Below are 144,179 nucleotides of genomic sequence, written 5' to 3' on the forward strand. Positions count from 1 at the left end.
TCACCGCACTTGCAGTAGGCCTTGCCAACTCCAGTGGAGACAACACTCCTAGCACAAGTGCAAGGGTTGCAACCACAGTGCTGACCGCACGAGCACTTAATATGGTCATCTCCACTACTCCCACTACTTACTTTCTCTCCTGGTGTACACCTGTTTTCACAAAGATATAATTATTATTATATATATATATGTTAGTTTGGTTTCTTACTTTTTGTTGTTCAAATAGTTCTACTTTCCCATATAAATTGTTAAAATAAAAGGAGACTTGAACTGACCTGCAAGCCAGGCCACCGGGGCATGGCACGGTACAGCCACACTTGTCGTTGCAGACTTTCATATTTCCCGCTGTGTCACTCATTTTCAGGCCTCCTTGAAGAAACTTCTGGGATGATTCTAGCTTGGTATTTCATGTATATATATATGATGATGATGATGAAGATAATACTGACTTGAATTGTTGATATAAATACTTCAGAGGTGGCAATTTTTTTTCCATGCAATTGTTTTGGTATCACCACGTAAGGAGTGTTTGAGCAAAGTCCAGAATGTGTTAGTTGCATAAGCCAAAATCTTATTTGGTCAAAATTCAAACTTCCACCGACTAATACTTTTTATCTATAAATCAAATGGATATATTTAGTTCAGCTAAGAATGAAGACTTTTGAGAATTTTTTTACATTTTGGGGTAGCATTTAGTGCTGGGGCTGGAGTTTTTGACACGGTATGAAACCCGCACGAGCTCGAGAGGTACGAGTATGATTCAACATAAAAAAAAATATGAGTTTAGACACGACACTACATGATAAATTCAAAAATACGGCAACTAAACATGAATAAATTAATAACAATGATAAATATTTATTTATATAGTAATATTCAAATTATGATAATTATAATTATTTATTATATAATTGAGTGTAACTATTATTAAAAAAAGTAACTAAAATTATAAAATATAAATATATTTTAATACTTAAGTCATTAATTGTAATAAAAATATAAAAATATAGAACATGAATTTAAGCTTTTATAAAAAAAAATAAGTTAGTCTATTTAAGAAAGACAGATTATCCTAATTAAAGTACTATACGAATCCGAGCACAGTACAAAATTATCGAACTTGCAGACTATATCAGACCTATTCTATAAAATGTTTGCACGATATGTTACAATTTAATTTTTTGTTATAGCCCAATGTAACATAATCCCTATTTTAAAAGGAAAATTTCATTAATTGACCCTAATAAAATACCCCATTTCAAAATTTATACCCTCCACTAATTTATACAAATTAATTCCATTATTTTCCAAAACTACCCAAAATACCCTTTTATTTTAATTTTTCCTCCTTAACTCTTACTCTTCTCATTCTCTCTCTTCGTCCTTCTCTCTTCTTCCTCTCTGTCAACCGACCCACCCCCCACACCACACTAATATCTCAACTGACCCACCCCCACGACTAAACCCAGACGTCGACGACGACGACCCACCCACAGACGCGACCCCACGACGACGACTAAACCCACCCCACGACTAAACCCACAGACGCAACTGAGGACGATGACTCACCCCCACGACGCGACCAAACCACCCACGACGACCCACACAGTTCCACATTGATCCACGACGATCCACGACCAAAAAACAATGTTATCGATGAGATATCGATAGGATATCGACAAAATGACCTTTAGAAATTTCTGTGTGTTAAAGTGTATCGATAGGATGTCGATAGTGTGTCGATAGAATGTCGACAGATGTTGAGTGAAATTTTTTTGAACTGGATTTAGTGTTTAAATTCATTTTGTCGACCATATGTCGATTGTATGTCGATATGTTGTCGACACAATGTAAATTTATTGTTTTAATTTATTGTCGACAACATGTCGATTGTATGTCGATATGTTATCGACACTTTATGCTGTTAATTTCTATGTGATATATCGACTCCATGTCGACACAATGTCGATAATATTGTGTGATGTTGTGTTGGGTTGATTTTATTGGAATGTCGACAGCATATCGATGGTATGTCGATATGCTGTCGAACAAATTATGTTCTTGCTTACTGTTTGATAATGTCGACAGAATATCGACAGGATGTCGATATTTTGTCGACCATTTTTTTAAATTTTTTGACATTAACATTTTTTTAGTTTTTAGTTTTTCAGATGGCTCCCAGACTCATAATTCCAGCATCGGAGCATTTTACTGGCCGCGTGACATACAGAGGCACTGGAACTTTTGCGAAAATCAAGTCTCGGTTTGAGGAGTACAACTTGAATAACACGACGAAGGAAAGCCGTTTTGGCAACTTTTAGAATTATGAGTCTAGGAGCCATCTGAAAAAATAAATAACAAATCAATATTACTGCCAAAAAATTAACAAATCGTCGACATAATATCGACATCATGTCGATATTATGTCGACATCATCAAACAGCCAATATAAATTAAAACATGTCGACAACATATCGACAATTTCAAGAGGACAACAATTTCACAACATGTCGACATAATATCGACATCCTGACGATATGCACTCGATAATACACTTAAAAGCAACATCCTAATCTTGTCGACAACACATCGACATACTGTCGACAAGCTGTCGACAATTAAGGGAAAAAAAATAAGCTAAACCCTTAATCGACATCCTATCGACATACACACGATATTCTATCGACATACAATAACAGCAATACAATGCAAACAGACACAAATTCTATCGACATCCTATCGATATGCTATCGACATCCTAACGACATACAATAATTGCAATGCAATGTAAACAAACACCAATTCTATCGACATCCTATCGATATTCTATCGACATGTCATCGATAACTCTGTAACAATCACAGATACCATTGAAACACCAACATCTAAAACCTAAAGAGCACAAAATCTATAAAAAATCCACTAATCTCAACAACATGCAATAATTGGCATCCAAAACTATGAAAAATATATATTTTTTTTCAAAAAAAAACCTTACCTTTGAATGCAATTCGTGGTGGTGGCAACGGGTCCTGCTCGTGGTGGTGGTGATGGCCTCTGTTCGGTGTCGACGACCACGGGTAGTGGTGGCGACGACGGTTCGTGGTGGTTGGTGGTGGTTCGTGGTGGTTTCGACAGGCACGGGTCGATTTCGCTACCCACCAAGAGAGAGAGAGAAAGAGAAAAAGAGGGATGGGTCGGGGTCGTGGGTGGATGGCTGGAGTGGGGTCGTGGTCGTGGTGGTGCGACGGGTGGTCGTTGGGTCGTCGTCGAAGAGGGAACGACAAAGAGAGAGGGGGAACGATAGAGAGAGAGAGGGAAAGAGAGGGAAAGACGGAAAGAGAGAGAGAATAGGAAAATTAAATTTGAGGGGTATTTTGGGTAGAAATGAGTAATAGTGGAATTGTTTTGTACAAATTAGTGGAAGGTATAAATTTTGATATGAGGTGTTTTATTAAGATCAAATAGTGAAATTTCCCTTTTAAAAAGCACGAAAAATATGGACTAGATTAACACAACACACTTATTTACATCTATTAGCATCTATCTATTGGATGTGTACACTTGAATCTCTAAGGAGGCGTTTGGTTGGGAGGAATTAAAATATTGGAATAGGAATAGGAATAGAATAGAATAAAATTTAAAATGCATAAAAAAAATTGATAAAAAAATAATTAAATTTTTTTTCTTGTTACATTAGAATGGTCATTCCTTTCTTTTTAAAATGGAATAGCCATTCCAATACTTTAAAATGCAATCAAACAAAGGAATGGAATAAAAATTGTTTCTGTTCCATTCCATTCCATTTCATTACCTCCAACCAAACTCTACCTAATTTCTATTTGTTAATCATCCGAAAAGAGAAAAGTTGTAAGTTTAAAGCAATAACAAACACCAACGCAAGCTTCCAAGAGTAACACTCCAAATCCAAATTGGAAACTCAACTTTCTACACATGTCATTCTTATCATTATTTTCTCAACTAAATTGTATATATAAAAAATGATATGTCATCTTGTATGTTGAATTAAAAAGAAAAATATCCAATTTAGAAAATTATCCAACCATTACACCAACAATAAAAATATGAGACACACTTGTGCTGTTGTGCATTTAATATAAGGAGAATGATGTTTAAGATTGAAGATAACAAACCCAAAATCAAGGCAGCAAAGGGGGTTGTAAATAGCTTATAAAACAACCTTGCACTCAAAATAATACCAAAAATATTATTTTAGGTATTGTATTTTGTAAATATTATTAATTGAATTTTTTATTTTATTAAATAATAATTTAGATTTTATATTTTTTTAAATAGTACAAAATGAATCTTAAATTTAATTAAGTATTATGACAAGAATAATTATATTTTTTTTATATATATGTTAGTATTAAATATTAGTTGTATTAAATAAAAATAATGAAAAATAAGTTTAGAATTAATTTTATACTATTTTAAAAAATATTTATAAAGTCTAATCTATAACTTTTACCTAATATAAAATTCAAAATAATATTAATTAAGAACATTAACCTAGCACACAAATAATTATAGACCTTTGTTTCCTTTTCTTAAACATATATATGAAGAAAATTAAATGGGTAATAAACAAGTAATGTATCTCTCAATCTCGTTTGTGTTTCTCATTTATGTCTCTATTTTTGCCCAGATGGGTTCGGGATAGGGAAATCCCCATTAGGTATGAGGATCCATTAAGTAGCTATTATAATAAAAATATAATAATAAGAAGAAAATAATGTAATGTAATTTAAATTAAAATAAAAAAATAAGATATTAATTTTAAAATAAAGAAACATTCAACTTATTAAGAAACATTTATTATAAGATTAATAGTCAAACTTTGTAAGTATAATTAATAACTTTAATACGTAATAATTAAAAGAAAACTATATAGAAAATTTGAAAATTATATATGTGACTAGAATTTAAAGTGGGAAGTATCACAACAATCTTACTCGGAACTCGATTCAAGTATATAAAAATGAGTAATCCCCATCCCATTTGGAACCTGTGGGTCAGAAAGAGGGAGAGTTAGATGGATGGATATAAGCAAGGGAGAGGAGAGTAATGATCCTTTTATATTAGGGTCTTTTTTATTTTTACACTTCAAAATAATTTTTTTTTTGTATTTTTACGAAATTTTACATAGAAACTTCTATTGCAACTAGCGTTGTAACCTAAATTGCAACAAAAAATCGTATAGAAACTCTTATTGCAACTAGCGCTACAACCACTTCAGAAAACAAACCATAAATTTGAAAAAAAAATTAAAAAACAGTATATGAGGTAATTCCCCTTTATATGGAGCGATTGAATGATAGATAATTATTAATTTACAAAATTACTATTTTATCTCTGTAATTATTTTTTAATAATAATATTTATTAAGGGCATTTATGTAATTTACAATAATTAAAGATGGAAAGTTCCAATCCTTCCATTATTAGAAAGATTACAAATTAGAGATTTGAGTGGATTTACTATCCTCTCATCTCTTCTTTCTCTCCTTCACTCCTTCTTGTCAGGATTGAAACTGAGGGAAAAAAAATAATGTTCTTTATGAGAATTGAATCATTGATCTTTATTTTATATGTAATCTAGTTTAATTATTACACCACAACTAAAATTATGTCTATGACTAGATTGTTCTTTATTAAAATATATGTCGTAACTAACTAAATTGCATATACATTTTTTTTTACGGGACAACTAATTGCCCCACTTCGCCTACATATTGTAACGTCCCCGCTTCAAGCCTCCATTGGGTCCTTACACCCACGGACTAATGGCTCTTATACACGAGTTCGTCACTCTGGCTGCTTCATGGATTGATGACTCACCCTACAGACCAACACGAGTGTTTCCAGCGTGCTTTGTCCTCACTCACACGCATCCTGGGAAAACTTCCCAGGAGGTCACCCATCCTTGAAATTGCTCCAAGCCAAGCACGCTTAACTGTGGAGTTCTTTCGAGATGGGCTACCGAAAAACAAGATGCACCTTGTTGACATAGGTAGTACCAATCAATCCATTTAAGCTCTCTTCAACTGTGTAATCCCATACCTACACAGTCTCAGAATCATCCCACTTGACCTTCCCCAGGCGGTGTGGGATTGCATAACTTACCCGGTGTTTCCCCTTACGGATCACGGGACTACTGATTGTCACAATCACCCCCCCTTACGGGGTCCGACGTCCTCGTCGACCACACTTCCGGCTGGGTCAAGGCTCTGATACCATTTGTAACGTCCCCGCTTCAAGCCTCCATTGGGTCCTTACACCCACGGACTAATGGCTCTTATACACGAGTTCCTCACTCTGGCTGCTTCATGGATTGATGACTCACCCTGCACCAACACGAGTGTTTCCAGGGCGTGCTTTGTCCTCACTCACACGCATCTGGGAAAACTTCCCGGGAGGTCACCCATCCTTGAAATTGCTCCAAGCCAAGCACGCTTAATCCGTGGAGTTCTTTCGAGATGGGCTACCGAAAAACAAGATGCACCTTGTTGACATAGGTAGTACCAATCAATCCATTTAAGCTCTCTTCAACTGTGTAATCCCATACCTACACAGTCTCAGAATCATCCCACTTGACCTTCCCCAGGCGGTGTGGGATTGCATAACTTACCCGGTGTTTCCCCTTACGGATCACGGGACTACTGATTGTCACAATATCTCGAAAGAACTCCACAGTTAAGCGTGCTTGGCTTGGAGCAATTTCAAGGATAGGTGACCTCCTGGGAAGTTTTCCCAGGATGCGTGTGAGTGAGGACAAAACACGCTGGAAACACTCGTGTTGGTCTGTAGGGTGAGTCATCAATCCATGAAGCAGCCAGAGTGACGAACTCGTGTATAAGAGCCATTAGTCCGTGGGTGTAAGGACCCAATAGAGGCTTGAAGCGGGGACGTTACACATATGGGTACGCCCTTGCTCTCCTCTCTATCCCTCCACTTCCCCCTCCTACCAAACATAGTGTAAAGTTTTGCTTGGATGAAGTGTGACTTTATTTATTTATATTTAAAAAAATCAATAGAATAAGGGAGGAAGTTCTAGAAGAAGAAAAAAAGAAAGTTCTTTCATTTTCATGGATTTTTTTTGGTTTAGTTTTTGTGTGTGTGGTAATACTAAAGATATAAACAAAGACTTTTGTCCACTCAATCTTCTTCCTTACCAAAAATGGCGACTTCTTCCCTTAACGACGTTCCTATCATCGCCGAAGTAGACATGGGTGGCGGCAACGACTCCTCTGCTCCCACACTTCGCGCCACCATCGTCCAGGCCTCCACCATCTTCTACGACACTCCCGCCACTCTAGGTTTTTCTTCCTTTTCTTATTCAGCATTTTTCTTTGTTTTTCTATTGATTGAGATATTATTGTGGATTGTGAACTCTGTTGGTGTCAGATAAGGCGGAGAGATTGTTGGCCGAAGCGGCTGGGTATGGGTCTCAGCTCGTTGTGTTTCCTGAGGCCTTCGTTGGTGGATACCCTCGTGGTTCTAATTTTGGTGTTACTATTGGGAGTCGAACGCCCAAAGGCAAAGAGGAGTTTCGCAAGTACCATTCCTCCGCCATTGATGTTCCTGGTGAGTTCTTTCTTTGTGCAAAGTATTTTCTGCTTAATTTCAAGTTGTTTGAAAATGTATGTACTCGAAATGTCTCTTTTGATATTTAATTGTAAATTTGGGAAAGAAAGCTTTACTCTCGTTTGTATTGTAAGTCTTCAATCATAGAACATGTTTTCAATGAGCATATGACTGCAGAAACATAGTGATTAGCACCATGGCACCCCATAAATAAATGGTTAGCGGTTTTCTAATAATTATTAAAGTAAAATAAGTAAGACTCGATATTAAATTTCAAATGATATGGCATCTCATATCTTATAAGGGTGCTACTGCTAGGCACTATAGGTGCCCTTTAGCATTTCTCGAGTAAGTAATGGTAGACTTGAGGGTCACCTTGTTAGGACCAACCGACCAAGGTGCTTTTTACTTATGCTAGGAGAGGTAAGGGTGCTACGGGCCAAGGGTAATATGGTCTTTTACTCTGTTGGTGGTACTTTGGTAATTGTTGGGTGAGTTGCAAGCTTTTAAGTGCAGTGAGAGGGTTTATGGGGTTTATGCATGTATTAAGATTCAAGAATATCTCTTTACACACCAGGGGTCCTATAGGGCTCTAAGCTTGTAACCATTTTCCTTTTAATTCAATAACACTCAACAGAGATATTTACTCATTTCTTCACTGTTCTATTGTTCTTTAATTTTCTTGCTATTGAATTGAAGTAATAGGGTACATCACACCTCCAATAAGCAAAGATCTTAACTGCATAATCTGTATACTTGCCCATATTTTCATGTTTTTCCAACATGTTAAACATTTCCCTTAACCTCTTGTGAGCGACTTGGCCTACTTATGGATTTTAATTGCTCTTAATGTCGCCAGATAAGCCAAGATTTTAATTTTCTGCTCTGCATTTGACAGTATTAAATTTAAGCTAGAGTTGATCTTTATGTGTTAGTTGGTGTCATTCTTGATAATGTTTGAGAACTAAATTTTTCACTAGTCACTTGGTGTTGGTATGTAGATTTTTCCTTAATTTTTTTGGGTATATTGCAGGCCCTGAAGTTGACCGATTGGCTGCAATGGCTGGGAAGTACAAGGTATATTTGGTCATGGGTGTGATAGAAAGAGATGGGTATACACTCTATTGTACTGTACTATTTTTTGATGCTCAAGGTCATTACCTGGGAAAGCACCGGAAACTCATGCCAACAGCTTTGGAGAGAATCATATGGGGCTTCGGAGATGGATCAACAATTCCTGTTTTCGATACACCAATTGGAAAAATTGGTGCTGCTATTTGTTGGGAAAACAAGATGCCGCTTCTAAGGACAGCAATGTATGCCAAAGGTTAGAAACACTGGTGTTCAATAATTTTAACCCAATGTATTCTTGTAAATTCTCTTTCTGTTTGTGAGATTAAGGTGGAACAATTGGTTGGGTGTGTGTTTTGTGTGAGAGGTTTACAGCTCAAACCAAGCTGGGCTAAGTTAACAAATGGGTTACTAATAGTCAAATATCCTCACAGGGCCTGGCCATTAATTATTGAGGATGAACTAGCATAAAGAGTGTTATCTTTACTGTAAAAGTTGATAATTAAGTTCTCCGTAGCTTACAACATCTCTGTATTGTTTCGCTAAGCATGTTTACGTCCTTGTTCATGTGTTTCGATGCTTGGTGTTATGCTCTGCAGCAATAATTTTATTTATTATCTGGTATGATTTGAATTGAAGGTGTCTGATTTTTCGCAGATAATTGTCTACTATTAGCAAAATAAAGTTTACTAACATGTAGAGTTTCAGACTAAGCTACAAATAATAAAGTTCGAACTTATGAGAACTTTATTGGTTGTAGGGATCGAGATATATTGTGCACCAACAGCTGATTCGAGGGATGTGTGGCAAGCATCAATGACACACATTGCAGTTGAAGGTGGCTGTTTTGTGCTATCAGCCAATCAATTCTGTCGGAGGAAGGACTACCCCCCACCTCCAGAGTATGTATTTTCAGGCACAGAAGAGGACCTTAACCCAGAGTCAGTTGTATGCTCTGGAGGAAGTGTCATTATTTCTCCATCAGGAACTGTTCTGGGAGGGCCTAATTATGATGGAGAGGCACTAATCTCAGCAGATCTAGGTATGTTACTTTTATCTTCTGTTAATAATTCTCACTTACATAATTTTGAGTTCCTGAACACCCGGGAAGGATGCAAAGTACCAACAAATTGTTAATGCATTTTTTTTTTTGAAATATAAAAGTGGAACTGGTTTTAAATGTGGACAAAAAACTGTGGTTTTTCTCCTAATATGATACCATTGCTCACATAGTTGTACATTGTGTAAAAATGGAAGTGTTGTCATCGACCTTCATTTTTCATGGCAAACTCAGTACTTAGCTGGATTCGTTTTTCGTTGCACTAGGAAATATACTGCCTCCCGAATCCTGATTCACAGTGCACTAACTATTATTATGTTGTGTGATCATTGGATGTTTTTTAATACTTGAAACATCTACAGTAACTGTTTAATCTCAGCCTTGCATGTATATTCAGTTTCAAGCACATTTATTATTAGTACATATTTATAAAAACCCGCTTCTGAGTTCTGACTTGAGTAAATGGTCAAAATGAGTTACAGATCTCGGAGAAATAGCAAGAGCCAAATTCGATTTTGACGTGGTTGGACACTATGCAAGACCTGAAGTGCTGAGCTTGATTGTGAGAGACCATCCAACAGACCCAGTTACGTTCACATCATCATCACCATCATCTTCCACAAAAACAGAGATTTCTCAGAAGTTGTAGTTGGTTTTTCACTGATTTGAGTTCCTAAAAATTAGGCCTCTTTAATAATAACAGGACAGGTTGTTGGTTCATTGTGTTGTATTTTATCTTGTATAAACATTCAAAAAACCAAAATTGTTATATAGAAAAAACAAAAGGAATGGATGTACAAAATATGAACTTGAGTGTGGATGTGAATGTGAATTAATTGACTCCAGATTTTGTCTAGGAAATTTTCTTGCTATTTTCTACTCAATTCCACCACCACACAACCAATCCAACCTTCAAATTTATGACATTTAGGATAGCATCTATTAGATGATTTTTAACCTCTATTTATAAACTAGCACAAGCTTCCAAGAGTAGGAATCCAAATCCAAATTGGAAACTCCACTTTGTACTCATGTCTTTCTTATCATAATTTTGTTAAGATGATCTTGGTGTCTTGTAAATAGTTAAGGACACTTTATAATAATTATTAAATTAAATTAAATTGTTTAAAACTCGACATTTAATTAGGCTATGATAAGTAAAGCTTTTATAGATAAACAAAACAGCATTATCCCTTGTTCTCATTTCTGATGAATGAACTTATGTCAATTTTCATTAGAACACAAACAAAAATGATCCATTAAAATCGACAACGGCATACTATTAATATTTATTTAATTTAAATTACTTCCTACAACCAACCAATTAAGTACAATAAGGATAATAATAATAAATAACCAGCACCAACTATGTATAGTTGGCCATTTTAATTACTATACGTACTTTTTCTTTATTTATTTATATTAATTTCAAATACATAATATATCTATATATATATAGTGGTAGAGTGTGTGGTGAAGATTGGATGATGATCAAGAGGCACAAGTGAGGCAAGTGCAACGAGGCTTGACAAGCCCAGCTGCAGCACCAGCTCTAGCACTGGAGCCACTGCATGTGCATGGGTTGCAGCTACAGTGCTCTCCACATGAGCACTTCCTATGCTCATTTCCACCTCCACTACTTGTCTCGCTTCTCCATTTGCTGCACCTATGTTACATCATTTTACATTTCAAATTTCGGTATCTTAAGGTGTCGAACATGTTAAAAAACACGTATGGTGTGTTTAACAATATCATCAGGTGTCATATTATTATTAGTATAATTTAATATTGAATCGCATAAGCAGAAATCTATTAGGTGTTATGATATTTAATAACAAATCTCAACTTATTGTGATGGTGAATAATATCACACATTGAATAGTTATGAATACAACACATTTATAGGTTTCTTGGAAGAGTGGTATGTGTATATATATTGAATAAATTATGTAATTTTATTAATATTAATTAAGTAAAATAATAACATATAATTTAATCCGAACATCTTTTTGTTGGAGAAACATTTAGGATTAGAGTTAAAAAAAAATAAATTAAATAATCAGTTGTCTAATTTCTAGATTGTTAATTTGATAAAAAAACTAAAGTAAAATTAGATGAAAAAAATTGTAACATCACAGTTAACCTTAAGAACACATATTCAGTTTCATCCACCGTTTTTAGAAGACACAACAGTAGGAACTCATATTGCAACAAATTCATTCAACCTCGTAGCTTGAGCACTCAATTATTGTGCAAGGTATGCAACCTTATTATTCATACTACTAAAAACGATTTGACAGTGAGTCATTGAAGAACAAAAAAGAACTAACAATGAAACAAAATCATATCACACAAACAAGACTAAAACACTATAACCATGCCATATAAACAAGATTAAAAAACTTAAAAATCATAATGTAGAGGCAAGACTAAAAATAATAACAAAAATCGAATCGCAATAGCAAAACACAACTCCAACTAAATCCCAACTAAGCCAAGGGAATGCCAACAGGCCTAGTCGAAAAATAAAGACAACCTCCAATAACTATAAATTTAAGAGGAAGAAACCCTAATCTTTCCCGCTAATATATATTAATGTATATTACATAAAATACCTACAGGCGGAGCCACCAGGGCAGGGTGTAGGGCAGCCACAATTGTTGTTAGAGGCCGTAACACCACTTCCTTTTGTATCCATATTCATTAAATAATTATTAACTCAATGTGGCTTATTGATTTACACATACATATATATATATATATGGAAGAGGTTTCAATGGTTACATTTTTATTGTAACCATCATGGTTACATTTTTTTAAGCCATTGGATTACTATTAAATGGTTGTGATTAATTTGGAAATTAAATAAAAATAAATAATAAATAACTTGTAACCTGAAACTAACCTAATCATTTATTTCCTTATAAAACTTTAATTAAGATTAATTATATTTTAAAATTAAATTAATTATAATTATTAATTAATTTTTTGCAATTTATTACTATATAAGGATCTTTTAGCAATTTATTTTTTTATACTTAAATTATTTAAAATTTTATAGCAAAACTTTTTATAATTTAAAATTATACACATATAATTTCATAATTTAAATTTTATTATACTTGTAATCTTAATTTTAAATTATTACACTTAATTATTTAATTTAAATATTTAAAAAGTAAAAAATGAAATAAGTTGAAGGATTTTTTAGAAAAAAAATGGCTGTACTTGTTATCGATTGATTAGCTTGAGGTCTCATACTTAGTTCATATAATTGTAACAAAATAATTAAATATCATATAAAAATAATTAATTATTTGAAAATTTATTATAAGAAGAGAATTTTAATTTGTGTCAAAAGAAGTTTAATTTTTGTAAAAAAAAAAATAAATTTTATTGTAAATATTATAATTAAATGGCTTAATTATTAAAATAATTCAAGTAAGGATTTAAATATAAATATTAATTGCTAAAAGAGGTCTTGTCAAATATTTAATTAATTAATTTAAGAAAATAGTTAATTATAATTAAATAATTCTAAAAAAGGAATGTCTATTTAATTAATTATTTTAAGAAAATAGTTAATTATAATTAATTAAATCTAAAAAAGGAAAGTCTACCTATAGGTAACCTGCTATTACAGGTTAAAGAAAAATGTAACTATATGGTTACAATAAAAATGTAACCATTGAATAGTCACCCATATATATATATATATACACACATATATAGTGGTTAAAAAAACTTGAAAGAGCAAAGTTTGGTGCCAAATGGCTCTACAAGTTAACAAGGGTGTCAATGTGTTTTCATGCAATCTTTTTGGTCACACCACGTCTAGCTAGACATATATCAATTTAATTGGTTGCGATTTAGGTTGCTTCTAAGAGTGAAGATCGGTCAGTTATGGTCGATTTTTTACAACTTTATAATTGACCGGTCAGTTACGGTTTTTATTTTACAAAAACCGCAACGGACTGTTTAGAAATTATAATCTTATAAAATTGACGGTACAATTTTTGGCAGTTTTCCCGTTTGGCGGTTTTAGACGATTTTTGGCAGTTTTAGGTGGTTTTGGGCAGTTTGGGTGGTTTTTAGCGATTTTAGTTGTTTTTTGGTTTAATTTTTTTTTTTTTAATTGTGAAAACCGAAATTGATTGCCATATCAGAAAAACCGTAACCGAAACTGATCGCTAAATTCGGTGATGACGTGAAACCGAAAATTTGATTACAGTTTGGTCGGTTTAATGGTCAGTTTCGGTTTTTCGGTTTTTATGAACATCCCTTCATTAATTATAGTTGCAATGTGAATTTTCATAAAAATATAAGAAAAACTGTTTTGAAGTGTAAAAATAAAAGAATTCTTACTATTTTTTTGAGAAAGTATTCCATATACTATTTTTTTTTCTTTTTTCATTTTTACAGTTTTGGCTTGTTTCGATAATTTTTATATAGGTTGCTATATAAATTTGAATTTCGATTTAAATTGCTCCGTTATATAAGTTGCTACGTGAATTTTCGTAAAAATAAAATTAAAAAAAAAACTAATTTAAAGTGTAAAATTAAAAAAAAAAACCAACACTTTTTGATATATCGACCACAAAACAATGTATACTGAATTTTGCAGAATTATTATTTTATTTGTTTGCAATAATTAATAATATGAGCTCGTTTGGAACATCGTATTCGTATTAAGTCGTATTGTATTATATTAAATTGAATTATACATTATATTTTTATATAATACTATGTTAAACTTTAATTTATACTAAAATATTATGTATTTAGGTGTCCATAAAAATTAATACTACATGTAATTTACATAAAAAAATATTACATAAAATATAATTCAATATAATAATATACAATATAATACGATGTAACAACGGAATCCTATCATTTTTATTCCGCACGTGCCATTTAAGTACAAATACAAGTAGGACACACTTTGTTTTGTTGTGGTTGCTTAGTAAAATGGATTTATTTTTTTTCATTTAAATAATTAAGTAAATAATTGATCATGACTATACAATACAACATTTCTTAAAAATTCTGAACAAAAGACAGCTTTTTGAGGTATTAGGCATCCTTTGACATTCTTCTTCTTCATCATCCTTTTCTTTTTTTCTTTTTTTTTTTTTTTTTGAGAAATACTTGACATTCTAATCTATTTAACTACTTTTACTTGAAAAGTTGGAAAATCACTTTGTACCTTAACATTTGTTTGGGAAATAATTATGTGTGGTTTCATATGAATTAAACACCAAATTAACAAAGTGAACCATAATCTTTTAGATTTTTTCATGTGATGTTGTCCATATATTTGGAGTAGGACACGTGTAACTATCTCAGTCAGAGAGAGGCTCACTTGGAGTGACCTATGTGGCATACTACGCAGAATACACTGATACTGATAGTAAACACAATTTGAGAGGATCGGTTTGTTCAAACTCAACTAAGGAACAAAGATCCTAATTCCAAAAGAACCTTGCTATTCATTCCGAGGATCCCGACTACTCCAATCCACGTGGTAAATGCAGGTTAGTCGGCAGGTCTATAGTCAGATTTGTCGACCAACATACATCTGCCACATGGATCGGCTGGTCGGAATCCTTGGGATGAACGACTTTATTGAATCTCAAAAGGGCCTCTTTAAAATACTAAAATAACTTTCAAGCATTCAAATTTAATCAAGAATTAAATTAAGAAACTTATTATTTATACAGTGAGAATTGTTAAAAGTATTATTGGTGTCTAGCATTTTTTTCGGTGTTCTACTACTATTGGTGTAATTAATTATCGAGTGTCATATAACTTAAGAATATAAATTTAAAGTTGCTCTTATGCAACCACACATCACTATGAATTTATGACTGTCCACATATTCTCATGTACGTAGCATCATTTTAGAAAGAAAATTATTAAAAGATATTATTAGTACTTAATATTTTCTTATGTGTCATATTGTTTATTGATGTAATTAAGTATCGACTATCGAGTCCTATATAACTTAATAAAATAACTTTTAAAAAATATCGCTAACTAATTATAAAACGCTACTTATAAAAGGTGCTGAATACTATTAGGAGGCGTTTGGTTGGGAGGAATGAAAATATAGGAATAGGAATGGGAATAGGAATGGAATAAAATTTGAAATGGATAAAAAAAATTGATAAAAAATAATTAAATTTTTTTTCTTGTTACATTGGAATGGTCATTCCTTCCTTTTTAAAATAGAATAGCCATTCCACCAAAATGGTGGAAAGAGCATTCCATTGGAATGCCATTCCAATATTTTAAAATGCAACCAAACAAAGGAATGGAATGAAAATTATTTTCTTTCCATTCCATTCCATTTCATTACCTCCAACCAAACGTCACCTTAGTGTCCAATATCAATACTCTTTTCAAAAAGTTAACTCCCAAAAAGTAATGTAGTGTGATAATTAATTAATTAATTTCTTTTTGTAATAAGGAATTAAATAAAAGAAATTTTTAAAAATATTTTTTTTATGTTTTAGTTACAATTTTACAACCTAAAGTATTTTATTTACAAAAATATACTTTTAAAATTTTTAAATTATAAAAATATACTTTGCACGACAAAAAATAAAAAAACAACTAAAAAACATAAGAAATCAACATCACCAGTTCACGATAACTATATGAATTAACTATAAAACAACTAAAATATAACAAACTATAAAAAATTATTGTGAGGGGATTTTACAAAAATACTGGATTTTTGACAAAAATTTACAATTTTAATGCCACACAATTTTGTTTACAAAAATACTCTCTTTTTGTAAAATAACCTAAAACAACAAAACAAAACAATATAAAATAACAGTTTAACAACTAAAAAATAACAGTGAAAACTTAACACAGTACACAGTATGAAACTTACACAATATTTATGAAAAAAATTCCGCCCCACATTAAAAAAATAAAAAATGTTAAAAATTTAGTATGTGGTGTAAAAATTCCTAAATTATTTCAGTGTTGAAATTTTTTTCCAAATTATTGGTGTATTTTGTAAATTTTTCACTAAAAGATAATTAATTAATTACCCTTTGAAAAAACGATATTAAGTTTCTCTTTGCTATATATTGTATGTGTGTGTGTCATTTCAGCTACTCCAACTTGTGCATTTATTATGGATAATAATTAAGAGATATATAATAGTGAAGGGTATAGTAATAGTAATAGTATAGTATTATGATGTAGACTTAACCATAGATGTCTATATATAGTTTAAGCCCATAATGATATAATGTTTTTATTAAGTCATTTAATTTGTTTTTAATGTGCCAGCATATATACATATATATATATATATATATATAAGTGATATGTCACTTTTCCTTTGGCTTTGAATATATATAAACATATGGAATAGGTTTCAATGGTTACATTTTTATTGTAACCATCATGGTTACATTTTTTTAAGCCATTGGATTACTATTAAATGATTGTGATTAATTTGGAAATTAAATAAAAATAAATAATAAATAACTTGTAACCTGAAAGTAACCTAATAATTTATTTCCTTATAAAACTGTAATTAAGATTAATTATATTTTAAAATTAAATTAATTATAATTATTAATTAATTTTTTACAAATTATTACTATATAAGGATCTTTTAGCAATTTTTTTTTTTGCACTTAAATTATTTAAAATTTTATAGCAAAACTTTTTATAATTTAAAATTATACAGATATAATTTCATAATTTAAATTTTATTATACTTGTAATTTTAATTTTAAATTATTATACTTAATTATTCAATTTTTTTATTTAAATATTTAAAAATTAAAAAGTGAAATAAGTTGAAGGATTTTTTAGAAAAAAAATAGCTACACTTGTTATCGCTTGACTAGCTTGAGACCTCATACTTAGTTCATCTAATTGTAACTAAATAATTAAATATCATCTAAAAATAATTAATTATTTAAAAATTTATTATAAGAAGAGAATTTTAATTTGTGTAAAAAGAAGTTTAATTTTTGTAAAAAAATAAATTTTATTGTAAATATTATAATTAAATGGCTTAATTATTAAAATAATTAGAGTAAAGGATTTAAATATAAATATTAATTACTAAAAGAGGTCTTGTCAAATATTTAATTAATTATTTTAGGAAAATAGTTAATTATAATTAATTAATTCTAAAAAAGGAATGTCTACCTATTAGTAACCTGCTATTACAGGTCAAAGAAAAATATAACCATATGGTTACAATAAAAATGTAACTATTGAATAGTCATCCATAAACATATATATAATCTACACAATTTGGCTTATAGCATATAGCATGCAATGGTTGGCCATAGGTTTTTTTTTAGTGTTTGAATCTTATCCATATAAATTGTCTAAAATATCAGCAATAATTTATGATAGTTTTTTAATGCAATGTATAGATATTTACCATCTTTTAATAATTATGATCATCATTCATGCACCACATGGTAAAAGTCAAAAGATCAATTGTGAAATGACAAATTTTACTATTCGAGCAAAAAAGGGGAAAAATAAGAGATTCATCAAAATATATGTCAAATCTTAACTACTTCAATCATTGAAAAACTATCTATTTATTATATAGATATAATAAGCAAAATAAATGTATATATAGAATGATTTACTTTTCCTAATTATTGTTATGTTATGTACATCTAATAATAATGATAATAAATAGGATTTTTGGGTAGTGTTTTAAGGTCTTACCTATTAATTTGAGTGCTCAGTTTAAAATTATAAGTGAAATTGATGAATACACAATAATCATAGTTAATTAAATAATTAAATAGATATATATATATACATACCATATTTATATGTTTCGGACCACTAATAATAATATTAAATGAAGAAATTAATTAGAAACATGTACATTATTTAGAATGAAAACTTAAAATTTATTAACCACAACTCCGTTCACTACTGTAAAAATAATATTTAACAACACTTATTCAACAACACTTAGGTTGTGTTTGGTTCACTTGAATGGACAATGGAATGGACTTGTCATTCCTTAAGAGGGCTCAATCAAGTGTTTAGTTTCTTTATTAAAGCTTGAAAGCCCATTCCAATGGAATTACAAATCACCTAAACTAGGGACTTACTTTTCCATTATAAAATCACTAGAAAGCTAATTCCTTACCAATAAAAATGTGCATATTCTCATCACCTGATAAATATATTTGTTTGCTAAAAATATTATTTATTTTTTCAATTTATAAAATAATGGTAATTTAATAAAACAAATATTATTTTTGAAGAGTAAAGGGTAATTTGGTCAAAATAATAAATGTTCTATTACTTTCCATACAATACCAAACATAATAATTCTTATTCCGTTGTTGATTCCATAGTCTTTACCAAACAAAAGAATAGAAATTCTATTCCATTATATTCCCATTCCCATTCCTATTCCCATTCCCATTCCATTTTCACTTAGTAACCAAACACCACCTTAATAAAAAAAGTGTTGCTAAATTATTTGTTTTTGTAATTAGTCACACTTAAATTTAAAGTGTTGCTAAAGAACTAATATTCTTAGATATCTTTAATTTTAAATAAATAATAATGACTGAAGTACTTTCAAAAAAGTGTATTATTGATGATGAAAAAAAATTTAAGACAACACTTTCTACATAAATGTTACCACATAATCTAGATTTAAACTGATATTTAATTAGTGGAGTGTAACTTCCTTTATAGATGAGCTACCAAGAATGAAAAAACTATCATTTTCTCAGTCTAAACCACCATTAATATTAAGAATTTTTCCAAGAAAATTCTACAGTCTCTTAACTTAATACAACATATTGGGTATTAATTAATTTACAAATCTTAGTTTTTTAAATATTTACATTCCATTACAAAAGCTTTAAGTACATTAATTATTATATTTCAATGATTTTTTTTAGGCATGCTTCAGCATCGAAATTCTTACAGAATTATACTTTCAGCTCTAATATTTGGTAATTTTTTAATTTTCTTTGTGTCATGAAACTAGCTACTTGGAATTCCCATAAGAATTTTTTTTTTATTGTATTTGATTTTATTTTATTTCATCAATTATCTTTCTCTAATTAATATGTGTAGTATATTCTTTATTTTTCAATCTGTGTGTTTGTATTGGAACACACAATCAATAAAATGATTATACAGTAGAACATCTATTTAAGAATACTCTATTCAAGAATAACCTCTAATTTGTTATAATAAAAAAATAAAGTCCCAATTTGGGCTAGTTATAAATAAGAATAACCTCTATATTGTAATTAGTTATACATTTTTTAAGTCCCGTATTAATAAAATATACCTCTATATAAGAATAATTACATCTTAAAAAAAATATATACATATATTTTATAAATTTATTTATGTAAAATTAATAATTTTATTTCAAATTATAGTATATGTATAAATATTATATGTTCGAAAATAATTCTAATATAATATAGTATTAAGAATTGTTTATTGGTAATTTTGTTACATTAATATTTTTTGATATTTTTTTTTTTTTTTATAACTAATTTTTATATATGTCTATATTATTAATTGTATTTATTAAATTACAATGTGTTTTTTTAAAAGTGGTACACTGATGTACTTCTATTTGTTTCAAAATTTGAGACTTTTTTTTATAGTAGCGTTACATTATACTTATTTAAGAAATCCTGTAAAATTTTTAAAAAAATTGAATAAATTTAACATGCCGAAAATAAGGTTCAAACTGTCTATTACACGGGTAATTTTTTTTTATATATATATATATAATATATTATATTTAATATATTTATATTATTAATTGAATTTATGAAATTATAATGTATTTTTTAAAAAGTAGTATATTGATGTACTTTTACTTGTTTTCGCATTTGACAGATTTTTTAGTTTTTTTTTTATTAAAAAATTAATATAATAATAAGGAATATTTTTTTAGTGTAATTTTTGGTGTTGTGGTTGGAGTGAAGATAGTTTTTAACATCAAATTTGGTGATAGTGTGACACCAAATTTGATGAGCTCCTTGGAGATGCTCTAAGATTTTGCCAACAATTACTTCAAAATAAATGTGGAATAAAACCCACTAATTTTTCATCCACAAAACAAAATAGTTGACTAAGTCAACTTTTTCAACCCAAATTACTTTGTAGGTCATTATATTTCATACGTGATATATAGCCATGCATATTCACACAATCGTCATCATCAGTCGTTCTTTCACTCCTTTTCTTTGATAAATATATTATTATTATTATTATTATTATTACTATTATTATTATATATTTTATACAGTACTATCTCATATACCATCTTTAATATTTTTTTTCAAAAAAAATTATAGTTTAGGTTGTTCCAATAATTTGTAAGTGTAGATTACTTTGTAAATTTTAATTGCGATTTAAATTGTTCGGTTAGTTATTATATATGGGTTGCTATATAAATTTCGAGAAAATATCAAAAAACTCTTTTGAAGTGTAAAAAATAATTTTTTTTTAATTAAGTAGCTAAATTAAATATATAAACTTAAATTTTCTTTTTATTATTGTATCAAAATTTAATTGTATAATATTTCTAAAATTAATATTTATAGTTATTTATTTAGTAGCCTCATTATATATATAAGTATATAAATATATATATAATATTCCTAATAATTTTAATAAAAGAAAATTGTCCATTATATATGATGATCATTTAAACATCAGAAAAAATCAAATATTTTGTCAGCATATATAATAAATTCATGAGAAATGCTTAACACCCTTTTATATCAATATTATTATATTGGTGTAGTTAAGTAGAAAAATGTTAATGACACTCTTAGAAACAATTGTTATTGGTGCAATTTAATATCGAGTGTTACTTATTTTAATTAAATAAATATTATAGAGAACCGCTAACGAATTATAAGATATCATGTCATAGCTAGAAGTACTAGATACTTTAGTGTCTCATAGGAATGCTTAATTAACTAGTATTTAATTTCTTATATAATTTAATGTAATAATTTTTACGAGACATCACCAACCAATCATAAAGTAACACATGTAGAAATTAATAAACATTACTAGTGCCCAATACCCTAACTTAACTTAATAATATGGTTCGAAAAAGCATATTATTTTTTCATTTGGGATTAGCTATATGTATATATCAAAATAAAACTTATTATTACAACCTTAAATTAATATGCACACTTTCATATTTCATGGCCCATAATGGCCTATAATATAGCTCTCTTTGAATAATAATAAAAGAAATCGATGGGGACAGTGATGGTAATTGCTTCCACCAGATATAGCCACCTAATTATGATTTGGATTAGAGATTCATAGCAAACCACACATAATGTATATAAAGAAAAAAAAAATGTGGATTAATAAATAAGATATATCTATATAAAGAAAAAAAGGTAAATATATATATGGTTTTATAATGCTATTATAAAAAAAATACATAAGATAAATTTGATGATGTTTTGTAAATTCCACATGATTATTGTGTCGAGTTTCATCAAGAAAAAAATTATTGAAAAATATCATTGTGTTCAACTCTTCTTAATGTTTTTTTTTTTCTTTATATATCAAATAAGTGAGATTTTTTACCTTTTTTAAAAAAAAAATAGTGAGATTTTTTATATATTTTTTTTTTAAAAAAAATGTTTTTTATCATGAGATGAGAAATAATGAAAACTATTATGTGAACCCTTAGTTTATGAGATTTTCTATGAATGCTAAAATATAATTAATTTATCAAAAACGTTCCTCTAGATAATAGTTAGAATAATATGTGCATATTTTTGCACACATTAATATTATATTTTTCAACATAAAAACAGGGGTCTATTAATAATATAACTATTGTTTGGAAAAAAAAAAATATATAATATTGTATAAGTGGATAACATTTAAATAATGTAGAATGTTTTCCTTAAATAATGTCCAATGTGTAAATGCAAAGTTCTTTACTTTTATTTTTTATTTATAATATTATTTGATTTTCCTATATGAACATATTGCCCTACACAAAAGTGTATCAAGTATATATGTTTCATTTCTAAGATCAAATATATTTATATATACAAGTAATTTAAGTTATGCATTGTGTAACGATGTTAGTGCTATGTGGATTGGGGTTACACCCCCTTGTGCTCGACATGCCGCGAGGCATGACTTGCCATTTCCTTGTAATGTTGTTTGATGAATGAAGGCTTTATGTTCAAAAAAAAAAAAAAGTAATTTAAGTTATAAATATTTCATTTTAATTTTTAGTAGTAATAATATTTAAATTATAGTGTAATTAAATTGTAAGGTGACAATCCAAATTTATGACTTAGGAGTGTGCATAAATCGATCCAATCCAACAATAACCGATCGATCTAATTACAACCGATCGACTGCTAAATATTAGATATCCAATTGTGATTGGATCGAATTGAATGTTATTTTTGAATATCCAATTGGATTGGATCGGATTTTTAATGAGGTATCCAAAAATCCAATACATCTAACATCTAATCGAACTAATTAGTATTTTCATTTAGTTTAGATGAATAATTAGATTTTATATTATTATACGTAAAATATATATGTATATATAAAAATTAATATTAAAATTTAACTCTTTTATTGAATTGGATGGATCAAATCCAATACATAGTGGACCTAAAATATTGGATAGATCCAATCTCATCCAAAAAAATACTAAGTCTAAAATATTTTATAAATTTATAAATTAAACCAATAAATATATGCGAAATACATTTCAATCCAACATTCAATGGATATTGGATCAATTGAACTGAAATTAATTAGATCGAATCAAACGATAAAATTTAAAATCTAATATATAATTGAATCGGATCTGAATAGACAATAAATACTCCACATATTAACAAGAAGGTCAAATAAAAATAGGCAATATCTCTAGAGCTCAACAAATCGAAACAGACCAATAATTATATGAACTAATATAAATGGACCAAAAGTAATAGTAGGTTGGTGGAAAAATATATTCAATTAATAAATAATAATAATAATAATAATAATGTCCCCTTTCAATGAAAAATAATAAAGCTGTTGTGTTGGTCACTCACTTAAGTGGTCCATGTGATATTTTAACAAAAATCTAGCTACATAGTCCTTTGTATTTTAAAAATAACTATGCCAACTTACTAAAACAGTACAAGTACTTTTTTGCTTGAATTGAGACAATATATTTATTAACCAAAATATCTTATAGATGTTGAAGTTATAAGCAATCCCTCAAGAGATAATAATAATAACAATAAACATTTCAAGAATCTACTTTTTTAACTAATTAAATTAGGGTAGATCCCATGAAACCCTATCCACCCCCTAAGTTTAATATTTTTGTTTTTGTTTAGTTTTTGAGTAAGAGCATTTCTTATATTAGTGCTTGGAGAAAGTGCTTCCTGTTGTGGCAGAATACTTTGACGATTAGTTAGTTTATTAGTACTTTAGTTATTTCAGTTAAGAGTTTGTTGTGAATTCGGTTAGGACATTTAGCTCGTTAATATTCTGTAAATTTATTTTTCAATTAACGAGATAAGAAATACTTTTCTCTCTCACACACAAACACATAGATATGGTATCAGAAGAAACCTTGCCTACTGCTTCCATGGTGAGACTTTCCACACGCTCTCAAGATGGTGTTTCTCCATTTGCACCTGAGCATACTCAGTCAAAACCTACTCCAGATGTTACTTCTGCTCCAATTCTTCTATCATCAATAGCTCCAAGACGACTTCATACTTCCAAGCCACGATCTTAGATCGAATACGATACTTCTGATTCACCTGCAAATGTCGATCTCACCACAGAGCCCTCACGTAGATCTCAATCCTCTCTAGATCGTCTTGCTCACAAAGATGTGTCTAGTCCTTTCTTCCTCAACTTTGATGATCACTCTCCCCTCATTCTGGTGACTACGTTCCTCAACGATGCAAATTACCAATCTTGAAAGTGCGCATGGCCTTGGCTCCAAAAAAACAAGACTGCGTTCACTCTTCCTCGACTAATACTTTAAAATGCAATCAAATAAAAAATAATATTTTCTTTCTATTTCATTACCGGTCTAAAGCTACCTAATATTATGTAGTGTGGTAGCCTAATTGTATTTATTTCGACATTTTGGATAACATTAATAATTAGTAACTTATATCTTTGATCTTTTTCTCGAACTATTCGTTATGAAGGTAAAGTTCTTTAAGTTTCTTTTTATTTATTTATTTTTTCTTCTTAAAAGGTGGAGTAGTACAATTAAGCTAAAGAAATAATAATTTAATATTTAAAAGAGAAATGTTAAAAAAAATATTATTGGTGTTTAGTATCATTTTTAGTGTCTGTTGTGGTATTTTAACACACAAGTATACATATCGTTTTAACAAGTATTACTCTTCTATTTGATTGAATAAAATTTTAGATAAAATTAAACTAGAAAACAATAAGAACCATAAAAATCAGGAAGCAATAGTAAATTAATAATGGATAAAAGTTAGAGTTCTCGATTTCAATTGTATCTATTGATTATGGGCTAAATGATTATCTCCTATTACCAATTTCTATGCCATAGCAGGTTTACTAAGGTAATTTGTAGTCTTCTTAGATATATAAACCTTAACTACATGCAAATTTTCTACTCTCGTGATAAATTAAACATGTAGCAGACATTAAACACAGAAACCCTATAAGCTATCTAAACCATATAGGTACTCTCGTCCTATATCGAAATTCAGTTCTATTTCACTATAGCATAATTGACACTCACTTCTCAGATCTCGCATCAAAATCATAAAGCAATTAATTGATGGCCAGGCAATTAAAAGTAATTAAGTACGAATGAAATAAAATATATAAAAATTGAGGGAACATTGAATCATATTAAAATCATAAATTAATATCAAACAATCTCCATCTAGACCCTAATGAACTATTTAGCTACTCATGTTCATTGTAGCAAATTTACACATATTAATTTTAGAATAGAGAAGAAAAGAATGTTGAAAACTCTATTGAGAAAGCCTTCAATATTGATTTTGCTCTCTAAAATTCGTACTCCTTGATTGCTTTTGATTTTCTACTGAACTGCTCCCTTGAAAACTATTGAAGTCCACTTATTTTATAGCCAAAAAATGATAAAAAAAAAAATTAAAAAACGCTGAAAATACCTATTCTACTTAGGATTAGAAGGGGCAGTGAGTTTTCTACTGCGTCGACTGATAATATTTTGATCATAACTCTCTCGATATTGCTCGAAATTAGACGATTCAAGATGTTCCGAAAAAATAAAAGAGAAATCTAGAACTTTTATGTTTTGACTTTCTCCAAGATAAAAGATTCTCTAGTTCTTTCTCTCCTATGTCCTAACCAATCCTTCACTTCTACGTTATATTCTTCTCTGCAAATGTAAGGTGGTGTCTTTGTTGTAGTTGCAATTGGTGTGCATGATTATAGATTATGGAATGAAGAATTTTTATGTGGTTACTTGTTTCACTTTGATGTTTGCAAATATTCTTAAAATTATCAGTACTAGAAATTTTTTATTTTTAAATAAACAGGTCCCCATTATTATTTCTATTACTGACGGGAATTCTTCACCCTATTACCCGTCGGGAATAGTCGGGGACGGGAACGGCATTCCCCGCACCGCCCCATTCCATGTGCATCCCTAGGTGACACTTATAGAATGTGCTAAATAGCACTAATATTCAATATCAATACTCTATTTAAAATTATAATAAGGGTAATTAATGGAAGGATTAAGAACCAATTAGAGAGTAGAGAGTAAAAAGCAAAAGTTAAATAAATTAATAAACTAAACTAAACTAAGAAAGAAAGAAACAAAGATTAAGTAAATGTGGGTGGTGAAAATAAGAGAGAAAACAGTAAAATGTATTAAATCGATGAGAAAATATAACATTAGTTTATCACCGCCATCACATGTTGCTCTTCACTTGTTTTGTAATTTGCAACTTTTAGAAAGTACCAAAGCAACAAACTGTATTAACCTCTTGCCCACCAACCAACAAAGCAAACTAATGTACTATATTATTAGAATTGTTTAGTTCAAAATTTTTGGGGAATTATTCCATATATTAATTTTTTATGGTAAATATTATTTTAGATCTTGTGTTTTGTAAAAGTTACAAATTGAACCCTTTATTTTGTTAAATGATAAAATGGATTCTGTATTTTCCAAAATAGTACAAATAGGATCCTGAGCTTAATTTTTGACAACTTTTTTTTTAATATTAACTTGAAAATACGAACAGATCAGAAAATATAAAACAGTTTTGTCATAACACATTTAGATCGGATTATTATTAAATTTTATTTTGACAAAAAAATAATTAAGGGTCTTATTCTTACCATTTTGAAAAATACATAGTTCATTTTGTCATATAAAAAAACAGAAGGTCCAATCGGTAACTTTTACAAAATACAGGGTCCAAAATGGTATTTACCTAATTTTTTAACCTTTTTGTTTTCAAATTTACGGTTTGGGTTTCTAAAGTGGTTTCTCCGGTGATTTTTATGTGGGTTGATATACGATTTTTAGTTGCGATTTAGGTTGCTCCGCTAGTTGCAAAAGGGCTTCCATGTAGAATTTCGTAAAAATACAAAAAAAAAATGTTATGAAGTGTAAAAATGAAAAAGCCCCAAATTTTTATAGTAGTTACATTATAATTATTTATTTGAGATATTTTGTAAAATTTTGAAAAATTCAAATAATTTACAATATAAAAATTAATATTCAAACCATCTATTTTATACGCGTATAAAATAAAAGTCACGCGTGCAACATACTCCTTAAACCCTATTTTCGACGTGTTAAATTTTTTAAATTTCTCGAAATTTTATCAAATGTGTCTTAAATAACTACAATGTATACGACCATAAAAAAATTTAGACTAAATGTCTTTTTAGATACCAAAACAGATAAATTTCAAGAAGGTGTATTATAAAAAATTTCTATATATACTTAAGGTTGTTTTTTCAAAAAATAATATTATTTCTACGTTACAATAATATTATATTATATTTTCGCACTATGAGATAAGTCTTAGAAGTTGTTCAAAATTTTTACAATAATTATCATATAACACATTAATTAAATTATGTTAGATATCATAAGTAACCTTTAACATTTCTCTTAATCACTACCTTAAAAGTAAAAAAGAGCTAAAGTCAATCCATTTTTAATGAGATAAAAATCTTCAATTTTTCATAGACTAGGTGAGGTTAGCACGTGCAATGCACGTGTCAAACTCTTTTTGTTCCATTTTAATTTTATTTTTATTTACCTAAATTTTATTTTATAAATAATTGTAACAAAAATATAAAATCTAATTTTGACATCTTAATTGTTGTACAAATTACAAATTAAAATACATATATTAATATTATACAAGAGTAAGAACAAATTTTTAAATTGAGTATTTTAGTTATATATAAGTATAGTCATATATAAAATGGTTATTATTTTGATATATTTTACACATTATTTATATAATTTGTACATAATTTTTATAGTGGCTTATAAAAAGAATCAAAAAAATCATAAAATTGTAGACTTATTGATTTTTATATAGTAAGCATTCTTATTAGAAAAAATAAGAAAGTTAAATTAATATAATTTTCAATTAAAAGAGATTTAATTAAATTTATTGAGGTGAGTAGTAATAATAATAATAAAAAAAATAAGAAAGTTATTTTTTTTATTATATTTAAGTGCAAAACAAAATATTAAACTTTGCTTCTCTACTATTATATTCACATCTTAGAATTATCAAAAATATTATATGAGATTTGACTATATATATCACATTATATACTTTACCTTTTATTAATATAAATGTAATTATATATTTTTGTGAGGAGCAAAAGTGATATGGTAATATTATTACCACACTTTTATAATAGTAATATATATTTTACATATATGGGGATATGATTTTGTCTCGTGATTGTACTTTCACGGAATGCATTCCGTGATGTACGGTAGCCGTCAGATGAGAGACTTATTTGATTTGACGGTTGAGATTGATCTAGGGGTAATTAGGGTTAAAAAGTAAAAACGTACCCACTCATTTAATGTACCTCGAGACCCATCTAATGTACTACGAAATACATTCCGTGAAAGTGCACTACGGGACAAAATCGTGTCCCTACATATATGATATGGATCTAATGATAGAATTATTAGAGGGATATATATTCGAGGAAGAATGAAGATTGCTGTAGTTGAAGTAAATTTAATCACACCATATAAAACAAAATAAAAATGATGTAAAAGTAGTGATGACATTAATTGGCATCTATCTTATCGTAAGACTGCGTTAGAAAGAAAGAAAGAGAGTTGGGCGGAATTACAGAGATAGACCGAAAGGTGGAGATTGGAGAGTTATAGTTATTGATCAGTCAAAGGGTAAAATTATTAATACTTACTTTCTTGAAGGACAAAATTGTCTTCAAACTATCACCTCATTACCACACTTTTATAAAAAAAATAAGAAAGTTATTTTTTTTATTATATTTAAGTGCAAAACAAAATATTAAACTTTGCTTCTCTACTATTATATTCACATCTTAGAATTATCAAAAATATTATATGAGATTTGACTATATATATCACATTATATACTTTACCTTTTATTAATATAAATGTAATTATATATTTTTGTGAGGAGCAAAAGTGATATGGTAATATTATTACCACACTTTTATAATAGTAATATATATTTTACATATATGGGGATATGATTTTGTCTCGTGATTGTACTTTCACGGAATGCATTCCGTGATGTACGGTAGCCGTCAGATGAGAGACTTATTTGATTTGACGGTTGAGATTGATCTAGGGGTAATTAGGGTTAAAAAGTAAAAACGTACCCACTCATTTAATGTACCTCGAGACCCATCTAATGTACTACGAAATACATTCCGTGAAAGTGCACTACGGGACAAAATCGTGTCCCTACATATATGATATGGATCTAATGATAGAATTATTAGAGGGATATATATTCGAGGAAGAATGAAGATTGCTGTAGTTGAAGTAAATTTAATCACACCATATAAAACAAAATAAAAATGATGTAAAAGTAGTGATGACATTAATTGGCATCTATCTTATCGTAAGACTGCGTTAGAAAGAAAGAAAGAGAGTTGGGCGGAATTACAGAGATAGACCGAAAGGTGGAGATTGGAGAGTTATAGTTATTGATCAGTCAAAGGGTAAAATTATTAATACTTACTTTCTTGAAGGACAAAATTGTCTTCAAACTATCACCTCATTACCACACTTTTATAAAAAAAATAAGAAAGTTATTTTTTTTATTATATTTAAGTGCAAAACAAAATATTAAACTTTGCTTCTCTACTATTATATTCACATCTTAGAATTATCAAAAATATTATATGAGATTTGACTATATATATCACATTATATACTTTACCTTTTATTAATATAAATGTAATTATATATTTTTGTGAGGAGCAAAAGTGATATGGTAATATTATTACCACACTTTTATAATAGTAATATATATTTTACATATATGGGGATATGATTTTGTCTCGTGATTGTACTTTCACGGAATGCATTCTGTGATGTACGGTAGCCGTCAGATGAGAGACTTATTTGATTTGACGGTTGAGATTGATCTAGGGGTAATTAGGGTTAAAAAGTAAAAACGTACCCACTCATTTAATGTACCTCGAGACCCATCTAATGTACTACGAAATACATTCCGTGAAAGTGCACTACGGGACAAAATCGTGTCCCTACATATATGATATGGATCTAATGATAGAATTATTAGAGGGATATATATTCGAGGAAGAATGAAGATTGCTGTAGTTGAAGTAAATTTAATCACACCATATAAAACAAAATAAAAATGATGTAAAAGTAGTGATGACATTAATTGGCATCTATCTTATCGTAAGACTGCGTTAGAAAGAAAGAAAGAGAGTTGGGCGGAATTACAGAGATAGGCAGAAAGGTGGAGATTGGAGAGTTATAGTTATTGATCGACCAAAGGGTAAAATTATTAATACTTACTTTCTTGAAGGACAAAATTGTCTTCAAACTATCACCTCATTACCACACTTTTATAAAAAAAATAAGAAAGTTATTTTTTTTATTATATTTAAGTGCAAAACAAAATATTAAACTTTGCTTCTCTACTATTATATTCACATCTTAGAATTATCAAAAATATTATATGAGATTTGACTATATATATCACATTATATACTTTACCTTTTATTAATATAAATGTAATTATATATTTTTGTGAGGAGCAAAAGTGATATGGTAATATTATTACCACACTTTTATAATAGTAATATATATTTTACATATATGGGGATATGATTTTGTCTCGTGATTGTACTTTCACGGAATGCATTCCGTGATGTACTCGTAGCCGTCAGATGAGAGACTTATTTGATTTGACGGTTGAGATTGATCTAGGGGTAATTAGGGTTAAAAAGTAAAAACGTACCCACTCATTTAATGTACCTCGAGACCCATCTAATGTACTACGAAATACATTCCGTGAAAGTGCACTACGGGACAAAATCGTGTCCCTACATATATGATATGGATCTAATGATAGAATTATTAGAGGGATATATATTCGAGGAAGAATGAAGATTGCTGTAGTTGAAGTAAATTTAATCACACCATATAAAACAAAATAAAAATGATGTAAAAGTAGTGATGACATTAATTGGCATCTATCTTATCGTAAGACTGCGTTAGAAAGAAAGAAAGAGAGTTGGGCGGAATTACAGAGATAGACCGAAAGGTGGAGATTGGAGAGTTATAGTTATTGATCAGTCAAAGGGTAAAATTATTAATACTTACTTTCTTGAAGGACAAAATTGTCTTCAAACTATCACCTCATTACCACACTTTTATAAAAAAAATAAGAAAGTTATTTTTTTTATTATATTTAAGTGCAAAACAAAATATTAAACTTTGCTTCTCTACTATTATATTCACATCTTAGAATTATCAAAAATATTATATGAGATTTGACTATATATATCACATTATATACTTTACCTTTTATTAATATAAATGTAATTATATATTTTTGTGAGGAGCAAAAGTGATATGGTAATATTATTACCACACTTTTATAATAGTAATATATATTTTACATATATGGGGATATGATTTTGTCTCGTGATTGTACTTTCACGGAATGCATTCCGTGATGTACGGTAGCCGTCAGATGAGAGACTTATTTGATTTGACGGTTGAGATTGATCTAGGGGTAATTAGGGTTAAAAAGTAAAAACGTACCCACTCATTTAATGTACCTCGAGACCCATCTAATGTACTACGAAATACATTCCGTGAAAGTGCACTACGGGACAAAATCGTGTCCCTACATATATGATATGGATCTAATGATAGAATTATTAGAGGGATATATATTCGAGGAAGAATGAAGATTGCTGTAGTTGAAGTAAATTTAATCACACCATATAAAACAAAATAAAAATGATGTAAAAGTAGTGATGACATTAATTGGCATCTATCTTATCGTAAGACTGCGTTAGAAAGAAAGAAAGAGAGTTGGGCGGAATTACAGAGATAGACCGAAAGGTGGAGATTGGAGAGTTATAGTTATTGATCAGTCAAAGGGTAAAATTATTAATACTTACTTTCTTGAAGGACAAAATTGTCTTCAAACTATCACCTCATTACCACACTTTTATAATAGTAAGAAATATCAATAATCCAACACTAAGATATGAATCTTATCTGGTATAACTTACACATAGTCCTCAAAATATTTTAAGATCAAAACACTATATCGAAAAAACAAAGCAAAAAACAAGTCTAGGGTCACCCATTTCTGAGTCCTGACTTAGCCATCGAGTGTGGGGTTCAAGCTAAATCCCAAAGAATTGGTTGGACCAGGGCTTGCTTGGGGCTCACTACTCACTACTGGGTCCAGTCCTAATATCAAACAATATAACATAATGTTGCATAAAATTATAACATAACATAAACAAAAAATCTACAATAAGCATAAAATATTTATTCAGAAAAAAAAAAAATAGAATAAAATATTTTTTTTAATTTTTGATTTTTTTTTTTTTTAACTTTAATGGGTCCCAACCCAACCTTAGCTGTTGATCACAAATGGGACAGTTAAAGTTGCCACCATCCTTGTTTATGAATCATGACTTATGGTAGTAGAAGTAGTATAGTACTAGTATTAGTACTACTACTATTACTATACTAACCCACTTATTGTCTTATCTTTTCCTTCCAAATATTTTGTTTTTGTTTTAAATTAAAATCAAAATTACCCATTAAAAAGAATGTTTTTCAAAATAATACAAAATGGGTCATAAGTTTCATTTTCGTCAAATTAAAACTTAATAATAACCTAATATGAATGTGTTATAACAAGACTAGTTATATTTTTTTAGGATTTTACAAAAATATTAAACTTTGAGTAAAAATTTACAATGTTACTTGTCACACAGAATTTTTTTAAAAATTATTATCTTTTTATAAAATAACTGTAAACAACAAAACATAATAATTAAAATAATAGTGGGATAACTAAAAAATAATCGTAGAACAACAGTGAAAACTTAACACAATATATAGTATAAAAAATATATAGTATTTTTGAAAAAAAAAATCGCCCCACAGTAAAAAAAAGTAAAAATTTCAGAATGTAGTGTAAAAAACTCTTTTATTTTTTCTATTTGTTCGTATTAAAAACTGGCTTAAGGTTGATTATGTTAAAAAAAATTGACCAAAATTATATTCAAGGTTTATTTGATTTATCATAAAAAAAAAACACAATATCTAAATTATTATTTAATAAAATAGAAGGTACAACTAATGTAACGTCCCCGCTTCAAGCCTCCATTGGGTCCTTACACCCACGGACTAATGGCTCTTATACACGGGTACGCCACTCTGGATGCTTCTTGGATTGATGACTGACCCTACAGACCAACACGAGTGTTTTCAGCGTGCTTTGTCCTCACTCACACGCATCCTGGGAAAACTTCCCAAGAGGTCACCCATCCTTGAAATTGCTCCATGCCAAGTACGCTTAACTGTGGAGTTCTTTCGAGATGGGCTACCGAAAAACAAGATGCACCTTGTTGATATAGGTAGTACCAATCAATCCATTTAAGCTATCTTTAACTGTGTAGTCCCATACCTACACAGTCTCAGAATCATCCCCCTTGACCTTCCCCAGGCGGTGTGGGATTGCACAGCTTACCCGGTGTTTCCCCTTACGGATCACGGGACTACCGATCGTCACTGATCACCCACTTACGGGGTCCGACGTCCTCGTCGACCACACTTCCTGCTGGGTCAAGGCTCTGATACCATTTGTAACATCCCCGCTTCAAGCCTCTATTGGGTCCTTACACCCACGGAAATAATGGCTCTTACACACGAGTATGTCACTCTGGCTGCATCATGGGCTGATGACTGACCCTACAGACCAACACAAGTGTTTCCAACGTGCTTTGTCCTCACTCGCACGCTTCCTGGGAAAACTTCCTAGGAGGTCACCCATCCTGAAATTGCTCCAGGCCAAGCACGCTTAACTGTGGAGTTCTTTCGTGATCGGCTACCGAAAAACAAGATGCACCTTGTTGATATAGGTAGTACCAATCAATCCATTTAAGTTCTCTTTAACTGTGTAGTCTCATACCTACACAGTCTCAGAATCATCCCACTTGACCTTCCCCAGGCGGTGTGGGATTGCACAGCTTACCCGGTGTTTCCCCTTACGGATCACGGGACTACTGACTGTCACAACTAATAACTTTTACAGAATACAAAACTTACACTTTAAAATATAAGAGAAAGGTGTAATTAATTGGTGGTAATAATAAGGTAGTTATTTCATACAAAACCCTTTAGTGAGTATTGAGTGAATTGTTATTGGATTTATATATATAATTAAACAATTTAGTAGGAAGAGCATGGACTAATGTTTTCAAATGTTTGAAAGTTTAGTGAAAGTTTTTGGACTTATGTGAAATAAGTAGACAATTTTCATTTGGTCATATCTTTAATAATAATGATGCTAAATAAATTGTTTAATAAAAGTTTTTCATTATTGAGACAATTTAGTCCCCACTTTGAGTAGCGACAGTAACACCCAAAAGCACCATACTTTGTGTGGAGAGATGAAGCCATGAAGAGAATGAGGACCTTCATGATATTTATTATATTCATTTATGTTATTTCATCTCATATAAACATTATGTTATATTGTATTATTATTATTATTATTATTATTATTATTATTATTATTATTATTATTATTATATATATGTGTACTTTTTTTCAACATTAATATAATATAAAAGCTTACAAAAAATAAAAATATCTTTGTAAAGAAGTGTGGGAAGAAAATCTAATGTAAACAAGCACTACTTTTCATGGCTTCCAAATCTTGTGAAACTATTCTATACATGCATATGGGGTCTTCCCATAATGGAATAAAGAAAATTAGCATAAAGGGTACTATGGGTGCTTTAAGACTTTTATTAAGTGTAATATTAATGTAATTTAATATGGAGTCTTATTTATTTTAATTTAATAAAAATTTATAAAAAATTACTAACTAATTATAAAACATCACATGTTTACGAGAAAAATATTAAAAGATACGAGTAATATCTAACACTCTCTTAAATATTATATCGCTATTAGTACAATAAATAATCAATACTCATATAATTTAATTTAATAACTCGATCAAATTAGATATTTACTAACACCCTCTTAAATATCATATTGCTATTACTATTATTAAAAATCGAGTTAAATATCATATTACTATTAGAATAATTAAATATGGAGTCTCATCTCTCCATGTGCCCTATATCAATCCTCATTTTACCATAATGTATTTTTCTTTTCCTTTTTCTCTTCTGCACATCAAAACTCATCTAGACTAAAACATGTGTGTGGCTGATAACTGGAATCATCTTTTTTCTTTTTCAAATTTTTGAACAAGTTCTCACCTTTCTTTTTCACAACATTTCAGATAAAAATTCGAACTATGCCAAAAAAAAACAATATTATTATAAAAATATGCTATAAAAATCTGAAAACTCTATATATAATTTTAAAAGAGAAATCTCCTCCCTTATTTACATCTAAAATTACCCACTTCAAGAAAAAAAAAATTATAACTATCAAAACAAAAAAAATAAAAATAAAAAATTACAACAAAGCTCAAGTAAAGCTTTTAACTTTTTCCCACCTCTTTAACCAATTTCAAAACCACTCATTTCCCCCACGCGCCGCCGTCCTCCGATCAAAATTACCTCTTCTCTTCTTCTTCTTCTTCTTCTTCTTCTTTAGCTTGGTTTCATCAATCCATGGCGTTAGGACCAGCACAAGCTTTCAAAACAGGGCTCCATATCCACTGCAACAAGAATCTTCTTCCTTTTCTCCCATTCACATTGAAACTTCTTCCTCCTCTGTCTCTCATCACTTGCCCAATATACCCACCACCGCCACCGGTACCATAAAGACCCTCACACAAATCTCCAATCTCAGTCGGCGCCGTTGGGTCTTCTCCGGCATACCAAGCGTTCACTAATGGGTTCGAAGCTAGCTCAGCTAACTCATGTCCAATCACACTGATCATTCCATCTACACCCACGTCTCTATTCGGCGGCGATAAAGCCACCGGACCACCTCCGGTCATATAACCAGGTATGGCAAAAGGGTAAGCACAAACCTCCGGACATTGCTTGCCGGAATTTCCAACCCAAGCGTATGGGAGCGTGTAACCCACTTGCGATGGAAATGTGAAGTAATGAAACCCACAAACTGCTCGACAAAAATCCTGAACGGTAACGTCTTCCGCCGTTAAAATAAGGTAAATCCCTTGTTTATGATCAACAGGTAACGGCGCAGATCTAACGGCGTTAGCTATAACTTGTTGTACAGAGAGGCGCGTGAGCGCGTTACCGTGAGAGTAACGTAGATCAGAGTATTCACCAGCAACGACAACAGATCTTGAAACGTTCGCACCAGTCTGATCGGTGTAAAGAGAGACCGTTCGCCACCATTCGGCGACGGAAGGAGACGGCGCGGCTCGACGGTCGGTGGTTGAGATTGAGAGAAGAAAATCTTTGATCAGAAGTTTTTGGGATACACCCCATTTTCCGTACCATATGAGGTAAATGTTGATCGGAGCTGATGAAAGAACCGGTCCCATGTGGTACCGGAGGTTAACCAGGTCCGATGAGCCCTCGTATCTCTTGGAAGAGGAAATGGTTCTGGGCGGGAGCTTTGGGTTGAAAAATTCGGTGTTTGTGTTGAGGGTTTGAACGGTGGTGGGTTTAGTTGAAGCTACATTTGTTAGATGGTTAAGGAAGATGAGCATGAAGGGTATTGATAGTAAATGGGCAATCGCCATTTTTGAATAAAGATTGAAGCTTTGGAGAGAGAAAGAGAGTGAGAAGGGATGAAGAGAGTAGAATGGTAGAGAAGAGATTTATAAAGAGAAAGAGAGATGGGAGGGAATTGAAATGGGCTGGAGACAGCTGCAACGTGTGGGCACTCTTTTCTTTGAGTCACTCTTTTTTGTGAGCTTCTTTCAATTTGAATTACATCTTTTTTTTTATTATTTTTTTTTTCTTTTCATTTACCTAAGATTAAAAAAAAAAATGAGGAATATATTTGCTATTTTCATACTAGAGTTAATTATAATTTTTTCAGTTGATTTTTATGTTTGAAAGTATATGTTGGAATATTTTTTTATAAAAAAAATTTCAGTAATATCGACTATGTAAAATTTTGAAAAATTTCTAATAATTTAGTGTACCGAAAATAGAGTTATTTATCACACGTGTTTAAAAAATTTTAAATTTATTTTTGGCACTGTAAATTATTTGAAATTTTTTTAAATATTTACAGGAATGATGTTATAACTATAACGAACACTCCCATAAAAAAAATTGAAAAAAAAAATATTTTGTCATGTATTATTAAGCCCAAAAGTTATAATAAAAGGTTGACGGTAGCATTTTTCTTTTCTTTATTACAATAAATAACGTGCTTTACACTTATTTAACTAAAAAATAAATTATGGTTTTTCGTTCCTAAATTTAGAGCTATAGGAGGTTGTATTTTTTCTCCAGATAAGCTCGCCAGCCTTCCCTGGTTATAGGTGTGACTTGGTCGGGATAGTGTTTTACTATTGCGATTCTATTTTTGCTACTGTGACCATTCTTATTTTTGTGACATAGTCTTAAGTGTTTTAGCCTTGTCTCTGTGACATGGTCTTAAGTGTTTTAGCCTTGTCTCTGTGACATGATTTTGAGTGTTTTAATCTTGTTTGTGTGACATTATTTTATTTGTTTTATTTCATTGTTGGTTCTTATTTGTTCTTCGATGGGTCGCTAGCTATCAAATCACTGTTAGTACTTGTTGGGAATAACAAATTCTCTTCGACTGAAGGGGTTGTTATTAGTGCATCTACTTACTTTACACAATAGTTGAGTGGTCAAGCTACTAGGTTGAATGAACCTGTTGCGATAGTTTCTATTGTTGTGTCTTTTGAGCGATAACTAAATATATGTGTTCTTAAAATTAATTGTGATGTTGCAATCTTTTTTATCTGATTTTATTTTAGTTCTTTTGTCAAATGATTTGAAAATTAGGCGACTGACTATTTGACTCGTTTTTCTAATTCTAATCTTGGTCGTGTTTTCAACATGAAAAATGTCTTCATTGGGTTGCAGACTATTATTTTAGCTAACTGCTATTAATAAAATTCCATAATTTATTAAAAAAAGATTAAAAATTGAAGAGTAGTGTTAATTACAACCGTCTACACTTGAAATTATATGTTAAAATATTTTTTTCATTGCAATATTCGTTATAGTTATAATATTATTCTAGTAAATTTTTTTAAAAAAATTGAATAATTTATAATACCGAAAACAGAGTTTATGATATTCTAGTTTACCACGAGTGTTTAAAAAACTTCAAACTTATTTTTCGGTACTCTAAACTATTCGAAAATTTTATAAGAATAATATTGTAACTATAATGAACACCGCCATAAAAAAATATTTCAGCATGTGTTTTTAAGTACAAAAATTAACTAAGAAATTGTAATAAGAGGTTAATAGTAGCACTCTTTAAAAATGAGAATAATCACACTATATGCTATTTTAGAGTGTTTTTATTTTAGAGCATTATATGTTTACATGTAGGTGCCTTTTAATATTTCTTGCCAATTTTGAGCATGTGAGTATTTTTAATACTTTTAAACTTATTTATTTAATTTTTGTAAAAATTTATTATTCATGTTCTATATTTATAAAATATAATTTATTATTTTAAACATATTTTATTAATTGTTTTAGATTAATTATGTTAGAATTTTATGATATATTTTTCAAAAAATTAATATATAGTGTAATAATTTTTTTTTTGATAAAATAAAAAAATATATATTGTTGATATATTTTGAAAAAAAAAATAGAGAAGTCAAATTAGAGTATTCTAATATTATAGTCTAGTGTGCCACAATTTATCTCGCAAAGAGAATATCTTAAATTCGAATCTTCTATAATTTTAAAAATATATACTAAATACTGATTTGGTACATGTATTTTATTGAAATACTAATTTTGTGTATTATAGTATACTTATTTTGATAATTTATAATTTAAAATTATATATATAATGTATATTATCTTAAAATATATTTTTTTTATTTTCTCTCTTATCTACTAAGTAAGATTTATCATCTTCTATTAAAAAAAAATATTTTAATTATTGACAACTTTAAAAATTATTCACCATCATCATATATCACATTAAATTAATGACTTTTAAGTAAAAAAATAACTTTGTTCTAATAAAAAAATTAAAAAAAATTCATATGACCATTATTTATATTGAGAACACTTCACATAAAATTAGTCTTGAAAATTAGACTACATCGGATATGTGGCAAGACTACTTTAATAGATAACTCCGGTTAGAGATGCTCTAAAGGACACCTATGGTACCCAATACTTTTATGATATTATCATTATTAGTACAATTCAATATCAAATCTCATATATATTACTTTAATAAAATTTATAAAAAACAACTAATTATAAAACGTAACTTCATAGTAATACTATATAGTATACACTTGGTGCTACATAATTGTGCTCGGAATTTTATCCAGTTACTTAAATGTAACACTTATTTTCACTGTAAAAACTAAAAGTAAATATCCCAACTTAAAAAGTTACCATTTAATTCTCTTTTTGCATTTTTTTATTGCTTTTATAATTTCTAGTAAAAGTAGCTCTAACTTCTTTTATCGTTTTCTTCGCATTTGTCCCCCTCTTTAGTTGTAACATGGTACGGATGTTTGGGTCCAAGTTGTTTAATAATGACCCCTAGTTAAAAAGTAATACTACAATTAATTTTTCTCTTAAATAAAAACAACCACAATTATTGGGTAAATACCATTTTGGACCCTCTGTTTTACAAAAGTTACCAATTGGACTCTGTGTTTTGTTAAATGACAAAATGGATCCTGTGTTTTCTAAAATAGTACAAATAGGACCCTGAATTGATTTTTTGTCAAAATAAAGTTTAATTATAATACGATCTAAAAGTTCTATGACAAAACCGTTTACATTTTTTGTATCTGTTCGTATTAAGCATTGTCTTCAAGTTGGTTGCATTAAAAAAAAAAGTTATCGAAAATTAAGCTCAGGGTCCTATTTTTACTATTTTAGAAAATACAGGGTCCATTTTGTCATTTAACAAAACACAGGGTCCAATCTGTAATTTTTACAAAACACAGGGTCCAAAATGGTATTTACCCACAATTATTAATATAAATATATAGATGTGGAAATAGTAGAGGGGTATTAGTGACATAATAGCAAAAATTAATTGCTATGTTTTTTCCCTTTCTAATAAAACAACTCTTATATATGTTTGTTAAGTTATACCATTTGTAATGAAAGATTTAAAATTTAGAGCTTGATACAAAAAATAAATTCATCTTATTTTGGATAAATAATTAAAATAATATAGATTATCAATTATTAAAATTAAATCTAAAAACATTAATCATAGTTAGAGTACATTAACATTTAATTTAAGTACACACAAAAGTGGCAAAATCCATTATAAGGTCAAAACTAACCAATTGTAATATGGGGAAATCACCTTAAATCAAATATCTTAAATTCATTTGAGAAAAAAGGACATATGTATATATATATATATGAAGCTTTTACAATGCATCCATTAAAATAAATCTACTTATATATTTTTATTTATTTTAGCATTTGAAAGAATTTTTTAGTTTAATTTTTTTAACGATTATTTATGTTGTAATTATTTAAAACATTTTGCAAAATTTAACATGCCAAACACAGGTTTCAAACAGTCTGTTGCACGTGAGACTCTTTTATTTTATACGAGTGTGAAATAGATTATTTAAATCCTATTTTTAGGTCTCGTTTGGAATGTCGTATTAGGTCGTATTGTATTGTATTGTATTATATTGAATTGTATTTTATGCAATATTTTTATGTAAAACTATATGTGGTAATAACTTTTATAGACACCTAAATATATAATATTTTAGTATAAATTAAAGTTTAACATAGTATTATATAAAAATGTGATATATAATCCAATTCAATATAATACAATACAATACAATACGACCTAATACGGCGTTCCAAACAAGCCCTTAATGTATTAAATTTTTTTGAATTTTTTAAAATTTTGTATAGTATTCTATATAATTATAACGTAAATAATTATAAAAAACTTAAAAAACTCTCATAGACCAAAACAAATAAGAAATGCATAGTACATTATAGAAATTGTATATCTTAATCTAGAAACGGCTCCTCAATGGGATAACAATTTGACCTAACAATGAGTTATTAAAGTGCACAAATTGTAGCTTTTAGCCAGTGATAAACAACAGTGGAGATATTTATGGGTGTAAATAATTGGCTCTAAGCAGCAACTGTTGAATTTATTGCCTCAGTCCAAAACAAAGTTGAAATTTACACTTTTTAAGTCAATAATTTAAAGAGAACTGATATTGAGCATTATTGGTACCCAACATCTTCTATAAGTATGTCTTACAATTAGTTAGTGATATTTTATAAAAGTTATTTTTTTTTTAATTTTGTACGTGACTCAATATTTAATTACATCAATAATAATATAATTCCGAAAAACATATTGAGCATTAATAATAATTTTTAACAATTCTCCAATTTAAATTCATCTTATAAATCATGCCAATTTTCATTGAATTCGAGGTGAGGTAGATATAATACCTTTGACTTTTTCTTTCTTATTTTATTTCATTTTTAACAAATTTTGGAAAAGAGATGATGATAATATGTTCTTTATAAAAATTAAAGGCCTTTACAACTGGCCTCTTCAAGAAGATGTTGACCAATGTCTACTTTAATCACTAAAACACAAACAAAATAGTGATCTTTTTCTATAGTTGTTATATTGATTACAAAGGTGGATGGATGATATCATGATATTGTGTTATGTATATTTTTGTTAGATTTTTACAGCTATCCTATTTCTGTCCAAATATGCTACATTTTCTCATTGAATATATCATTCTTCTTTACATGCCATTTTAATTAAATTTCAATGTCATATTAGTATTGATATTAGGGATAATTTTATAATACACAAAAATTATAAAAATACGATTGTACGAAATTTTAAATATTTTTGATGATTTTTATAATTTTATTTACAGAAATACAGTATTTTGATATATTTTTTATATTAGTTGTTTTGATGTTATTTTTATGTAATTTTATAAAATATCATAAAAATATATAAAAAGAAACTTTAAAAATAAAAATGTAAAAATTTTACTAAAAATAACAATTTATATAATTTTCCCTATTATTACACAATTTTGAGCCTAATCAAACAAAACACTGAGTGGAACTAATTAGTTCTTGGACTTGCACAATTTGGCATTGGGATCTGTCTAGTACATTTTTCAAAGCTTAAAATTAGGAAATTTCAAAGGCACTTTTATTAAATCTAAGTGTAATAAATTACATTTTTATTTATTACAAATTTATGGTTGCAAATTTATTTATTTTTATTTATTAAAAATCATGTCTTATTTACTTCCCAATTGGCAATAAATACATGGATAAGAAATATGACATAAGTTTTTATTTTTTTTGGTATTTATTTTGGACAGTTTGGTGTTTTACACATATTGTAGTCCCATCACTTATTAAATTATAAAATCATTTCACATGGTCATTCATCCCATTCTTAAGATCTCACCCACTTGCCTCTATAGCTTTCATTACTATTCTCTTTAATTTCATACTTACTTATTATGTAAAAATAAAATACTATTTTTATATAATAATTAGTTTTAAAATTTTGATAATTGAAAAACAATATTAAAAAATATTTCGATATACTAGGAGAGTCACCTATATAACACATTTGAAATTATGTTGGTATTCATTAGACACAATATATAAATATATATATATTTTCAAATGATCATATTTAGTTCAATGTACACAATGAGAAATGCATTTATTTTTATTATTTTTTTAAGTATTTTCATTGAGATTTATACATACACTTACATTTTTCTAGCTCATAAAATAATAATAAACAAATAAATAAACTCTATAACTTGTTTGTTGACATTGTCTATTGGTGATGAATCTATCAAGATTTAGGATAAATATATAGAAAACAAAACCTTAAAATTTCCACTTTAAAAAAATAGATTTCAAAAAATTAAATCATTTTAAAGTTTATATTATTATTACTAATTTTACATTATTAAACAAATAGTTCAAAAGCATAATTTTTTTATATGACAATTCAAAATATTTGAAAATGTGTACTAATTAAACATTAACAAGGCAATATTATGACATATAATATTAAAAATATGTATTTTTTTTCCTCAATATATATACACACTTTAATTAACTATATAAGTATATATTACAAATGAGGTAACTATGCATATATTAATAAAAATTATTAATATATGAGAGATAGCACCACCACTTTTAAAGACTATCTATGCATATACTAATAAAAATTATTGGTTTAATGATTTTTTTTTTCTCTATTCTATAGTCACAAAATTATGGAGTCATCCCTAATTCCCTATGCCAATACGTAGTGGTTATTATTTTTTTTCTTTCTCTATTATTTAAACAAGTATATTTCACAACATATTGCCTATATATACTTTGCCTATATACGTAGTGGACCAATGTCACCTTGGAAACCGACTGTCTCTCGGTTGTTCAAGCTATGCGAAGCTCTATGTCCGTGGTTTCGATGTTTGGTAAAGTGATTAGTGAATGTAAAACTTTATTTCATGCTTTGCGTAATGTTTTCTTTTATTTTGTAAAGCGATCAGCAAATATAGTTGCTCACTCTTTTGTTAGAGCGGTTGTATCCCACCTTGATCGTCGTTTTAACTTGGACAATATTCTTATTGAGTTGCTACCTTGTTTAGTAACTGAGTTAATCGTTTTAATAAAATGATGATTTTATTTTTTAAAAGAAAAATCATTAATATAGTAGTAAGGTAAGTGTATATATATCTTAATCAAAATAATCAAATCAACATATTGTCTATATATACAACAATATTTTAGCTGTATAAATATATATGTTATAGCTAAAGAGAAGAATGATCAAGTGTGCAGTGGTGAACCCCACCCTTACCCATAATAAATCATAATCATAGTGTATGTTTTCTCATTACATTCCTCGTGACTGGCAAGGCCCCATTACCATAACTCTCACAACAATCAATACAATGTCATCAAATTCAGAATTTTTGTACTGTTTTGCTTATGTGGCGCTGATGTGTTATTTTTATTTTTATATTTTTTTCTTTAAAATAAAATTACAATCTGAATAAAAATAAGAGTCACGAACAATACAATAAGCAATCTTATTATAATAGATTGATAAAGGTAAAGAAGCTAACAAAAATTTGCATTCATGAACTATTTAACCAAAAGGAGAAAACATATTCAAGGAACTAAAAGTAGCTTGAACCGCTACTAAAGAATCTGTTTAAACTTTCACTCTTGCCCACCCTTTTGTCTTAATCTAACTAAGAGCTTCTTTGATTCCCACTGTACTCGCCAAAGCTGGATCCACTTGACTGGTCTACACAACGAGGCATCCTTCACCAATTGACCCACACTGTCTCGAGCTAGTATTTCAACACTGAACTTCCTTTCCCACGTGAAAATCACTCTATCAATATCCACCTTAATCATATCAATATTCGATTTAGTCTATAGCTCAAATTCCTCATCCAAACCTGTAGATAAAAATAATTAAGATTTTTATCTATTGAACTTTGACAAGTACCAAATTATGCTTCTTGAATTTTTTTTAACCGTTAAAAATTCTCCTGAATTATTAAGATTGTTAGATTTAAGAATTTTTTTTTTTCACTAATTCTGTAATTGTTCATGTACTAAATTTTGATATCTACCAAATCACCCCTTTAAATTTTGATATATACCAAATTATATCTCCTTAACTTTCATCTATGTTAGACTTTTCTTATTAAAATTAGACAAATTTTTTTAAATCTAACAATCTTAATAATTTAAAATAAAAAAAATTAACAGCCTTAAATATTAAAAAAAATATATATATATAATTTGATATATGTAAAAGTTGAATGGATAAAAGTCTTGAAAGAAAATTGAAACTGGTGTGTTGTGTGTGTGAGCTGTGTGGGTATAATATTAACCTTGTCATGTAGTGAGGTGGGACCCGCGAAAATATCTATGCCGTTGAAAGCGCCAAGGCCGAGTTGAATGAGAAATATCAAAGAAGAAGATATCGTTGTGCTGTGAATTGTTGGCTTGGCTCTTCTTGTGGGTATGGACTATGGACTATGGTCTATGGAGATTTCCAATCTTGATTTGTTATTTTGGGCCCCTTCTGTTGGGCCTTTTGGACTTGAGACACTGGCTTTAATTCATTAAAAAAAGAAAAATTTACAAAAATACTAAAAATACTGTCACACAGAAAAGTTTTCAAAAATACTATATTTTTATAAAACACTAGTAGAACACAAAACAGAATAACTCAAAACAAAACAACAGTAGAACAACTAAAAAACACCAGTAAAACTTAACACAGTATACTGCAGTATGAAACTTATAGAAAAACACAGTATAAAAGTAAAAAATACCGTCTGACAGTATTTTTGTAAAAAAAATAGTAAAAATCAGTATACCATGTAAATTTCCCTTAAAAAAATTGGGAGAAATTGAAAAATATCTTTTTTTTATATATATATTAACTAAATTTATTTTTAAATAAAATAATAAACTTAATGATAAATGATAAATACACTTTTTAATGTTTAGATGGTCTAGAGTCTAATGTTGCTTGACTCACATATGGATAAGAAACAACGCACCACCTACATAAAACGATGATGTAATTTTTTTTTTAACCTCCTATTTATTGAGAAACAATCTTTGTACTTTCATCAACAACAAAAATAAAAAAATTAACATTACAATCTGTTATTGATGTTTTTGGGTGAAGCGACATGTGGCATTTTGAAGATGTAATCGGTCCATGTAATACCCGACCCAAGCCTTCTAGCATGCGAAGGCCAAGTCTAAACTGGAGGTGGGCCCCAGCCCATCACATCTCTAGGAGCCTCACTTCCAAAGTAAGATCCTCTTACTCTTGGAAGCCCATTCAGCCAACCAGATAATGGAGTGAACGACGTCCTCCAAATGATTAATGAAGTGTACCCAGATGGGAAGCTTAAGAGGTACATCCAGAAGCCCTTATTGGATGACGTGACTGCTCTCAAACGCCTAGCCTACCAAATTAGATCACGTCCCTATGTCAAGGCTTGGTAGTGAATGTACCACAAAGAGAGACGGATTCCCTTTGTCCAACGACATCCCTTTGGCCTTCTTGTCTAATGTAGTTGCACACATGTGTAACACTTGTCCAAATTGCATGGGTCCTCCACTGTATGAACGCTTCTGCCCCACAACCCATAATTCTATCGTGGGCCTCAAGGTCGTGTATTTACCCTAACAATTGGCCCATTTTGCACAAAAACCCTAGCGTGTCGCGGGTATAACCTATATATAATACATTCAAAGCTTTTAAAGGCTAATACACTAACTCGTGGACTAAGGATCATTGACGCCTGATCCACGTAAATTTTTTTTTATCTTACTTTACTTAAATAATCATTTAATTTCTTAGCTCTTACTTAATTTGGTTTTTGAAAATATCGATAAATATTTTGGTGGTTTCATTAAGAGTTGTAGAAAGAATCAAAGCTACCTACCATCGAAAACAATGATGGCTACCAGAAAAAATATCGTGGAAAAACCTCCTCGGCTAGATCCTGACATCGTCACGGACAATCTTAACCCACTCCCTCCAGGGCACCCTCAGTTGAGTTAAGCGGGAGATGGGGAAACATCAGAAACTGACGACCGGAAAGATGAGCTTGCCCAACGTCGGGAACAACTTGTTAATAAGTGCCCTGATGATGAAGAAGAAGATGAAAAAGATGCTGGAGAAATTAAAGATGGCTACTACAAGGATGGATACTACTATGAACAGGATCCTAACCTGATTCGAGTACCCGACGATTTAGGTGAAACCCAACAATAGTTGGCACGTCAAGAAGAGTTTTCTCCTTGAATGGAAAAAATAATGGCTCTCCTCCAAGCAAAACTAGGTGACATAGATGAAGATTTGAAGAAGATGTTTCAGAGGAACTTATCAGCTGAGAAAATAGAGCAAACTCTATCGACATTGGAACCTCAACTCTTGTAAAGGACAAGGAGAAGGCGAAGGTAGGCGAGCCTCAAACTAAAACTATCACATCGCCCCAAGAAAAACTTGAACACGACAAATGAGCCCTTACAAATGCAGAAGGCCACCAACGCCTCTAGGCTTGGATGCTTTTCTACTCCACAAGGCAAGATTGCGTCAAACACAAGGCCTAGTATGAATGTGCCAAAGCCTAGGGGAAGGAAAAATTGCCCGATTGATTCAATTAACTAGGGCTATGGGGTGGAATAAGTTTTTTCTGAAGACAGGTGGTCTACTGTAGACCTTTAGAGACGTCTTGACGCCAAATATGAAAGAACCAAAGGAGAGAAAACGAGTCTCCGAGGGAACGACCTCCAGAATCATCTGAATGATAAGGTTCACGTATGCGAAGTTCTAAATAATGACACCGAAAAGCTAGAAGAACAAATTGTCGCTTTGACGAAGTTGGTCCAAAAGCAGAGCGGAGCTCTCTTGGACTCAAAAGACTAAAACCCAGAGCCATGGGTCAAACAAATCATCGAGGCCCCACTACCAAAGAATTTCAAAATGCGTTAGAATGAATATCGTGTGGTAATTGTTAACTTTTATATACTTAGTCCCTGTTTTTTTTTTTTTGTAATACCTCTTAATTTCATATTTATTTGTAAATTTAAAACGTCAATTAAATTTTACAATAAAATGTCAACTGAGATTACTACTTTACACTTCCAAATCAATGAAAACATATCACTTATACACATGTGTACACAATTATAATCCAATTCATATCTAACGGTGTAGCCTTAAATTTACAAACAAAAGTGATGATCATGATAAGTGTAGAAAATTAAACTATAAGGAGATTTTGCATCAATTTTGACAATTTGGGTAAAAATCCCAATAATTATCAATACACATCAATTAAGTTAGTTTTCATAATGTTTCAAAAAAAAAAAAAAAAGTTAGTTTTCATAATAATTTGTCAAAGGTTGAAGTCTGTTTTTTATTAATCACACGATATTCGTTCTAACTTGTGATTGGTCGGTAGCAGCTAATGGGCCGGGCTGGGCTGGGCCCGGGCCAGAATAATAGTGTCTTTTTTGAAATATTACAATGAAAAAGTGAGTAATTTTGTCCTAAAAAATAAAAAATAAAAAATAAAAAACACAAATTAAAATAATTTGTCGTTCATTGTTGTTCCATCACTACAGTTGTATTCATTTCTTTCTTTTCCTCTTAATCGGAGAAGAAGAAGAAGAAGAAGAAGAAGAAGGTTCTGAATCTTTCCACTCCTCTTCTCCATCTAGGGCTTTGAATTTTGCTCCGGTTGTCTAGGTTGGGTGATTTCATGTTCTGATCTGTGAATCACATTCCAATCATGACTTCGCCGCAGAACCAACCGGTGAATGTGGATCTATTCGATGCGTATTTCCGGCGAGCTGATTTAGACCGCGATGGCCGGATTAGTGGCCAAGAAGCTGTCCCTTTCTTCCAGGGCTCTGGTTTGCCCAAACAGGTCCTTGCTCAGGTAATATTATTGTTAAATTTTGTATGCGTATTTGTGTATCTTAGTATGTTTATATGTGTTTCTGTATGTATTCTTGTGTTATTAGAGTCGGATATTGTAGAATTGAATTGAGATGGAGTTTTGTTGTAGTGATATAGATCGGAGTGTCTGAATTATTAGTCTATTTATGGTTTTAAGTGATGAGATTATCTTGATTTGGTACTCTGGTCTAGGCTGAATATGATTCAATTATTTAGTGGTTTGTATTCAAGTAAATTATAGCTCGATTTTGTGCTTATCTGATCCTATTTTTATGCTGTAATTAATCTCCTACAATGTATAACACTGGGGTTGGACAATAATCATTATAAGTTCATTTAATTTGTTTTTGGATTTGGTGAGATTTATTGTAAGAAAGATATGCTATAGTTCAACTCTAGTATTTATAGTTTTCGTTTTTGCCAGATATGGGCATATGCTGACCAGAGACAGGCCGGTTTCCTTGGTCGTGCTGAGTTCTATAATGCCCTTAAACTGATTACTGTGGCACAAAAACGTGAACTAACCCCAGAGATTGTGAAAGCTGCATTGTATGGTCCAGCTGCAGCAAAAATACCGCCACCGCAAATAAATTTTGCGGCCACACCTCAACCGCTGCCTGGTTCTGCTCCACCAGCATCTACCACTCAGGCTCAGAGTAGTGCTGTCACTCCGACATTATCACCAAATACTGGATTAGGAGGGCCACAAGTTAATGTAGGCGTGAACCAGCATATTTCTCACGAAAGTAAATTAATGAAGCCTCCACTACCCACATCTGCTTCATCTTCTCAACTGACTGTGGCCAGCCAAGGATTTCCTAGGGGAGGTGCTGTGGCTGGGCCTCGTCCTCTAAGCTCAAGTTTGCCAAGTGATTGGGCCAGTGGAGGTACTGTTGGAACTCCTACCGTAACATCACAAGTCCAAAGTACAGGGATTAATCCCTCCACAAGTTTGGATGGATTTGGGATTGCAACATTAGGGCCAACAACTTCCCTACCACCTAGGCCACAAATAACTTCTGGGATGAAGCCACAAGGTCCTACAGCTACTAAAGAAGTGAATGGGTTTGCTTCTGACTCATCTTTTGGAGGTGATATGTTTTCTGCAACCCCATCACAACCAAAGCCAGATGCTTCCATTGCATTTACTGCACGCAATTTACCTGCCTCACAGGCCCTTGTTCCAAACTCTGTTGGGTCTCAGCCCGTAGTTAGACCACCCGCCCATGTTTCAGCACAGAGTATACCAACACGTCCAACAGCTGGTGTTCAGTTTCAGCCAGCTCAGTCACTTGCCAGACCAAACAGGGAGGTCTCAGCTCAGACTACTTCTATATCTTTACCTGGAGTCTCACCTACAACTGGCAACTCTGCAACTAGTCAGCCCCAATTGTCATGGCCTAAGATGACTCAGACTAATGTTCAGAAGTATACAAAAGTATTTGTTGAAGTAGACACAGACAGAGATGGGAAAATTACTGGTGAACAAGCACGCAATCTATTTCTTAGTTGGAGATTGCCTAGAGGTAGGATTTCCCTTAATTGTATACATAAATTCGGGACTTTTATTTCTAAATCTGGATAATTTTATCATTTTATAACCAAAGACTTTTGCTGCATACATTTCTGTTTTATATTTCTATGACGGAACACATTGAAATATTGTTATCACTTTGAAGAATTTTTTGAGTTTATCTTTAGATCTAGATTGCATGACCTTTTGCAAAAATATTAGAAATCAAAGGAGCTTAGCTCTCGCACATGACTCGGTCTTGATTCCTTTGATATATAATCACAATGTCATTTCTTAGTTTTTGTTTGTTTGTTTATGTCTTTGGTTGTCGGTTTACATATGCTATCTTAGGTATATTCTTCTGTGAATATATGTGTATAGCAGTTTAATTTAATTTGACATGTGAAACCATTTGAGTATCCTTTGTTTGGACCATATCTTTGTGTATTCCACATGTCAAATCAGATTGATGCTACCCGCTTCTCACTTCCCAAGGGTCACTCATCATTCTTACCTTCCCTCTCTCTGCCTATGCTTGCATATAATAGGCTGTTAATTATAAGCTGATAATGTTTGATTTACTTCTGGCAGTGGTTGATGTTCATGTGTGCATGTTATTTGGATTAGAAAATGGGCTTCTCACTCTGAAAGTGGGGTTTATATAATCTTTAACATTATGTTTGGTTGAAAGAAAGAAAAACAAGGAGGGATAGAAAATTAAGGTGATAGGAAGGAAAGTACATTTCTCTTTTGTTATTTGGTAAGAAGGGAGGAAAGGAATAAGTGTAAAAGTAAAATTACAATTTAACAATTTTATATTAATTATATTGAATTTAAAAACAAAGATAATAAGTTTTCCAATTTGAGAGGGAAGAATATTGGTGGACCAACTCTTTTATTTTTTTCTCTCCAATTTTCTCTTCCATCCTATTTTCATACCAATCAACCAAACAAACAATTTTTTATTCACTCCACTTTTGTCTCTCAACTTTTCTTTCCTCCCATTTTTCTCTTCAACCAAACACAGGGTAAGTTTTTAGTACACATGCCATGCTCTTATTGTTCCATTCCGTTGAAAGCTGTGAACCCAGAATTCTAATACTGTTCGATCTTGTCTTGTGTGTCTAAATTACATATTATGCGTTTGCATTGAAAGGTTCTTATGAAAGGTTTTTTAATTGTTTGTATCTACCAGAGGTTTTAAAGCAAGTATGGGATTTATCGGACCAGGATAATGATAGCATGCTATCACTTAGGGAGTTCTGTATTGCTTTGTACTTAATGGAGAGGTTTAGGGAAGGGCATCCTCTTCCAGCAGCTCTTCCAAGTAACGTGATATTTGATGTTTCTAGTAGTGTTCAACCTACTAGTAATTACAGCAATGCTGGCAATGCAGCTTGGAGACCATCTGGTATCACTCTAAAAGGATAATTTCTTGTGAATATAGAATTCTACTTTTGTGAAAATTCATTTTCTTGATTTAACCCTTTTATTCTTCTATCCATTAAGGTTTTCAGCAACCAAATGTTGTGCCTGGCCCTGGTGCTCAGCACATGATGCCTCCAGTTGGACCAAGACCACCAGTACCAGTTGCTCTTCCCAAGGCTGATGAGGAGCCACCAGTCCCTCAGCCAAAATCAAGAGTTCCGGAGTTGGATAAACACTTCGTGGATCAACTCAGTACAGAGGAGCAGAATTCACTCAATTCAAAGTTTAAAGAAGCGACAGAAGCAGATAAAAAGGTACTTCTGCAGTTGCCTTCCCACAAACTTTTCATGAATGCTTATGTCAGTTTTTGGACTCTTTTTACGAAAAGAGTTTATTATGCATAAAGTTGTCTTCGATTAGCATTTGGTTGCACCGCTAGTTATATATGTATCTCTCAGAATTTCCTTATTGAGTAGAGGTTGATATATATTGCTATTTTTAGTAGGAAATTCTACATTTCTTTAGGGATAGAATTCTATTGACTCAGCTGTCTTATTGTTATGGAAGGTGGAGGAACTGGAGAAAGAGATTTTGGAATCAAGAGAGAAAATTGAGTTTTACCGTACAAAAATGCAAGAACTTGTAAGTCCTAATTATTATTATTATTATTATTATTATTATTATTTTTTCCTGCCTAAGGAAGTCGGGCCCTTGTATACAATTGGCTGAGGAAGAGTGTTTTTTTCACCAGTTACTAGTCAAATGTTTTATCTTGGCAGTTTTGGCTCACAATTAATAATTTGCAAAAATCTGTTACATTATTTTCTCATTGGAAATAGTAGGATGTTTTCTGACTTTCTAGATGAGACTCTCCTTCATAGCCTGACAAGTACCTTAAATAAATAATTGATTAGCGTCTTTCAGTAGGACAATGTTTATTCTCATATTAATTTATATATGCGCCATTAATGTCTACTCTTTCCACGTCTCTTTTTTGCTCCACAACGAGATTCTAATATTGATGTCAAGAAATGCAGAACACGTAGAACCCCTGCTGTTGTTAATCTCGCTATACACACTGATGCTTCTGATTAGTACTTATCCTGTATATATATAAATATATTTTTTAATTGCCGTATATTTTAATGTCAAATCTTAATATAACTGTGAGATGAAACATTTGCAAGAAATTTGACTTGTACACTTAAAAATATTGAATCTTTCTAAGATGTTACCTAAATTGCATTTCTCCAATCAAGGTTCTCTACAAGAGTAGGTGTGACAATCGTGTTAATGAGATTATGGAGAGGTCATCAGCTGACAAAAAAGAGGTATACTGTTGAAGGATTGACTTGCATACATTTTCTCATTGATTAAGTTTATTTTGTGTTTGATGTTGAGACTGCATATTTTGCAGGTTGAGTCCCTGGCGAAGAAATATGAAGAGAAATATAAACAAAGTGGAGATGTAGCCTCCAAGCTCACTATTGAAGAAGCTACATTTCGCGATATCCAGGTATCAGGCTTTGTTATGGTGTTTGGTGCAAATTGATAGCCTTAGTGGTTCTCTTTTGCCAGTTATTCAATTATGTGTTTGTTTTTTTTTCCCTTTCTAACTGTCAAATTATTAATGTTTTAAATTGATCCAATATCTGAAGAGAGAGTTACATTAGTAAGTACAACTAAACGATCAGCATTGGGTTCATTATCTGTACTTATCATTCACAATGATCATTTTTTGCATTCCTCTCCATGGTCTCACATTTACTTTGGTTACATTAAATTGATCCAATATCTGAAGAGAGTCACACTAGTAAGTACAACTAAATGATCAGCATTGGGTCGGTATCTGTACTTACCATTCACAATGATCATTTTTTGCATTCCTCTCCATGTTCTTACATTTAGGTTTCATACTTTTACTTGTACAATCTATTTTCCCGTGTTTCATTGTATTTCCTCTTAAATTATTTCATTCATGTGCAAATTTATGTGCATGAAACTTTCATTATATAACCCAAACTTCATGTATACATGTAGGAGAAAAAAATGGAGCTGTACCAGGCTATTGTTAAGATGGAACAGGATGGCAGCGCTGATGGAGTCCTTCAGGTAAATTTGAAGGTGGTTCTGACCAATGAATATCTTTTCAGACTTTGTCTAAGTTGTGGAGTGAAACTTTCAGGCTCGTGTTGATCGTATTCAATCAGATCTTGATGAACTTGTGAAATCCCTCAATGAGCGTTGCAAGAAATACGGACTACGTGGAAAACCCATAACTTTGACTGAGCTTCCTTTCGGTATGGTATTTATTTTTAAGTTGGTTCTGTTGTAGGTTCCAGAATCTGATTAATGTACCACCATCGAGGATCATTTGAAAATACGTGGAAAGTTATTGCTATGCTGGATCATTTGTGTATGCTGATCTAGGGGCAATTTTCGTCGTCTGAATGATTTAATTTTTCAGATATCATTGGTTGGTATTTGAAATAGGATAGTATTTCCAGTGCAAGTATTGTTGCCCAAGTTCTTGGCAACTGTGGGATGATCAATGCTTTACACGCGCGTGCACACACACACACTCGCATATGTTCATTTATGCACATGTTTCTTTGCTGCATTTTATAGGATCCTCATATATGTTATGTTTCTAAACTTCTAAGTTATGCTTGGATTCTTACTTCTTATAGATAGATATAAAGTGTTTTCACCTAAGTCAATAGTTTATTGTCTCCTATCTCTTACTTGCTGTATCACGCACTCTTTTTTGTAAAACAAACAGGCTGGCAGCATGGGATCCAAGAAGGAGCTGCTGACTGGGATGAAGATTGGGACAAGTTTGAAGATGAAGGTATATTATAACGGTTTACAAATTTTTTTAGGCAATTTGTGTTAAGATAATGCCACTATTATTTTACATCATGTCCATGATGTAGAGAACTGTCATGTCATAGTGTCAACTTATCACTGTACCACTTAGTTGACCTGAACTGATCAATCACCTGCATTTGTTTTAATCTCGTATTTTCATGATGTGACGCTTTGGTGTTGGGACTTAATTCTTGTAAAGGAGAGGTTCATAATGATGCTAAACTTTGTTTTTTCAGGATTCACTTTTGTCAAGGAGCTCACCCTTGATGTGCAGAATACCATAGCACCTCCAAAACAAAAATCCACACTGTCTCAGATTAAAGAATCCTCAGTAGTTGAGAGTCCAAAAGCTGCTACTTCACCCGACTTGGATGTCAAATCTGATAAGCCGGAGAGTGTGGATGAACGGGTTGTTGAAAATGGTTCTGCTTCTGCACATGATAAAATTGATGACTTGGCCAAAAGCACTCCAAACAGTCCAATTGGAAGCAGTGTTGCTGGAAGTCCATCTGGAGAATTTTCAGATTTTGGAAAGACATTTGGTTCAGAGACCTCACCTCGTGATAAGGAAACTCATAGGTATTTTGTAAAAACCAGGACTTTATCTTTCTACACAGTAAATATCTCCATTACTGATAACTCCATAGTGAAGTTTCTAAGTTTGAAATATTTAGTCAACCTACTGTGGAATCTTATATTTAAGATTTTAAACTATCAAGACATCTTTGACATAGAGCCTATCATCAGATTTTGATTTGATTTGGATAGAATTACCCCACACTCATTTGCAGGGTGATATTTTATCATTGTGTTTTTAACTCTGGTTTAAAGTTAATTTATTTGATAGTGCAATAATATTTATTCTCTTATTTACTGGTTAGCTCTTTTTGTCTAAATTTTGAATTTTGAAAAATTAACTAGTGCATATCAATTTATGCAGTGATCTTGGTGGTGCTGGGTCTCTATTTTCTGGTGATAAGAGTTTCGACGAACCAGCATGGGGTACATTTGACAATAATGATGACTTGGACTCAGTGTGGGGTTTTAACTCAGTTAGTACCACGAAGGTAAGTTGACAATTTATTTCAAAGGCAGTTGTTATCAGAAGGTTGAATAGCACTGATTCTGATATATATTTATATAAACAATATAGCATTGACCCTAGACAATTTTTTCTACCTATCTATCCTTTTACTAACTTTTAGTCAGAATCATATTTCAAAATTCAGCTCAAATGGATTCCCTTCCATCATTGGTAAGGATGGCTGTGCATATTATGGAATTAGCTAAACTTAACACCAATTTTTCACCCATATTCATCCCCCATTTCCCAACATTCAAACCTGGAATCTGTATAAAAACATCTAATATTTAAAAACGGTGTCATCTGCAAATTGTGAATGAGAAATTTAACACACTACCTCACGAGAAACCTTCAAACAGACTTCTAGCTTTTTTGTCTTATCCAATCACCTTCCCAACGATAACAGACCCTGATCTCAGCCATTTCAAACTTTCAATTATGCTGCCAGGACTTTTATTGATCATCACCAAGTATGGAAGTCACGAAAGACACCTCATTACCCTAGACCTGTATTTTATTTAAAGTTTCTTCTCCTGAACAAAAGCTAGAATTGGCCATTCCACATTGTCAATGTTTTTTCAAAATTTTGTTTTTTTTCAAAGTCAATTTTGAAAACCACTCCCTTCTTGCCAGTGCTCGGTACTAGCTGACATTTCTAGAATATATCTTCTTGTTATAAAGGCGTTATTTGATTCTGAAATAGTATTCCCAGAACTCCTCATAGTTTTTAGGGGAGAACTTTGACCAAATCAGTGGTGTAAACTAGTGAATAAGCTGATTGGCCTGAATTTATATAATGTATTTGTTTTTAGTTACTTTATTGTGCTCTAGTTAACATCTTTGCTTCATATCTTAATTTCGCACTAAAACAGGATAACAAGGATCATGAAAGAAATGGTGACAACTTCTTTTTTGGGGATGGTGATTTTGGCCTCAATCCTATTAGAACTGGGTCCTCCCCAAAAGCCAATGCTTTCTCACAGAACAGCCGGCCTTTCAGTTTTGACGATTCTGTTCCGAGCACACCCCTCTACAATCTAGGCAATTCACCACCAGGATTCAAGGAGAGTTCAGAACCATCTTTTGACAGCTTCTCAAGGTTCGACTCTTTCAGGAGCACCAATGACAGTGGATTCTTTCCTCCACCAAGTGACACATTCTCAAGATTTGATTCAATGCGCGGCAGTAGAGACTTCGACCAAAGTCATGGATTCCCATCTTTCGATGAGCCAGATCCTTTTGGATCATCCGGGCCGTTTAGGACTTCACTGGATAGTCAAACTCCAAGATCAGACCCTTTTGGTTCTTCAGGACCGTTTAGGACATCACTGGATAGTCAAACTCCAAGATCAGACCCTTTTGGTTCTTCAGCGCCGTTTAGGACATCACTGGATAGTCAAACACCGAAAAAAGGCACCGACAGTTGGAGTGCATTTTAGCCGGGTAGTAGTTCTTGCTCTTCTTTGTGTTTGCTTCTTATTATTCAAAGCGACTTACTATTAGCACCGTATATAGATGATATGCCGTCGTGTGGGATTGTTTTTCCCTCGCGTGAATACCATATTATATAGTATGCCGCCACTGATTGTGATGTAATTTTGTATTCACCTCGTGTAATCTTCTCCCCCCCTTTTTTTTCAATTCTTTTTTATTTGTTGAGATGGAAATTCTCCTTTGATTTTTGAGCATTACTTCGGTACATTAATGAGTATATTTTCCTATTGAGTTGTGCCATTTTTATCCCCAATAAAAACTCTTATGATTTTGTCCTACTTAAGAGATGTGTTTATCTTGTTCATTTTCTTGTATGGATATAAATGAAAGATGGTCAAGAATCAAGTAGGCAAATCCTCTTTTTATATCTGTATATTTTGACTTGAAATTTTCCTTAAGGCACTTCTCTTCTATAAATCAACTGTAAAATCTTAAGAAGCTAAAAAAGGTTTCACCTCAACTGTGTATTTCGGTGGATAATATGTAGTTAACCTTCGCAATTAGATTGTCATCTAGCTAAACTACCTTAAAACTATGTTTAGTGAGAGAGGGAAGGATAATAGTGAGAGTTTAGAAAAAGATAGAGAGAATAACAAGACTCGAGCTATATTGTAGCTCATAGGGTCCCCCAAATTTTTCTTTTACAATTTTCTTTAGTGATAATTTTCTAAATTTTACTTATTTTTATTTTGTTTTTGCATGGTGCCCCTCATAAATCAAGTTGTATATTTAAAGAAATGGAAATTTTTCTTTCAAATTTGTTTAATGGCTCCCTCCAAGATTTTGTTTTTGCATCTTAATGCCCCCCTCAACTTTTTATGAAAATTGTTATTTATTAAAATTACAGGCTCCTTCAGAGAAATTGAATTTTTACAAAGCTCGTAATTCAATCTACACTCTCTTTCTGCCAAAAAGTAAAAAATTACACTAGAGTAACAAATAAATTATATCAAAAACAAAGATTATGTTTCCTCTTAAATGAAGAAAGCTTAAAACTAGAGAAGAAAAATTGAACTAAGAATTGAGGAGGGGCCGCGCGAACGCAGGCCCCCACTACCACAAATTATGACGTTGGCTCTCCTACTTGAGGAGACCATAAGCTGGCACCCCTCCTAAGTGCAATGGAGGTCACCAGCCTAGGCCATGGGCCTTCTTGATCACCCATTGACCCCGTCCAGGTAAGTATGTTACTCTATCCTTCTTCCTTCTTTTTTATACTCTCTTTCTCTCTATCCTCTTCTCTTACTTTCCATGTGGGACTTTTTCTATTCTCACCCAACCCAACTACACCACTTTGGAACCTCATCTCTCTCTCTCTCTCTCTACCTTGTACAACTAATCAAACATAGTTGTTACTACGTGTTTCTGTATATTACTTACTTAGTTGTTGCCACTTAATTTGCAATTACAGATAACCACCCATTTGTATCAAGAAAAAATAGGAAGAGAATTGTTCATTAGATTGAAATTCATACTTAACAACTCAAACAATTCAAAATTTACAAATGATAATAGGAAGAGAACATCAATACATTGGTATAAGCTTTTATAGTTCAAACCGGTTACAGATTGATTATATATCTACACTTTAGCAGCAAACATTTCTTGCAAAGCATACCAAGTTCCGGAAACTCCAAGACCAATGCCCAAAACGAAAATAGTCACATCAGACCACCATGCAGTTCGATTCATGTCATCCTTGAATACCAGGAAATGAAACAAAGAAGGCAAAACAAACCCCAATGCACAGCAAATCCCACTGCCTACCAAAGACAAGAAATCAGCAAAGTTTGGGACCAACAAAGCCACCAAAGTCACAACAAAAACCGAAAGCCATCTTAACCACAGGCAGTACCTCCCACCCCAAAACCTCCTCTCAATGATCTCATAAACCGGGTTCATCATTATAGGTAAGGTAAAAAATAGATTCACACAAAGTCCAAGCTTGATCAAGATGCTAATCAATCCTGCACCCAAGTTAGCAGTGATCATATCTTGTGTTTCATCCCCATAAGCAAAGTAACCCAAAGCTCCAAAACTCCCATACATTATTGATATGAACCCCATTGTAAAGGCTAATACTTTACCATATTTGTTCTTCTCTTTCATCTCAGATTCCAATGGTAAACACATTCCAATCCCTTCAAAGGAGTAAACAATCACACCTAAACCATACAAAAACTCAGAAAACCCTGAAAAAGCCCTCACCACAGGCCTATTACTCAACAAAACAATAACTTCTTCAATCATCACAACACCCATTGCTCCAAGATCAACCACATCAGCCAAAATGCTCAAAGGGGCAAGATGGGTCAATGTTGGAATTGAATTCAACCCTAATTGGAAAGGGAAACAACCCCATATGTAAAAACTCTTGGGATTCAACCCCAATATCTTGGAACTCAAAAGGGTCATAGTAGTTTTCAAAGATGTAGTTGGTGAAGTTAAGAGATTAGCCATAGTATTACCTATGAAGATTAGATAACCAACACAAAACCCAGCTTGAGCTAAGATTATAAGAACATCAACCAATATTCTCCCAAATGAGCCACAAACAATGAAACCCAAATCCCCAAAAGATGATATCTTTGTGAACCCATCAAAGGATTCGAGTCTCCGGCGGGTGTAGACCAACAACATCATGCATCGGTGAGTAAGAGCGGCCACGCCGAACATCGTAAGGAGACTCAATACCCAACCTGTTCTCATGAAGGTGTACGGTAAGCCCAGTACACCAGCACCAACTATGGCAATAAACACATTAGCAAATGTCTTGCCTTGAGATGATAATGATTTTTGGCTACCGAGTAAGGGCGTGTCCTCCCTCGGCGGTGGTGGAGCTTTTAGGGCTTGGGATGAAGATCCTGCTTCTTTATCAAACACCATTTTTGACGTATAAATCGAAAGAAGATTCGAAATTCTCTATTGAGAAACTGAATATAGTTTGATTGAGGTTAAAAGATTCAAACTTTATGAGTCATCAGGGGAATTGTAGAGATTTAACAAAAGAAGATCTCAGAATATACCAAGTAGAATCGTTATTGATAGGAGTGGATTCTTGGATATTGAACCATGAAAATGGTTTTGATATTTTTATGAATGAACATTGAAAATTGAAAATATTTAAAGTTAAAGAAACAAAAAAAGACAAATTCAGACTTGTCAGAGTCAATTACAGCAATGGGTAATATTTTATTTGTAATCAAAGACACGAGGGCCACATGAATTAGGAAGATAATTACATGATTTAACATTTTTATACCTAGGACGATGTAAATTACCAGCTTCTAATTTTTTATTTAAATAGAAAATGAAATAAGAATTAGGAGGCGTTTGGTTGGGAGGAATGAAAATATACGAATGGGAATGGGAATGGGAATAGTAATAGAATGGAATAAAATTTAAAATGCATAAAAAAAAATTGATAAAAAAATCATTAAATTTTTTTTCTTGTTACATTGGAATAATCATTCCTTTCTTTTTAAAATGGAATAGTCATTCCACCAAAATGGTATTCCAATACTTTAAAATGCAACCAAACAAAGGAATGGAATAAAAATTATTTCATTTCCATTCCATTCCATTTCATTACCTCCAACCAAACGCCACCTAAGATTATTTTTTGTTTCCGAATGTTAAACGGGTGGAGATAGGGATTAATCTCTATGCAAGAACTCGTTTAGTGTTTTATTTTATATTTTTAAAAATATTTTGTAATTTATTTTTACAATATATTAATATCATTTTTATAATTTTTAAGTTATGTTTTAGTAATAAATAGTTTATTGAATAATAATAATTGTGTAATATTTTAATTTTTATGTAGTTTAATACTTTTAGGGTAAATACTATTTTAGAATTTGTATTTTGTAGAAATTATTGATTGGACCTTCTATTTTGTTAAATGATAAAATAGATCCCATATTTTGTAAAATGATTAAAATAAGACTTTGAGCTCAATTAATACATTAAATCTAAACCCTAAATTATAAAAGTGACGTCTTATAGTTAGCAATATTTTATAAAAATTAATACATTAAATTATATAGAACTTAATACTTTAATGTACTAATAGTGATATAACACATTAGAGGGTGTTAAGAACCGTTTTGTAACATTTATCTAAATTATAGTATGTTCGGTGTCAGGTCGGCTCAAGAATGGGGCAGCATGAGCCCAAGACCCTCACCTAAGTCCAAAAAATCCTTTTATAAAAAGTCTCAAGATGTATTTTCAAAAATACTATATTTTTATTTTTGTATACTTAACTTATTTTTAAAGATGCTACATTGGATATTTTATTAAGAAAAAAGGTTTATTATATTTTTAAAATACTATATTTTATATTTTTTATCACTATATACAAAATATCATATTTCTTATAAAAAAATTCCAATTTGATTTTTTAGCCAAAACTCCTAATTAGCTTTAGACAGACATGTTTGTTGCACAATTGTATAATACTACATTGTATTGATATTTTTTTAATTTTTTTTTAAGAAAATATACATTTTATTATATCATATATAATACTAACCTTGACCCCACCCCTTGATCTCGACTCTTGATCTTTACCCTTCGAACTCTGGCCCTTGACCTCGACTCTTGATCATTACCCTTCAAACTCTGGCCCTTGCCCTCGACTCTTGATCTTTACCCTTCAGACTTTGGCCTTGACCAGAAACCCAATATTTGGCCCCTAGACCCCAAACTCTGGACCTGACCTTGGCCTCAACCTCGACTTGGACATCAAATTGGGACACTAACCCGACCCTAGCTCCGACCGCAACCTCGACACTGGCCCCAACCCTTAACCTCAAACCTAACCCTGTCTTTGGACCTAAGTTCGGACCCAGCCCTAGACCACGGCCTTAGACCCAAGTCACCCAACCCCAACTTCAAACTTTACCACAATAAAACCTAATTTTTAACTATTACAATATATATTTATATATTTTTTTTATGCATTACTAAAGAAGGAGTATCAAACAAATCTTTTTAATATATAAGAAAAAATACAATAACTTTTAAATTATTTTTTTTTTGATATTTTATATAGATTATACACAAAGGTACATCTATAGCCCTTGGAAGTATTGGATAACTTCCCAATGATATAATATCTTGAATGAGATATTTCTTTGTATTTATATAAAATTCATATTAATTTCTCATTTATTGTTTGGAGAAAATCATAGATAATATTGTTTATGATGGCAACAACTCTTTGTTTAATCAAAACTAGAAAAAAAAATCATAAACACCCACCCTTCTTCCATTTTAAGAAAATAAAAAATGAAACATCATACACAATAAATTAAAAATATTATTATATTAGTAAATAACTAATCAAAATATTATACTAACAGATAACCCCCTTACTTGAATTCTTATAATATAAAGTTGTTTTTCATTTAAAGAAAAATGATGATATGTGACAATCTATTAGAATGGTATATTACTTTAAAATTATAGAAAATAATGCACAACTTTTTACACTATTTGATATAAATAAATTTTAAATGTAATTTTGAGTAACTACATAATTATTTTTTTGTACATAACATAAACCAATCAACCAATAAATTTTTCTCAAAAAAATAAAAATATAAATCAACTAATAAATTTTCTCAAAAAAAAAAAAAAATCTACTGAATTCCAAATATGAACTTGAGTCTTGAGTTGTTACCTAAAATATTGTTGTTTTAAAGAAATATAATTAGAGATGGAAATTTATACTGCGGGGATGGGTAATCGCGGGGACCCGTCCCTAATGGAGTTGGGATTCCCCGTTTTGGTGGTTAATGGGGCGGTGGTGAGGGACAATTTCAATACCCAAAGCGGGGATGGGGCGGGAGCGGGAATAATACTATCTGCACCATATCCGACCCTGATATAGATATATATAATTTCATTTTTATTCTTAACATATATATAGTATATATATGATTGATAATCAAAATTATTTTGATTATCATCCATAATCAAAATTATATACTATATGTTTAAATTATGAAGATCTAATCATGACGATAGTTAACTAATGATCATTGTGGATTATATGTGTAAAGATATTTTTTTCTCGATTCTTAATTTCATCTTTGTTTACTTTTTTAATTTGTTGGGAGGCTCGAGAGGTATGAGACTATGATCCTATACTTGAGTTATGATTTTTTTGTTTTTTTTGTTTTTTTTCCAAACTTTGAGACATATTTAGTTTTTATTTTTTACTAGGTTATGCTTTTTTTAGGTAGGTTTATCTTTTATATTTTATGAATTATGAATGCATAATAAATATTTGTGAGAATATTGGTTTAATTTATTTTTTCAATTATTTTAAATTATTTTCTTTTTCATTTTATCTTAATGGATACTCGATGGGTTCTCCATAACCGATGAGTATTCCCTTATCCCAAATTCGTTAGTTATTAGACGGGGATGGGGCGGGGATGAGGGTATAAATAGGTAGCGGGAATGGGGACGGGGATTGCATTCCCCGTACATTAACCGCCCAATTTCTATCTCTAAATATAACTAATGAGAATTTGATAAGTGACTAAATAATTTTAGTTGCTTTGATTTAAATGAAAGCGAGAAAATATATGTTTAATAAATTTTAAAATAACTATTTTGAAAAGCTAATTAGTAATTACGATATTACTTATTCTTAAGTCTAAACAATGATGATAATATGTTTTAAAAATAGAAAAGAAGAGAGAGAAATTATGTTTGAAAAATAAAAATGGAAGAAAGAGAGATGTTATGTAATTAAAAGGTATTTGTATAAATCAGATTTGAAAAAACATTTAAAAAAAGTTTATTTGTAAGGGAAAAAAGAATAGGGAAATTTACACCCTATACTAATTTTTTCCATTTTATTTCTTTTGTACTGTTACACGGTAATTATAATTTTTGTACTGTGTAATTGTTTTTTTTTTTTTTTAATTTTAAGTCTAATTAATTTAACTTAATAATATATATATGTGTTTATATATAAAAAAGAGGTTTGTAAAAATTAATTGATGTCTTTTACATCATTTTTATGTTAAATTTTTTATTTTATTTTGTTACTTAAATCTGAAATGTAAGTCCAATCACTCACATGATTTCATTTTTAAAAATTTATATATTTATTTATATATATATATAAATATTTATATGTGTTTAGTTGATTGATGGGACAACTTTATTTTTATTTAAATTAGAAATTGAAGACAACACACCCACGTGATCCCCATTCCCAAGCTTATGTATGTATTTTGTTTCTCTCTCTATCTCTTTTTGTGGGTTGATGTCTATAGAAAAATTTTTGAGATTGGTGTCAAGATAAAGACCATCAACCAAGAACTTTACATAAAACCCTTCTCTCCATTCTTCAATGTTTCAAAAACTTACAAAGCTTATTCCTTTCATTTATTTTCTTACTTGAGTTTTGAGAGAGAAAAGTAAGATATATATAGAGAGAAATTTTTTGCTGGTGTGCTGAGAGAAAAAACTTGAAACGATGATGAAGGAGTATGGAAGCTCTTGATGAAGAAAGCATATCTCAATGAGAATATCTTCAAGAAGAACAATACAAAGGAAGAAGAAGAACAGCAGACAACTCAAACTTTCTAAGTAAAAAAAATCTCTTTTTTCTTTATTTATTTTTTCTAGAACGACATAAATTTTACTGGGTTTTTGTTGTTTTTACTAATTATGTTTTTTTTTTTTTCTTTTGTAGGGTTATAGTTAGCTCTGGTTTTGTGAGTGGTGATATTGTATCTTTTGCTGGCTCTTATGGGTTATTTTGTTATTGTTTTGTTATGCTTATTTTTAATATTCTTTAATTTTTTTTGTGTTGTTTTAGTAGTGTTTTCTTATATTTTTTATAGGATTGGGAATCCAAGTACACCCGATCGGAATACTACCATTCCAGAGTTTTTTTATGCTTGTTTTTATGTTCTTTATTTATTTTTATTTTTTTTTGTTGTTGTTTTAGTAGTGTTTTCTTATGTTTTTTATAGGATTGAAAATCCAAGTACACCCGATCGGAATACTACCATTCCAGAGTTGTAAACTCTAGTTATTACTCTGTTATTGAAGATATTAAAAAACTTCTTACTGAAACCCAATTAAATATGTTTTCAAAAACTGTATTGGAAGTTGTTTTTGATTGCGTAGTAGCTGTAAACTTTCTTCAGTGTTTCCTTGTCTTTGTATGCCTGAGCTTTTTCAACTTCTGGTTGGTGTTTGTTTGTTATTAGCTTCGCGTTTTTTATGTCGATTTTTGGATCTAGTTTTTTACTGTTGTTTTCAAGTTTTTCTACCATTTTTTTAGCAACCAGCTTCGCATAGTCAACTATGTCAAATTTATCGTTTTCAAATTCTCTTGTTTTTTACTCTCCTCCTTCTTCTAATTCACAATATTTCATTTACATGGCATTTTTTTCATATTAAAACAACAGTAAAATAACACTACAAAACAGTAATTTGTTGTTGATTTAGTAATTTTTTATATTTTCCAGATTTTATGGTTTTTTCCTAATGTTTCTATGATTTTAGTGTTGATTTGTCCGTCCCCAACCACGAAGGAGAGGTGCCATTTGTGTTTTGTTACTATTTACAGTATAAAAGTAAATATATTGGGCCTGGACAGTATAAAAGAAATAAAAATGAGTTTGGGCAGTAAAAATGTAAAGTTTGCCGTGTCCCAGTATTTTTGAAAACATTTGCTAAAAAAACAGTATTTTTGTAAGTTTCCCAAAAAACAAAGGTAGCTTTCCTCACAAATGGTTTTCTTGGGCTTTTACTATCTCCTCCAAAAAAAAAAAATTATATATCTTCACAAATACTTGAAAAATTAGAAAAAAATAAAAAAATATATATAATTGTGCGAAATTTTAAATATTTTGTACAATTTATAAGTTTTTTTTTTTTTTTTACAAAAAATAATGACTACTTTTTTTCTTCTTAATTTTTTTTATCAAATCTGGGGCATACCCCTTAAAAACAACATCATTGTTACAAATTCTAAAATCAATTTTTCCATTTTATACAGTTTGAAAACCTTAACAAATAATACTCTAGTCTTAATGCTCTATTTGACAAGAGGATCAATATTGATGAGCCAAACATTTATCTTCAAACATACATAGGTTCCTATTTCACCATATACCGCGTGTAGCCAGTGACGGACCCAGAAATTTTACTTTGTGGGGGCTTATTTATCATTCAAAAATATTTATACCTATATTATAATTATTCTTACTAAATTTATTTAATTTTATGGGGTTTTTTTTTACGATTTTGATCTATAATTATCAAATTTAAAAAATTACATTCAATTTTTTAAAAGGCAATATTTTTACTATAGCCCCCAAACTAATACACTTGGGTCCGTCCCTGCGTGTAGCACCTGATATTGTTGTATAAAGTACATTGTGCAATAAGTTCTTCGACATCTTACAATTCAACTACTCAATCCAATCCTAGACATTTGGCCACTAATTGCTTCCTAGCCTTTGTCCAAAGGCGCATAACTCTCCATAAGAATGAGCATGAGAAGAAGAGATGAGAATAACTCTCAAGTTCTAACTCACAAACAAGGCAAAGAGGGGAATCAGTTCTCAGTTGTCTCCTAATGAGCTTGTCTTTCCTCAAAAGGTAACCATTTAAAGCTTGCCAAATAATGAATTGATGCTTTGGGCGGAATGAGAGCACCACACGACACCCACATAAGCAACACGATCATCATTTTGTAAGAAGTGTTTATGCATTTTACACACTTTGGATTTGTTCCCAACACAAGTGGCTTGGATCTCATTCATTCTAGGAGAAAGTCTTCCTAAGACTCATGAGCTTTTTTCAATACCAACTCACATCTTGCTTAAGCTCATGAATCTACACATTTTGATCCTTCAAGTATATGCAATGTACCTATTTTTTTTTTATTTAAGCGTTTATATATTACAATTATGTTTTACCTGGAACTCGAACCCAGGACCTCCAAGACACACACCACCTATGGTCACTTGAGCTAACCTTAAGTGGTTTGCAATGTACCCATTTGAACCATAAACAATATTGCTTTAAAACTACTGTTCAAAGATATTTTGCAATAACCGCTTTATTACATTAAGATCCATCACGAAAGCCAATAGCCCTAAACAATTTCGTCTTACACACAGTCCCACGAAGTCAAATACATCTTATGCAAATATAATTAATCTCTTTATATATTTTTTGCGGAAGCATGAATACACTCATCCAATAACTCCTTATACCAATCAAGATAGAATTAATTAAGAAAGTTCAAAATGCAAAAGAGATGTGCCGTTCAAGTATGTAGCTTAGCTCGACTTGTTTAAAATTAAATTTAAATATACTAATAAAAAAATAATAAGTAGATAATAGCTAAACATTTATTACTAAGTAAGTTCTAAAATTATAATTTAAGTATTATTATTATCAAAAATTAAATATTTATTTATAATTAATATTAAATATTTATACCAATTCTATAAAAATACTTTCATGTTAATTTTTTTTTGGTCTAAATTTTCTCAAAGGAAAAAAAGGCGCAAGTTAGCAACTGAGAAGAGTTCAACATAGAGAGAAGCTGTCAGTAGTAAACGCGGGAGGAAGACGAAGACGAAGACGAAGACGACGGCCTATGACCTAAAACCATACGTAAATCCCATTTCTGAGACATTGTCGTATATGAATATATAATCCATACCCCTCCTTCTTAGTTTCCTAAGATCCAAATCTCTCAAATGGCTAAATTTTTCTGTGATTTTCGGTTCCTCCTCTTAATTGCCGCGGGCGCCTTTATCTACATCCAGGTATTTATGAATTTCTAAAATTAGATCAGCTTTCATTTCAATTATTGATGGAATTCATAATTCACTTGATACTAAGTTCAAATTTTCTGTTTGGTTTCTCAAGATGCGGCTCTTCGCGACTCAATCTGAATACTCTGATCGCCTTGCTGTTGCGGTATGTCCAACACTCTATATTTTACAATTTCTTCTTCATTTTTGTATACTCTGATCGACTCATTGGCAGTGTGAATCTCTGATCATTTGTTTTTGTTTTAAATGCTAATGTGCTAAAATACTAATAAGATTGAGAATTTTTTTGTTGGTGGGTTTTCTTTGAATGATCTTGTTAATTTTCCTTGCATTAATCATTTGCTGATACACTGTTTAAATTGTTCTGAATTCTGTGTTATCTAATCTTCTCATAATTTGCTTAACCCATCTTCATGCTTAGAGGGAATTTTCTTCTAATAGTTCGATACTTAATTCTTTATAATCACCACTATTGCTGCCTAGGATTTTTACTTCTTATAACTTCTTTGGTAGTTGTTTATTAGGCTATTTTTATGCTGTACCATGATCAAATTCAAATTCCCCATGTTTTGATTCTATCAGGTTGAATCTGAGAACCACTGTACAAATCAATTGCGGTTACTAATTGATCAAATAAGTATGCAACAAGAACGTATTGTTTCTTTAGAAGGTATGGTGTTTTTCTTATACACTTTTATCTAATGGGAAAACGGATTGTAATACCCTTCACACTTCATCAACACTTAGGAAGTTTTAGACTTCAAGAGAATTAAAGAGTTAAAGAAAAGAAAAGAAAATTCCAATTTCTCCTTTTTCTCAATGGCAATATTTTCTGATAGGATGCTGCACCATCCGTACATCATATCTTTACCTCATGTTTTTAACTTGTCTTAATGGGAAAGAGAAGAACTTCACAACTTTTTCTTTTAGCACCTTTCTTCTCCATTGTGTAAGCCAGAGCGCAGAAGATATTTATTAGCTGATCTTTTACTATCTATTGCATATGCAGATGAAAGGAATCGCCGAGAACAAGAATGTGGGCAGTTGAAGGCTCTTGTTCAGGATCTTGAAAGTATGTCCTCATTAATATATTTTTCTTCTCCTACTTTCCATATTACTAAAATGTGGAGAATTTTGGATTGTTTTCTACCTTTTTTCCTTTTGTTAGTTAGTGGCTACTTTTGCCAAATAACTATTTGACTTTTGCTTATTGAAACTAGGGGGAAGTAGTCATATTTCCAATGGTATATTTCATAGAGGCTTGCACCATATTAGACATGTGAATTAAATTAAATTTAGATCATGGACATTTGCTATTAGAATTGTGTTTGTACGGACGAAATTTGTTCTTATTAGCAACTCAATTATGTCATTTTTTCAGGGAAAGGTGTACAGAGATTGATTGACAAAGTACAGGTCAGGATGAAAGCAGAGTTTTCTTCTCAAGTTCTCTTTTTATTTTTAAAATAATAATTGCTTCTAACTGTAATTGCCTTTGTTTTTTCCATGTTGAATTCATTAGGCACCAGTGGCAGCAGTTGTGGTCATGGCATGTAATCGTGCTGATTATTTAGAGAGGACCATTAAGTCTATTCTAAAGTAAGCTTCATATTTATAACGTATATTTAGTCTAATTCATGACAATCATTTTAGTTTATGGCTGACCTACTGCCATAATTTTCTATTGTTAGATATCAGACATCGGTTGCTTCAAAATATCCCTTATTTGTCTCCCAGGTAATTTTTTTGGCTTCAGTTTGTGATGAAAATAAAATGAAAAAAAATAGAGTTATGCCATTGTTTTCCCCTTCTTCCATTTGAAAATCTATGGGTTTAGATGAAAGAGATGTTCAAACAAGATTTATTTGTTTTTTTCTCAGGATGGACCTGATCCAAATGTCAAAAGGAAGGCTTTGAGCTATGATCAAGTCTCATACATGCAGGTAGATGATAAATTTGTGTGAATGTGAACATGTGTAGAGTCTTGTATGTTGAGCAAAAGGTTCAGTACATTTGTCTTCCCTATCAGTTGTTTGTTTGCAAAGTGCCTTATTGGTTAACTGTAGTATACAGTAGTTTTCTTTCATCACCTTTTTGAAGCTTTTCATCATTAAGCGATCAACTGGTGATATGGAGATTTAAGTATCTTAAGCTTCTTAAAAGTTATGGAAATAAAGGGGCAAATAAAGAACAAGCAACTCCTTTCTAGTTTTTTTTTGGGTTAAATTACTGTTACATTTTATACCATCTTGTTCCCTTAAAAAACATTCTGAAAGCAGGATTTTTTCTTTATCTCTGCCTCCATCTGTTTCAAGGCCACAGGACCATATTTTTATAATGAGGGTAGTGTATTTTCAATGTAATTATTCTTGTCTTTTGGATGTGTGTTGTTATGAACAACTTTCTAGATCTAATCCAGGCTGCCTTAAACCCTTGGATTTAATTAATTGCAGCATTTGGATTATGAACGAGTGGAGACTGAAAGGCCTGGAGAGTTGATAGCATATTACAAGATTGCACGTAAGATTTGCTTATTATAAGCCTTTTAATTTAGTTATGGTATTAATATTATAAGCATTTTCTTATTATTTTTAGGTCATTACAAATGGGCATTGGACGAATTGTTCTACAAGCATAATTTCAGCCGAGTAATCATACTCGAAGGTGAAAAGAATCTTCCTTTATATTCTGTTTCCACTACGAATGTTTTCTTCTCTCCTGATAGTCGGTCAATATATAGAAGAAATGTGTGGTAATTTGATTTGTACTGAACGCAGATGACATGGAAATCGCTCCTGATTTTTTTAGTTACTTTGAGGCTGCTGCAGATCTCCTCGATAAAGATAGGTATGCGTTATAATAAAATCAGATTCTTACTTTTGTCTTGTTGAAATAAATTAGTTCATTTCCTGCTGATGCCTGTGGTACAAAACTGTTGCAGGTCCATCATGGCTGTTTCCTCATGGAATGATAATGGACAAAAGCAGTTTGTGCATGATACTTGTGAGTGCCCTTTAAACTTTACCCTGTCTGACTAAATATTACAGGATAAAATTAAAGCTGAATATTGCTTCAATTAAAATTAATTCATGCACTAATCTCGTGAGTGTGGAAAACAAAACTTGTAGTAGACTCAGAGACTGTTAGCACCAGCATTTTTTTTGCATCAGATTATTCGGTGGTATCTTTGAGCTCTCTTAAAGAGTTTGAATTTATTCTTTAGGCACGAATTAGTTTATCTTAGCATCACTAGTTTCTGTTATCACACTCAGTAAACAGCTTCCGCATTACAACATTCTCTGAACTAATATTTGCTTCTCTATCTGCTATTTTGTTTTGGCCATGCTGTAATACAAATGAATTACCAATAATCGCATTATTCATATTCTATATTGGAGAAAAATAATCATTTCATTTTTCATCTGCTACCTTATATAATCTGTAGATGCACTTTATCGCTCGGATTTCTTTCCTGGGCTTGGATGGATGCTTGCTAGAAATACATGGGATGAGCTGTCACCGAAGTGGCCAAAGGCATATCCTTATTATTAGAGTCTAAATTACTGTCTAATTATCGTCATTTACATTTCTGTGCATTTTAATTTTGTTATTTATCTACTGAAAAGTTTTCTTTGACAACACTTCACTTACTGGGATGACTGGTTGAGGTTAAAAGAGAATCACAAAGGTCGACAATTTATTCGCCCCGAAGTGTGTAGAACCTATAACTTTGGAGAGCATGTACGTGTATCCGTATATATTTGTTCATTATTAGAAATGCTTCAAATTTGCAAATGCAGCCCTCCGCTGAATTATATGTATCTGTGACTAATGGACATAGTGGCCTTATCCCATAATCCTATTTCGAATGTTTGCTTTACTGTTTTCTTTTTTGCCTGCTCCACCACTAAACATCTATCTTAGTCCTTATAAATCCTTCTGCTGTTACCTTTTCCTACTTAACCAACTATGATAGAGTGACTTGTATTTCGATGTTTAATTTAACCAGGAAGCTTGACCACCAAATAAATTTAAATTGTAATGGTTTTAGATGCTTGTATTCCTCCTATAAATGCAAACACGCTAATAAAAGTTTTTTTCGAGATACAGGGATCTAGTATGGGACAATTTTTCAAGCAGTATCTTGAGCCAATTAAGCTTAATGATGTCCTGGTAAGTTAAAAAAGCTGTTCTGTAATTTACATTAACATGTTTTGTGCTGACAAGGTTTTCTCTTTTGGAAGGTTGACTGGAAATCAAGGGACTTGAGCTACTTGATGGAGGTACTGTGTGTATTATCCCACTCGACATGTGCCTTAATTATATTACCGCTCTCTGAACTTTTATTTCTTTTCTTAGGAAAATTATGTGAAGTACTTCGCTGACATAGTTAAGAAAGCTAAACCTCTCCATGGAAGAGATTTGGTTTTGAAAGCTTCCAATATTGGTGGGGATGTGCGTGTAAAGTATGAAGATCAACGAGATTTTGAGCGTATTGCAAGCGAGTTTGGTATTTTTGAGGAGTGGAAGGTGATTCCTTTCTTTCTTTCATTTCAGCCAATTGTGTGATAAAAGAGTTTTGCCTGCAAAATTGTATTGTCAGCAATATATCAAATTTTCTTTTGATGTATGTGATTGTGAATTGTCTTATTTGAATGTTTGGTTATCTTTTGTTTCTTCAATTTCCCAGGATGGAGTACCAAGAACAGCTTTTAAAGGAGTAGTTGTTTTCCGCTACCAAAAATCAAGACGAATATTCCTTGTTGGTCCAAATTCCCTCGAACAACTCGGGATAGAAGATTCTTGATTCAATTCAAAGGTTAGTGGCAAAAAGTAGCAACTTGTGATGACAATGTTCTTGGCTCTTTGTTTCTTACTATGCCCGTGTCAAATATTACTGATTATAATATTTTCTTTAATCATGTTTGGTATGCAGAACTCATGAGGCTATAAAGCATGTTTTACATAGGAAATGACAGCAAGATTCGGGGTGGGAAATAATCGAACTTGAAGCGAGAGTAGATTTCAAAGAGAAAAATCTGGTTCTATGGGTATAATAAGTTTCTTGACTAACTGATTTTTTGTGGTTCTGACTCTGAGGACTTTATAGCCAAACTCGACAAGTGATAATCAGCAAAGATTGGAAAGCAAAGTACATTCAGAGTGATGTTGTTGTTGTATGCTGAACATTTAAATTTGGGGCCTTTTAAAATAGTTAAAAAAAAAGGACTGGTTTCAGTTAGGGCTTTAGAATTTTTTTGATATTTAATTCTACTGTATTCTTCACTCCTGAATGTGTAACCTATTATTTTATCCCCACAAGAAATATGTAAATTACATCTTTGTTTTATTTATTATTATTTTTTATATATATATAAATACCGGGCAAGCTGTGCAATCCCACACCGCCTGGGAAAGGTCAAGTGGGATGATTGTGAGACTGTGTAGGTATGGGACTACACAGTTGAAGATGGCTTAAATGGATTGATTGATACTATCTATATCAACAAGGTGCATCTTGTTTTTCGGTAGCCCATCTCGAAAGAATTCTACAGTTAAGCGTGCTTGACCTGGGGTAATTTTAGGATGGGTGACCTCCTGAAAAGTTTTTTCAAGAAGCGTGCGAGTGAGGACAAAACACGCTGGAAACACTCGTATTGGTCTGTAGGGTCAGTCATCAGTCCATGAAGCAGCCAGAGTGACATACTCGTGTATAAAAGTCATTCATTCCATGGGTGTAAGGACCTAATGGAGGCTTGAAATGAGGACGTTACAAATGGTATCAGAGCCTTGACCCAGCCGGAAGTGTGGTCGACGAGGACGTCGGACCTTGTAAAGGGGGTGATTGTGACAGTCAGTAGTCTCGTGATCTGTAAGGGGAAATACCGGGCAAGCTGTGCAATCCCACACCGCCTGGGGAAGGTCAAGTGGGATGATTGTGAGACTGTGTAGGTATGGGACTACACAGTTGAAGAGGGCTTAAATGGATTGATTGGTACTACATATATATCAACAATGTGCATCTTGTTTTTCGGTAGCCCATCTCGAAAGAATTCCACAGTTAAGCGTGCTTGACCTGGGGCAATTTCAGGATGGGTGACCTCCTGGGAAGTTTTCTCAAGAAGCGTGCGAGTGAGGACAAAGCACGCTGGAAACACTCGTGTTGGTCTGTAGGGTCAGTCATCAGTCCATGAAGCAGCCAGAGTGACGTACTCGTGTATAAGAACTATTCATTCCGTAGGTGTAAGGACCCAATGGAGACTTGAAATGGGGACGTTACATATAGTCACTTAAAAAAAATAGAGCAAGAGAAGAGATGAAATCTGAGAATTTGGACTTGTACGTAGTTTTACTGAATTGGCTTATATACTATGGTTGATTATATTCAAACTGGAAATAAAAGACCTTGGTTTTGTTCAAATTACTTTATTTGTTTATTTTATTTTAGTTTAGAGCACTATTATTATTTAAAAAAAAAAAACAACCAAATTCTACAATTATGTATTTTAATTGGATGGTACGGACATAATTATACATGACTGATAGTTTCTGAAACATGAATTAATTATTTTTGTAATGATTAATTTATAAATAAGGGTACATAAATTAAATAATAAATCTTTTTTTTTCATGACTATAGGATCGTATGTTTAGCGAGAATAATGTTCCCGCTGATTTTTTTTTTATTGTAATGGTTGAATCTTCTTATTAATAAAGTTACCATTTTTCCTCAAAAAAAAAAAAAAAAGAAATTATAGGAATCAATGCAACAATTGTATTTTATTTATTTTTTCAAAGTTGGTGTGATTAGTGCATTTAATATGGGTCAAACTTTTTGACACGGCACGAAATTGGCATGAGTCCGAGAGGCATGACTCATGAGCACGACTCAATACGAAAAAATACATACTTAGGCACGACACGACATAACACGAAAAAAATATAGTCTTAGACATAACACGACACGATAAATCTGAAAGCACGACACGTAAGCACAAATAAATTAGTTTGAAAGCATAACACATTAAAATATCCAATAATTTACTAAGACATATATTTGTAATAAAAAATAATATTTATAAATATCATTAATGTAATGTAATATTATGCACAAATATTATAGATGTTAAGAATTCATATCTCACTAAAAGCATTTTTGTTTATTTTTACCTCTCTTAAGAATAAAAATTATACCCTTTCACTTTAAATGTTGACAAATCTGTAATAATTTCGATATTTTTTTCTTAAAAAAATAAGTTTGATAATTGATTACCCAAAAAAAAAAAAGGTAAAAAAAGTAAAAAGAGACAAAAGTTGAGGAAAAAATAAAAATCATATTTATTAAGAAAAAAAAAAATTGGAGAAAAAAGAATAAAAACGACACGTCGTTTAGAATTAAACGACATGATGTGTATACTAATAAAAACTTTTCAGTATTGTATCAAAAAACCTAACTATATTCTCTAAACCATTCCCGCCGAGCTTGACCAGAGCTGAGAAATCAACAATGGCTTCCGTTGTCTCCAAAAAGCGAAAGAAGAACACCACTTCCCTTTCACACCTCAAAACCCTAGGCCACGACCTCCTCACCTCCAGAGCTCACATCAACAATCTCCCCACACTCCTCTCCTTCGTCTCTTCCTCTTCGCCTCCTCAGTATGTACTCGAAGCTCTCCTCTCACTCCAAGCTTTCTTCACTTCTGTTCTCCCCGACCTCCCTTCATCTTCCAAAAAGCCTTCCTCTCGCGCCGTTTCACAGGACGACCCAGAGTTTATTTACAGAACGTGGCTCAAAGCTAAATTCGATGAATTCGTTAAATCTCTCATCGACGTCTTGGTTTCGCCCCAATCCGAAGAAACTATCAAGGTTTCTTTTTGTTTTAAGTTTATTTGATTGTAATTTTATGAATGTTTGTCGATTTATTGGGATGATTTTTATGTATAGGAATTGGTATTGGATACATTAATGGAGTTTGTGAAGCTGGGAAATGGTGGAAGGTTTAATTCTGCTATATACCACAAGCTTGTACATAGCATTGTAAGTACTTACACTATTTTCCTGTGTTTTGGGTTAAATGTGTGTCTAAATTAGTATAATTTGTTGTTATTTTCTTTAATAATCAGGTTCACTCTGCCACCCCTGTCACTTTCTTGTTGGACTTGCTTGTTTCGAAATATTTCAAGTACATTGATATCAGGTATGCACACTTAATCACATTCTCATCCAACTTCAACCACTTGTTTGTCTTGCCTGTATGTTCATCGGTTTTAAATGTTATTTTGAAATAGACATAGTTCCTACAATTAATTTATTTGCTATAGGTACTTTACATACATTATCGTGGAAAAGATTTGTAGAACTTTGGAGGAGAAAAGCGTGTCAGGTACCATAGGCATTCTTGTGTTTTGTGTTTATGGATTCATATAATCTTCTTAATGACATATAGTTTCCCTGCTGTGTACAGATGGCGACAATGAGAGTCAATCTAAAGAAAGGTTTGTCACTTACCATGTGATTTTTTTTTGTTAGTGACTAGCTCTTAAAATAGTTGAGCCTAAAATATGTTTAGATCTCGATATGTATATATATACTTTGGTTTGTTTCTGGGGCTTCTCTTCATCATGTGATGTATATAGTGCTTTGATCTACTTGCAGTACAGAGAACCTAATTCACAATGTACATTACATTTTATCTCACATACCCGCACTAGAAGGCTCAGCTGACAAAGCTGACTATGAGATGTGGAGTGGATCAGGTGATTGCTTCTTGTAAATAGTTAATTATTTCTTGCTTTTCTAGTGTTTGGAATGAGTCTTTTTATTCTTTTAGTAGGCTCAATGTAAAGAGTGATTGATATGTAGAAAAGATGATGATTAAGCAATCATTGCAGGGTGTTTTCCTTTTTCTACTGTCTTTTCTGTCTATGGAAATTAAGTCCAGATCGATTGTTCAACTGAGTTTTGTTATAATAATAAATCTTTTATCATAGCGCTGGCTACAAAAGCACATAAAGTGTGTCAGTGGCATCTGAAACAGTGGATTTCTTCTCTTTGATTGTTTCATATCTTTTTAAGTGAATATTGTAAGATAGTAATTATTTCTGGATGCTTTACATTATAATACTTTCTTCCTACATCCTTTGCTTTCGGTGTGATGAAGCTTAATTAAAGATTGATGAAAATCAGTAATATTCATTTCCAGCCCTCTATTATTGTTCTGAGAAAATCCATTGATGGAGATTTATTGGACCTCTTTCCCTTTCGCTTCTCTCTCTTTCTGATGCACACTATATTTTGATTATTTGTCTAAACAGGTGAACCTGAAAATGTCTCTGGGAAGCTAAAAGGGGAAGATAAAAAGAAGAAGAGCGACCAGAATAATTCCAAGGTAAAATATAAGCTGGATTGTTTAATGTGTCATTGCTGAAAGTTCCTGTCAAATTGTTGATACGTGGACCTTTTCCTTGCATGTTCATTCTGTTTCTCGTTTTACTGAGATCAAACTTCAGTACTAGCTATGTTGTTTTCTTAAATATGTGCAGATATTGACAGCATCCAATAGTGCCAAGAAGATGAAGCCAAAATTTACTAAAGCATGGCTTTCATTTCTTAGGTTGCCACTTCCACTTGATGTATACAAAGAAGTAAGATTATACTAGAATTTCCCTAATGTTTGTCTCCTTAAACATAAGTTTATCATCTTTGTAATTGAAATTTGTAAAATTCTGCCGGTGATTTATTTAAAGTTATGTTCATAAATGTTTTTCTTATAGTAGTAATAGGATATATTTTGTGGTTGGTTTGGATGGTTAACCTTTAATTTAAGGCTACAGCTTTGTTCTTTTATAAAGGAATGGGGCTTTATATTTACAAAAACATGACTATTTTGTACGTGGTGTTTTTGGTTTGAAGCAGAAGAATAGTTTCTAAAGCTGTTTGATATTTTTGTTTTTGATGAAACTGCCTTGTTGGTGTTCAGGTTCTGGCCAGTCTCCACACGGCAGTTATTCCTTACCTATCCAATCCTGTTATCTTATGGTAACTCTTGTTTATTTTCATTTAATTATGCAAATGCCTTTCCAATTACTAGGGTAAATTTTCACAGTTGGGATTGTGTTTTAACATTTTATATTACTTCATTAGTTTGATCTTACTTATTGGCTGACTTTATGCATGCAGTGACTTTTTGACGACATCATATGACATTGGAGGTGTTATTAGTGTAATGGCTCTCAGTAGTCTCTTCATCCTTATGACACAGCATGGTTTAGAATATCCCAACTTCTACGAAAAACTATATGCCCTACTGGTGCCTTCAATCTTCATGGCCAAACATAGATCAAAATTTTTCCAGGTAATGCTAATTATAATTAGTTCAGCACTTATGCCACTTGAGGGTTGAGGCCAGCTCAAGTAATTGGGTGGGTGAATGTGTTAGTGACTGAGTTTCAAATTTCTTAATGTATCTTATATCATAAAAGGGGAGGAGAAAACGAGAGTTCAGCACTATTACTCATGTCAAGGTTTACTGTCTATGTGTTAATATTTATACTTGGTGTATCTCAATGTATTCTAATTTCATCTGCAGCTTCTTGATTCTTGCTTAAAGTCGCCACTTCTTCCTGCATATTTAGCTGCTGCTTTTGCTAAGAAACTGAGTCGACTGTCGATTTCTGTGCCTCCTTCAGGAGCATTGGTTATTATAGCACTAATCCATAATCTTCTGCGAAGACACCCTTCAATAAACTGTTTGGTTCACCGGGTACCTATCAAATCCTACCTTTTTACTTTTCTATTTTGGCACTTCAATTCTGTTCAAGATTAAGAATGCAAATGAGTTTGGTTGACTAAATTGGTACATAGATGTGTTTCTGTATGTGTGACAAGCACACTATTTAACTTATTTGATAGGATCACTCGTTAGTTTTCTCCTCTGAATGTGGTTTAGTTTAGTGCATTGCAACACAAGATTTTCATGTTAGGAAGTTTATTGCATGATTTGATAATTAATTATATTTTTAAGCATTCAAATTCTTAGTCGTAATGTAAAGGTTACAAGTTTAGTTAGGAATATTTCATGTTTGGGCAAGTGGTTGAGTGGGTGTGTGAGTGGTGGGGCCCAAGTCTCTTTAATTGATCTGGATATCCCATGTTTAATATTTAGTTACTTAAGAAAGTTCAGCTAAAGTGGAATTTTTAACGAGCAGAACTAATAGATTTATTTGCCCAACAATTGTATATGAATTAAGTGGTAATTAGGGGATCTTTGCGGCGAAATTCTCTTAACATTTACAATTGTTACACATATGATCCTAATTAAAAAAAATGGTGGCAAAAGTACTTTATCTTACGATTTTGTTGCAGTTGTGCCCTTTTTTGGCTGTTAAGTGCCAATTAAGTCCGTTAAGTGCCAGAAACACATGGTGACATATTTCTTTAGCTTATTTAATATGTGGTTTAATTATATGGCGCCACGTGTTTCTGAGTTGACACTTAACGGCTAAAAAGGGTACGACTGTAACAAAATCGTAAAATAAGGTACTTTTGTCGTTACTTTTTTTGATTAGGGTCATATGTGTAACAATTGTAAATATTAAGAGGATTTCGCCTCAAATATCCCTGGTAACTACTTGCAGCAAATTTGTTGTAGTTATTCAATATGAATACTTAATGTTGACTCTCTTAACTTTGATAAATATCATTATTTACCGTCCTTTTCTGTTTCCCTGTGGGGGCGTGGAGTGTTGAGCATCTTGATGTATGAGTTGCTTTACTTTTGCCCCTCTTTATATTCTACTGCATCTTGTAACAATTTAATATCTAATACTTTTTAGGTTGATGAAGAGGCTAGTAAAGGAGATTCAGAAGCAGATAAAAAGGTTTCTGAAAATTCTGAGGACCCCATAAACAGTGCAGACGTGTCGAATAAAAAACTCTGCATTGATCATTTTAAAAATGAAGAAAGTGATCCCAAAAAGTCAAAAGCCATGAGTGAGTGGCTGAACTTTGTGTATTATTGTGTTGGTCATTCAACGTCATGTGAAAATATAATTATGCGCATCTGTATATGAAGTGTCTAAATTAGTGGGTCAATTACTTACAAAAGTTCTGTATATGATGATGACTTATGGAACAGGAAGTTCACTTTGGGAAATTGATACTCTTCGCCACCATTACTGTCCCGCTGTTTCAAGGTACTTGCTTCAGTAATAATAACCAGGCTCTTTCGTGCTTAACCCTTAATTATTATTATTATTATATATCCGTTATGTTTCTAACCCTTTATTGTCCTCTTTCTTTAGATTTGTTTTGTCACTTGAGAATGATCTGACGGTCAGAGCCAAAACAACTGAACTTTCTATCGAAGATTTTAGCTCAGGTTCATATGCAACAATTTTTGCGGACGAGGTAGTTCTAACATCAGTCTCTCTTTCTCTGTCTTTTGAATATGTTATCATCACTTGCTTACTTTTACTCCCAAAACAACTTCTGTTCGGGTCCCTTCTGGGTACCTCCATAGCAATTGCTATAGTTTTCTGGTCCCCAAATATTATAGGGTTAGGCGGAGATCTTAGTTCCAAAAGAAACTGTTCAGGTTTTTCACTATTAACTAATTTGATGACTTATAGACCTTCTTCCCATGTAGAACAAGTTTATATTTGTTTGTTTCACCAACTTTTGTCAAAAGAGGATTAGAACTTTCATAATCCCCTCTGGTAAATAGGTTTTTGTCAGAATTTCTGATCTGATTTAAAATTATATTACAGATTAGACGAAGGGTAAAACAAGTTCCACTGGCATTCTACAAAGCACCTCCCACCTCTTTGTTCTCAGACACTGACTTTGCTGGCTGGACTTTCAAACACGAAGAGGATAATACTTCACCGAAACGGCCTCGATTATGAATCTACACAATTACACTCTCAAGTAAAAACATGCTCTTTAGTTGAGCAATTTCGAGTTTGAGCTTTTGCATTTTTGCTCTTACCTCCTTTTGGAGATGTCATTTTATATTTATTGGCCTCTGCAACAAATTTTGACCTTTCTTCTTTGTCTTCCTCCATAGCTTTAGGCATTGCAAACTGTACCTCATATAGTATGACAATGACTTCATAGTAAAGATTAGTTAAAAAGTTAAATTTAAAGTTTTTGGCATTTTAAAGTTCTATAGTACAAATTAGATGAATTCAAGCCTCAAATTGAATAGTAGTTTCAAAATAATATAAACGTATGACCCAATCTATTTATGTACATGAGAGAGATAATAATAACAAAATGCTACCGTACTACAAAAGTAAAATTTCCCAAGAAATAAAGACATGATCTTATAAATGAAACTGATTTCCCTTAAAAAAGAAAGAAAAAAGAAAGAAAAAATGGAACTGATTTAGTGATTGTTCATTGCCATTCAGAGATTATAAGTCATAAGCTCTGTTTATACACCACTATCTAAGGCCTCCTGAAGAAGGTTCAAACCTTCTGCTGATATGCTCCTACTGAACTTGAATTTCGGGAATTCAAGCCGAGGTGGCGGGTCGGGAGAGAAACAAATAATGACGACAGTCAGATTGTCGCAAGAGTTTCGCTTCAAGGCCTCCCTGACCAACTCTCTTGAACATCTTTCGGGATCATTGTGAAGCATCAACTCTTTCCTTGCCATTGTAACTGCACACTGGCTACTCATCACATCCCACAAGCCATCACAGCCTATAATTAAAAACTCATCTTCCTCACTTAGAATTGTCTCCTGAAGTTCCGGTTCTGCACTTAAGGGACACGACGAGCCTTTGGTACCTTTCATGTGCCAGTCCCCAAGAGCCCTTGCTACAGATAGTTGGCCATTAAGGTAGCCATCATAAACAACCCCACCTAGCTTTTCAATTCTTGATCTTTCAGAGATGCTATTGGGTTTATGATCATTTGACAACTCGACCGCCCTTCCTCGTTTCCCCAACACAGCTCGACAATCTCCAGCATTGGCAATCAACAATGTCCTGGTAGAAGAAATTTCCATGAGTTAACTCATTTGTAAGACATGATAAATCTTTTCAACTAGAAGCAAAAAATAACATTCACTTTCAAAGTTCAGACCTTCCAAATATAAGGGCAGTCAGAGCGGTAGTACCCGAGGATCGATCAAGAGAGCCATCATCAGCAAAAGCGTGGTCAGCATTGAGGAAAGCGCTCTTAATAGCCTTCTCCACACAGAACGGAAAATCAATGTCCTCGATTATAAACCTTAGAATGTTCTCTCTGATGAATGAAGCTGCATCTGTACCACCATGGCCATCAAATACCTGTAACAGGAAAAACCAATGTTCAGTTTACAAAAGGCTTCTGTATGATTTGAACATGTTTATATTTGGGATAGAAGAAATCAAATCACAAACCCCATAGAAAGCTCCAGGAGAAGGGAAGTTTTCTGTTGCACCTAGATGTTCAAGAAGATTGTCAATACATATGTGTTCATCCTCCATATATGGTTTTGATCCAATCTCTGAACAGCTTCCAGAACGAAAAATCGGTACAAATGTTGAGTTAGAATCTGATGGCAGCCTAGAGCTAACAATCCCACCATCACATTCCTAAAGAAAGCACACCAATCAGTAATAAATCAAGCATATCAATGAACAATTCATATAACAATATTATTGTTGAAAGTAGAGACTTTGACTCACCACTTCAGTAGCATGAGCCAACTGAGCAGAGCTTACAGAATGCCGAATTGACGACACATGGCGAGGTGGTTTTCCAATATTTGGAGATTCTTTTAAGAACTCCTGAATTTCAGACTTGTCATCTCTCATCACAGTAACATTCACCTTTCTATAACTTCTATCAACTAAAGAAAGTGGAGTTGGGCAATCAGTCCCTGCGGACATATTAGTTTCCAAAACATGAACCCTCAAATTGACTAAAATTGGCCAACATCCAAACCAATCTTCTTCAATTTCTCCTTGATTATCAGCTTAAAACTTTAAGATCTTGGGAAAGAGACACTCCAGATACAACCCCAAAATACTTCTAATATTAGTACTTGTTGTTCACTGTCTTTTTCAGGAAACTAATATTGTGAGTCCTGCATAAACATATTGAACCAAATCTCAAGTCATTTATGGCTTACATGCTGGTCCTAAAATCATGACAAACATGTTGAGCAAAAAGATCAAGCAATCTAATAAACCACTTTATCCCTAAATTGCCCCTACAAAGATCATATCATCTCCACTAATAACACCAAGAAAACATGAACAAAAAAAACTACCCACTTTAAGATTCAAACAACCCACATCACAAAACTGAAAATTTCTCCCAAAACCCAAATCAAGTTAGCAAATTTACACCAAATTTTACTTAAAGGGAACCTCTACACAATCAAAGCTAGCAAATATACATGAATCAAAACCAAACAAATTGTAAACTACGCATACAAATCATAGAACAACAACCCCAAAAAAATATAAACATAAATAGTAACAATTCCCACCCCACTTAATCTAAAAAGCATCTACCTCAAACAAAATCCACAAAAAAAAAAAAAAACCCAACTGGGTAATAATTAATATACTTGCCGTACAATTATGGTAAGTCTCTTGTGAGATAAATTGAAAAGGAGAGGAGCAAAACCCAGAAGCCCACAAAGCTTTCGGACAAGAAAAAAAGAGCTTTTTTTTTTGGTGATAAATGCTCAACTATTGTTTTATTGAACAAAGTCCCATCTGAGTTTTTGTTGACAAAGGATCTGTCATAGTGGTTTTTTTTTTTTTTTGTCAACCGGTAATTTCAGGTAATCCGGTTACATTATGGTTCTGTCTATAGTAAATTACCGACACGTGGCAAATTTGGAGTGGACAGTTCTTGCTTCTAACCTGATAAGGAAGGTTGTCGTGTTTCAACAATTGCGGCTGCGTTAATCCTGGCCGTTGGATTATAACAAAAACCATTAAGAGAGGGAAAAGGAAAATAATGGAAGGAATCGTTGACGATCGTTGACTGTGCCGATGACGGTGACGAGTTCAACGACGAGATGGAGCGCGTGAGGCTACGTGTTACCTCTTGGTACAATCATCCATAACTCACCAACTTCTTTCACTCTTTCTTCTCCACACGGTGCCTTAAAATGTCAGTTACCGGTTACCGGTGACTTGGGCTTTGGACCTGAATCTATTCTCTGGGCCCAATTCATTTGGGCTTTCTAATGGGCCCCCGTCTATCAGAATATATTTTGTGATAGTTCCTAAAGGTACTCTAACATTTTCACTAATATTATACTGTTGTTGATATAATTAAGTATCCGTTTCATATAACTTATTATAAGATACCACTTATAAAATATATTAGATACTACTGGTGCCTAATGATAATACTCTAATACCTGTAATTGGTATGACTAGTCCTGCTCCAGTTCATAATCGGTCTTTTTTGTAGCGCTTTCGACCGGAAGAAAGCTTTCAATGAAGAAAGGGGAAAAGGGATTGTCTTTCTATTACAGTTGTTTCTTTTTTCTTTGCCCTAGTTCTTTAATAGGCGATTATGATTCCTCCATACATCATTATCAGAGGGCAAAGTGACTAGCGGGCCTACGAGTAGACCTACTCAAAAACTATACACGGACCTACTCGCTCTCTTAGAAGCTGTCTTTGATTAAAGCTCACTTGGAACTTGCTTATTTGAAACCCTGTCCCTCTGAAACGAAACTCACATTGCATCTTAGATGACAGGGCCCCGTGCATGGTGTCAGCGAATAGCACCCAACGGAGTTTAGTATTATATAAGTAGCAGGCCGTCAAAAACAAGGGATAAAGAAAGGTTGCAATGGTCAGATAACAACAATTTAGTCTTTTTTTTTTTCATAATCGTGTATGTTATAATTATTTAGGACTGCTTATAAATTTTTAAAAATTTATAAATAGTTTATAATATCGAAAATAAAATTTATATATTTCGTTACATGCGCGACTGATTTTTTAATACGCGTAGTTAGTAAGTATTTAAATTTTATTTTTAGTACTGTAAATTATTCAGAATTTTTAAAAATTTACAAGTGACCTTAAATAACTACGTATGTGATTATAAAAAAATAGACTAAAAAATAGATAAATAATTTAACAAAATAACCCTTCAAGAGGGCCTCCTACAAACATTTCCAATACTAATATCAGCTCAGATTGTTTAAGTCAATGGCTCAACATTTTCTTATCCAAAAATAATAGTAATGATATTTTTAATAAATTAAATAAGAAAGTCAATATAAATGATGTAAACACTCTAGCCAAACTTGAAAAAAAGAAAGAAAAAGAAAGTATATAACAGATTGTCACCAAGAGAAAACTTTTGGACATTAATTATAATTAATAATTAACAGATAAGCCAAATCAGATCAAAATAGACTTTCCCTTGACATTTGTTTTAAAAAGAAAAATGTGTTTTTCAGTTATAGTCCTCAAATTCTCTCACTCTCTCCTAATTTTGTAAAAACTTTCAGCTTTCTATTTATATATATTTACATTATTAAAATAAATACAAAAATTAATTATAACACAATTACATGATAAAATTTTCAGTTTTAATTTTACCCCCAAATATCAAACGAGTAAAGATAAGATGATACTCTCCACCCTGACGAGATTTAATTTGACTCGAAGACCTCGAGTTTATTTAAAGTAACCTTTTCTAATTCTCTTTATTTAGTTTTTGGCTTAAAACAATAATTTAGTCTATCAAAATAAATTGGGTTGTATTTTTCATGATCTAATTATTCTATTATCTAATTTTTTGAGAACATCTTTATCTCATGTTGGGTTGTACTCTATTCGATTAAACTTGTACACAGTACACTCCAATTAATTTGTAAAGTGTGTGAGAGAACATTATCATATTAACATATTTTTCATATTAACATATTTTTGTCTATGCTATATATGTATATATATCAAAGAATTAAACTATTTTCTCCTTAAAATAATAATACTTATATTAAAAAAGAAAAATGCTAAAAATATTAATATTGTCATTAGTTCAATTAAATACTGAAACTCGTATAATTTATTGTAATAATTTTTAAGAGTAATACAAGTCAATCGCAAAACGATATATTTAGAGATGTTGTGCCTAATAACAATGTTTATTACAAAAATCCTACTATTTTCAACAACTAAATTATGGGCATTTGGGTTATTAAAAAGAAGAAAAGAAAAAAAAGTCTTCTGTTTTCAATAAATTGGTTGATGTTTGTTTGTGCATAGTGAATAGAATATTATTCCATTCCCAAGATTTCTAGAAAGGCAACACCTTAATAAAGTACAAACTTATAGGAAATTGGTGTGGTCCAAAGTCCAAACCAACCCATGCAAGAGTTCAAATTAAGCACATTATTTTTGTTACACTTTCTTCTTCAACACAGTTAATTAATTGTCCTTACATTGAAAGAATAGGGTTCTAAATAGGTGGCATATGCTGTGGAGTGGCAGCTGAATTAAACCAATAACAAAAATAAAAAAACATGCATTCTGTGTTTTTCTCATGCTCCAAGTCCAAGGTTAGACTTTTATTACAAAGATTTTTTTAGGGAATGTCTATTGTTCTACTAGGTCCCTTCACTTGTGCTTTTCAAGACCAATGATGTTGTTGTAAAATTCTTGTTGAGTATTGATATGGGGTAGTAAAGTGCTTAATATCACCATGCGGTGACGTTTCATAATTAGTTAGCGGTTTTTTATAATGTTTAATGAAGTAAAATAAGTGAGATCCAATATAGAATTTTCCCAATAGTGATATTACATTTCATAAGATGTTAGGCACCTCTTAGCAATTATCATTCTGTCAATTTTTAAAAAATGAGCATCGCTAGGAAGTACTAATGTACCTACCATTACTAGGAGGTGCATACTCTATAAGTGGTTAGCAATTTTCTATAATATTTAATAAAATAAAATAAATGGGACTCAATATTAAATTGAACCAATAACAATATTACACATTATAAGGATAGTATGCACCATTTTAGCATTTTTCTTAAAAAATTTAGTATGATGTTCAATGAATGTGTTTATAGGATGGAAATATAGGGTGTGACATAAAAATTTAGCAAGAAATATAATTATATTTTTAAAACAAAATAAATATTAATACATACAAATATTAGTTATGTAAATTATATTCAAAATTTTATGTTATTTTTCACTTTTTTTAAAACTTGATGTATAGAATTTAATTTTTTTTAAAAAAATATTATTTACTTTTCTGTTTATGATAATTTTATAGTCCTTACTCTTTTCATATTTTCTCAAACTTAATGGATCTAAGTAATGTATATATATTTTTATTTTCTTTTGTGTTTTTTTTTTAATCTCTCACCTTTTTGTTTTCATTTTTCTTAAAAAAAATCTCATTTTTTACTCTATTTTAATAGTCTTAAAAAATATTTTTTAAGTCTTCTGTATATTTTTTTACCACTTTTTCTTTTCCTCTAGTGTTTTTTTTTTTTCAATTTTATTTACTTATTTTTTTTTTTTAGTTTTTCTTCTTATATATTTATTAGTAAATATGTAATAGTGTAGAAGACTATAAGAATATACATATGATATTAATCTTTTTTTTGTGCTATTATTCATTTTTTATAAATTTTTGTTAGTTTTTATTCATATTATTTTTTTTCTAAATTTTTCTTATTAGTAGATAATAGTGAAAAAAATTACATGAGTTTACATTTAGACATGATAGCTGATGACTTTAGATTCAATAATCGAATTACACTATGTTCTTGTTTAAATATAATTTTTTTTAACTATTATTTAAATATAATTAATAAAAATAAAATATATAATTACACAACTCGTATAACAAAAACCCAAACATATAATTTGCCACAACATAAACTATGTAACTTATAGAAGACTTATATATATATATATATACTAGTTGAATGTTACGTGCCGAGGCACGTATTGTTAGTTTTATTTGGGGTTTTGGTCTTGTTTTATTTAGTTTTTTTTAGCATAGTATTGTAATGTAAATTTAAATTTATAAAAACTGTGTAAAATGATATTATCATATGAACGATTGTACTTGTAAAGACAAACCGAGTATTTAATAAATAAAACATAATGTTTTATAAAAGAAATGTTAAGTATATATTTATTAATAAATAAACAGGACATTAATCTTAATATGGATACTCCTAATATACACAACCTCTAACTCATTCTAACACCAATTTAAGCTTGATTGTTGTCCAAAATCAATGCTTGTAATTGTCCATATATATAGGCTATAGGAGAATTACTCTGATGAAAAGATCACACCATAGAGAATGAACACAATAATTGATGTTCTTCCAAACTACAAAAATCAGCCACACTCTTGAGAGGTCTATAGCTACATAGAGAATTTATAGTACAAAAAAATAAGATGAATCAAATGTGTGGATATAATTATATATATATAAATACATATCGAATCAGAGAAAGAAACACCACAATAAGAAATGGGGAACCTCTTGAGGAGAAAAAAACTTCACAAGAATAATGAAAATGCCATAACAAATGTTGTTGAACTTGCTACCTATAAAAATTAGGACTTGGTTAACTTAGAATCAAAAGTAGTGGTCTTTATTCTTAGGGGCTAGGTAGGCCGCCTAAGTAGTTAAAATTACAGGCCAAAATGATTTAACACGTGTAATATAAAGTTTATGTACTAAAATGAGAGTTGTGTAATAGATTAGTTTAGTGACAAAGTAGTACATGTGAAATGATGTCAATCTCGAGAAGAACTGGATTATGAAATGAGCCCGACTCGAAGTCCACCAATAGTACCTAGTAAGAGGCAACAAAGAGCATAAAATGCAAGATGAGGTGCACTTCATTCATGGAAGCCTCACAGATTCTCTTCCTGTATTATGTGTATAATTTTAGTGCTTCATATCCAAACAGTGATAGTTATCATCTCTGTATGTGTGGTTGTTACCTATAATGTAACAATAAAAGTACCCAATACCATGTTCTGTAGACTTCAAATCATTTTGCAATCAACAAGATTGTGATGTACACTACTAAAAAACCTCAAATTCCGTCGCTTTACACTGTCGGCAAAATTCCCGATACCATAAAACCGTCGCCTATACGAGCGTCGCGAATACTCGGGTAAAATAGACGATGGTTTTAAACCGTCGAGAAAAATACTATAGTACCAGCTTTTAAACCGTGGCCTATAGTTTAGGCTACATTTTAAAACCGTGGGCTAAAGTAGAGCCACGCTTAAAACCTGCCGCCTATGTTGTTATAGGCACGCTTTTAAACCGTCGCTACAAATAGAAATTTTCAGCTCACTTATAAATTTCATATTTTTTAATGGCAGCTTCTCGCCCGTCATTGGTTTGCAAATAAAAAAGAAAAAAAAAAAAAATATTTTTTTCCTTGCAATAATTAATTTTTACTAATTTATATATTGTCACAATTAGTTAGAATAAAGTATAAACATAAATTAAAAATGAACAAAAACTGAAATATATACAAACTACGTACTCAAACTTACTTTATATGAAAGTAATTGGTTATAGTGTAAAGTATAAACAAAAATAAAAACTGATCATCGTAATAGCCATTGTCGCACTGCTTGTGTTCAGACGAATTCAATCTACTGATCACGCAGAAAATTCATCTCATGTGAGTACGGATTACTCTTACCCTGCAAAACAAAGAAAATTACACATCTTATCTTAAAATTAAATTAATTTTCTCAAATAAATTCCTAGAACCCATAATATATATGTAACATGGTTTACAAAATATCAATTTTGGTGGGCAGGTGTGACTTCTTTTCCTAAATGAGAAAACTACTAAATCATTACACATCCTTACTCGTACTGTAAAGAAAACCACTTTCATTAGTAAACGTAAACACACTATCAAAGCACCCTAATATAATGAAAGCCAATACTTATATAACTTGTGTTCTTAATGAAAGCCAATACTTGTATAACTTGTATAACTTTGACACAGCAAGATATATTACAACAAATCATTCACATTCATTGCAAAGTGCTATGTGATTCAGTGATTGAATACTGTCCACATATTCTCTTACCAACTCTATATCTCATAGAGCTTCATCAAGGGAAAACTACCCTTGTCTCATGTGATTGTATTGCTTGAGATGTTGCATGAATTGAGTTAAAAGACAGCAAGAAAGATGGCCTCAAAAAATCGCAACAAAGAAATCCAAATTATCATTTAGTAACAAAAAAAATAAAAATCTTATAACTAAACAATAAAAATAATATACAGGTATAACTTAATTATAAAATTTATTGTGACTGAAATTATATTGTAATTATTTTTACTCATACTTTATATTTTTTAGGAAGAATTTTAGTGTCTTTGAGAAGTTGAAAACATTCTCCACTATTATACATAGCTATGGATTTTTAACAGAGATGAATCAAGCATAGCCAAAAGGTTGCCTTATTAACTTCATGAAGATAACACATTGACTATAAACTACACATTCTCTTGGAAAGAGTTACAGTCAAACAAATGACGAGGATTGAATGTTACATCTCTATCAACAAACAATATGCCCTTTTCAACTCCCAAACTTTCACAAAACACACAAGACCGATTCCCCTTATCAACTTGAATCTATTCCTTAATCTAGAAAGAACCTTTTATCTTTCCTTAAAGAAAATGTTGCCCATTCATTTCATGCATATATATACATCACAACACATAATCCCATCTTAATAATAAAAAAAAATAATAATAACAAATCGAATACAATGTTCTTGTTATCGAGCTCTGGGCAAGGTCCAGAACCGGTGGTGATCAAGGTCGAGCTTAATATCCTCGTTGTCTTTGTTTTCTATTTTCAATGATATCGCTTTCGCTTCATTCACATTTAAATCGAGAAAAAAGAAATACATATAAACAAAAAATATAGCAAAGAGATGAGAAAGAACCCGATGGCCACTCTCAATGTTTTATAGAGACATTTCGCTAATGTCTATGATCCGCAACATGTATTTTAATGAGCAATTTAATCGAATAGAAGAAACACAACCAAAATGTCTCGGCTACAATTTCAAATTTTTTTGCCGATGAGAATGTCTAAAATTTATTGTTTAATGAACACTACCGTAAAATTATCTATGAAATAGATGGTAAGAACCTTGCCACCATCATCTGTACCGTAAGCAAAGAAGACTTCGAAGTTGCAAGCAATCCGCAAGAACAGGATTATGATTCCATGTGTAAGAATTAATGAGATCGGATCACATAAAAATAAAATTCACAAATCTAGCTCATTTTTTTCCTCCGAAATTAATAGTGTAAGAGAATGAACTTAATGTCTACCGATTTATCTCATCCTTATTATATTCATAAGTCTCCAACGGCTTCAGAAAAGGCCCGCAAAATAAATTACCTACAAACTTAATAAACAAAACATACTTTGTTAAAATAAAAGAAACAATACTATTATATATCACAAATTCCGCATAAAGATAAACGATATATGTTAATGTGAACAAACAAGATACCAATAGAAAAACGTATAATACCAAAACCAAGAGCAAGAATGGTTACTGCATGGACATCAAAGCTCTTGACTTCACTTCCCGAGGAAACATAAATGATGTTTTCATTTCCTATATCAAATGTGTGATTAATACCAATTAGAAACTACCAATGAGAAAATAATAAGCCCACCAGAATTTCCCAGAAATAATCAATAATCTTGAGAAGAATATTATGTTGTATTATACATACATAAGATATAAATATATGAGTTATATGAGATCCAAATACATACATTTTGTTTCAATTTTCGCATAAATTAACCACATATGAGCTAAAATGGTTCTCCATAAAAATGTCATAATTATGATATGAAAATAAAACTACCCAGTTCCGAGAATTACTACATACACAAAAAATTAAAAGTAGAAGTAGTTTCCAATACTTTCTCACAGGAAAGGAATCAATGAAGACACCCACAATCAAATCTCAAGCGAAACATATACTCGTACCGTACCAGACTTAAACAAATGGATGAGATCGCTTCGTTCCCCACTTCCATGGTGTTCACCACATCTTTGCACCGCATATCAAATCAGCACACACAACCATCTTCTGATACATGAATATATATAGAAATTGATAAATAATTCGGACATAAAATATACCGTAGATAGGGGCTCCTGGGAGAGAGAAAGAGAGAGGGAAACCAGAGATAGGGGGCTCGAGAGAAAGAAGAGAGAAAGAGTTATGGGTTTTGAAGCTCTCTCTCTCTACTCTGTTGATTTTGTTTCTCTCTCTAGCTTCTGAGAAAAGCTTCTCTCACTAAGTGGGGTTTTGAAGGAGACTCGGGCAGAGAATAAGATGAGTCGATTTCAAAATGCCACAGTTTTTGGATTCTTTCGATCAGAAAGTAGCGATTAAGAATGAGATTGAGACCGGGTAGCGCGAGAGGAAGACCATCGACGGAGTGTGGTGAAGAGATTGGGCAGAGGCCAGTGGTGATGCAATTTCTCATTTGAGTGTTAAAAAATTAAAAATTGAAAATCCATTCTAAATGAGAAATTCATTTATCAATTTCAATTTCTATTTCAGGAGATGGAGAAAAAGAGCAATTTTAGGAGGCGATTTCAAAGAGGAGGTTAACGTCCTGGATAAAATATTGTGTGCGGGCAATCAATTTACAGAACTGATTGAGCTATTCTTCAGGAGGTTTCAATTGAGACGCTCACGTTACCCTTCCGTTTACGTTCCGTCTATTTTCAAAATAAAAAAAAAATCGTTAAACCAAGAATCGTTAAACCAAGAATTGCCGTTAGATAGGCACTTTTAATATATAAAGATATATATATATATATTAAATTCAAAACCAATTAGGCTTTAGTTCTAAATGAGATCATTTGGGGATTGTGCAAGGGAAATCTTTTGAAGGAGTATTTGATTGTCTTTTATTTATTTATTATTATTATTATTTATTGTTTTACTACTTGTATTGATGAGATGTAGCAAGTTAGGCTTTCTTGTTGGTGGTTTGATTGTGAATTGGAGTTGCTTATTATTTCTTGGGCTTTTGTTATAAGATGATGCAAATACCTCTAATTCAAGTGAATAAGTTTTTGGTGTTATTTTTTTTATGTTGAACAAATTACAGCATACCATATGTAATAAAATTATCCAATATTAAATAAATAAATAAATAAATAACATCTCATATGCAGAGTTGGAAAGACTTTAATAATTGATGATTTATAATATAAAACTTAAGTGCAGTGATGTCATGATAGGTAAGTAGAAAATATATAGGTGTCAAAAGATAAAAAAAAATGGAGCTCTCTTTTGGTCCACTTTGAGTTAGTGCTCTGAAATTTTAGAGCTTAGAGCATCGAGCAAATATTTTTAGAATACCAACTATCAACCACTAAGGTTTTAATATATGAAAATTTTGATGGGACTACGAGATTAATTGTATGTATATTATATTGAACATGGAGTATTGATGTTAAGTAACAGTAGTGTCTAGCAGTACTTAAAGGGGCTTAGCTCCAGATCTCTCATGCTTGTAGAAATGAATGGGTCAAACTACTCTTTCATCCAAGAATGCTTAACTGAAACACCAATAAATTTTTATAGAAGTGAATAGTGTGTTGTGCAAAGCGTTGTTTGGTGACAAGACTTATTCAACTCACTGCTTTCACTTGCTTTTGAGTCTACAGACCCAGAGCTAGGCGTTGATTGGGTAAAAGTATAAGTAGTTTTAGTGCGCTTTATAATTAGTTAGCGATATTTTTTTTAAAAAATTTATTATATTAAATTATATGAGATCCGATACTTAATTCTACCAATATTAATTAAACACTTTGAACGTTATTAAGCATTGTTGGTACATTTTATGTGTCTAAATTGATGGATGAGACTTCCTTAAAAGAATTTGTGTCTCATAAAAGTTCCCAATTTTACATTCAATACGTTTTGGTTTTTGTTTTTTTTTTTGGACCACCATATTTCAATAATGCATATACTATAGACATTTGTAACAATTTGGTGTCTTAGTCTTGGAATACTACAAAAACACATGGTCCAAAGTTTTCATTGCTTTAAGTTTAAAGCTAAGCCATTTGGGATCTACACAACTCATGGGGACAAAATCTTGAAAGAAGGTTAAAAGCTAAGCCAATAATGACAAGAATAAACATACCCAAGTGAATTTTTTTTTCTAAAAAAAATTTCCACCTTTGGTTCACAAAAATGAACTTTGCAATGGAGAGTCCATTTATAAAGGTCATTCCATTGAAGAGTTCCATATTTATTTGGTTTGACTTGAAGAAAAGTGTCTACTTTTTCCTTTGGAATTATAATTCTATTTTTAAAGGAATATTTGTCACAATCTTCAACTATTTTAGAATAAGATTTTCATTTTAAAACGGTTAAATAAAAGAAAATTATTGGATTACTCTTCTTATTTAGTAGTATTTTTTCATTATATAGATAAAGCTTTCTTAAAAGTAATAATATTTTTATCCACACATAAAAAAAAAATTATCTTATAAATTATTTATATTTTAAAATTTATAGTTTGAGTTGCTCCAGTAATTTTTACGTAGGTTGATATGTGAATTTTAATTGCGATTTAAGTTGCTCTGTTAGTTGTTATATGAATTTAAAATACTTTATAATTTAAAAAACAACTTCTAAAGAAGTCAAAAAGGTTAAATGTATAAAAATTAAATTTTCCATTTAAAAGAAGAAAGAAAGAAACATAAAAACATATTTAAGTGCAAATTACTCTTCCTTGCATATAAATCAATAATAGTACTACTTTTTATTTTGTGTATCTCAAATTATTTTGTTTGGGCATTTTTCTTCTACTAAAAATAAAATATTAACTGTCATTACCTAACCACATATCATTCCACATTCTATATATTGTGTTTTGTGAGCCTCTCACTCACATCAATTGTTTTACTACCACTCATTTATTTTTCGAAATAATAATACCGTATCAAGAAAAAGGATATGGCCTCCATCCACCATAGGTGATATAGAGTACTACTTCTACTAAATACTTTGCCCTAGTTTCTCACCATTGTCCCCCACTATCTATCCTTGGAAGCTTCAACTATTCCATTAAAGAGAGAAGAACTCATTACCCTCCTTAAGTTTTTAAGTGGAAAACCAACAAATCAAGTTAATTCTAAAGTCAAATCATCATCATCATCATATATATTGTTAGGATCTATCTCCATATTACTAACAAAATAAATTTATAATAGACCATAAGAAAAAAATTATTTTAGGTCCTTATTTTTAAAAAAATTAGTAAAAAAACATATAAATTTAAGAGAGAATTTTCTTTTTGGGGTTTCTAGAGCTGGCCTGTAATATGGTATGATATTTCTCGCTTTAAACCTAACTCCTTACAGATTTTTGTGATTTTTTTGGGTACCTTCGCAAAAAAGAAACTTTATTGTACACCTAACAATCCTCTCCTCAATTACATATCTAAATCTTATTTTCAACTCCCTTAGAAAATTACAAATCCTTTGATCAACGAATTTATTTTTGGGCACTTTCCCATAAAGTATCAAAAAATACCTCGTTACAATAAAAATAGTGTTCATCCTTACATAATTATTTTATTTTTAAGCTGTAAGACTTTAATTGTACACCAAATATTTATATATATATATTTATCTAATGAGCATTCTTTATTAGCAGCGAAATTAGTAAGACTTTTGCTGACGTATCGCGTTGCGATTAATGGCAATACTCCCTAAAAACTATTATATTAAATTATATGGGACCCGATACTTAATTGTACCAATAGCGATATTGACACATAGGAAGGTGCTAGGCACCACTGGTGCCCTTTAGCATTTCTGTTATATAATTCTCTTCTTGTGACTCTGAAGCCATATATTTTTATATAAATTATTTTCCTTTCTTTTGAGTATGGCACTTGTTTGAGTTAATTCATTCTTTCTTCTTTCTCTCTCTCTCTTCTTTTAAGAATGAGTGGCAAGCGTGTCTCAGAGCTTTTCCTCTTCTTATTTGAAGAGTGTTTATATAAGCATGTGAAAAGACACCATTGGAGTAGAGAATAGAAGGTTACCTAGATTTTACATTTTCTTCCAATTATTATATATGTTAGAACATTTTGTTATTGAACTTGCTTTAATGGGGTTCTTTTTATTATTATTATTAATTTGGTAAGATACATGTTTGAGGTTTTGTCTAGTTGTCTAGCTATCACTTACATCTTTCTATTTGATTCCTTAGAATCTTCAGAATTGGTATGTTTCTTTCTTCTTTTGGCAAAACAACAACACCATCATTCTTAAATGTTATATATATATATGCCTTTCGTATCGAAGCTCTTATGCTTTTTTCTCTTTTGGGCTTGTTAAGATTACTAAACTTGGAAGAAAAACTCCTAAATTAATGGTCAGAAGCTCACCATGAATTTAACTTTTCTCCTCTTAATATTATTCATTCTATGCTTCTGGGCACAATGCTTAAATGGAGCCTCATCATCATCATCATCAAGACCTGCAGAAGTGAATGTTGGAGCTATTTTCACATTAAAAACAATCAATGGTAGAGTCTCAAAGATTGCTATTAAGGCAGCAGAACATGATGTGAACTCAGATAAGAGTGTTCTTGGTGGGACTAAATTGTCTATCTCTTTTCATGATTCCAACTTCAGTGGATTTCTTGGCATTGTTGGTGGTATAATAAAGACTCTTCCTTTTTTTTTTTTGTTTTTAACTTTTTGTTGGGTAATGACATTATTTAATGTTTCTTTTATTTATTTATTGCAGCACTTAGATATATGGGGTCTGATACTGTTGCTATAATTGGTCCACAAAATGCTGTAATGGCCCATGTACTTTCACATCTTGCAAATGAGCTTCATATTCCATTATTGTCTTTTACAGCTCTTGATCCTAACCTATCACCTATACAGTACCCTTATTTTGTTCAAACTGCACCTAATGACTTATTCCAGATGGCTGCCATTGCAGACATGGTTAGTTATTTCGGTTGGTCTGATGTCATTGCAATTTTCACTGATGATGATCAAAGTAGAAATGGGGTAACTGCATTGGGTGATAAACTTGCTGAAAAGCTTTGTAAAATCTCCTACAAAGCAGCACTTCCACCTGATCCAAAAGCAACTAGAATTGATGTTGAGAAACAGTTGGTACAGATTCGTATGATGGAGAGTAGAGTGATTGTCTTACACACATTTTCTTATTCGGGTAAGCTTGTTTTCGAAGTGGCAAAAGAGCTTGGAATGATGGAATCAGGTTATGTTTGGATAGCTTCAACTTGGTTATCTACTGTTTTGGATTCACTTTCACCACTTCCATCTAATACTGTTAAATCTATTCAAGGAGCTCTCACACTTCGTCCACATACACCTGATTCAGACAAGAAAAGCGCCTTCATTGCTCGGTGGAACCAGTTGAGTAATGGCTCTATTGGGTTGAACCCTTATGGTTTGTATGCCTATGATACAGTTTGGATTATTGCTAGAGCTTTGAAAAGGCTTTTGGATCAAGGGGGTAACATTTCATTCTCTAGTAACACAAACTTAAAAAGTCACTCAAAAGGGACTTTGAATCTTGGTGCATTGAGCAATTTTGATGGTGGGGAAAATCTACTCAACAACATATTACAAACCAGAATGATAGGCCTAACTGGATCACTAGGATTCAATCTAGACAGATTCCCAAGGAGACCTTCTTTTGACATTATTAATGTAATTGGTAATGGATACAAACAGATTGGATATTGGTCTAACTATTCTGGTCTCTCTGTTGATTCCCCAGAGGTACTTTATACCAAGGCACCAAACAAGTCCTTTGCACACCAACATTTGGACAGTGTAGAATGGCCAGGAGGAACAAGGATCACACCTCGCGGATGGGTTTTTCGGGACAATGGGAGGAAACTGAGAATTGGTGTTCCAAAGAGAGTTAGTTATAAGAACTTTGTATCACAAATAAATGGTACTGATATGGTTCATGGATACTGCATTGATGTGTTTCGCGCTGCTATAAGGCAACTTCCCTATCCAGTTCCTTATAAGTTTATTCTATTTGGAGATGGTCATAAGAATCCAAGCTATTCAGAGCTTGTTAACATGGTTTCATCTGGTGTAAGTGATAAAAAAAAAAGACTTGAAATTGTATATGATGAACTAAAGAGTGTTCCTACTGATTTTTAAGCCTTGTAAATCTGCAGGTTTTTGATGCTGCTGTAGGTGACATTACCATTGTCACAAACAGAACAAAGATTGTGGATTTCACTCAGCCTTATATAGAATCAGGGTTACTTGTGGTGACACCAGTCAGGAAGTTGAACTCAATTGCTTGGGCATTCTTGAGACCATTTACACCACTCATGTGGGCTGTCACAACAGTTTTTTTCTTTTTTGTTGGTGCAGTGGTTTGGGTACTTGAACATAGAATAAATGATGAGTTTAGAGGGCCACCAAAGAAACAGATTATCACAATGATATGGTTAGTACTTCTGTCTTTTCAATTTAAGCTATCTTAAACAGAATACTTTGAATTCTCATTCTCATCTTCAGTTGTGGTTACTTTATGGCTTGCAGGTTTAGTCTCTCTACTATGTTTTTTGCACATAGTAAGTCTCTCTACTATGTTTTGAATTCACTTTCCACAATAGAGTACCAACCAACTATGTCATATATCTTCACAAAAACTTTCAGGAGAAAACACAATGAGCACTCTTGGCCGGTTTGTGATGCTTATCTGGCTTTTCGTCGTTCTGATCATAACCTCGAGCTATACTGCTAACCTGACATCAATTCTCACAGTACAACACTTATCATCTCCCATAACTGGAATTGATACATTGGTAACAAGCAATCAACCAGTAGGATTTCAAGTAGGATCATTCGCCGAAAACTACTTAAGGGAAGAACTCAACATCCCACAATCTAGACTTGTTGCTCTTGGCTCACCTCAAGAATATGCTATGGCACTTGAGAATGGAACTGTGGCTGCTGTCATCGACGAAAGACCATACATTGAGCTCTTCCTTTCAGAGCATTGTATGTTCGCAATTCGTGGCCAAGAATTCACCAAAAGTGGCTGGGGATTTGTGAGCATTTCAAACACAAAAAATCCATTTTTGTTATGTCATGCTGCAACTGATTTTAATTTTTTCTCACTCTTTTTCTTGTTGTAGGCATTTCCAAAAGACTCACCATTAGCCATTGACATGTCAACAGCCATGTTAACTCTCTCAGAGAATGGAGATCTCCAAAAGATTCATTCAAAATGGTTAGCTAAAAAGGCTTGTAATGCACAAATATCAGACTTTCAATCAGAACAGCTTCCATTACAAAGCTTTTGGGGACTATTTGTGATCTCTGGCATTGTGTGTTGTGTCTCTATTTCAATCTACTGTTACAAAGTTATACGCCAATTCAAACTGAGTTTCCCTCGTGTGAATGACCCTTCTGGACATGGAAGCTCTCGTTCTGAACGTGTCATGCATTTCTTAGCATTCATTGATGAGAAAGAGGAAGACCAGTCAAGTGTAAAGACATTGAAAAGAAAAAGAAGTAATGATCTTTATGAAAGTAGTAATGGGATAGAAGATGAGTCAAGGCATAATGGTAGAACTTGGCCTCAGTAGCTAATTGCTGTGATAGTATAGAACTAATTGTTTTAACAAGTTTGATCTAGTTTTACTATTAACAAAAAATCATATTAGGAGGAAAAGTGTTAGAGAGTCTCCGTTGATAATGTTGTGAGAGATTAATACTATTTATAAGATGCATAAATTACTTTTTTTTTATTGTTAATTAATTTTGAGATGAAATTTGTGCATTTTTTGTCCTCATGTTGGATTTTTTTGCTGTATTAAGGGTTGGATTCAGATATACACTTAATTTTAAGCTAATTAGGATTTTTGCTTCCTGAACTTTGACATGTATCAAATCATGCTTCTTAAACTGTTAAGGTTGTTAAAAATGCCCCTGAACTATTGAGATTGTAGGATTTAAGGACTTTTGTCCAATTTTAGTAAAAAATTATGAAAATTCAGGGGCCATGATTTAGTACATGTCAAAATTCGATGAGCATGATTTGGTAGATATCAAAGTCTGGGGAACATGATTTAGTACATAAACAATCACAAATAGTAAAATTGAATGAATTTAGACAAAAGTATTTAAATTTAACAATCTCAATAGTTTATGAGGCATTTTTAACGACCTTAAAAGTTCAGGAGCATAATTTAATACATGTCAAAATTCAAGGTATAATTTAGTTTATGTTAACATTCGAGAGAGATTATTTAGTAGATATTAAAGTTTGAGAAGTATAATTTAGTATAAAAACAATCACATAATGTAACATCCCCGCTTCAAGCCTCCATTGGGCCCATACACCCACGGACTAATGGCTCTTATACACGAGTACGCCACTCTGGCTGCTTCCTGGATTGATGACTGACCCTACAGACCAACACGAGTGTTTTCAGCGTGCTTTGTCCTCACTCACACGCATCCAGGGAAATCTTCCCAGGAGGTCACCCATCCTTGAAATTGCTCCATGGTCAAGCACGCTTAACTGTGGAGTTCTTTCGTGATGGGCTACCGAAAAACAAGATGCACCTTGTTGATATAGGTAGTACCAATCAATCCATTAAAGCTCTATTCAACTGTGTAGTCCCATACCTACACAGTCTCAGAATCATCCCAACGACCTTCCCAAGGCGATGTGGGATCGCACAGCCTTACCGGTATTTCCCTTACGGATCACGGGACCTCTTGATCGTCCACAATCACCCCACTTCTGAGGTTCGACGTCCTCGTCGACCACACTTCCTACTGGCCGGGCTCCGATACCATTTGTAACATCCCCGACTTCAAACTTCCACGGGCCACTTACACCCACGGAATAATGGCTCTTATACACGAGTCACGTCAGCTCGCTTCTTCTGGATTGATGACTGACCCTACAAACCAACACGAGTATTTTCAGCGTACTTTGTCGTCACTCACACGCATCCTGGGAAAACTTCCCAGGAGGTCACCCATCCTCAAATGATGCTCCATGGTCGAGCACGGCTTAATCGTGGAGTTCTTTCGTGACGGGCTACCGAAAACAAGATGCTGCCTTGTTGATATAGGTAGTACCAATCAATCCATTAAAGCTCTATTCAACCTTGTGTAGTCCATACCTACACGCTCTCGTAATCATCCCACTTGACCTTCCCTGGGCGATGTGGGATTGCACGCCTTACCGGTATTTCCCCTTACGGATCACGGGACCTCGATCGTCTGATCACCCCCTACAGGTTCGACGTCCTCGTCGACCACACTTCCGCCGGGTCAAGGCTCGATACCATTTGTAACGTCCCCGCCTGCCCTCCATCGGGTCCTTACACCCACGGAATGAATGGCTCTTATACACGAGTACGCCACTCCGCCGCTTTCGGATCGATGATCGACCCTACGGACCAACACGAGTGTTTCCGGCGTGCTTTGTCCTCATTTTCGCACGCTTCCCGGGAAAACTTCCCGGGAGGTCACCCATCCCGAAATCGCTCCCGTGCCGCACGCTTAACTCGGAGTTCTTTCGTGACGGGCTACCGAAAAACAAGATGCACACTTGTTGATATGGGTAGTACACCAATCAATCCATTTAAGCCTTCTTCATTGTGTAGTCCCATACCTACGGTACGAATCATCCCACTCGACCTTCCCTGGGCGGCGTGGGATTGCACGAGCTTACCGGTATTTTCTCCCTTACGGATCACGGGACATCGATCGTCACAATCACCCTTACGGGTCCGACGTCCTCGTCGACCACACTCCGCCGGGTCGAGGCTGCGATACCTTTTGTAACGTCCCCGACTTCAAGCCTCCATCGGGCCCATACACCCACGGACTAATGTGCTCTTATACACGAGTACGCCACCCCGCTGCTTCCTGGATTGATCGACCTGCGGACCAACACGAGTGTTTTCGGCGTGCTTTGTCCTCACTCACACGCATCCAGGGGAAATCTTCCCCAGAGGTCACCCATCCTTGAAATTGCTCCATGGTCGAAGCACGACAGCGTAGTTCTTTCGTGACGGGCTACCGAAAAACAAGATGCACTTGTTGATATAGTGCACCAATCAATCCATTAAAGCTCTATTCAACCGTGTGGGGTCCCATACCTACACGGTCTCCCGAATCATCCCACTCGACCTTCCCAGGCGATGTGGGATCGCCTGCCTTACCCGGTATTTCCCCTTACGGATCACGGGACTACTGACTGTCACAATCACCCCCCCTTACAGGGTTCGACGTCCTCGTCGACCACACTTCCGGCTGGGTCAAGGCTCTGATACCATTTGTAACGTCCCCACTTCAAGCCTCCATTGGGCCCATACACCCACGGAATGAGGGGGATCTTTTTAGTCTTCTGTATGTATACTGTGAGTATCCTTCGGGCTAAGGAACGATCGGCTCTGATACCAACTGTAACGTCCCCACTTCAAGCCTCCATTGGGCCCATACACCCACGGACTAATGGCTCTTATACACGAGTACGCCACTGCCGTTGCTTCTGGATTGATCGACCCTGCTGCATCAACACGAGTGTTTTCGGCCGTGCTTTGTCCTCACTCACACGCATCCAGGGGAAATCTTCCCGAGGTCACCCATCCCTGGAAATCGCCCATGGTTTCCACGCTTAACTCGTGGAGTTCTTTCGTGACGGGCTACCGAAAACAAGATGCACTTGTTGATATAGGTAGTACCGATCAATCCATTAAAGCTATTCAACCGTGTAGTCCCATACCTAATATTGCCTCGGGAATCATCCCACTCGACGCTTCCCTGTGCGACGTGGGATTGCACAGCTACCCGGTATTTCCTTACGGATCACGGACTACCGACGTCATCACGATCACCCCATGGGTTCGACGTCCCTCGTCGACCACACTTCCTACCGGGTCGAGGCTCGATACCATTTGTAACGTCCCGACTCCATCAGTTCTTTACACCCACGGAATGAATGGGCTCTTATACACGAGTACGCCACTCTTTGCCGGATCGATGAGTGACCTGCGGACCAACACGAGTGTTTCCGCGTGCTGTCCTCAACTCGCACGCTTCACCGGGAAAACTTCCCGGAGGTCACTCCATCCCGAAATTGCTCCCGGGTCGAAGCACGCAACCGTGGAGTTCTTTCGTGATAGGCCAGAAAAGCAGATGCACTTGTTGATATAGGTAGTGCAATCAATCCATTGTTCTTCAATCGTGTGAGCCCATACTACACGATCTCAAATCATCCCGACCTTCCCCAGGGCGGTGTGGGATCGCATGCCTACCGATTTTCCACTTACGGATCACGGACTATCGATCATTACAATCCCACATCGCACAGGGAAGGGTGGGATGATCCCGGCTGTGGGTATGGGACTGCTGTCACGGTTGAATAGCTTTAATGGATTGATTGGTACTACCTATATCAACAAGGGCATCTTCGATTTTTTCAGCCCATCACGAAAGAACTCCACGGTTAAGTGGCCACCATGGAGCAATTCCGAGGATGGGTGACCTCTGGGAAGATTTCCTGGATGCGTGTGAGTGAGATAGCACAAGCCAAAAACACTCGTGTTGGTCTCCAGGTCACTATCAATCCGGAAGCGGCCGAGTGCATCATAGACGTGAGGCGTTATGGGCGATGGGCAATATTAAGCTGGAGATGTTACACATAATTAGTAAAACTGAATGAAATTAATAAAAAATTCTTAAATTTAACGATCTTAATAATTAAAAAAAAAATTAAGAGTGGAGAAGTTCAGAACATAATTTTGTTAAAATTGCTAAGCAAAATACGGAGTGCATATCGAGTCAGATTTAAGCACATTGTAATAACTGTCACTGTTCTGTAACCATCTAAAACCCTAAAGGTCCATTCTTTACAATCTTTAACCTCTACAATGGCGTTCTCCTTACAAGCTCCAGTCAAACCCGTAACCTTTCCTCTATCCAAACCTCTATCCAAGCGGAAACCCCTTTTCGTTTGCAACCTATCCTTACCTTTAAGATACCCACTCACCAGCATCGAACCCGAACCCGTTTACGCTTCCGTCAAGGCCTTTGCACCCGCCACAGTAGCCAATCTTGGTCCTGGGTTTGACTTTCTAGGCTGCGCCGTTGATGGAGTCGGTGATTACGTCTCCCTCAGCATTGACCCACAAGTTCACCCTGGCGAAATCGCCATCTCCGAAATCAATGGCGATAACGCCAACAAGCTCAGCAAAAACCCACTTTGGAACTGTGCAGGCATAGCCGCCATTGAAGTTATGAAGATGCTCGGTGTTCGATCTGTTGGTCTATCGCTTTCGCTTGACAAGGGTTTACCCTTAGGAAGTGGTCTTGGATCGAGTGCTGCTAGCGCGGCAGCTGCGGCGGTAGCGGTGAACGAGATTTTCGGAGGGAAATTGGGGGTTGAGGAATTGGTACTGGCTGGGCTTAAATCGGAGGAGAAGGTATCTGGATACCATGCGGACAATGTGGCACCGGCGATTATGGGAGGTTTCATATTGATTCGAAACTATGAACCTTTGGAGTTGATTCGGTTAAGTTTTCCAGAAGATAAAGAACTGTTTTTTGTACTGGTGAGTCCAGACTTTGAAGCTCCGACTAAGAAAATGCGGGCAGCTTTGCCAGCAGAGATTGGAATGCCTCACCATGTCTGGAATTGTAGCCAAGCTGGAGCATTGGTGGCATCTGTGTTGCAAGGGGATTTAGTGGGGTTGGGGAAGGCATTGTCTTCTGACAAGATCGTGGAGCCGAGGCGGGCTCCTCTGATTCCGGGCATGGAAGCTGTAAAGAAGGCCGCCATTGAGGCCGGTGCATATGGGTGCACCATCAGCGGAGCTGGGCCAACCGCGGTTGCAGTGACTGATAATGAGGAGAAAGGGAAAGTGATTGGTGAGCAAATGATCAATGCTTTCTTGAAAGAAGGCAAATTGAAAGCTGTGGCCAATGTTCAGAGGCTTGACCGGGTTGGTGCCAGGCTCATTGGTAGTATTCCCAGATAATTGATGAAGGGTATTTGTTGAATCATTATAATCTTCCATGGTGTTTCGGTTTCCAGTTGAATTTGACAACAACTCATGACTTGATAGATATAGTGGTGTGGCCGAAATTGATCACTAAATTCAAGAATTTGACTTGGGCTTGTTTTCAAATGTTGTTATTAGGTGCAGTGTTGTTCTATTTTCTTCAATTGGTTATGAAGAAATGTCTATTTTAAACATGTAGCTTTCTTTTGCTTATCTCGGAAATAAAATGGTGTATTAAGCACCTAAATTCACAGCCCCAAAATGGGTGGTTGCATCTCTCTGTACTCTGAATCTTTTCATGCTTTTGTTTCTATGCAGTAAACATTTGCTGTCGGTGTTATATTTCTAATGATGATAAATTTGACTAGGACACTTGAGGTTAACAGTTCTCTGAAGAACTGTGTTGCTGTGGCCAAGAACCTTTTTTGTCCTCACCTACTGGTTGAGAAATTAATGGTCTGATAGGAAATTTATTTTGCCCTCAAGCAAGACACGTCCTTTTAGGACTGAGTCTAACTGTGACTAAATATATATTTGTAAATATGTAATCCATTATTTTATAGCTGTTGAAGACGATTGAGTGAGTGACACTCAAAATATTGACTTCAATTGGGAAAAGAGTGCTTTTTTTCCTTTTCTTCATCTTTTGATAGCTTGTTGATTGGAGTCATCATCCCCTTATTGTGGATCTCGTTCAAATCGTCTAACTGAAGCTAATTTTCCACTTTTATGGCGCTTCCATGGTTTTTCTTTGGGAAATCATTCTTCTCTGTTATCTTCTTGACTATATCCTTATCCATCTTAAGCTGTGTTATCATCATAGTCGTTGCCTCATGGAGAATTGCTTTGATTCTTTGGTGTCATCACTCTGTAGAAACAGCTAGACGATCGACACAATCTGCTTTGGTGGACCGAGGTTTTAACAGAAAGATGCTGCGCTCGCTCCCTAAAATTGCATACAACGCAGAAGTTTACGGGAAGAAGCTGACTGAGTGTGCAATCTGCTTGATGGAGTTTGTGGATGGGGATGTGATGAGGGTGTTGACACACTGTGGCCATGGCTTCCATATGAATTGTATCGATAAGTGGCTCGAGAGCCATTCCTCCTGCCCATCTTGCCGTGATGTTCTGGTTCTTGAAGATTGTCTTAATTGTAATGGGGTTTTGAGAAACCATGTATAGGAATATCCATCTACACATGCCACAAATTTAGTGTAAAAGTTCATCATATTGAGAAGATGTTCTGGTTGTTGAGGACAATATTACCAACAAAGTAAATGTTAATTTTGTCTATGCTCTTATTAAGCTTAATGGAAATGAGTATGGAGATTATAGTGTCCATTCTGGTTATGATCCAATTTGGATTCCATCCTATGAATCAAATTATGAACATACTGATTTTATTATTGATAATTATGCTTAATTTATTCTCAGCAAATTTGATGTTTCTTTTTTCTTTTAGTACCAAATTTAAGGTATCAAAATACAAACTTTGCAGCTTTCTGACATTCCCATGTGACCCAACTCCCAAGACACTTTTCCATTTTGCCTTTTAGCAATAGAAAGATATTTGAAACAAAATGCCAAACTGTCAAACTCAGAACTGTCTTTAATAATCGATTATTGTTTTCTTAAATGTAATGCAAATTCATATCGAGAATTGGTTTTCATTTATTTGTTTGGTGAAATGAAACTTAACAAGCATTTGATAAGAATTTTATGCCAAAATCCATTGGTATTTACAAAGGTAATTTCACATACAATATCCCCTTTTTTACCGTTTCTTCACAGCCCTGAGGAAAATACATTCCATCAAAACTAAGCTAGCAAATGCCAAATTTTCACAAAAGCACTCCTTGTCTTCATCTAGTGGCAACCAGGAATGAGGAATCTGCATGATTTACCTTCCATAATCTCAACCCAACTCAACTCCAAAAATAGGATGATACACCAGAAATGACCTCAAAGAGTTGAACTTTTTGTTCATACCAAATATAAGAAATGAGCTAAGCAAAGAAAATAATCCTTTCTACACAAATCAAACATACCATTTCAAAGACCCCCATGGAATGAAACAAGAAAATATCAAAACAGAACCAAGAAAATAAACAGGAATTGTCAAAACTTTTTTCTTTCAGAAAAAATCTGTCAACGGCGAAGAAAATCATTCGTGCTTGGCAGCTGCAACCTGCTTGGCACCAACGGAGAAGAACTCTGTGATGACTTCAAGGGGCATTCCCTTGGTTTCTGGAACTTTCAAGTAAACAAACACCCATGAAATGACGCAAACAATTGCATACATGCCGAAAACACCACCAAGACCAACGGATTTGAGCATAACGGGAAGTGAGTAGGTGACGATGATGTCTCCAATCCAGAATGTGAGAGCACAGATGGCAATGCAGAGTCCACGAACTCGGGTAGGGAAAATCTCTGCACATAAGATGTTAGGAATCGGCCCGAACCCCATAACAAAGCAACAGAAGTAAACCACAACACTGACTGTTGAGATTGATGCATGAAGAACATTCCCCAAATTTATTATACTTGAAAGGACTAGGACCACAAGAGTCACTATCAAGATTGGGATTGTGTACAGTAGTAAACTCCTGTTTTGTCAAAAATAAATAGTAAGAACAACAACAAAAAAACAAAATAAATAAATAAATAAATAAATAAAGCAATTTAAAATCTTTGATTACCTTCTGCCAGAGATATCCATAAGCCTCATGGCCACTGCTATACAAGGAAGCATGAGTAGAGTTGTTACTGCACTGATAAGCAAAGATGCAGAAGATGAACTGATTCCCAAGTTTGAAAGAAGGACTCCAACACCTGCCTGCTCAAGGATTTGAGGTGTGTAGTAGAGAACCCCATTTATACCAGAGAACTACACAAAGCAACAAAAGAACTTAAGAGGCAAGCAATAGTGCATAGTTTATATAACAGCAAACAAATGACAAAAAACAATGAGCATAGGGGGCACCATGGTACCTAGTACCTCTTATAATTAGTTAAGCGGGTTTCTATAATCTTTATTAAATTAAAATAAGTGGGATCTTATATTAAGTTGCACCAATAATGATATTACACCTCACAGAAGTGACTTTTAGCATTTCTCAGACAGAACATTGCTATGGGACACCAAGGTGCCTGACACCTCTACAAAGTAACGTCTTATAAATGGTTCTCTATAACCCTTTAGCATTCCTCAAAAAGAATATTGCAATGAGACATCAAAGTGCCTAGCATCTGAGGTAACGTCTTATAATTAGTTAGCGATTCTTTATAATCTTTATTAAATTAAAATAAGTGGGACCCGAACTCCAAAATAGCAGTTCTCTATAAGGCAATGCATAGTAGGTTCTATGTTTTACCTGCTGAAGGATTTGTAATCCCACTCCAACAACTAAAGCATGTTTGACTCCAGGTTCAAAGAGATCTCTCCAGCTTGGCCCTTTAGCAGCAGATGGGTGAACCATAGCTGGTCCAACTGGATTCTGATTCACAAGGTCCTGTGAATAAAGAGCAGGTTGGCTAACCAGGGCTGCAGCCTGAACAAACTCACCATCTGCCTGAACATCACCACCAGCAAGAGAAACTATAGACCCTCTGCGAGATCCCGGGATACCCTCTTGATGCAGATAAATTCTCTTAAATCCTCCTTCCTTTTTACCATCAGCGCCTTCTCTTTCGGTCCATTTCCATGCCAATTGCCATCCTCCACCAATTCCAGTACTGCCTCCTGGTTCACCAGCAGTACCATGAACTAGACTGCTTTGTCTTATGCTAGAAAGACTACCATGAGCAGGTGCAACCATGTCTTTCTCCATACTCGTTGTCTGGCGAGATATCAATGGACTATGCAAATTGTCATCAGAATCAGCACCAGCTGCATCTGAATTGTACCCTTCCCCTTCTCTAGCAAGGCTCTCCTCATCCCAATCTTCATTTCTAGGCTGGTTTCCTCCAACACTGAACATACTACCAAAATGTGGGAAGAGCATGCTTCTCATACTTCCACTTTCAGGGAGCTTTTCATGAACACTGCCAAAGAGAGTGACAAGAGGATCAACAAAACCGCTCTGATTCGCCATGCTTCCATGCCTAGAAACAAGCCCAAGTGCACTTTGTCCAGTGACAGGTTTGGCAATCCATGAAAGACCTTGATCAGGTCCATATAACTTGATTTGATCCTTCTCATCAGATGGATCAACCTCGTCAGTAAGCTCATTGGCTGGACCAATTATGTATTCCTCTATAGATGTGTCACCTCCAACTCCAAGACCCTCAACCAACAAAGCCATCTCACCTATTATACATATGAATATGAGATTCAAAACTTGCAAAATCATATATATAAAACTAAAAAGAAACAGATCAGAATCTTAACCTGCAACATCTTCTCTTCCTCTCAACCTCTGAAGAACTTTCTTAGCCTCAATCATCCGACCTTTACTCACAAGCCAACGAGGAGACTCAGGCAAGAAAAATAAGGTCAAAAAGAAATAAATAACAGATGGAATTGAAAGAACTCCAAGCATCAATCTCCAGTTTGGTTTTGGCATAAGGGACATGGCAAAAACCATACAATAAGAGAGAAACATTCCACCAGAACCAGTGAACTGTGGAAGGGTATTCAATGACCCTCTAATCTCAGGTGGGGCTGTCTCAGATATATAAACTGGGACCAAAGTAACAGCTATACCAATACCAAAACCATCCAAAAGCCTTGCCAACAACAAAATATAGACATTAGGTGACCATAACATTACAAGACCACTAACAAAGTAAAGCAGAGATGAGATAATCAACAAGGGACGACGACCAAGAGAATCAGCTATGGCTCCTGAACATGTTGTGATTAAAGTGGCTCCAATTAGTGATGTAGCAACAATCAGTCCTTCCAAAGTGGGTTGGCTATCCAAGTTGAAATCTTTCTTTATATACAAAACAGCACCTGAATCAAAAACAAAAACTCATAATTCAAATCTAAACATGAATTGGAACCATAAACAATCGAAAAAGAATCGATCTTTTAGATTACTCTTACCTGCTATTGTAGCATTATCCCATCCTTGTAATAGATTACCAATAGCAGCTGCAATAGCCACAAGAACAGCTCCACTCATTTTTACTTTCTTCTCAGTCCAAATCTATTATCACTTTCAGATTATATAACGACTTATTCACCGATCGAGGATGGAATCCTGTAAGGACAAACAATATACGTCATTAAACGATTATTGGGTTATCATCTAAGAAAAACCCAATTGCCCAAACACAGTAAAGAAACAAACTTTACCCTCAGATTGGTTTAAAGCAAATTTGGGATTTCCAAGAAGACACACCCCAAAGCTTTGTAACCAGAAAAAAAGGGAAAAATAGGAAAGGGTCACACCCACACCCACATTCGTAGGAAAAAAAGAAGGAGAGAGAGAGAGAGTGAAGTAGAGAGAGATGCACATATAAAGGAAACAGAATGGAAGTGCCTAACTAGGGGACACCTGCCCTTTAACAGACTCTGCCTGCGCTGCACGTCAGCTCTAATGGCAGCTGTATATCACACTCACTTGTTTGTCATCTTTTAGATTTGAAACGATCTAATTTCTCTTTCAAAAATAATAAATAAAAATCTCTTTTTTACTCTGAAACATATATAGACTATAGAAAATACATGTAACACACTAATTATATAATAAAATAGAAAAAAAAAATGCCCAGTTGAGTGATTAGGTTCCACTACTACTACCACCACAAACTAAAGCTACTTCAAATTATATGATTAAAATTATGTGCCAATTTGGTTTGCAGAGATACTCTGTTTTTGTTTATAGTATAGTATTCATGAGAAGTGTTAAAGGAGATCATGCTGTTAGTATATATTTATGAGATCTAATATCGTTATTAGTGTAATAAATTTTTAACTAATTATAGAGCGATACTTTACCGTTGTAGCAATGCTCGTTTAATAGACATTAGATAAAATTATAGAAGAGAGAAATATATAATTTGGTAATGTAAATTGTATCTACTGATTTTTTGGTTGAGAATATTGAGATTTATTATTATTATTTATTTTTGGGAAATTATCTTATACATTATTTTTTAAATTTACGGTTTGGGTTTTTAGAGTGGTTAAAGCGCTAGTTTTTTTTGTATTTTTGTTGCAATTTAGGTTACAGCCCTAGTTACAATAGGAATTTCTATGTAGAATTTCGTAAAAAAAAAAACTATTTTCTAATGTAAAAATGATAAAATTCTTTTATTTTTTTTGACAAAAAAAAATATTGAGATATTTAATCAAAAAAAATTATATGATTTGCATGCACATCTCAACAGCACATCACAGCTAAGCTTACCTTAGCTTATGTGAATAATAATACTATTAATATTTTTAGAAAATATTTATTTACCAAAGGGACAAAAACCATGGACAAAATAATAATTTTTCTAATCTTTGATAGTCAGCAAAAAATTACAATCCAAACAAAAAATAATAATAATAATAATAAGGTGAGTCTTCACCTTATTATTATTAGGGGTAAGTTGAAAAATACCCCTTTTATTAATCAATTAATCAAATTTACCTCTAATTTTATATTTATTTGAAACATACCTCTTTTTATATATATTGTACCCAAAATACCCTAACATAAGATAGTCACATGGAGAGTATCTTGAAGTGACAGGAGTAAAATTGGTACAATGTTTTAAAAAAGAGGTAAAAATGATAGACTTTAAAAAAGAGGGTAAAAATAAAAGAGGACAATATAAAAATGGTATAAAGTGTAATTTCCTCTTATTATTATTATTATTATTATTATTATTATTATTATTATTATTATTATTATTATTATGCATGTTCTTGTTTTTTCTAAATTAAATTTGTCACATAATCATTAAAATAAATTATTAGTGATTTAGTTATTTTTATTGTATTTATAATCTCATTTTAATACAATCAGTTTCTTTTTGAGTTTTTTCTAAAAAAAAAAGGTTTTCTACTTTTTATTTTTATTTTTTATTATGTGATTTATGTTATTGTGTTACCAAGTCTCACTCACTTAGTGTCACTCTTGGATTAATTTAGATTCAAGGATCAAAGAAATTTTGACCCCCTTTAAATATTTTGTTGAACAAAATTTATTTTATTTCCAAGAATTACATATTTATGTTGACCAAAAAAAATATACTATATAAATATATATATAATATTTGCATTTATTACCAAAATATCATGACCATTAATATTAATAATATCAATTTGAATCGGCCGTTTCATTTTTATACCATGATTCTATTTTTAAGGATCTATTCAAAATTCGAGCATTATTCTACTATTTTCTTTTTAATTTTTATTTATATAATATCATTCTAATTCTAATACGTACTCTCCACCTCTTATTATAGAAAAAAAAATGTAAAAGAACTGTCACTTGGTCAATATATATTTATGTTTTATTCTTTTTATATATATAATATCCATATATTACACTCTCCACCTCTTACTATTAAAAAATAAAAAGAATTGTCATTAATTTGCATTTTTTATTTCTTTTTAAGCTCTTGTATCATAATTATTCTCTTCTATTAAATATTATTGAACAAATTTCAGGCTGTCGAAGAAAAAAATTGTTAAATTTCACCTAATAATAAAAACTAGTTTTAATAACAGGGAAAAATATATAAACTATTATTATTGACAAATTTTTACGGTTAATTTTTTATATATATTTTTAGGGTGTTTATAGAAATAACACTAAACTAATAAAAAAAAAATATATCTAAACAATATAAAAATAATAATATATAAATAACAAAAAAAACTACTAATAAAATAACAACTTTACAACATAAAAATATATTAAAAAACCGTATTTTATGTAAATAAAATCTTAAAAATTCTATACACTATATTTTGTAATTTTATTTTTTGTGGTTGTTTTTTTTAAAAAAAATCCCATTAATAAATTATCACTAAGCCCAATGTCAAAAAAAAAAAAAGATTAAAATAATTCTAAACTAATTATTTGATGACAATATTATTCATTTATTGAGCATTATAAATTTTTGTTTTTAAAAGGTATTCCAATATAATTTAAAGTAATTTCAAAAACATATATAATTTTAAATAGTATCAAATGTAATACTTATTCTATTAAAAGTGTATATATAATATTTAGTTATTTATTAGTTTTATTTTAAAATTGAAATTAAGTAATTGGAAATGGTCTTATGACTCATAGCTGAATCATTTTTTCATTTTTTTATATACATATATATAAAAAAAAATAATCATATCTTAATATATTATTTGTATGCAATTTTGACGGCTCTAATAAATCCTTTCCTCATTGAAATTTTATTAAAAAATAAAAAATCTTCTTTAGTTGTGTTGAGGTATGAAAAAGACTAATTTTGATTAGAAATATCTTTAAGATAGGCTGGTGAAAAAAGAAATGAAAAGAAAAAGTACAATAATAGGGAATGATTAGAAAAGTGGAAATTAATATCAACCAATAATCATATAATGAATAGTAAATTTTTGTATTGGAGTAACACAAACAAACAATATACTTTCTAAGCTTTTATCGATAATGAATGGGTCTCCACACCACTAGGGTTCTTGTTATACAATTTTTTTTGTCTTTTTTCTTAATTTCTTTTAATTTTTTTTTTGAATAAATTATTTTATTAGTAATAATCATTTAAAATAATAGTCTTCAATCCAATCGAAAAATCTCTTTCGATAGAGACACTGACTAGAATTAGAAATAGTAAAAGAGGCAAATGATCTTCTTAATCTTAGATCATTTAACAAAAAAACTTAAATTAAATTAAATTAAAAAGATTGCAGCATTATATTAATTAACCTTAATAACATTTGATGGCGAACTATCGAAGAACAAAGAAGAATTAACAATGAAATAAAATAAAATAAAAGTATATCACACAGACAAGATTAAAACACTCAAAATCATATCACAACTAGACAAAACTAATCATAGTAGCAAAATCAAATTGCAGTAACAAATTACAACCCCAATCAAGCCGCACTTAAGCCCAAAACCAAAGAAAAAAAATAACTTTCTATAGCTATAGATTTAGGAATGAGAAACCCTAATTTTTTCCTCCACTATTATCTAACTAATTTTTTTTTTCTTTTAATATTGATTTAGCAAAATTTATAATTAGTTTTTTTTATATTAAATATTATTTTGAGGTATACAAATTTGAACATTTTTTCTCTTTGTAGTTTTTTTTTTTTTTTTTTTTTTTTTTTTTTTTTTTTTTTTTTTTTTTGAGAATCCTTTTCTCTTTGTAGTTTGTACTATGTTTTTAGCTAACGGTTGGTCCATCAAGTCATGAACTATTTTTTCTTAATTTTGATGAAATTAAATGAACTAATTTTTTTGTAAATAAGGTAGGGTAATGCTGTCAACTTGATTATATAACAAGATTTAATAGAGGTGATGTTAAAATAAAGTCTTGTATTATGATCTCTTTTTTAATTCAGTCGAATCTAGATTCTTTGATCAATGCTGCCAATAATGCAAAAGTTAAAAAAAATAAAAATCTTTATGATGTTTGGCATATACCCAAAAGAATCAAAAACATATAATATATGATTTTTTAAATTAACTTATTATTTAATATGATAACATTTGATACTAAAATCTACACTAACTTAATTATTTTTAAACGTAATGAAAAACACCATATGAAATAGTAGTTCAACACTTGTAGTTGTACTACTTGTTTCTTTATATGGTTTATAGACAGTCTCCAACTTTAACTTAATTGAAATGGTATTAACATAAAATAATATATATTATTTTTTGTGGTGGACAGATGCATGAATAAGAACACAAGATTAATTTAGATAATAAAAATTAAACAACTAATAAAACAGAAATGGATATATATATAACTGTTATAAGGTTCTATCTCAAAACCAATTAGTGATAAGTGGAGTAGCTTATGTTTTTATATATGGCTCAATACTCTACCATTTATTCTATGTGGGATAATATCCACGATAATCACAAATTTAATAATCTAATCCTAAGATAGAAGCATCTCTGTTCTTTATTAATGAATGGCGAAAGATGAAGATGTTTACAATACTTGAATCAAGCTTACACAAACTCTAATGGTGATTCACACCAGTTACAAATTGATCTCACTTGAAGCTATTCAATCAAACACATGAAAAACCCTTTTACAATCACTTTCAATTGAGAATTTTAAGAGAATTTATCTCACTCTATTTTTGTTTCCAATCTTGATCTTACTTTTCGAAATGAGTCCTAAGACTCTTATTTACAGCTCTCGGATAGTTAGGTGAAGTCCAACCGAATTAACTGATTTTTCGACAGTTGATAATTATTTGTGGTGTTGACTAAGTGAGTTAAACCTCACAATTTTTTTATTACTTTCGATAGATCAATTTACTATTTTATTTCCGATCCACAACTTTAAACTTACTCCAAAAAATCTTTATTTTATTCTTTTTAATTAATCATTAATAATAATTTTACTCATATAATAAAGGCTCATTTGAAAAGTTATAATGTAATTGGAAGTAATTATACAATTTTATATAATATATTTAGTAACTGGAGGTAATTGATGGGTTTTAATTACACACTCTTCTCTTGTCTCTAGGAGAATTAAGTGTAATTACATCGTGTAATTACTAAAAGCTTTACATTTTAAACATTAACTATTAAACATTAAATAATATTATTTTTTGTGTAATTACTAACTATTTCGTTAAATAAGATATTTAGAATTTATTTTAAAAATATAATATAATTACTACTCTAATAATTACATAATTACTTCTAAACACACTTTAAATTAATACTGATGTTATATAAATATTAATTATTATTATTAGCTCGTCTATAGTTATCATATTATGTATAATAAAAATATATAATATTAATTAGAATATTTTTATCATTATATTATATTTTTTTATTTGTTTTAAAAATATTGGAATAATTCTTAAATCTTGAAAATAACAAAAATAAATAAATATGTATACATCAATAATTATGAAGGTATATATATCTGTCTTTTTCACTTATATAGAGTTCACATTATGGTGAATATACTAATTTTATGTTGCAATTGAAGATTATTTTTATGTATTATTTTGAAGTAAAAAAGTGGTTTTGATATAAGTCATTAATGGAGAATTGGAGATGGGATCAGTTACATATTACTGATTTTTTTTTTCTTTCTAAAAAATATAATAATAAAAAGTTAAGAATCAAAGCATATATTTTTTCAAGGAAACATGCATGCCCACGGCCGTGATATTTATTTTAAATTTTGTGAGACTAAAATTGTTATTTTCTATATTTAAAGATCTGCTTTTTTGCCTTCAAATTATTAAAGTTAAAAAGAAAATTGTAATTATATTCTTCCACCTATTACACACCTTTTCTTTATTATTAAATGTACTTTGTAATATTAAAGAATGAAAAGAAAAAAGAGACAAGGAACAATGATATCTGATCAAAATGAAAGATCACAAAACTATGGATTATGTCCTTTATATGTGGGGTGGAGGATGAAATTACTCATCATGCTTTTTAGGGTAGTTCTTTGTTGCATTATAGAAAATTATGTGAGTTTGCTGTATGTTGGAAGATTTTTCTTGACTTTGTTCATAAATTTGTTGATCTCTTTTCAAAAGAAATAATTAAATTGGTCAGGTCGGGCACTAGGTTAAGGCGGGCTAGGCCTGTGCCTAGGGCCCACTAAAACTCAGGGCCTAAAATTTTTATATAATATATTTTTTTGCATTGTAAAGCATTTTTAAAAAATTTTGTAAAAAGAAGCCCAATAATACTTACATTTCCTTTAGATAAAACACACTTGAAAAATTTCTTGATCCCATTATTACTCAAAGCCGGCCTTGTAATTGGTATTGGTGATTCTGTGGAAAATTTAGTTCTAGTGTATATATAACAAAAAAATTCATAATAATATTGAGTTATATCTTCAGTGCTCACCATTTATTGGACTCGTGACTACATTAGGACAACAAGCAGCAGACTAGTTCTTTTGCACGGTCGAGAGTGGTTGTCCCTCTTGAAGGCCTGGCGGTGAGGTCGAGTTCAGTTAAGTCGCTCCTCAAATGGGCTCCTCTCCCCCTTTTGGTTTTTTCAAAATGAATACAGATACTGTAATTAATTCAACAAGAAGTATAGTGGTCGGATATGGTAATCCGTAATGATTTGGGAGTTGCTAGAGCTTTGGTAAATTGGTATTTGAATGGTTGTTTTGTTCCTAAAGTGGCTGATGAAGTTTTAGCTGTCTGCAACGCTTTCATTCAATACATCTCTTTTTAGGTATAAAAAAATTATTATTGAGTTTGATTGTTTGATTTGAATGTTGTAATTAAAATTAATAACAATGTTTATTATCACTTTTTTGGGTCTAATATTAAATAATATCATTGATCTATATATGTACTTTGCTCTATATTAGTTTTGTCTAGTAATAAATCTAGTAATGATGTTGCTAATATTTTTGTCAAAACTTGCTTTGGCAAGTAGTATAGTGTTATTTGGTGTGGTGAGAAAATCTTAATAAATCTTCGTCCTTAGTGTTAGTTGCTCTTGGTGTTTAGTAATTGAGACTTTATTTTAAAAAAAAATGAAAAATAAAATAATATTTTTTTCTCAAGGAAAAATAAATAAGAGTGATATATGCATTTATATGGGACAAGCAAAGCCCTAATAAAGACTAAAATGGTCCACATATGGTGATCATACATATGGGAGTTTTTTTTTTTTTTTTGGAGAAAAACATATGGGAGTTTCAATTATATATGTTTAGCTTTTTTCTATTATTATTAAAATTTGAGGAATATTATGAGATATTTTTATTTTCATAATTTATAGCTTTTTGTTATTTTTGAGGAATAACAAAAAGCTATATATATATTATTCTCAAGGTTGTCCCACTAATCTACACTCAAAGTTGTGAGTGAGTGTTTATATATATATTATTTTCTTGTTATATATATATATACATATATTATATTACATGTGTTGTAATCTTCTCTTCTACCTTTCATATATATAGAATATATAGTGTATATATATGTATTGTAACATATATTTATTCAATCTCTTATTTTAGTCCTTGTATTATTTACAATAAAATTGTAATAAATCTTGATTTTCTTCCATTGTTATAAATCTCTAACATATGGGTCCTCTTTCTGTTCGTCCTAAATTTAAGATATATATAATATATTTATATATATAATTAAACTCGTATAATTAGTGCATGTGCATGTGACTATATTATTATTCAATTGACAAAGACAGCATAGATGAGAGAAATCTATACATTTTATTTAGATATTTGAGCATGTGATCAGTGGCCATAATTAATAATAATATACTTTGAACTCATTATATGCACCACCCCAACAAATTAATATGTATATATATATAATATATGCACCATATGTAAATAAAAGCATGCATGTGTAGTTATATATGTAATACAAAATATGATTAGATTTTTAAATTAATGTTCGATCTCTCTCTCTCTCTTTCTTGTTTATGGAAAAATGAGCATGTGTTATTACAGAAGAGCAATACACGTTTATTTGAAAATATATATGTATATTTTCCTCTCTATATATATAAGACATTTTTTTCGTATATAATAAAATTAGTGTTGTTACTAAATAATAATGTCACCTATAGTTTACGTAAAAAGCACTTATTTGTTATATATATATATATATAGATATATTTATTTATTTTTAGTTCGTTTGATAAATGATATTATATATTGTATTAAATTAGATTATATAATTAAATATACTAAACTTGATTTTTTTTTGTCTCGTATGGAACATACAAAATTGTGTTTTTTTTTTAAAAAATAAATGAAAAACTTTATAATATATCAACTGTTACATAACACCGACACAGTCTTAAAATTGAAGAAATTATATATTTTGATGAACCAAAAAAAAAAAAAATACTCCACTAAGTTAATCAAATCATATTATTAACATAACATATACATATATATAGTATAGATTATCAAAATTAATTGTAATTAATTTTCTTATGGATTATCCAATCGAAATGACTGTGTGATAAATACTTAGATTGGATCAAATTTGACTCGACTTATCTTTTTTTTTTTTTAAGAATTTTAATTTTATATTCATTTTAATGTTGTATTAGTATTATTTAATACAATAGTATGTTTGGTATTGACTTGTATTAATAGATTGTGTAAAGTTGTAATATATTTTCAATAAACTCGACCCACAACACCAACTATGAGTCACATCCAGGTCTCGGATCTGGGTCTAAATCCTGAGTTCGGGTCTGGGTCTTAGGTTTGGATTCGGGTCTCAAGTTTGAGTCTGGGTCCCATGTTCGGGTTCGGATCCCAAGTTCGGGTCTGAGTTTGGGTTCAAGTCTGGGTTTAGGTCCGAGTCCGGGTTCGGGTCCAGGTATGGGTCTAGGTCCCGAGTTTGGGTCCGGGATTTAGGTCTGGGTTCGAGTCCGGGTTGGGATCCCGGGTCCTGATTTGGGTCCCAGGTTTTGGGTCTGGGTCTTGAATTAAGTTTTTCTTAATATATTGAATTCAGATCGGATCATATTCTATCTAGAAAAAAAATTAGCTAGGGCAGAGCGAATTTGATCTGAGATCCAATAAGTATCTGAATATTTTGGATCAGAAATGATCTATTAGATCGAAGGTCCCGCCCGATCTAACTAAATGGATCTTTTTGACATGCCTAAATCCTATTATTTAATATATAATAAAAGAAAATAACCAAACGACCAATCATAACAATAACAATTGTAATAAATAATCGCATCATAAACCATGAGATCAATAAAAATTTGAGAATCTCCCATATCTGAACATTGACAAGTCATGCTATTAACACAAACATATTTTGAGCTAATTGAGATTCTCCCAATATCCAAAAAAAAAAATAAGACTAAAATTCTCTATCATGAATGAATAAAGCCATACTACACCATAAAAATAGCAATGTACATAGTGTAGCAACACTATTATTAAAAATAGAAATAAACTTAACAAATAATAATAACACACTAAAAAAATTAACACTAGTGTAGATCCAATCAAGAATCAATGAACAACTCATATCTTCGACACATACCTCTAAAGAAAGAAGATAGAGAAGAAAAGAACACTTAAGTAGAAGAATAGCAACAATTCCAACAAAATTAAAGTAGTGTGAGAATCAATAAAACTCGACCAGAGTCACGATGTAAGGCCGAAAATAATCCTGGTTAGGAAAAAAAATAAGCAGCACTAAGAACTTTTAGAGAAAAACTCTAAAGAGAATAGAGAGAAAACCTTATGTAATGTCAATGTTAAATGTTAACAATAGAATGTTAGTTTGCATCAGATTTCCATTTTTGAATTTAGCAAATTGATTTTTTTTTTTTCATTACTTAAGAATTATCTCTTACAGGAGAACTTAAAAATCATAGACAAGCATTTGTCAAATTTAAACTCCTAAATTACTAGTAACAGATTTTACTAATGCATGGGTTATATAATTAGCAAAACACGAAATAGCATAATAATAAAATTATTTCATCAATAATTAGTCTAAACAAACAATATTGGACCCAGGACAATTGAATTGACCCACCTACAAAGAATAAGAATTGAGAAGAAATTAGACTCTATATCTTTTTTATATTGTTATTTTTTATTTTTATCCTTTTTTTTTAAAGTCTATCATTTTTACCTCTTTTATTAAACACTTTACCGATTTTACCCCTATCATCTCAATATACTCTCTATGTGACTCTCTTATGTCAGGGTATTTTAGGTACAATACATATAAAAAGATATGTTTCAATTAAATATAAAAGTAGAGGTAGATTTGATTAATTGATAAATAAAATAAGTATTTTTCAATAAACCCCAAGAATTGAAGTATCACATTCAGCCCTAGCAATAGAAAAACCCAAATGCTTAACCCAATGAAGGCCCATCCCTAAAGCTAACATATCTATTTTAAATTGACTTGATTTTATCCATATTTAGTCAGATTTAAAATTATTTTAACTCAGTACCTATTTATAGTAAACCAAATCTGCTTATTTTGTGCTATTTTAACCTGACCATGAACTGCCACCCTTATAATAGTGTTAGGTAATGCTTATGTAATTTTCAAGGTAATGATTGTTTAAAAATTAAAAATAAAAACTAATTTATTTTGGTAATGACTATGAGGTTTCTACAATCTCGAATGTTATCTTTTTGTAATGATCATAAGATCTAACTTCCTTTAATCTATAAACGTTTTTATTAAAAAAAAATATATATTTTGGTAATGAGTTATCAAACAATTTTTATCGAAGGAAAAGTACTAAAAGGTATCAATCTAGCACCACTAAATGTATTATATTATTATTGGTATAATTAAATATCAGTTTTTATAATTTAATATAATAACTATTATAAAATTTTATTAATGTAATAATTTTTAGATATGTATATTTTTAGGTGAAGTGAGGTTTTTCATACCCTTAAATAATGCCGGAGATGTGCTTAAGTACCTTAAGGTGCCCAACAGGCCAACACCATATAGATATAGTGTGTTTACATGAAACTAATCGTGATAACGTGGACATTAATGTTTAACACGTGACAAGAAAAAAAATATTAGAGTTGAGTAGTCCCAAGTTAGCAATCGACTTGAGATGAGTTCTTAGTTCTGCGCCCAAGTTCACTCCAAGAACTTTAGAATGAGTGTTTTGATCCCGTTAAGTTGTTTCCAATTTATCATCCTTCAGTATTTTGAACCGAAAAGACAAGAATAATCTAAGTTTGAGGCCTGAAAACTAAAAAGAGACGAAACAACATCTACTTTCTAAAAATTTGAACTCTTTTTTTAGCTAATTTTTTTTGTAACTCTCGCGAAAAATAAAAATTCGAGATAAATGTAGCTCAATTGCTTATTTTTCAACGTCAAAATAGTGCATTGTAAGTGGTTAGTGATTTGGTACATTATTTATTAAATTATAATATTTGAGATTTACAACAATATACGATGAAATGATACTTGGTACTTTAGCATTTCTCAATTATGTTTTAATAAAACTATTATTGGAGGTGGTGAAAGTGAGAGTGAGAGTGAAAGTGAAAGTGGTTAGTGCCGCTAATGCAGCCACGCAACTCATATTCTATTCATATATTCAATTCAAAGTTCCAACCTTTTTGGGATCATCATAGGGTTTGCGTGCAAACACATAATCACCCTTTTCTTTCTCTTCCTTGATTTGGTTTTTGGTGGGGGCATTGTATTATTCCAGGAACAACCGCCTCAACAAATGGTAGGTTTCATTTTGGGGTTTAAGAATGAATAGCAACCATTTTGGGGTTTAAGAGAAAGAGAAATATGAAAGGGGTTGAAAGAAAAAGCCGAGTTGAGCAATTCTCACCTCAGTATTATGGGATTTGTGCTCTTGGTGGAATGATCAGTGCTGGTTCTACCCATTTCGCTAGCACACCTCTTGACTGCTTGAAAGTTCATATGCATGTAAGTATCGATGTTAAAGTTTCATACTTTTAAACTATTTTGGGAATTGTATAAATATTTCTTTTTGTTTTATTGAAAATGTTGTCAGCATCCAAAAAAAAATGTCAATTTGTGGGGTGATTTTTGTTTTGTCAGTTTCTTGTACATTTTGGATTGGGATGATTTTATTAATTTATCTACTCATTCAAATTTCTGAGATTTATAGTTATTTTTATTTGGTTTATTAGGTGAATCCAGTCAAGTATAATGGGTTTGGTTCAGGGCTATCTACTCTCTATAGAGAACAAGGCCCTTTTTCCCTTTGGAGGGGTTGGTCTGGAAAGTTATGTGGATATGGTCTTCAGGGTGGTGCCAAATATGGTTTTTATGAGTACTTTAAGAATACTTACTCAGATGTATTGGGAGATAGTAACAAGAGTTTCATATACTTTATCAGCAGTATATCAGCTCAAGTAATTGCAGATATGGCTCTTTGTCCATTTGAAGCTGTCAAAGTCAGAGTTCAAACACAGCCTAGTTTTGCAAAGGGCATGTTAGATGGGTTTCCAAAATTTTATGCAACTGAAGGCTTTACAGGGTAACTTACCTAAAAACTTGATTAACTACTCCATCCAATGTTTTTCGTTCCTTTTTCTGATGTCTATACCTTACTATCTTATTCTTGGTTCCAGCTTTTACAGGGGACTTCTTCCACTTTGGGGTCGAAATATTCCATGTAATATGTCAATCATGAAATTGTTATTAGCTTTTTTTATTGAAAAAGACCCATCTTTTAAATTACTATTGTTTTTTGGAAGGCTAAGATTTTTACTCTGATATGTACCAAATCATGCCTCTAAACTTTTCTATCCATTAAAAATTCCTCTGAACTATTGAGATTGTTGAATTTTAGGACTTTTGTCAAATTTCATTCAATTTTACTCATTCTGTGATTGTCCATGTATTAAATTATGCTTCCCAAACTTTGATATCTACCAAATCATCCACTCGAATTTTCGACATGAATCAAATCATGTCCATTGAACTTTCCTTATTAAAATTAGACAAAAGTCCTTAAATTTAACAATCTCAATAATACAAAAAAAGTTTTTAACGGTTAGAAAAATTCAGGGGTAAAAATCTTAATTAGCTTTTGACACATATGAGTTTACAATTTAGAGATATGGTATACCCCTTTATTGTTTCCAAAATGATGGACAAATTGGTTTGGCTTCATGCAATTGAATCTTGAAAAACTAATGTTATTTCATCAATCATTCAGTAGGAATCAGTAATGGTATTTTGGTATTCAGAAATAGCTTCATTTTTTTTTTTATTTAACTTGCAAACATTATTTTTGACAGTTTCCATGATCATGTTCACAACATTTGAGCATTCAGTGGACTTCATATACCGTAATATAATTCAAAATAAGAAAGAAAATTGCTCAAGATCCCAACAACTTAGTGTGTCATGTATAGCGGGTTTCACTGCTTCAACTGCTGGTGCCGTCGTCTCTAATCCTGCTGACATTATTGTATCCTCCCTTTATAAAAAAAATGCTGGAACTATTATGCAGGTAATCTTGTGAAGTAGCTTATAATGTTGTTTAATCCAAATGTTTAATACTAAAAGCAGTGTAATCACTCACATGTGTCTGTATATACAATTTTTCAGGCTGTAAGGAATACTGGGATTGTAAATTTGCTTACTAGAAGTCTTCCTGTTCGAATGACGATTATCGGCCCTCTTGTTACTACGCAGTGGTTCTTGTATGACAGCATTAAATTGATGATTGGATTGTGAGTACCGTTCATCATAATTTATCATATTTTTTCCCCCTACTTGAATAGTTAACAAATGCTTTTAGATTTTTACATTCTTTTCTTTACTTACAGATTAGTAAACAAATATGATTACAGGCATTGTGAATGGGAACCATAGATACATTAATACATGAACAGTATGTTAGCTTTTATCCTGTAATAGTTAAATACAAACACCCGAAAAAGGAATGAACTATAACTTGTTCCGGGGAGAGTTAGGTAGATAGGAAAGAAGGTTAATGCAACTCTTGATTTGAAGTACATTAGTAAAGTTGCATCTAACCCAGTTACCGACTATCATTGAATTGGAATTAGGCTCTTTCTCGTTTCCCCAACTAATCTTGTCCGCGTTTGATTTTATTCAATCTTGATCTAAATTTTCCTTTTCCTTTCCTTTCTGAAAGCTTTCCTTCTTTCCATCACATAGAACCGAAGTATCTTGGTTCTGTTTCATCAGTTTGCTGTTGTTGGATTGGTTTTGAGTGCCAACAAATGATTTCATAGGCCTCAAGATTGCTGGTCTTCACCATCACCTGATCAAAGAACATTTTCATCATGTACAACCCATCTGCCATTAAGTACAACTATTGCCCATTAAGCATATGTATAGGAGTCTCTTTCAACCATATATAGGCTTGTTTTAACATTCCGTTGGAGTAATATGATTTCGGTAGGTTGTGTTATTGATGTGAGGACTCTGAAGCTCTGCGCTAACATGTCTTAATGGATTTTGAAGAACTTAATATAAGACACGAAAGACCGAAGACTCTTCGTTTCTTGAATGTAAAACAAATATGTCATTGTTTCGATTTTTGCCTTAATTCTAACACAGACTTGTTCTTTACAACTTTCCAGGCCTACAAGTGGAGGACTCAACAAGCGCCTCGAAGAGGGTAACTAATCGTCGGATAAAAACCAGTGAAATTTCGGAACTTAGGTATTCTTTTATTGATTCTAAAGTATTATATATAGATACAAAAACACAAGTAAATAATTTGGTACTAATATTGGTGGCATAATGGTCACCTGTCTCAGATTTTTTTACCCCCTAACTCCCATGGCTGTTGGCACTACACACTACCAACTACCCAAAATTGGTTAGACATTATAGAGATATAATAAAGAGAGAGTTATATGATGCATTGTCTTTAGGGGCACATGTGGTGTTGGTCATGAATACTAAACTAAACACTATTACATGCATTGTATTTGTATCATTTTGTTTTTATTGGTCATTTGAATTGTAATAGCAAATAATTGGAATGTAAAAGGATATTGTACACTTAAGTAACACTATTTTCTACATTACAATCATTATATGATTTGAAAAGAGCTACTTTTTCTCTTGAGCAATTGAAAAGAGTTACTTTTGGTAATGTTTGAGTGTCATTGTATTTTCTCTACTTGTATAAATGTCATTATAATGTAAAAGCAAGTAGTACATAAGTGGCTAAGTGATATAGAATAAAGTCTCCTAATTATATATTTATATATTATGACATCTGTGGAACTGAGAATATATGGGTTTAAGACGATTTAAATTTTGAGTGTTATGAGATTCGAATTCACATCAGTATTTATTGTTTATAATACACTTAATTTTATTTAAATGAAATTTTAATGAAGCCTTTTGTTATTTATTTTGGGCTCCCGAAAAGTTTGAACCTTAGGTACGGGTCTAGTCCGTCATACCTAAGGCCGGCTCTTGACTTTAAGAGAAGAAAATTAAATAAAATAAAAAATAATCAATAGTTTCTATTTTCTTTTGAATTTAATGTCAAACAACATAGTTTCCCTCCTTTCTTCCCTTGTGAAATATGTCTCTCTAATTCTTTTAATTAATAACAATTCTTTTGTAAACTAAAGAAATTATTGAAAGTTTACCAGTTCTTCTGTTGTATTATGTTCATTTGTCAACATGCCATTGGCATAGTTATAGTAGAAAAGTCTATTTAACTAACTAAAGTTTATTGACATTAGTTTCAAGAATGCATATAAATATTATCAAAACTTGTCATTAGATTAAATTTTGTTTGTACTCTTAAATTGGCTTATATTAACGCTACATTAGTGTTACATCAATATATTGTTAAAATGAATGAATAACAATAAAAGAAATTAAAAAATAAAAGGGTGAAAATATTATTTTTGTACTTGTAACAATAATTATGTCATTATGTGTTAATATTGTTATTGGTTCAATTAAATATCAGATTTCATATAATTTAATATAATAACTTTTAGGAAGTATTGCTAGCCAATCGCAAGGGGACACGTCTATTAGGGAGTATTGCTAGCCAATCGCAAGGGGACACATCTACTAGACACTACTGATGTCTAATAGCAATACTCTTATATAGCAATACTCTTATAAATGGGTCAGGTTGTTTTTTTATACTGGTCGAACTCGAATTTTACATTTTTACTATTTTTTATTATAATTAATGAGTTAATCACTAAATTACATCATTTTTATATAATTTTTATTAATATTTTACACATAATTATATAAAAAAAATTAATTAGAATAATTAGAATTTAAATATTTATTAGTAAATATATATTTATTATTATTAATAATTAGCTTGGGTACGACCGCTCAAATTAATATTTTCTCATGCGTATTCGTGCCATGTCAAAAAAACTTAACCCATATTTACTAACTCTAGATATATATATATTTGTAATTAAGTTTTCATATATATATATACCTTTCTTTTTTTGCTATGAAGAGAAGAGAGAAAGACTAATCAAATCTCATCAAGAATACCATAATAAAGAACTCAAGAAATCAATAGCATAGTGACTATAACTCAATAATCAAAAATAGAACAAAATGAATGAATCTTTATTTTCATAACAATGTGATAAGAATTTGAGGAGAAGAATAGTACAAGAGAGATCACTAATATACAAGATACAAGAATACAATTTCAGCTCACTATGAGAGAAGTCACTTCGAAAGTGAACAATCTCTACTTACAACCCTCCACTCACACAAAACACAAGCTCAAACTATACACTGGTGATCTCTCGATTTATCTCTAACACTTTCTCCCTTGTAAAGCTCTCTAAACTAACTTAATTCAGTTGTAGTAGTTATCCTCCAAAAATTGTGTTGATTGAGCTAGTGGTGTAGGTATTTATACTGTTATGACAATTAAGAGACACTCATAACCACCCTTGCTGAACTATTTTTAAGAAAAACAGTTAGTTGATTTCTTTAAAGTGCTCAAAGCTGGAAGCACCAACAATTCCACCTTGCTTTCATCACTTGAAGAAGACAAAGAGAATCACATCAATGGTGATAGCTAGATTTGATCGATTTCAGCGGCTATTGACATTCAACAGGTTTAGACAGTGTCTAAACTTAGCTTGAGTGACACATTTGGTTAGCATGTCTGCAGGGTTGTGAGTAGTATTGATCTTCTTCATGATGATTTCTTTGCTTGCCACAACCTCTCTAATGAAATGAAGTCTACTATCTATGTGCTTGGACCTCTCATGGAACATGAGATTTCTCATAAGATGTAGCGCACTCTGGTTGTCATAATATACTGTGACATCATCTGAATTAAATTCCAGTTCTTTTGTGAGTCCCTTAAGCCAAATAACTTCTTTGACAGCCTCAGTGGCTGACATGTATTCAACTTCTGTAAAGGAGAGAGCCACAACCTTTTTGAGACTGGATTTCTAGCTAACACAACCTCCCACTACAGTGAATGCATACCGTGTGAGAGATATTATGGTGTTAATGCTGCCAGCATAATCTGAGTCTACAAACTCAGATACTTCCTCATGTGTATGTGACTCATTTCCAAAGGTGAGTCCTATGTCAAGGGAACCTTTGACATACCTCATAATCTATTGCAAAGCTAACCAATGCTCTTGTCCAGAATCAACAGTAAATCTGCTTACAACACTTAAGGAATAGGCCAAGTCAGATCTTGTGCAAACTATTACATACATTTAGACTTAAACCCCACTAGCATAGGGTATTGTATCCATGAATATCCTTTTTTCATCAGTTGTAGGTGACTGGTCTTTCGTTAGTTTGAAGTGAGGAGCCAGTGGAGTTTGCACTGGTTTGGAGTCACTCATTCCATATTTTTCAATTACCTTTTCAAGGTATTCTTTGTGAGATAAGGTGATGGTGTTAGGCCTTTGCCTTTGTATGTCAATGCCAAGGATCTTCTTGGCCTACCGAAGATCCTTCATGTCAAATTCAGCATTGAGTTTCACCTTTAACTTGTCAATTTTTGCTCTATTTTGACCAACAATCAGTATGTCATCTACATACAACAGTAAATACAGATGATCATTTGTGTAGACACAGGGATCATAGTTGCTCTTGGCATATCACAGCTTCTCCATGGTTTCATTGAATCTCAAGTTCCATTGCCTTGGAGCTTGTTTCAAATCATACAGGGATCTTCTGGATCATTGCTTTCAAAGCTTTCAAGAATGGTCGTATAGATGTCTTCTTCTAAGCTTCCATGAAAGAATGCTGTTTTTATATCCATTTGATCCACCTCAAGATCAATTTTGGCAGCTTTGGCCATGATGATTCTAATGGATGCTTGCTTCACAACTGGAGAGAATATGTCAGTGTAATCAATCCCTTCTTTTTGAGTGAAGCCCTTTACAACTAATTTTGCTTTGAACCTAACTTGTTCTAGTCCAGGAATGCCTTCCTTGACCCTAAATATCCACTTGCATCTGACCAACCTTTGCCCAAAGGGTCTCTTGACTACCTTCTAGGTCTTGTTCTTAATAAGTGACTTTTTTCTTCTTTAATGGCCTGCAACCATTTGGCATCATCCTTGTTGTTGATAGCTTCCTGGTAAGATTAGGTAATTGTGCTATCCACTTCATCAGCAACGGACAGTGCATATGCTGAGAAGTCAGCATAACCATCCTTGCTGTTGTTCTTTTCTAAAATGATAAGTGTTGACAATATTTATAAATTTGCGATATGGATCCCAAAATCGGTGGCTGAAAACGCTAAGTTGTTAAGTTAGTTTTACGACATAATTAACAAACTCCTCAGAATATCTGCATCAGCTTAAGTCATAGTGCTCCTGGATGAAGCGAACACTTTCCAGGACTAAGAATGGAAGTACACGGTGAAGGGTGTTCCCGGATAGGAAAAGTGACACCTGATTATCCAGGACTCCCTTTCAGGAGAGAACGACTAGCAATTCAGAATTCTTTTCTAGAGGAAGACTAGCTTTCCTGAAGACCTCTTTTGGATGGTCACAAAGGCCTTTCAGGAAAGCTCTTCTGAGAGAAAACTAACTTTCCAGGAAGACAAAAAAATGGAGACTTTTTCATTTGGAGAAACTATACCACAGATTCTTTGACCTCTTTCCTTAAAATCATACTTTCTATTATTATGCTAAACACTATATTTTGTTATTATATAATATTCATCTATATACTATTTTTTTTTTTACAATTTCAAAGCCCTAAAGAGGACTGAGGTGCACTCATGATATTCGCCTTACCTCAAGATTGATCACAAATCCTGTATATATATATAGGGACACGATTTTGTCCTGTGATGTACGACAACCGTTAGATGGGAGAGTTATTTGATATGAGGGCTGGGTTGATCTAGGGATAATTAGAGTTAAAAAATGGTAACGTACCCTGAGACCCATCTAATATATCATTCCGTGAAAGTACATCGCGAGACAAAATCGTGCACCTATATATATTATAAAAGTGTCTTTATATATTACATTTTTTTTAGTTACTATGAGATTAGATCCCATAACCCCACACACCATCCAAAACCTTCTACACCCACTTGAACCATATGTACATAATTATACAAATACAAACCGTGATGTACATTTTTAATAATTATAATTTTTTTTGATAAAAATAATTATAATTATTTATGACATCGTATGCATGACGATGCATGCAAGGCACGTCAGTTTCAACATTAAAACATGTCCACGTCTGTTAATGTTTATCTTCCTAAACTCATATAAAAAAATGTTTTTCTCTAAACTCATAATAAGAGCTTTTATATCCAAAAAAAAAAAAAACTCATAATAAAGATTACATGTCAATTGACGTTATTGCCCTTTATAGAACGATTCAACACTGATTTCGTTGACGTGGCAGCTTACCTGCTACTCGTTAAGCAAATTTGGTTCAAGTTGACTTTTATCTCATTTCATTAACCATTGGTTGACCGTTTACTACTCACTTTCATATTCAACCAACCACTAAATCATTCAATAAAAGTGGTTAAATCTTCACCATAATAAAGTTAATTTTATAAATAAATTGATTTTTTTTTTCTATAAATTTTTTGGATTTAAAGAAAAATGCAACTTTACTTACTCAAAAAGAATAAAAAAGCACAATGCTCACTTTGGATTTTATTCAATTGAATTTTAAAAGCCGCCTCTTTTATTTTGGATAAAGACAATATAATTTTTTTTCTTTTAAAAAAATCATAATGGAAATGGATTCTAACTGAATAAATAAAGGTATTGGAAGTAGATGATTAAATGGTTATCACTTTTTTTTTAGTTAAAAATAAATACTGATTTTGATATTATATTTTATAAAAATTAGTGATCAAATTATTTATTTAAATAAATAACAAATTAAATATATAATTTTTAAAATAGTACTAAATAGGACTTTAAATTGTATTTGTTAAAATAAAATTTAATAATAACTTAACTTAGAAGTGTTATGACAAAACTAGTTACATTTATTATATTTGCTCGTGTTAGAAAACGTAAATTGTCAACAATTGTGTTCAAAGTCTTATTTATACAATTTTAGAAAATATATGGTAAATTTTATTAATCCACAAAACAGATCCAATCAATAATAACTTTTGTTCTAAAATGGTATTAAACCTTTAGTTACCCTTTTCTTTTAAAGAATATACATTTTCTTTTAAAGTATTCTCTTAACATTTCTCAAACTAACTAGACATTTAGAATTAAAATGACATACAACCCTTTTACTTATTAAAACATCTGTATTTTTACTAATTAATTATAACTAAAATTTGGATAACTACAAGATTAACCGAAGCACAATAAAAAAAAATTAAACAAAACTAAACAATTTAATATTAATATAAAAAAATAACTAATTAGACAATTTAATTTCTCTAATTTAATCAAGTTTCAATCACATTAATAAACCCTTATTAAATGCAAAATTTTGCCTAAATTTAGAATAATACTTACATAAATAAAAAACTATAGCCACAAAATTTTGACCAAAAAAAAAAACATCCTAAGACAATGCTAAGACTCGCTTGTCTTTCTAACCACAAATGTCGTATTTCCCATTCTAGGAAGGAACCAAAATCGTTAATCTCTTCAAATTCTCTCTCTTTTTTTTTAGTGTTTAAAGTTTTCACCATGAAAAGTAGTAACTTTCTATTTTTTTCTTAGCCTCTATTTTTCACAGTTGATATAAAGTTAATTTCTTTACATTCTTTTTTTAGAATTGGATAATGATTTTTGCAGAGATTAAAGTTGTAAAGCCGCGTTTTTATTTAATTAATTAATTAATTTTTTATTTTTCAATAAAGGCAAAAAAAAAAAAAAAAAAACTAGAGAGAAAGAAGGTTAGCTGGTCAGCACTAACCTCCGATGTTTCCCAGCAATACCAATCCTAAAATAACAACAAAACAAACGACCCCTTCTTCTCTCTCTTTCTCTCTCTCTCTCTCCATTTTCTTTTGTAATAAATATTAATTTTTTTATTAATATTTATTTTTTCTTCTAATAAGTAGCTGTAAAGATATTCCATTTCTTTCTTGATTCATCGTCTTATTGTTTTTAGATCAACACCCTTTTCTTCTTCTTTGGTTCTTTCTCTGTTCATCACTATCATCTTCCACTTTTTTTCTGCAAATTGGTACTAACCCTCTTTCATATTCATCTAAAGTAGCTTAAATTTCTCATCTTTATCAATCTAATCTCATGTTTTTACAAGATTTGGCCTTAGGTTGGTGTTTTTGTGATATAAAGTTGACTTTTTTTTTCTTGTTTAGGGATGTTATAGAAGGTAGATTTATGTTTTTTAATCTCTTGATGTAGAAATATTCCAAGATTTGTGAAAACCCATGTGACTGATCTGCTTATTTAGGCTTTTTAACATCATTTTCTTTGGGATTTGTTTATGTATTATGTATGTTGTTGGCCATGAATCTAATCTGGGTTTTGTTGCAGAGTGTATTAATGGTAATAACTCATTGGATGAGTAGGAAAAGACAGTGAAAAAGGTTTGTTTTTTTGTTTCATGGGCAATACATGCCGTGGATCTTTTAGGGGGAAATACTTTCAGGGGAGCGAGCCTGAGGACCAATCTGCTTCCATCTCCAAACGCAACACTCCTTCTAATCGTTCTGTTTCAGACCATTCATCAACAAGTTTGAACTCCCAACAACAACAACAAACATCTCAAGAATTAGCCAAAGCCAAAGAAAACAGTAATAATAACAACAGTAACTGTAACAGTAACAATCCAGCTTTTGTTACTTCCAACAAGAAAGATACAATCATGAGGAAAGGTCTTGATAACCAAACTTACTATGTTTTGGGTCATAAAACTGCTAATATCCGTGACCTTTACACTTTGGGTCGTAAATTAGGACAAGGTCAATTTGGGACTACTTATTTATGTACTGAGAATTCTACTAAGAATGAGTATGCTTGTAAATCTATCTCCAAGAGGAAATTGATTTCAAAGGAGGATGTTGAGGATGTTAGGAGAGAGATTCAGATAATGCACCATTTGGCTGGTCACAAGAATATTGTCACCATCAAAGGTGCTTATGAGGATTCTCTTTATGTCCATATTGTTATGGAACTTTGTGCTGGTGGTGAATTGTTTGATAGGATTATTCAAAGGGGACATTATAGTGAGAGGAAGGCTGCTGAATTGACCAAGATTATTGTTGGGGTTGTTGAGGCATGCCATTCTCTTGGAGTTATGCATAGAGATTTGAAGCCTGAAAATTTCTTGTTGGTTAATAAGGATGATGATTTTTCTCTCAAAGCTATTGATTTTGGTCTTTCTGTATTCTTCAAACCAGGTAAAAACATAACAATATAACAATCATGTTCCATTTTGAATTGTATGCCTCTCATTTTTCATGCTGATTTTCAGGTCAAATTTTCACTGATGTGGTTGGTAGCCCTTACTATGTTGCTCCTGAGGTACTCCTTAAGCACTATGGACCAGAAGCAGATGTGTGGACTGCAGGGGTCATATTGTACATATTGTTAAGTGGAGTGCCACCATTTTGGGCTGGTATGATGATTTGGTTTTTGTTATTAGCATTGAGAGAAATGTCTTCCATATTCTTATTTTTACTAAATGCTTCTTTCTTTTCGATTCAGAAACACAGCAGGGCATTTTCGATGCTGTTTTGAAGGGACAGATTGATTTTGACTCAGACCCGTGGCCTGTCATATCTGATAGTGCAAAAGATCTAATAAGGAAAATGCTGTGCTCTAGACCTTCAGAACGCTTGACTGCTCATGAAGTATTATGTAAGTTCGGGTTTTATTTGTTTTTCGAAGTTGATTCATCGATGGAGACTAATTTTTCCTATAGAATTTAGTGTAAAACTTTTCTCCTTTGTATAGGTCACCCTTGGATTTGCGAAAATGGAGTTGCTCCTGATAGAGCACTCGATCCAGCTGTCATGTCTCGGCTCAAACAGTTCTCAGCAATGAATAAGTTGAAGAAAATGGCTTTGAGGGTAAGTGCACTTGCAAGTTTAGATACAAAAAGATTTACTATATGTTGTGAGAGATGAATGTGATACTATGATCTATGTTGTTTTATGTATTAACAGGTTATAGCTGAGAGCCTTTCTGAGGAGGAGATTGCTGGTCTGAGAGAAATGTTTACAGCAATGGACACTGATAACAGTGGTGCTATCACATTTGATGAACTGAAAGCTGGACTGCGTAGATATGGCTCCACCATGAAAGATACAGAGATACGTGATCTTATGGAGGCGGTAAGATGCATGTTCCATGTTCTATGTTCTGCCCCACCTTTCCCTTTACTCGCTACGAAATAAAGTACATTTAGAAAAGGAAAAATAAAAACAGCTGTGAATGGAGTTATGACATCAAACATTCTTCTCAATAAGATAAGAAATTGATGTTTTTCGGGTTGACATTGATCCATGTTGTGTTCTGTCTGTAATGACAGGCTGATGTGGACAACAGCGGGACTATTGACTATGGAGAATTCATAGCTGCTACAGTTCATCTTAACAAACTAGAACGCGAGGAACATCTACTTGCAGCATTTCAGTACTTCGACAAGGATGGAAGTGGTTACATTACAGTGGATGAACTCCAGCAAGCTTGTGCAGAACATAATATGACTGATGTTTTCCTTGAAGATGTAATCAGAGAAGTTGACCAAGATAATGTAAGTAACATAACATTGATGTTGTCTTTCATTAAGATCTTTAGTTCTGTTTCGGTTCAACACTTTAAACTGGATTTACGCTACTCCATTGCTGCATCATTAATTTTCATTGTTGTTTTGTTTTGCCTGCAGGATGGAAGAATCGATTATGGTGAATTTGTCGCTATGATGCAGAAGGGCAATGCAGGAATTGGAAGACGAACTATGAGGAACAGTGTGAATATAAGCATGAGAGATGCACCACCAAGTGCTCATTAGCATCCAATTTCATGTCTTGTACAGGTATTCATAATTCTTTTACTAAGCGTCTAAATTATTCCCATTTTAAGTCATATAATCAATAGATAGGTAACATTGAAGAACATAATCTTTTAAGGATATAGTTTTACCTGTTTTGCAATATCTATAACTAAACTCGATAGAACTAATACCGGCATGAATGTTTTCGAAAACACTATTTATAGAAAACATGTTCCATCTATATTGAAGTTTAATACTGTTGTTCTTGGCTCATTGATTAGGTTGTACAGCAAAGCTAAAGGAGGTGATTTGGCAGTAGGATTTTGAGAACCAATTTTAATTATCTTCACCTCTCCCAAGACTTTGGATCATCATATCATGATGTCACTGAAAGATTTTGGTGGGGTGTGAAGGGAGTTTATGTAGAATTTTATTCACTAAGATGCCTATATTGCTGTATGACCAATAATGAAATATGTTGTAAGCTTTTCTGAATTATGGAGTGTTGTAGTAGTGTCATAGCTATTCAAGCATCTAAATTATTTTGCAGTGTTTCATTTTTGAGGCTTTTCTGTTTATATATAAATATATATAATGTGGAAAGAAAGCAATTTCACCTGCAGATATTTTGCCAATCTTATTCACTTTGTAGTTTTCAGATTTTTTTTGGTGACAAATGAGATGACTGCTATGAAATGATTATGTTTCAAATCTGTTCATTGAAGTTGATATACTGAATTAGTAGCAATACAATAATTTCAATAATATGATAAAGAAAGGTTGTTGTGTTTACCAGAACTTTGAGGTTGTTCACGGGCTTACAATGGTTCCAACTTTTGGGGTCTAGTTCTTTTTGTCATATTCTAACATGGGATGGTACGATTTATGTTGGTTTGGTTGTGTCACGTGTTTTTGACTCATTAATGATTCAAAGCCTGACATTGTCAGCCACATAATCTGGAGACTGCAGAGTTTGGATTCTACTGAAAAGACCGTTATGCTAAATGAGGAGATAAGATATACACCAAAACTGGTATCCAAGAAAAGTAAATGCCCTTTTGAATATATGAGAAGAATTTTACTATAGAATCAAACAATGACACAGAAAACAGTAACCAATATAACAACTTCTCACAGTACAAACAAATACCAAGAGAATCTGGCAGAGAAAAATATGGAGCATATGAGTATGACATTACAATACTATGAATTTGGAGTAGAATTTTTGTATATGTATATCTATATATACTTACAAATGACACGCACATGGGCTGTTTCACATTGTCATTATAAGCTTTGGATTGTGTTTTAAGGAGAAAAGGAAGAATTAACAAAGATTTTAGTTGACAGAATATCGAGGGGGCTATGTACCCTCCAAGGCTGTAGATTCACAAGCTATTGAAACTTCCTGCAAATTGAATTGAAAAAGATTAATTGGGTTGCCAAAACTATGATTTTGTAGCATTGTTCAATCCTAATAGAACTCTAGTTCTAATACTTGTGTAATCTATTGATTGGTCAAACAAAACTTACCTTTAAAGTTGCTTTGCTGGAGAAGGTGCATTCTGATGTGATTGCACGGCCATTGTTGAACAGCCATCCCACCTCACAGAGAGTATCACCACCACCTTCACATGCTTTCACTGAACACCACAATTGCTTTGGAAGCAAGATAATGTCACGTTCATCTCTTACTGACTTCCTATCTCTGTCATCTAGAAGTTGTTGAAGAAAGTCCTGTGTTCAAGAAGACAAGTTCAAATCATTGACTAATTATGCTGTTTACTTCATTTATAGTCAAAGAGATTATCTTTTACTTAAGCAACAGAGATAGCTGCAAAAAGTTATATAAAGTTCTAGAAACTTTATTTTCATTGACCGTAAAACCTACAATTTATAGAAGGATTAGAATCAAGATCTCCTAATAAAAAGTATTGTCTCATATTTTGTTAAACTAATCTAATTCTGACAAGTCAACTAACTTAATTTATATATATTAAATATGCTAACTATTTTTGTTGACTCAGTTAAGGGTTTAATTTTTTAATAAATAAAAAATTAACTGACGTGTCAAATTTAGATTGATTTAACTGGGACTTTACTTTTTAACTGGAGATCTTGATTCGAAGGGTTAAATGAAATACTTAAGTCTTTTATGTACATAGGCTGAGTGGTCTTAGTGTCTTAATTCTATTGGACCTATGCTTATAAATAGAGAGGGGGCAACCCCATTTAGACTAGCTTGGAAATAGAAGAGATTAGACTCTAGGAGAGAGCAGCCCTCTCGAAAAAAGGTTGTAATTGGAGATACTAGCATCTTGAAGGCTAGATTATTCTTTTATTTCATCATCAATAAAGAGGTTTCCTGTGAGGAATTTCATAGCTATGTGTTCAGATTTGGATGGATAATTTTATTTTCTAAGATATCTTTCAGACACACACAACAAACTGTCTTTTTAGTCTATGCAAACTATATCTACATGCCAACCCCCAAGCACACACTCAAACCAACAACATTATCATTAGCGGTTAGTGAACCTATTCATGGATTTATAAATTGGGATCCAATTCAAACATAACCAAGAATAAATGAATATGTTCACAACTCAAAACCTGAGAACTGTCGAAGTTAGCAACCACAGCTGGACCCTGCCATACGCCAACCAGTTCAGAAGCTTTTAAGGCAGGAGTAGAAGCAAATGCCGAATCCCGAATGGCACATCCACCAAGCTGATCCCCATTTCTGAATGGTCCATACCACTGCTCAACAAACACTCTAATACTATGCAACACTAGCTTCTCATTCTCAACACGGAGTATCTGAATTATTCTCATTCGAGACTCCCTATCTTCGGGATTGATCAAGCAATGCTCCAACTCAAACAAATTATGAGAACCCTTTTCATCAATGGGCCAGACAGCAACATAAGATCCACTTGGTTGATAAGCAAAGGCAGATACACCACTATCTGGACCTCCAACACTCCTCTCATCGATGCTAAATCTTGTAGCAGCATCAGCCTCACATCCCACTGTAGGGAGTAGCTTAATCAACCTGTATGAAACAACATTGTCTTTTGGATCAGCTAGAGTGGGACATTGTGTCTGCCAGTCAAAAACCTTAACTTCCCATTCCCGGAAAGCATCCGGTACAACACGTTCCGGAAGCTCAATTGGAATTCCTTCATTTGAAAACTCAGCTCCAAACCCATCCCATTCACCAGATACATTTTTGGCAAATTCCATCCACGCTTAAAACATAAAACAAAGATAAATAATCAAATTAACAAATTACCACATTTTACAATGCTTTAAATTCAAGTATATTGATTTAATTCACAATCTTCCATCTAAAATGGAAACAACCAAAACCCAAATTTTATTTTCCTTCAAAACCTTTGCTTTCTATATTTCCATTAATGAAAACCAAAAGGATAGGCTTTGAAATTTGGAATCTTTACACAAAGAATCTAAAATCTATTGCTTTTTACATTATTTGGAAAAAAAATCCCTAAAAATATCAAGTTGGGGTTTGAATAAATCATACCAGTAGTCGAAGTAGAAGTGGAAGTGGGAGTGATTCCATTAGTGTTGTCCTCCTCAATTTGGCGAGACTCAACATCTGAGACAGAGAGAATTGAATCGGAGGTTTTAGCAGCGGAATTTGAAATGGTTTTCTGGGCAATTGGTTTCTTTGGAAGACAAACCCAAGTGGAGAATTGCGTTTGTGAAGGAACCAATCTCCTCCATGAAAAGCCCAGAGCTCTGGTTTGTGGGGTTAAGCCATTAAAAGCTAAAGCCATATTTGTTGTTGTTGTAGGTTAGCAAAGTAAGAGATAAGAGTGGTCTGAGCTTAACTTCATAGAAGGAAGGAGATGGAATTGGAAAATTCTGATGAAGATAGAGAAGAGAGAATCAAGTAAAGAAGGCCTCAGCTTGGGAATAATATGTATACATAATTAACGGTTCTCATACAACCAACCATATTGCATATTGTAGTTAAGAGCGCCAAAACGTGTTTTCGTGTCCTTAGAGTGGGTCTAAAAAGATATTAATTAGACTTTCTGTATTCTTAAAAATAAATCTTATATTTTTTTTAAAGCTAATTAGTATTTTTACTTCTTAAATTTTGATATGTACTTAATTATGCTTTCTGAATTTTTAAGGTCGTTAAAAATACCCCCTGAACTATTGAGATTGTTGAATTTAAGGACTTTTGTCTAATTTCATTCAATTTTACTATTTTAGTGATTGTTTATGTACTAAATCATGCTCCTCAAACTTTGATATCTACCAAATCATGCCCCTCGAACTTTGACATGTATTAAATTATAGCCCCTAAACTTTCATCTATGTCAGACTTTTTTATTAAAATTAGAAAAAAAAATCTTTAAATCTAACAATCTTAATAGTTCAGGGAGCATTTTTAACGACCTTAAAAGTTTAGGGACATGATTCGGTACATGTCAAAGTTCAGGGGGCAAAAATCCTAATTAGCCTTTTTTTTTTAAATAATACAAATAGAACCCTAAACAAATTTTTTTTTATCAAAATAAAACTTAATAATAATTTGATCTAAAAATATTATAATAAATTAGTTATCTGCTCGTGTTAAAAATTACCATCAAATTGGTTATATTAAAAAATAAAATTATCGAAAATTAAGTTTAGAGTCCTATTTTTACCATTTTGAAAAATATAGGGTTTATTTTATCATTTAACAAAATAAAAAATCTAATTAGCAACTTTTGCAAAACACAGGGTCTAAAATAATATTTACCCTATTTTATTTAATTTATTTTGAAAAAATTTATTTTGTATTCTTAAAAAATTACCTCGTATCAAAATTTAGATTCTCAACTAATTTATATAAAATAATTCTTTTTATTTATATATTTTCTCCATTTTATCCTTGGTTATTAAAAAAAATTGAACTAATCACACATACTCTCTCTATCAACTATCTCTCTCTCTCTCTCTCTATATATATATACATCACTTGGCTCTCATACTCTCTGTCACTTACTATTTTTCTCTCTGTAACACTCTCTATCTTAGCTCACTCCTTCTCAATCTTTACCTATCTTGGTGAATGGCCGGACCTCATCATTGAAAAAAATCATACTCATTAACCTCAATAATTGGTAGATATTGTCCAAAAAAATTCTTAAATATTTAGAGTAGCATGTAGTTTATTTTCGATAGATTTGTGTGCTTGTTGTTTTGTTGGTTTTTTCATCGAAATGGCGAGATCTGGTTTTCTTGCCAAACTAGGATTTTTAATTGATTATCGATGCTTTTTTGATTATATATCAATATCTTCTCGATAATTAGAGTAAGAAGGTAAGGGATGACAATTTTTGACACTTTTTTGATGGTATATCGATACTATTTCGATCCTGGACAAAATATAGAAAAATTAATCACATAAGGTAGAATCATTGACAAACCATCGATATACTATCGATAAACCATCGATAAAATACCAAGCAAAACATATGTCAGCCTACTAGGGTTGTTCAAAAAAATTTACAAACCGTCCAACCCGAATAAACCGCCCAAACCAAACTAAATAAATTGACAAAAAACATAATCCGAATAACTTTACAAAAAATTCAAACCGCCCAAATGAATATATTGAGCGGATTGAATATTATTCTAACCCGTCCAAATAACCTGAATAAACTAATTTACATATTTTTTACTAAAGTTATTTATAATATAATATAATATATGAATTACATTTAATAGTTAAACTGTTTTACATTTAAAGTTTGTATTTTATAGTGTTTAATTTGAAATTTAAAACTTATAGTTGATGATTTTGATTGTATTTAAATATTGAAGTTGAAATTTAGAATTTAAATACGTGTATATTTTTTTATTCTATTCATTGAAAAATTTTATTTACTACTTTAATGTTTATTCAATTCATATTTATTTTTTAACATTAATTTAAACTATAACCCTTATAAATTATGATTGTTGAAAGGCTTATACTATATCTTTATTTTTTAAAATCAATTATTTGAACACCAAAAATTAACAATAATGAAAAATAAGATAAAAGATAAAGATTGGTTTAAACAGCTTAACCTGACTAAACCGACGAAAAATTATTGGACAGGTTATACTTTTTTTTTTATTATTGGATGGGTTACAATTTGATATTTGCAATTATATATTTATATTAGGTCGGTAGAAATACATTATAACCCAACTAAACTGATCGGTGTACACTCCTACAGCCTATTGTTATATCGATGTACTATATTATCGATAGTATATTGATAGTTTATCAATGGTAGGATGGTATACTAATTTAAGCAAATTTATATTTTTCACAAAAGATTTACTCATTTTTTTATACTCTAAAACAAAATAAATAATCAATAAAAAACATTTAACTCTTTTCTTAAAAAAACAAAAACAAAAAACATTCAACTCATAATCCCATCAAAACACGTATGAAACGACAACAAACTTTGAAGAATGACAAAGTTATAAAAATTTCTACATTCATGTCAAAAATTTCTACATTATATAGGACCAGCCTTAAAATATAGTATTTCACAGGAAAAGAAAAATTTCTAGAGCCCTCATCTAGAAAATAATTGTCATAATTTTTAAAATTAGTAAAAAAAAATATATAATATTAAAAGAATAATTTTTTTTAGCCCTAAGTACAAACTTAACCCGCTTGTATCTAAGATCGGACCTCTAATTAATAAGTCCAAAAATTGATTTTAAAAATTGGAGCTAACCCAAAACAACATATATAAAACTGTGAAAACTATGATCATCATCGTTAAAAACAACAATTAAATTACCAACAAAAAAAAAAAACAAGAACTACGTACAATAAAACGACAGCTTTAAACATACTACTACTCTATTATAAAAAGGTAGAAAAAATATATTTTCTTTAAGCTTTGAACGGAATATTCTATTATTGAAATATATCATTAAACGTAAATATTATTTTGGACGCTATATTTTACAAAAATTATAGATTGAGTTCTCTATTTTGTTAAATGACAAAATAGACCCTGTATTTTCTAAAATGGTACAAATAGAACTATGAATTGATTTTTTGTCGAAATAAAATTTAATAATAATATAACTTAGAGGTGTTATGATAAAATTAGTTAAATTTCTACATCTGTTCGTGTTATTATTAGAAACATGAGATTTTTACTATTTCGATTAAAATGATTATTATTGCTTGAGAACTACTTTTTCTCTCAATGTTTCTAATAGAAAAGTGATGCACAACGTTATTGGCTTTGTCCCTATGAAATTTCACTATTTTTCGAGACGTGTAGAGTGAAATTTTAAGAGAACAAAAACGAGTGTAAGAGTAAGGAAAAACTTGTTAAAATTTATCCTAAAAAGTAGAACGTTTTCAATTTTTTAATTAGGGGTCATTTTAACCAAATTTAAAGCGAAAATAATCTTAATATTCACGTCTTAGTAGTATGAAATCATTGTGACTAGTGGGAAATATTTCGAGATGGGTTCGGGCCACATTTCACAAAGGGGTACCTGTTAGACATTTATATGTATAAACTGAAATATATGTATGTATATATAAAATGCAGAATAAACAAATATATACACTATATAACTTAAGGATCGAAATACCTCCAGCCATTGAATCTTTAAGCTTTAATCCCACATAAGCTTGATCTGCAAAAGAAACCGATTGATGTGGGTAATCGGGCTTCCTCGCTCTCTCAACTCTCTTTAGATGGATTTTACTGTTATGAACAGAATGAGTGAGGAGCTCGGGGACCGAGACCCTATATTTATAGGTGAGATACTCCATCAGTATCTGTGCCACATTAATTGTCTGAATATTTTGACAATTAATTCAGGAAATCAAATTAGGTAATGAATATTTAAATCTGACCATATATAGAATATTACGTAAATGATTTTGTCCAGATTCAATGAATATAAAATATTCATTTATCACAAAATCAATTATTTATTTTATTTCTTTAAATAGAAATTTATTTCCTTGAATAGAAATATATTTCTTAAAATAAAAATATTCTTATATTCTCCCACTTGGTCAGCATTTAAACTAAAACATTCAAACCCAAACGTTCCTCATTATATAATAAACATACGAATCATAGCGACATGTCCTCATTATAAGTCGAGTATTATCTTCCATGTATTACGATATATTTATTATATAACAATGTACTTTATGTGGCAATGTACTTAAGCGAATAAACCCTAACCCTTATGTTTATTCAGGTCCTCTTACGATAATTTTCTCAGATGAAATTAAGGTGCACATAAATATGAGAAAATATCGAAATTAGAGTTTCATTGAATAATTTTTGGTTGTACAAATAAAAAAAAACTGCATATGGGTTAACTGAATCCCATATTTACTTTATGATCCTTGAATTTGTGTTGCGGCATGCCTTTAGTCAAGGATCTATGCGATCACCCAATTCAGTTTGCGTGATTAATGACCACTTATCACGCCTTTTTATGGCTAAATACTTAATGTCG

The 144,179-nt window shown here is 31.9% G+C and overlaps 17 protein-coding genes and 1 non-coding gene across 20 annotated transcripts in view; 10 read left to right on the forward strand and 8 right to left on the reverse strand.

The window, feature by feature from the left end:
• The window catches only part of LOC115702869 (EC protein I/II-like), a 590-nt gene extending 174 nt beyond the window's left edge, over positions 1-416 (reverse strand). Inside the window, exons 1-2 of the mRNA XM_030630319.2 lie at positions 276-416; positions 1-150 (exon numbers count right to left, since the gene is read on the reverse strand). The exon at positions 1-150 is cut by the window's left edge and continues 174 nt beyond it. Of these exons, the coding sequence (XP_030486179.2) occupies positions 1-150; positions 276-358 (233 nt within the window). The 5' untranslated portion in view covers positions 359-416. The remainder of the gene's footprint in view (positions 151-275) is intronic.
• Positions 1-495, forward strand: part of LOC115702868 (uncharacterized) — an 8,254-nt gene extending 7,759 nt beyond the window's left edge. Inside the window, exon 7 of the mRNA XM_061106709.1 lies at positions 1-495. This exon is cut by the window's left edge and continues 18 nt beyond it. Coding sequence (XP_060962692.1) covers positions 1-18 — 18 coding nt within the window. The 3' untranslated portion in view covers positions 19-495.
• Positions 496-7,060: 6,565 nt separating this feature from the next.
• On the forward strand, positions 7,061-10,599 carry LOC115702867 (bifunctional nitrilase/nitrile hydratase NIT4A). Its single transcript, XM_030630316.2, has 5 exons — positions 7,061-7,339; positions 7,428-7,607; positions 8,641-8,934; positions 9,439-9,720; positions 10,221-10,599. The coding sequence occupies exons 1-5, from the start codon at positions 7,201-7,203 to the stop codon at positions 10,385-10,387; spliced, it is 1,062 nt and encodes a 353-aa protein (XP_030486176.2). The 5' UTR covers positions 7,061-7,200; the 3' UTR covers positions 10,388-10,599.
• Positions 10,600-10,988: 389 nt separating this feature from the next.
• LOC133032708 (metallothionein-like protein 4B) lies at positions 10,989-12,454 on the reverse strand. 2 transcript variants are annotated; one of them, XM_061106889.1, is made up of 2 exons: positions 12,354-12,454; positions 10,989-11,398 (listed from the first exon to the last, which is right to left on the reverse strand). In XM_061106889.1, exons 1-2 carry the CDS (start codon positions 12,440-12,442, stop codon positions 11,230-11,232), a joined length of 258 nt encoding a protein of 85 aa, XP_060962872.1. In that variant the 5' UTR covers positions 12,443-12,454; the 3' UTR covers positions 10,989-11,229. The 2 variants fall into 2 exon arrangements, with proteins under 2 accessions (XP_060962872.1, XP_060962871.1); XM_061106888.1 differs by having other exon boundaries at positions 10,989-11,404.
• Positions 12,455-35,854: 23,400 nt separating this feature from the next.
• LOC115702866 (protein EXORDIUM-like 5) lies at positions 35,855-37,430 on the reverse strand. Its single transcript, XM_030630315.2, has one exon. It carries the CDS (start codon positions 37,224-37,226, stop codon positions 36,171-36,173), a length of 1,056 nt encoding a protein of 351 aa, XP_030486175.1. The 5' UTR covers positions 37,227-37,430; the 3' UTR covers positions 35,855-36,170.
• An 11,363-nt stretch (positions 37,431-48,793) lies between these two features.
• Positions 48,794-57,881, forward strand: LOC115702864 (uncharacterized). Its single transcript, XM_030630313.2, has 13 exons — positions 48,794-49,193; positions 49,638-50,739; positions 51,922-52,137; positions 52,236-52,468; positions 52,722-52,796; positions 53,414-53,485; positions 53,572-53,670; positions 54,195-54,266; positions 54,340-54,454; positions 54,937-55,005; positions 55,262-55,604; positions 55,966-56,092; positions 56,982-57,881. The coding sequence occupies exons 1-13, from the start codon at positions 49,044-49,046 to the stop codon at positions 57,546-57,548; spliced, it is 3,240 nt and encodes a 1,079-aa protein (XP_030486173.2). The 5' UTR covers positions 48,794-49,043; the 3' UTR covers positions 57,549-57,881.
• Positions 57,882-58,624: 743 nt separating this feature from the next.
• On the reverse strand, positions 58,625-60,872 carry LOC115702865 (amino acid transporter AVT3B). Its single transcript, XM_030630314.2, has one exon. It carries the CDS (start codon positions 60,487-60,489, stop codon positions 59,185-59,187), a length of 1,305 nt encoding a protein of 434 aa, XP_030486174.2. The 5' UTR covers positions 60,490-60,872; the 3' UTR covers positions 58,625-59,184.
• LOC115703293 (U1 spliceosomal RNA) lies at positions 58,629-58,789 on the reverse strand. Its single transcript, XR_004009069.2, has one exon. It is a non-coding gene; the product is annotated as a U1 spliceosomal RNA (small nuclear RNA).
• Positions 60,873-68,131: 7,259 nt separating the features above from the next.
• LOC115702863 (alpha-1,3-mannosyl-glycoprotein 2-beta-N-acetylglucosaminyltransferase) lies at positions 68,132-73,792 on the forward strand. Its single transcript, XM_061106892.1, has 19 exons — positions 68,132-68,429; positions 68,533-68,583; positions 69,021-69,108; positions 69,448-69,510; positions 69,820-69,854; positions 69,961-70,037; positions 70,130-70,175; positions 70,319-70,381; positions 70,892-70,958; positions 71,034-71,102; positions 71,216-71,285; positions 71,380-71,441; positions 71,884-71,973; positions 72,085-72,179; positions 72,549-72,611; positions 72,683-72,721; positions 72,798-72,968; positions 73,129-73,257; positions 73,375-73,792. Exons 1-18 carry the CDS (start codon positions 68,361-68,363, stop codon positions 73,243-73,245), a joined length of 1,335 nt encoding a protein of 444 aa, XP_060962875.1. The 5' UTR covers positions 68,132-68,360; the 3' UTR covers positions 73,246-73,257; positions 73,375-73,792.
• Positions 73,793-75,823: 2,031 nt separating this feature from the next.
• LOC115702861 (protein NUCLEOLAR COMPLEX ASSOCIATED 4) lies at positions 75,824-81,939 on the forward strand. The gene is made up of 15 exons (XM_030630308.2): positions 75,824-76,305; positions 76,384-76,476; positions 76,563-76,636; positions 76,761-76,822; positions 76,904-76,934; positions 77,095-77,195; positions 77,754-77,827; positions 77,982-78,083; positions 78,419-78,477; positions 78,619-78,793; positions 79,028-79,201; positions 80,274-80,430; positions 80,576-80,633; positions 80,742-80,847; positions 81,207-81,939. The coding sequence occupies exons 1-15, from the start codon at positions 75,946-75,948 to the stop codon at positions 81,342-81,344; spliced, it is 1,764 nt and encodes a 587-aa protein (XP_030486168.2). The 5' UTR covers positions 75,824-75,945; the 3' UTR covers positions 81,345-81,939.
• Positions 81,622-84,525, reverse strand: LOC115702862 (probable protein phosphatase 2C 27). 2 transcript variants are annotated; one of them, XM_030630309.2, is made up of 5 exons: positions 84,017-84,525; positions 83,118-83,518; positions 82,830-83,024; positions 82,531-82,736; positions 81,622-82,433 (listed from the first exon to the last, which is right to left on the reverse strand). In XM_030630309.2, exons 2-5 carry the CDS (start codon positions 83,319-83,321, stop codon positions 81,875-81,877), a joined length of 1,164 nt encoding a protein of 387 aa, XP_030486169.2. In that variant the 5' UTR covers positions 83,322-83,518; positions 84,017-84,525; the 3' UTR covers positions 81,622-81,874. The 2 variants fall into 2 exon arrangements, with proteins under 2 accessions (XP_030486169.2, XP_060962876.1); XM_061106893.1 differs by having other exon boundaries at positions 84,012-84,155.
• Positions 84,526-96,317: 11,792 nt separating this feature from the next.
• Positions 96,318-100,315, forward strand: LOC115702870 (glutamate receptor 3.2). Its single transcript, XM_030630320.2, has 6 exons — positions 96,318-97,175; positions 97,268-98,610; positions 98,697-98,974; positions 99,070-99,101; positions 99,187-99,581; positions 99,669-100,315. Exons 1-6 carry the CDS (start codon positions 96,905-96,907, stop codon positions 100,119-100,121), a joined length of 2,772 nt encoding a protein of 923 aa, XP_030486180.2. The 5' UTR covers positions 96,318-96,904; the 3' UTR covers positions 100,122-100,315.
• Positions 100,316-104,262: 3,947 nt separating this feature from the next.
• LOC115702859 (homoserine kinase) lies at positions 104,263-105,822 on the forward strand. Its single transcript, XM_030630306.2, has one exon. It carries the CDS (start codon positions 104,430-104,432, stop codon positions 105,534-105,536), a length of 1,107 nt encoding a protein of 368 aa, XP_030486166.2. The 5' UTR covers positions 104,263-104,429; the 3' UTR covers positions 105,537-105,822.
• Positions 105,823-106,141: 319 nt separating this feature from the next.
• Positions 106,142-106,973, forward strand: LOC115702860 (RING-H2 finger protein ATL8). Its single transcript, XM_030630307.2, has one exon. It carries the CDS (start codon positions 106,290-106,292, stop codon positions 106,740-106,742), a length of 453 nt encoding a protein of 150 aa, XP_030486167.2. The 5' UTR covers positions 106,142-106,289; the 3' UTR covers positions 106,743-106,973.
• Positions 106,974-107,215: 242 nt separating this feature from the next.
• On the reverse strand, positions 107,216-111,221 carry LOC115702858 (monosaccharide-sensing protein 2). The gene is made up of 6 exons (XM_030630305.2): positions 110,866-111,221; positions 110,614-110,770; positions 109,954-110,520; positions 108,938-109,872; positions 108,263-108,450; positions 107,216-108,169 (listed from the first exon to the last, which is right to left on the reverse strand). The coding sequence occupies exons 2-6, from the start codon at positions 110,690-110,692 to the stop codon at positions 107,725-107,727; spliced, it is 2,214 nt and encodes a 737-aa protein (XP_030486165.2). The 5' UTR covers positions 110,693-110,770; positions 110,866-111,221; the 3' UTR covers positions 107,216-107,724.
• Positions 111,222-122,708: 11,487 nt separating this feature from the next.
• LOC115723152 (mitochondrial phosphate carrier protein 1, mitochondrial) lies at positions 122,709-126,336 on the forward strand. Its single transcript, XM_061106894.1, has 6 exons — positions 122,709-123,156; positions 123,384-123,733; positions 123,828-123,871; positions 124,500-124,714; positions 124,813-124,937; positions 125,817-126,336. The coding sequence occupies exons 1-6, from the start codon at positions 123,016-123,018 to the stop codon at positions 125,860-125,862; spliced, it is 921 nt and encodes a 306-aa protein (XP_060962877.1). The 5' UTR covers positions 122,709-123,015; the 3' UTR covers positions 125,863-126,336.
• A 6,202-nt stretch (positions 126,337-132,538) lies between these two features.
• Positions 132,539-136,269, forward strand: LOC115702856 (calcium-dependent protein kinase 26). Its single transcript, XM_030630302.2, has 9 exons — positions 132,539-132,869; positions 133,184-134,049; positions 134,124-134,267; positions 134,357-134,509; positions 134,606-134,721; positions 134,818-134,985; positions 135,183-135,407; positions 135,540-135,689; positions 135,929-136,269. Exons 2-8 carry the CDS (start codon positions 133,254-133,256, stop codon positions 135,663-135,665), a joined length of 1,728 nt encoding a protein of 575 aa, XP_030486162.1. The 5' UTR covers positions 132,539-132,869; positions 133,184-133,253; the 3' UTR covers positions 135,666-135,689; positions 135,929-136,269.
• Positions 136,270-136,712: 443 nt separating this feature from the next.
• LOC115702857 (uncharacterized) lies at positions 136,713-139,676 on the reverse strand. The gene is made up of 4 exons (XM_030630304.2): positions 139,195-139,676; positions 138,261-138,898; positions 137,181-137,384; positions 136,713-137,055 (listed from the first exon to the last, which is right to left on the reverse strand). Exons 1-4 carry the CDS (start codon positions 139,448-139,450, stop codon positions 137,011-137,013), a joined length of 1,143 nt encoding a protein of 380 aa, XP_030486164.2. The 5' UTR covers positions 139,451-139,676; the 3' UTR covers positions 136,713-137,010.
• Between the last annotated feature and the right edge of the window lie 4,503 nt (positions 139,677-144,179).

Source organism: Cannabis sativa, chromosome X (assembly GCF_029168945.1).
Source record: "Cannabis sativa cultivar Pink pepper isolate KNU-18-1 chromosome X, ASM2916894v1, whole genome shotgun sequence".
In the NCBI taxonomy this organism is placed as follows: Eukaryota; Viridiplantae; Streptophyta; class Magnoliopsida; order Rosales; family Cannabaceae; genus Cannabis; species Cannabis sativa.

Coding starts and splice junctions, on each gene's coding strand:
- LOC115702867 (XM_030630316.2), top strand. CDS start 7,201: ATGGCGACTTCTTCCCTTAACGACGTTCCTATCATCGCCGAAGTAGAC. Junction 7,340..7,427: donor CGACACTCCCGCCACTCTAG/GTTTTTCTTCCT, acceptor TGTTGGTGTCAG/ATAAGGCGGAGAGATTGTTG. Junction 9,721..10,220: donor ACTAATCTCAGCAGATCTAG/GTATGTTACTTT, acceptor AATGAGTTACAG/ATCTCGGAGAAATAGCAAGA.
- LOC133032708 (XM_061106888.1), bottom strand. CDS start 12,442: ATGAATATGGATACAAAAGGAAGTGGTGTTACGGCCTCTAACAACAAT. Junction 11,405..12,353: donor CCTGGTGGCTCCGCCTGTAG/GTATTTTATGTA, acceptor GATGTAACATAG/GTGCAGCAAATGGAGAAGCG.
- LOC115702866 (XM_030630315.2), bottom strand. CDS start 37,226: ATGGCGATTGCCCATTTACTATCAATACCCTTCATGCTCATCTTCCTT.
- LOC115702864 (XM_030630313.2), top strand. CDS start 49,044: ATGACTTCGCCGCAGAACCAACCGGTGAATGTGGATCTATTCGATGCG. Junction 50,740..51,921: donor TAGTTGGAGATTGCCTAGAG/GTAGGATTTCCC, acceptor TGTATCTACCAG/AGGTTTTAAAGCAAGTATGG. Junction 52,138..52,235: donor TGCAGCTTGGAGACCATCTG/GTATCACTCTAA, acceptor CTATCCATTAAG/GTTTTCAGCAACCAAATGTT.
- LOC115702865 (XM_030630314.2), bottom strand. CDS start 60,489: ATGGTGTTTGATAAAGAAGCAGGATCTTCATCCCAAGCCCTAAAAGCT.
- LOC115702863 (XM_061106892.1), top strand. CDS start 68,361: ATGGCTAAATTTTTCTGTGATTTTCGGTTCCTCCTCTTAATTGCCGCG. Junction 70,959..71,033: donor AGCATATTACAAGATTGCAC/GTAAGATTTGCT, acceptor TATTATTTTTAG/GTCATTACAAATGGGCATTG. Junction 72,180..72,548: donor CCTATAACTTTGGAGAGCAT/GTACGTGTATCC, acceptor TTCGAGATACAG/GGATCTAGTATGGGACAATT.
- LOC115702861 (XM_030630308.2), top strand. CDS start 75,946: ATGGCTTCCGTTGTCTCCAAAAAGCGAAAGAAGAACACCACTTCCCTT. Junction 76,823..76,903: donor GGAGGAGAAAAGCGTGTCAG/GTACCATAGGCA, acceptor TGCTGTGTACAG/ATGGCGACAATGAGAGTCAA. Junction 79,202..80,273: donor TAAACTGTTTGGTTCACCGG/GTACCTATCAAA, acceptor AATACTTTTTAG/GTTGATGAAGAGGCTAGTAA.
- LOC115702862 (XM_030630309.2), bottom strand. CDS start 83,321: ATGTCCGCAGGGACTGATTGCCCAACTCCACTTTCTTTAGTTGATAGA. Junction 83,025..83,117: donor TGGCTCATGCTACTGAAGTG/GTGAGTCAAAGT, acceptor TGCTTTCTTTAG/GAATGTGATGGTGGGATTGT. Junction 82,434..82,530: donor ACTGCCCTTATATTTGGAAG/GTCTGAACTTTG, acceptor TTCTTCTACCAG/GACATTGTTGATTGCCAATG.
- LOC115702870 (XM_030630320.2), top strand. CDS start 96,905: ATGAATTTAACTTTTCTCCTCTTAATATTATTCATTCTATGCTTCTGG. Junction 97,176..97,267: donor ATTTCTTGGCATTGTTGGTG/GTATAATAAAGA, acceptor TATTTATTGCAG/CACTTAGATATATGGGGTCT. Junction 99,582..99,668: donor CCAAAAGTGGCTGGGGATTT/GTGAGCATTTCA, acceptor TTCTTGTTGTAG/GCATTTCCAAAAGACTCACC.
- LOC115702859 (XM_030630306.2), top strand. CDS start 104,430: ATGGCGTTCTCCTTACAAGCTCCAGTCAAACCCGTAACCTTTCCTCTA.
- LOC115702860 (XM_030630307.2), top strand. CDS start 106,290: ATGGCGCTTCCATGGTTTTTCTTTGGGAAATCATTCTTCTCTGTTATC.
- LOC115702858 (XM_030630305.2), bottom strand. CDS start 110,692: ATGAGTGGAGCTGTTCTTGTGGCTATTGCAGCTGCTATTGGTAATCTA. Junction 110,521..110,613: donor GGATAATGCTACAATAGCAG/GTAAGAGTAATC, acceptor TTTTTGATTCAG/GTGCTGTTTTGTATATAAAG. Junction 108,170..108,262: donor ATGGATATCTCTGGCAGAAG/GTAATCAAAGAT, acceptor TTGACAAAACAG/GAGTTTACTACTGTACACAA.
- LOC115723152 (XM_061106894.1), top strand. CDS start 123,016: ATGAAAGGGGTTGAAAGAAAAAGCCGAGTTGAGCAATTCTCACCTCAG. Junction 123,734..123,827: donor GCAACTGAAGGCTTTACAGG/GTAACTTACCTA, acceptor TCTTGGTTCCAG/CTTTTACAGGGGACTTCTTC. Junction 124,938..125,816: donor ATTAAATTGATGATTGGATT/GTGAGTACCGTT, acceptor ACAACTTTCCAG/GCCTACAAGTGGAGGACTCA.
- LOC115702856 (XM_030630302.2), top strand. CDS start 133,254: ATGGGCAATACATGCCGTGGATCTTTTAGGGGGAAATACTTTCAGGGG. Junction 134,050..134,123: donor TTCTGTATTCTTCAAACCAG/GTAAAAACATAA, acceptor GCTGATTTTCAG/GTCAAATTTTCACTGATGTG. Junction 134,722..134,817: donor TGAAGAAAATGGCTTTGAGG/GTAAGTGCACTT, acceptor ATGTATTAACAG/GTTATAGCTGAGAGCCTTTC.
- LOC115702857 (XM_030630304.2), bottom strand. CDS start 139,450: ATGGCTTTAGCTTTTAATGGCTTAACCCCACAAACCAGAGCTCTGGGC. Junction 138,899..139,194: donor CACTTCTACTTCGACTACTG/GTATGATTTATT, acceptor TTATGTTTTAAG/CGTGGATGGAATTTGCCAAA. Junction 137,385..138,260: donor CTAACTTCGACAGTTCTCAG/GTTTTGAGTTGT, acceptor TCTTGAACACAG/GACTTTCTTCAACAACTTCT.